A 144,179-nucleotide genomic window follows, 5' to 3' on the forward strand; every position below is an offset into this window, starting at 1 on the left:
GGCCTAATGCATGTTCTATATCTCCTGGTCTTAACCAGTGGTCTTCAGTAAAACATGCATAATACATTTATTCTCGGCTGTCACAAATTTCCGATACATTGAGATGATTAGATATTTCTCATTACGCAATATTTGATATAGAATTGGCTATTCTCTTATTGGTTCCTTGAATGTTATTAAAGAAAACCATTTTATATGCAGCTCAGGTTGCCATCCAATACAGCCCTGATACTCCTTATTTATCCCAGCGGGGTGGAGACTCCTATCATACACAGGTAATGCATTGCCCTTGCTTCAAGTACATTCAATTTCTGGTCTTAACCATGTTTATAATATCATGATTCATGCATTTAGCAAAGTCTTACTCACGGTTGCTGCCACTTGCTCTTTCTTGGCTGCACCCAAATGCACTCCACGTTTTGAACTTCAGATCAAATTGGCTCTATCACCAACATATTAAAGTCACAGTTTCGTCATAACCTTACGAGACCTTGTTTGGCTTTTTGACTCTTCTGCTGAAATCCAGACAACAGTTATATATTCACTTCCCGTCCATGTTCATTCTGCAGCGACATGCTCCTCATCACAATTCGTCATATTCGTTCACTTCAGTTGATGCTGTCAATTCAACTGTCTTCGTACAACTGCAGGAAGTGATAGTTTCAGGGATAGTGGGGTTAAACATTTGAGTCAAGGTCACAGAGATACGGGAGTGTTCATGGTGGTAAGATGTTACCAAGTTAAGGAGGATTGCTGGAGCTCCAGAATCCGATCAACAAGATCTCAGGCTGTGCATTTACATCTCGAAATTATTTTCTTGCTAAAACGCATGGTCGAATCAGAAAAATAAAATCAGTGTTTCAAATGATAACATCTGTCAGGTTCCACAACACATTCTCGTTCCCATCCTGCAAGCTCTATAACTCTAGCAACTATAAACTCCTGCAGGATTGACGTCTCTTCCAACATATGTACCATCCTCCAGGATCTGCAATCCTCCAATATCCGTAATTTGGCCCGGAAACTGCAACTCTTATTTCCTCTGAAATGATCCCCACAAGTGGTTGAGATAGTGATGTAGATTAGAAAGATAGGGAGCAATAGCAAGGCTGGAGGGTTTTGCAGACCTTAAGAGTTTTTCTGTAGAAAAAGGAGGTTTCAGTAATTTTTAGGGTTCATGGTGATCAAGGAGTGTGGAGCGGGAGAAATGTATGTAGGGACATTCCAAGTTTTCGTAGTATGGATTTCATTTGGGGACTGGATTCGTTTACAGAGTTCGGTAGGGTTTAAGTATTGGATGATTTCATACGAAGAGAAGAATTGCTATAACAGGACGTTGATTCAGCAAATTGGGAAGTATGGAGTCTGCGCGAAATTTCAAACTTGAGAAGAGTTTCTGCAATGGAATAAGTTGCGGAGGCATCAATTGTTTCATCAAAAGCAGATGACCCAAGTTGGGAGGGCTGTTGCTGCTGGAAATGATATCAAAGGGAGGAAGGATCGTAAAGCCACAGGAGGTCATATAACTGTGCAGAGGTGTAGGGTCGTCCAGAATTCATGGAGATGGGGTGGATGGGAGTGATAAAGCAGTTTACAGGGATAATGATGTTTGTGGGACAGGTTTGGTGTACGCAATCAGGGAGTGTTTTATTAAACAGAGCTGATTGCAGAGATAAAAACTATTCTGCCGACTGGAGTAACAAATAGGCAAATGGAGGATAGTCATCAATAAAGATGGTTATAAAGATAGGAAGGCTTAGCTTCTGGAGTTTACTTAGATATGGAGACTATGGAATCTCGCAGATTTTCCTGGAGATAGGGACAGCAACCTTTGTTTCCCAGTTAAGGGAACATTGCACAAACAGGCAGATGTTCCTGTGGTAAGTAGGGTTGAAGAGGAGGCAGATATTTTCACAGATACGGGAGAGTGCGAGATATTGTATGGAAGACCAGTCGACGAATGTGGAGACTGGAGGAGCTTACATGACCAGGGTGGGTGATAGCGACTGAAAGATTTTACATTGATAGTGAGTCTACTCGGAAACGGTTTATAGAAGTCACATACATTGGACTAGCTTCGACAGATCGAGAGTATTACAGGGTCTAAAGAGGACCACACAGATCGAGATGATTGTAATGTGTCCAGAGACTGATGGTGTGTTTTGGGACTGAAAGAGGTTTTGTTGGGGGTGGGGGGGCAGTAGGATCTGCAGCAGTTTATGGATACTTGAGGAGATGGAGTAGATTACCGAGACAGAGCGGTTTCTCGGGTAGGATTTGTTCCAGATAGTGAGGGTTGTGCGGCCTGGAAAAGTCAATGATGAGGGGGTGGGGCGGGGGGGGGGGGTTGGTCAAGAAGAGATTACACAAATAGGAACATTGGAAGAGACTGAAGTAGTTTTCATGAAGAAGGTTACACTGTTAAGGAGAAATATCGTGACTGAAGTTAAGTTCACAGTCATGGAAGGTTGGTTTGGTAGAAGGAGCTCCAGGATAGGAACTGCAGTTAGGGTTTACACGGAAAGGATAGGTTGTATTTTTGAAGAAGATTACACTGATGCGGACAGTGTTACGGAGAGTCGAAGAGACTCTCGAGGACGTCACAGCGAACATGTTATGGGGAGTGCAGGAGATTGGAGACACAGTGTAGGCGGTAGGTCTGTGACGAGCATATACAGATGATCCGTGTTGGAGGGCTGCAGGTAGCTTACCACAATGAGATTTATCAAGACATGATTACGTATTTGATACAGAGCAGATTTGAGGACATGACTGTCAAAGTTGAGACAATCCAGGTGAGCTTTTGCAGATATATAAATGGTTCGAGGAGGACCAGTAGATAACAATAATCAAGAGTGTTGTAATGAATGACGAAAGTTACAGTCAAAAGAAAAATTGTAAGGACAGGAAGAGGTGACAGTCAAATAAAGCTTTGTTACGACTGTAAGAGCTGACATCGGCAAGGCTGTAGCATTTTACAGAGATAACGTGAATATTGAGGATAAGGCAAAAATAGGTGACAGGACTTTCGGAAGATCTGAATAGAATCTTCATCGTGTGGAAGAGGTCATCCGGCCCTCTGAAGAGAATCCCAGCCAGGCACAGCCCTCAACATATCCACGTAATCCTGCATTTCTCAAAAGAAACTCACCTGGCCTGGCCTGCACATCCTGAACACGATGGCCAATCCACATATTTGCACATTCTTGGACTGTGGTGGAAAATAAGAGCAATCAGATGAAATTAGCAGAGGCATGGTAGACTTGCGCAGTCGACAAAGGCAATCGCCCAAGACTGGAATCGAGCCCAGCTCCCAGCGCTGCGAGGATGAAGGGCGGACCACTGAGGCAATGTCCCATCATGTATCTGATGAAGCAGAGCATGCAGACATTGTAAAAGAACGCAAAGTTCCCGAGAGTTATCAGAACAGGAGGAGGTAGTTAGGAACAGGCGAAGGTGACATAGATGTTGAACATTGGAGACATTGGAAATTTATACAACAATAGGTACAGCTGTGGAGTCTCTCGACAAATGCAGGGTTTGGAAGAGTAGTCGAGACTGGGGAAGTTAGTAATACTCTGACCTGTAGAACTTGCCTGAGGTGACTGGGTCAGAAAGGAATGTATGGGTTGTCTGGGGTTAGAGACAGAGGTAGTTGAAGGGAATGCAAGTTATTAAATCAATCAAGTGGAGGTTACAACCACAGAAGTTTTTGTGACGACAGGATGTTCGAGAGCGAAGAAGGCAAACAGTGACTGGAGATGGTCAGAGGTAAGGAGCATTACAGTGATGGGAAGGGTCACGGAGATTGAGAAGTTGGTAGAGAGTGGGTAACGTTGCAGACGTGCGAGCGCTCGAAGAGTTTCAGAATGTTGCACAAAGCGAGGGTTGTCACGAAAGGCTGTAGAAACTGGAGGCCTTTCTACTGATGGAGAGGAGTGAATGGATGATAGAAAATGATATACTGGGAATCCAGAAACAGTGAGCTCGCCGAAGAGTGAATGGCAAAGGTAGGAATTCTAATAACCACTGAACAAGTGATGTTGCGAGTTTGATAGCAAAAGTACAGTGCAATAAAAAAGGCGAAGCTCTTCGAAATTACAAAGTGTGCAAGTGGGTCCTTCTAAACGATGGGCAAATAAGGCCATTAAATAGCCTTGGCAGAACAATGAATAAAACGTCACAAGTTATTCGATAAGTATAGCTAAACGAAGAGGATTCACAGATAAAGGTTGTTTCCTGTTCAGCATTCAAAAAGTCGAAAGGCATTGCAGCGGGAGAATTCAGTTGGGATGGTGAGTTTCCAGATCATGTGAGGATTAATAACGAGTAGGTATTATACGTATTCGCTGACATAAATTTGAAGATATCTCCAGTGCACAACGAAATGTGTCCCACAATGTTATGTGGATGAAGGAGGAGATTTTTGGGGCGCTGTCATATCTATTAAATATTTTGCTGGCCACAGCTGGAGTGCAGAAGGACTGACGGTTCGCAAACGTGGTGCCGTTTTTCAAGAAGAAGAGGAGTGATGGACCAGATAATTACTGAGGAAGCTGCTGTTTGAAGAATTCTGTCGAGCTTTTCTTTTTAAAATGGTTTATAAAAATAATGTTGAGGGCAGTGCAGATGATGTATTTTACGTCGACTTCATGAAGGCCATTGATAAGGTCCAAAATGGAATGATTGTCCAAAAGGGAGAAGCCCATGGGATCCAAGGCGAGTCGGTAAATTGGATCCAAAATTGCTGTTTGATATCCTTTCACCAACGGTGTACCACAGGGATCTCTGCATAAGACATTGGTATTTACTCTGTACCACAGTAACTTGGACGGGAAACCTGAAGCTACAATTAGTATATTTGCAGATAACATGAAAGTTGGGGTTGTTATCCACAGTGAGGCAGATGGTCTCAGGCTACAGTCTAATATCGATCAGATGATAAACGCAGCAGGGTAATGGGAAGTGAAGTTTAATTCTAATCAATTTGAGGTAATGAGTGTTGGTAAATCTAATCAGCAAAGGGCGGAAATAGTAAACCGTAGGTCACTGGCGGGTACTGCAGAACAAAGGAATCTTGGTAAAATGTTCTCAGGTACTGAAGGTTCTGATGTAAATTTGCTGCCTGAGCTCGAAATTTCGTATTCACCTGTTTCGTTACCATACTTGGAAACACCATCAATGAGCCAAAAGTCTAGCACGGGTGTTAGTGTCACGCTTTCAATCTCTGTTTTTACTTTTCATTCGGTTGGTGATTTCATTTGGTGTAGTGATGTCATTTCTTGTGGTGATGTCCTCTCCTGTTCTTTTCTCGGAGTCTAATCCAATGTGCTTGTTGAGAGAATGCCTGTTGGCATGTCATATTGATATGAATTCTCTGTGCATGTCCCTGATTGGCTTGTCCTCAGATGGATGTGGTCCCAGTCGAAGTGATGTCCTTGTTCATCTGTATGTAAGGATCTTAGTGAGATTGTGTCAGTCCTTTTGGGGCTAGTTGATGGTAATGTACCCTGGTGGCTAGATTTCATCCTGTTTGTCCAATGTAATGTTTGTTACAATCCTTGCAAGGTATTTTGCAGTTGTCACGAGTTTGCTTGTCGAATGCATATTGCCTTTCAAATCATGAGCTTCTGTTTCAGTTTGGTGGATAGTTTGAGAGTTACTATGATGCCAATAAGTCTGAGTAGTCTGGCAGTTATTTATGTCATTCCACAGATGTAGGGGAGAGTGACAAACATTTTCTGGATGCAATTTGCTTGCTTGTTTGTTGCAGAGAATTCCGTGGATAGTGTTCATTGGACAATATTTTCCACAATCTGAAAGAGCAAGTAAAACAGGAAATGATAAAACCCCAGGAAATGATCTAACCAGAGGAAATGACGTCGCCAAGTGAAGGGTGTCTAAATACATAAATATAAAGCTGATTACCACCACCAGTGTTTGACCCGATGGTAACTGATATTGTTACCTACATTGTGATGCAACATCTAAAAGCAAAACTTGCACACCAGCGAGCAAACTTGGATCCAGAACTTCAACTGTGCGACAAACCTTCGAGAAATTCGCTAATCCCTGAAGACGTCAACACAGTTAGACAGGTTGTGGAAGGTATCTGAATTGGGGACAGGGCTGGGATTCTTATTCTGTTGGGGCGAATTGCTAGAGATACTGGAGAAGACTTAAACTGATCTGACAGGGCTGTGTGACCTGAAACAGCTGTGATGACCAAAAGAAGGTTTTTATTGAAGTTGTACGATAAGTTGGGGTTCAACTAACTGATCATGGTACACCGCTCCAGAATAATGTACTGCCAAATAAAGATGTTGGGTTGTCACCTGCTGCCCTGTGCTTTTTGACAGGCATTCAAGAGAGGAACTTAGCAAGACAACACACGCTAGAGCACTGAAGGATATGAGGGAAATTGATGAATTAAATTGCATTTGGTTCAATGCAACAGGCCTGACAGGGCAGCAATAGGAACTCGGGGCATGAATAGGAACATTAGGTTGCAATTCTATGGATATTATGAAGCACAGCTGAGTAAGGTCAGCACTGACAGTTCAATATCCCAAGATACAGATGTTACTGGAAGGATAGAAATGGAGAGAAGATTAGGGAAAACATAACAATGGAACTAAGAGAAAATATTCCTGCGGGATTTCCCAGAGAATCTTCATTACTGGAATGAAAACATAAGATTAGGTCATCAGTTCGATGCAATTCTTCGACTGACACCTCATAAACATTGGGAGATTGAGATGCAAATTTATCGGTGATCTCAGCCATCAGGAAGAAGAATAGGACAATAATGGTACTGTTTTTGTGTAATTTTTCCAATCCTAGACGAGCAGAGGGACAACATGAAGCATTTCGACGGGAGAAATTTGCCAAGTGTATTCCAGACAACTTTCGATCAATATGTAAATGGCCAGTAAGGTGAAAGGGGAAACGGAATTCCCTTTGGGAAACGAGGTCCGCAAATAATGAAGTGTTAATGGGTGAGCAATTTGGTAAAGTTTCTACGATCCTTTTAATTTACAAATATCTGTGGAAAAGGAGAGGGGTAGTCCAAAAATGGAAGTTATAAAATAGGAGAACACCAATGTTGATAGTATTCGACATGAACTTTCAAAAGATGTTTGTGGAAGCGATTTCAGTAAAAGTGATGTTTGACACGTGAGATTGACATAAAAGTGAGATAAAATGAGCATTTCGGGTCCGCATGTTACAACTAGAAAATTGGCTCACGCTGACGAAATTAGGAAACGTTGGCTGACAATTTTTGGCTCTGATGAAGAAAAACGAGTGACAAATCACATCTCGTCAGGTGGATTGAGTGAATCCCTTCAGCATCATCGTGTTTGTCGCAATAAACGTTGGATGGAAATCGTGAACGCAAAAAGGGGACATGAAGTACCTTTGAGAGAAACGTTTAAGGAATATCCAAAGAGATTTTGCAAGTAAATTGAGAACAAAGACGTAACTGGGAGAAGGTAGGGGCCCTCAAAGATCAATGCGGCCATCGATATCTGGAACTATGGAGGACCTGCATGATCCAAAACAAGTATTTCACTTCACATGTTAGTGTGGAGAATTATAAGGGAAGTCAGGGAACGAAACAACGTTTGGTTAGACCACTCTTGGGATATTGTATACAACTCAGGTCTCCGGGCAGAGAATGGTATTGTTGAAATTCAAAGGAGTAAGAAATGTTATAGAAGATATTGCCAGGTTCGGAGAGTTTGAGGTGCATGGAGAACCTGAATAGCCTTGGAATATTTTCACTGAAGCGTCGCAGCTTGAGAGGTGACCTCACACAGGTTTATGAAAGCATGAGAAGCATCGATAGGGTAAAGAAAGGTATTTTCCCATGTGTTTGTAAATACAAAACTAGAGGACATGGGCTTAATTTGAGAGGGAAACATTTGAAATGGATTGAAGGTTTATTTTTCTTGCAGACAGTGATATATGTACAGCGGGCACTAGTATAATTGTAACATTTCAAAGGCATTTGGACGAGTGGATGAATACTAAGGATTAAGAGCCACGTGTGACAAACGCTAGCAACAGAGATAAGATTTATCTGAATTCTCTGATCGGCATGAACGATTTGGGCCAATGGGTATCTTTCCCTGATGTACAAGTTTATGACTTTAAAAAACGCCATATTTTAAGAAGAGGTGTTGATGAAGGTATTATGACAAAGAGGTAGTAAAGTCCCGAAGACCTGGTCAAGTATATCACATATATTGTACGAAAAGAGGGAAGCGATTGATTGACGAGCCCCTGGCAGACATGTTTGTACATTGACACCAATGCTTGATGTGCTGGAAGACTGGAGGGTGGCATGGTGGACAGTGAAGAAGGCTTCCTAAGATTACAAAATAAAATAATGGAATCGGTGTATGGGTTTAAAAGTAAAGTGGAGTTCAATGTGGAATAAATGTGAGGACTTGCATTTTGGTACAGCAAACGAAGGCAGACTTTATACACTTAAAGTTAAGGCCTTTCGCTGTGTTGTAGGGCAGAGGAACTTCATCCACACAATTCTTTGACCTTTGCATCTCGGAGAGATAGGGTGGTTAAAAAATGGTCTTGGCACACTTGTCTTCGGTGCTCAGTCCTTTGAGTACAGGATTTTGGAAGTCATATTGGGTGTTTCCAGGAGTGTAGTGAGGCGTGTCCTGGAATATTGTGTCCAGTTCTGTTCGCCCAATTATTTGAAGGATATCATTAATCTTGACAATTTTCAGCTCTCTATGCTGGGCATGGAAATTTTCACTTATAATGAAAGACTGCAGAGGCTGAGACGTTTATCACTGGTGCCTGGAGGTTGAGAGGCGACCTCATAGGACCCTTGTAAAATAATGCGGGCTATAGATACAGTAAATTGTAATTTTATTTTCCCGAAGTTGGGAATGTTTCGAGACCAGGAGTCGTATATTTCAGTTTAGAGGAGAGACACGGACATACAAAGACGTGGCAAAGGTTTGGAAGTGTATGGGCCCCGGAAGGGGCAGCTGTGTGGAGCTAAAATTCCGATTATGGTCGGCTTCATCCAAAGGGTCAGTTCGCATTTTGTATGACTATGACTAAGAACATAATGCAATTTTGACCAGTCTCGAGACAATGCAAGGGAACTAAACGCCAATTTACTTGACGACAAATGTGTGCAAAAAGTTGCAAGAGATTATCTGGTCAGGACTGACACACATCTGGACAGGGAAGGATTGGTTATGGATAGTCAGCACGTCTTTATTAATGCAAATTCGTGTCTCACAAACTTGATTGAGTTTATTTAAGACGTGACCGAGAAGATTGACGAATGCACTGCAATGACTTCTTTAATGACTTCAGAAAGGCCTTTGACAGGGCTTAGCATAGAATACACGTAAGCTAGTTAACATAGATAGGATCAGGAAGATCCAGACAACTGGATACAGAATTGTCTTCATTATAGGAGAAGGAGAGTGGAGGTTTAGTGCTGTTGTTCAGACGGGAGGCATGTGACAAGCGGTACAGAGTAATGGTCTGGTCTGTTTCACTGATGTGTATCATCTACAAGAACAATTTTGGTCAAAGGATAGGAGGCAATACTAATATTTCTGTGGCTACCAACCATTAGTGGGCTGTGAACACAGTTTACAGAAGGGATCATGATCAACCGTATATTCGGCCAAGGACAGAATATGGATTTTAATTCAGGTGTTCGATGCTGTTAAGACAAACCAGGAAGGACTAACACAGTTAATGGTCGTGCCCTGGGCAACATTGTCGAATGGACAGAGAAAGCAAGGGTGCAGTTGCAATTTACCTTGGAAATGGTATCAGATGTGGATAGTGAAGTGAAAGCGGTATTTGGCACACATGACTTAATTGCTCAGAGTGTTGAGTACCGGGAGGTATTTCTAACATTATCCTGAATAGATCCCTTTGGCAAGTTGGCCGGCAGGTTGCCATTATAATGGTTTATAAATCAATGCGGGACATGCGGAAAGGAACTAGTCAAGGGTAGGCCGGTCCAAAAAAGAATGTAAAACCTTGAATGAGAAAGCAAAGATTTAAAGAGGAGCGTGACGTGCAATATATTGCACAGAGAAAAGTACGTATATGGAAGGAACTGCTCGGCGAAATGGTAAAAAAAATATAACAGTTACAAGATATAATAGACATTTGAACAGGTGCACAGAGAGGAGAACGTTCGAAGCCAAACGCAGAAAAATGCGACTCATTCAGATTACTAAACCTGGTCAGCATGGGAAAGTTGGGCCAAACGATCTTTTTCAGTACATCAAGGCTCCATGCATCCAGGTACTGGAGGCGGAGTCTACCGAGATAAGGTATGTTTTAGAAACTGACCCTAGTTACAGAGATAGGGACAGTCGTCCAGTTTGGAACATTTATCTAATACATACAGGCAGTCTAGAGCGGGGAGGGGTTTACAGACATTGGAGCTGTTACAGGAGTTCGAATAATTGAAGACACTTTTCCACAAGATGTGTCATCAATACAGTGCTGGAGAGAGAACACAGAACAGAAAGATACCATCCTCTCATAGCAGGCCTGCTTTAATCTCTGTTGTACTGATCCTTCCAAAGCGAACATACGTTTGGATTGATCACTGAATTACCTATACTGTATTTGCACAACAAAACGTCGTGTAAGTTTGGTGAATGAGCTTTGGAAATTTCTGTATTTTTCCCACACCCCCTCCAAAGAAATAGCATCTATGGCATGTCATGTACCCCCACGTTTTGGAGACCAAACTTTGTTCTCTGCTCTGTGTACTGAGAGTGAATTTACCTGCTGCATGATTTTAAAAAAAGCCTGCAGACCTCCCCACCCGATCGATGAAGGTAAACATACCATATATCTTGTTGATCACTCTATCAGACAGCACAACCACCTTAGTGTACAATAGAATTAAACTTCCAGATCTCTCTGTTCATCAACTTTTCCCATGGCTCGTCCGTTTACAGAATGGTTTTCTCCAGAATTATACTTCATAAAATGCATCACCTCACATTTGCCCGAAGTGAACTCCATCGGCTACTTCTCCGCCAAACTCTCCAGTCTATCTAAATTCTCCTGTATGCTTTGACAATCTGCCGTGTTCCTGTTACGCTACCGATCCTCATGTCATCTTCAAACATGCTGACGGTACCAACAGTGCTATCTTCAAGATGATTTATGTGTATCACAACGAGCAGTGGCCCCAGCATTGATCCCAGTGGAACATCACTGGTCATCTTTCTCCATTTCACGAAGCACCCTTCAATTACTACTCGCTGTCTCCTGTTGCTCAAGCAGTTCTTTATCCACCTATCTCGAACACAGTTCACACCGTGTGTCTTCACTTTCTGAATTAGTTTACCCTGGGAAATCTTATCAAACGCCAGACTAAAGTCCATGCATATACCGCATCCACAGCCATTGTTTCTTCAATAAAGTTGCTCACTTCCTCAAAGAACTCTATTCAGTTGGTAAGGTAAGATCTCTCCCGCACAATATCATTGTGCCTGTCACTGATACGCCCAGTATTTTGCAAATATACATAGATATTATCCGTCAGTACCTGTTCCAGTAACTTTCCCGCGACTGACATCAGGCTCACTGCTCTGTAGTTAACTGGAATACCCCGACTGTCTTTCTTGTAGAGCGGGACCACATGAACAACTTGCCCGTCTTCCAGTTCTTCATGTGTGTTTAAGGATGCTACAATATTTGTCATGCACACAGCTATTACTAATTGGCGACCTTTAAGCGGCATTTGGATAGGTACATGGATGGGTGCTTAATCTAGGTTAGAAGCTCGGCACAACATCGTGGGCCGAAGGGCCTGTTCTGTGCTGTATTGTTCTATGTTCTATGTTCTAGAAGCCCCAGGAGGACGTCAAGGTGGATCATTGACTGATCACTTCCACTTAAAGTCGGTTGTAATTGCTCAAGCCTTGTCTTTTGCAAAGATGTCTTGACTCTTCTTTAAATCGTTGGGAATGTCCGTGGAGACATCACCTCTGTTAGTTTCTGAATCGGGTACGAACATCTGTAGCTGAACGGGAGAAGATCTGATCAACCGTCGGAAGGATTGCTTCCCCTTTTCCATCACAGTCTTATATTTGCAATCATGTTTTACACTTGTTTTATGCATGTTGACACTTCATTATTTGTATGATCACTGGTACGCCTTGTGCGGGGAAACTTTTAGGGCATGGTTCTGAAGGTCGAGTGCGGATGTGCGAAGATACTACGTACTGCGATTGACGAGAATGCTGTGGATCATGGTACTTCGCCTTCAGTTGAATTCAGATTTCTGTTGGCGGATGTGTTCGAAAACTACATCATATGAATCAGTGCATCGTCAGTGTAAAGGCTGAACATTTGTTTCTCCAGACGATGTGGTTGGCGCTCCTCCCATCCATTTCATGCGCAGACGTGACAGCGAGGTTACTGAGCTTGATGTCAATTCGAATTTACCTTGTTTTTGTTTCGGAACTTCCTGTGACCTGGTTCAGTCTATTCAGCAAGGTCCACCAGGGGTCATACAAATGAACTACTCTTTCTGACAGAAACTGATGGCCAAGACATTGAATAAAATCTCTGCCCATGGCACTGTCGATTTGTTATGTAATTGGTGTTTAAAGAAGTGCAGAAAACATAAATCATAAGAAGGGTGTCAATGCCTTGAAAAGAAATAATCACAATGTTACCTTATCCATTACCGACCCGGTGTGATGAAACTTCGTGGTAAGTGGAGGTATAAACGCAAAATCAATTTCATTATACTATTATCGCTCATTTATCGATTTCTAATGCAATGTTTCCCCTTTCTATTTCACAATGTTGCAATACAACAGGAAAATATATATTCTTAGAAATACATTTGTACTATCAGGAATTCACTATTTTATGGCATTCTGGAGGCACATTCAAATGGTGCTTGCAAAAGCACGAAAAAGATTTTGTAGAAGATGAACTATTCAAAAATTTTAAAAATTTGTCCAGCTAAATTGCTTTTGTGTTGAGAGGTGCAAACAGACCGAATGATCTCCTACTGCCCTCGAACCATTCTATGAATTCGCATTTTGAATCCTGTAAGTTTCACGTGTTTTTGTAATTTCGGCTTCAAGGGGAACTTCCCAACTCTGGCTTGATCGTGACCTTTGACTGGAGAGCACAACTGCATCTGTTGCTGCAGACGCCGCCACCGTAAAATGGTACAACACCATTGTTTTTCTTCACAAAATAATAGTTTTAGAACTAATGTTCTGAAATGACTATTTGCTGGGACAATAAATGAAACTTATTGTATTATTGTTTGCCAGAGCAGCATAGCTCTCCGATTAGAAATTCAAAACCATTTCTGTCACAGTTCAGAATTATGGAAATAAATAATTTACTGCAGAAGGAAGCAATAACTTTCACGAGACTGATACTGTGCCGAGTAAAGGATTTTAAAAGAAAGAATCCAACATCAGGGCGTAAGCTAAAATGAGAGCACAACAAAATGCAAAGGCATGGGAAAGGTATAAGTTACATTGGAAATATGAATATCATTTTTTAGGTCTGGCTGGTTAACGAACAAATTTTAAAGCCTCACATGCAATTTAGGTTATTTACAGCAGGGAAGTCACTGGTACAACACATATTAAAAATATAGTGTCACGAATAGAAATAATTCGCAACCGTGCTATTTTCCAAAGTCTGAAAGTAAACTATTCTCCACTAAAATGGGTTGTGAATCGTTATTTAGCTCGATTAAGTCTGTATTCATTCGTTCTTAAACTGAATTGGTTTAATTCTGGAAGCATGTTCATTTTTCAAAGTAGAGATGTTTGCAAAATGCAGGAAAAACAACCCTAGAATCATAAAGTAGAAACAACCCATGGGAATATTTTGATTAATGTGTAATGTTTTCGAAGATCAAGTCACTTTGACCATGACCGGTTCTCAACTGCATGCCTGTACAAGAGTGTTGCTTATACATTTTTTTATATAATATGCTTGCAGAAATTATAGTTTTATCTGATCCACCACGCCAAAGAGATCGGTCCAATCCATAAGTCTTCTGCTGGAGCATTGCTTGGGCATCTTGCTGGTGTTTGTATTTTAACTTGACTGAAACTGCCATTTCCTGATTATCTTCTCTCAGACGTTGGTGAAAATAAAAGACTTGCCTCAAGTAAATGCAACAAAAGTATTCAACACATTTTAAAAAGCAATTCGATAGCATTTTAAATGTATTATTTCCAAGGAGATTACCTTCAATCAGCCCTGCGACATATACACTCACTCACTCCCAGAGTGATTACACTGACCTGCCTTTATGTTCATCCTTTTGTATATTTCGCAGTTTGAAGTGAAATGTACCAAGCGTCATCAAACTTTAATTTTGTGCACGTTTAGTTTAGCAGAAATGTAGAGCTGTCAGTGTGTTGAATGAGGCAATCTATCCTCTCAGGTCCACAAAAACCACATTGACTCATCCCCCGATTCTATCTCTGCATTTGCCACGTATAATCTTTGGAACCTGATCTCCGTGAGGCATTTCACAATGAAAATCTGCCATAATTGTACAATAAACAGTGTGAGGACACCAAAGCACTTAGAGCAAAGGCACACGCAGAGGTCAAGCAAACACCTACCAGAGTCACTCAAGTTTGGAATCGAACACCGGTTCCTGGCACGATGAAACGACAGTGCAGACCACGAAACCTCAATGCATTTATTTGCTTCTTTACGTTTCTGCACCTAGAAACAATGTGTTTCTGAGATGTTCATTTGTTGTTATCAACAAATGCAGACATTCCAAGTTTCTAAGATAATTGAATAACTGCTTTGTTTTCGTTATTCTTGCAGAAATATTTGGCTGCGGCACATCAATTATTTTTCTGCTCTTTCATGCTCACAAGACTGATAATATGACACAGATACAATCAACAGTAGCAGGAGTACCGACTTTTAAACGTAAAACAAAAAATGTTTCATGTAGTTATACATGAAGCATTTTTAACATTTTTCTCCAGACGAATTGTATGACTACTGACCGTTTGCTGATGAATAACCCTGACTATTTCTCATCCCCACAGTGAACATATTGACGATTGTGATAGTGTCATGCAGAATGTGTGGTCTCTCCAAATGTACGACAGGCTATCTCATTGCCATGGCTTCAGCAGATCTCTGGGTTATTATCCTTGACTTGATACTGAGACAAATTCCAATTGTTTATCGAAAACAATTTATTTTCATGCGATTCATCCGTGTGTGCAATATCCATGCTGTCATGCTTCATGCAGTTACTGATTGTTCTGTTTGGTTCACTGTATCCTTCACCTTTGATCGATTTGTGGCCATATGTTTGCAAAAGATGAAAACCAAGTACTGCACCAAAAAAATGGCGATTGTTGTACTGGGAACAATCACTGTGCTGAGCTTCTTAAAGAACATTTTCTGGTATTTTATGTTAATAGGTCATTATCGGCTTGAAAACACTCGTTGGTTCTGTTATGCTCCATTTGCTGTTTGGAAATCTCCTTTGTGGATGTCAGTCGAGTTCCTGCATCATATCTTCACACCCTGTGTCCCGTTTATGCTGGTTCTGCTTCTGAATGTTTTGAGCATCAGGCACATTTTAGTGAGCAACAGAATCCACAGAAGACTCAGGGCTCAAAATACTTGCCGACGACCAAAAGATGCAGAGCTGGAGAGTCTAAGGAACTCAATCATCTTACTGTTCACTATCTCAGGTAATTTCATCCTGCTATGGGCAACATACTTATTGTATTCCATTTGGAACCGTATAATATTTTGGGGCCATGTGTCTGTATATCTCGACTATTTTGTGCAAGAACTGGGATTCATGCTGCAGCTTTTGAGCTGTTGCACAAACACTATGATTTATGTTGTGACTCAGACCAGGTTCAGACAGCAGCTGAAAGATATGCTGAAAATACCCTTTATTTCAATTGTCCGATTAATTTTCAAATGAAAGCAATTAGATTGCACAGTGATTACCGCAGTTTCTTTGTTGGTATAGTTTAAATTCTGAGTATGTTTGCCTATATAATCATTTCACAGATGTGGGGATTACTAACAGTGCACATGGCAAACTGTATTGTCAAGGAAGGGATTGAATCCTGTGCCTGTATTGGCACAGTTGGAGTTTTCATGATCAGACGTTGGGTCAATACTGATGGAGTGATATTATATCTCACGTGACAGGCTTCAGAATGTACTGTGACAATGGGCAGAGCTTGAACATGAAACATCACAAAACTGTCCAGTTCCCACATGGGCTTCCTTGCAAACGACATAATTTCTGACTAGAAGAACAACAATATTTGCAGCAAAACTGGCTGACCTTGGTTTTTGTTTTGGTCTCATGTGTGTTCTTTTGGATAGTTCTAGAATTGAATGACAATTTGTGAGCAATGGTGATCTGCTATGTGCATTTCAGGGAAAAAAACGGAAAATGCAACAACAGCAGATCGAAACAAACCACGTGCCCACGTTTGCAGTAACTTTGTGCATGATTATTCCAAGTATTAAACATCCACTTCAAAAATTCTGTGGCCAGCTCTCAAAGAAAGTTTTGATTGTTTTATTTCATTTTTCCCCGTACTCGCAATAATTAAAAAAGATTTGACACCATTCATAAGTGTCACGAGAATCTGTACTTACTCTGTGACAAATAAACTATCCACGATTTTGTTGACAATAATACAGAGCATTATTTCAAAATCTCCTCAATGGCTACTATCGCAGTGCAGACGCCCGTGATCAGAAGAAGGCAATACTTGCTTGAGAAACTGAAACAAGTTTTCATTTGAAGTAAAAAAACCGAGTTTTGTTTGTTAACAGAAAGTTAAAACATCCGCCAGAATTACCATGAAATACATTTATTTGATATTACTCTGATGTTAAGGATGAATTTCCATTTAGTTAAAGAAGAAAATGGACAAATCATTACTTCAGACCGCAGTTGAACTCTTATATTGTGATTTACCATATTTAACATATACACAGGAACGCCATCATTTTGATTTATCGGATAAGTCTTTGTTATGGTTGAACCTATTGGTCTACAATACATGGATGATAGACAAAATTAATACGTTCTATTAATATGTTAATGTTGTGAATGGGAGCAGCCGTCATAAAGTTATAGAACATATAGTACAGAAAGTGGCAATTCGACCCACATTTCCAACTTGTGTGGTTTCATCCGTCTCCACTCTACCAGACAGCTAATTCTGATTCCGAACAATTCTTTGAGTAAAGATGTTGCTCCTCTTTTCATCCCTAGCTCTCTTCCCGATAATTTCAAAATTATAACCTCCAGTTAAAGACATATCTAATATCAACAAAATGTCTTTTAAACTTTCAACATTCTGCACAATTTTAAACAACAAAATCCAATATCCTGGTAAGCTATCTGCTCGAAAGAGTAGATATTCCAACTTTTGTAATCTTGCCACCTGAAACTCCTCGTTCACAGAGTCTTAGAATCCTGCTGTATGGAAGCATGCTGGACTTTTTCAAAAATTAAACAAAGCAATTGGATCATGCAGTGATTCCAGTAGATTGTCTGCTGAACAAGTGTTTTGCCTGCGTTTGCCGAAATCCCTTTAATCAATTGCTACGCAAGTATTTCTCTGAATGTGCTTTAAATGATGTAACTGGACCTGCATCCGTCATTTCCACTTGGAGTTCAGTCCACACATGAACCATACTGCAAAAATAAGTTGCTTTTCATGTCCATTTTATACTTTCTCCTCTCACCTTGAATTATGTGCCTTAGTTTTGAATCCCAACATTCCAGGGAAATGACCTTTGCTATTGAGAATATCTGTGCCCCTCCAGACTTTTCAAACTCTATAAGGTCACCTCTCAGCCTTCTACGTTCGAAAGGAATAGCACAGGTTAGCCTGGCTGGTTCCATAACTCTGACCCTCAATTCCTGTCAAAGTCCTATCATACTATTACTCAACTCTCTCCAATTTAATAATATCCTTCATACACAAGGCCAGTAGATCTGTACATATCCGTGGCACCATTCCCCTAAATCTGTTTTGAACTTTCTTTGGAACGTCAGCATCCTTCCTCTCTGAAAGTGCACAAAACCTACATTCCAAATGAGGTCTGACCAACGTTGCATAAACTTGCTTGTATACACCGTTCCTTTTTTCCTACAAAATCCTGTAAGACTTATTAATAGATGTCCAGACCATTTTCATAAAACCGAACACGTGTACTCAGAGTTTCATCTGCACCTGTGCACGCCTCAATGTTGTATGGTTCAGCCGGCACTGATTTTCCATGCTTATTCTCCCTCAACACTTTCCAAAATAAATGGAAGTCAGAATATACTGATAACCGTGAAAATTTGTTGATTATCAAAAAGAAATACAGCACCTGGCTTAAAGAAATCTTTCATGGAAGGAAATCTCCCATCCTCATCTGAATCCACGTCTGTGAATTCAGACTCACAGCTCTGTGGTCGATTCTTATTTAACCTCGAAAATGACGTGGGAAGTCATTCAGTTGTATCAATCCCTAACAAGTCGCACCAAGGAAATGAAACAGAAGGAAAACGTCAGGAAGAGCCTTCTGGAAGCTGCACAGACATCTTCGCTGACGTCTCAGTGCTAGTGCCAAAATTGGGAGAACTGTGCAAAGGCTAGTCAGCAATAACCTGTCCAAGCGGTATACATAGGATCGTACCATATAGACAAAGTCCAAGGTGCCATCACTAGCTTCCATGGATCGCTAAAGTGCCATTTACAGAACAGAAGCGGCAGAGGTCGTGCCGCAGTGGTATGCAGTCTGGAGGGAGTTGATATTGGAGTCGTAAACTGTAGACTCAATGAAGTCAAATGGTTTCATGTTAAGCTTGGGTGAGACTGACTTCTGCGGGTCACGACATATTGTTCTTTCTCTGAGAATAAATCAGAAATCAATCATGTGAACAATAATCGGATGAGGCACTGAAGGTGGCATTGGTTCAAAATATGGGGGACTTCAATGTCCATGATGACGAGTGGCTCAGCAACTGAACTAGTGATCATGCTAGTCCGATCCTTAACCACACAACAGACTACTGAGACTTCTTGTGGTGAGGGAATGAATTGAAGGGGAATAAAGAAGTATTTCACCTCATCCATGTAAGCACACATAAGAGTGATCAATGCTTATTCCTTGTGGATTCCAAGTTCCGCATTCGCATTGAGAATACCTTCCATTGTATTGTGTGGCACTATGTCTGAGTGAAGTCGATCAGGCTTTGAACAGATCTGGCACCAAATGATATAGACAGTGAAGCAATTCCACATTTGACGTCTGCATAGAGTCGTGAATGTTGGTGGATCATTAACTAAGTCAGTAGTTGAGGAATCTTCACTAATATCCCCATTCTGAAAGATGGAAAAAGCAAACGCAAAAGTGCAATAGATAAGGTTGTACCATTTTCAGCCATCCTAATGGAAAATTAATTCATCGACAATCAAACTCGAACTCGTCCAGTCATCACCAGCATCACAGATACCATTTATCAGCCAAGTTGATTCACTCCACCTGATTTCGAGAACAGTTGTATGCACTAGATACTGCACATTAATGGATGCTGGCAATATTTCGGCAACAATGCTGAAGACTTGTGCTCCAAATATTACTGCTTGCTTAGCGAAAGCCTTCGAGTGCATTGACAACGCTAGCAGTTAACTGACAGATTGAAACATTGCCAAGTGTGTCATGTACACAAAAAGCAGGACAAATTGGATCTGGCCAATTATCGATGAAGATACTATTATGCACGGAGCGAGGAACAGGGGTGTGCCGGGAAGTTATGTTAATTCTTCAAAAACTTATTTTGTGTGAACAGCGACCCTCCATTTTTGCAGCACAAGCGCGAGTGGTGAGAGCGAGGAGCAGGGGCTTGCTGGGAAGGTAATTTAACATTTTAAAACTTATCTCATGAATTAGCAGAGCGCGCATTGTGCAGGATTGGACACAGAACGTCTGGGTAAGTGAGGTAATATGTGAGTGTTGCTTTACCTGAAACACTACTTAGGTAGCGTCCTCCATCTTCCTCCTCCTTTAACCAAAGAAAGGGTTCTGTCCACCGATTTTAGTTAGATATCTAGTTTTATTTTTTAAAAAATCTTTGAGAATTGAGAATAGTGAGGCTGGATGATCGGGCAGTTGCATGCCATTCCTGCAGAATGCGGTCGGTCAGTTTCAAAAACAATGTCCATATTCACTTTATCTGCGTGAAATGCACCCAAAGCCTGTTCCTTAGAAATGCAGGTAGAGCTGGATGAACTTCAGCTAATTCAGGATGCTGAGAAAGTAAGTGGGAGAAGTTACACGGAAGCACTCTCAACTCAGGTACAGGAAAAAAGGTAGATGAGTTACATTCGGATGACAGAAAGGGAACAGGCAGACAGTGTAGGGATATCGTGTGGCCGTTCACCTCAATAACAAGTATTCCGTTTTGGGAGGCACGACCAACCAGGGGAAAGACATAGTGGCCAGGTCTCCAGCACTGAGCCTGGTCCTGTTGCTCAGAAGGGAAAGGGGAGACGAGAAACGCACTAGTGGTAGGAGACTCAATAGTTGGAAGAACGGACAGCAGGTGTTGTGGTCATGTTGCCTCCCAGGTGTCAGGGTCCAAATGTTGGGAGTTTACAAAATTCTGAAGGGGCAGTGGGTGCAGCCAGAATTCGTGTTGCAAATTCACACCAACGACATAGCCAGGAAAAAGCATGAGAAACTAAAATGTGATTTCAGGGAGTCATTTGGAAGCTGAAACGCAAGCTGAGAAGAGTAGTAATCTCAGGAATACTACTGGTGTCACGTGCTAATGAGGCGAAGAACATGGAGTGAGTGCAGCTGAACACGTGGTTATAGGATTGCTGCATGAGCGAGGTCTTCAAATAGGTAGATCATTGGGGTACATTCTGTGGAAGGTGGGACCTATACAGAGAAGAGCCGGTTGCACTTAAACCGGAGGGGATATATCCTGGGCCGGATATCTGTAACAGCACTTGGAGAGGGCATAAACTAGTTTGGCTGGGGTTTGGGAACGACAGTTACAGATCAGACTAGAGGGTAGTTGTTGAACGGGCAGAAATGGAATGCAGAGAGATTTGTCAGGAAGAATACACCGTTGATAGGTCAAAGGGATGGGTTAACGTGTGTCTGTTTCAATGCAATGAGTATCAGAATGAAGAGTGATGAACTGAGAGCATGGAAAAGCACTTCAAAGAATGGTATAGTGGCAATAACGGAAACATGAATTTCACTGGAGAAGGATTGATTGCTGAATGTTCCAGGGTTTAGACCTTTTAATAAGAACGGGAAAGGGAGAAAAGAGGATGGGAATAGCATTATTAGTTAGCATGTGCATCACAGCTTCAGGGAAGAGTGTTGTTGAGGAGGCTTTGCCCACTCAGTGAGTATGTGTGGACGTCAGTAACAGGAAGGGAGCAGTCACTCACAGTCATAGAGTCACAGAGATGTACAGTACTATCACAGACCATTTGTCCAACTCGTCCATTCTGAGCAGACATCCCAGCCTAATCTAGTACCATTTGTCAGCACTTGGTTCATATCCCTCTAAACCCTCTCTATTCATAAACCCATCCAGATGCCTTCTAAATCATGCAATTATACCAGCCTTTACCACTTCCTCTGGCTGCTCATTCCATACTCACAACACCCTCTCCATGAAAAAACGTTGCCCCATACGTCCTTTTATGTCTATCTACTCTGACTCTTAACCTATATCCTCTAGTTCCGGGCTCCCACACCCCACGGTCTATGTATCCTATACCTGACCTTCATAATTTAATAAAACTCTATGAGGTCACCCTTCAACCTTCGACCAACCAGAGAAAACAAGCCCAGCCTATTCAGCCGATCCAGAAAGCTCAAATCTTCCAACACTGCAAACATCCTTGTAATTCATCTCTGAACGCGTTCATGTTCCACAACAGCCTTCACAGAGGAAGGATACCAGAATTTCACGCAATATTCCAAGAGTGGCCTTGCTGTTTTCTAAACACCCTCTATCGCAAACGGGAGGTGGAAGAAAAGATTAGACGAGAGATCTTGGAAATGTGCAAATGTAACATAATTGTTTTTCTGGGTGACTTCAACTTTCACAATATTGATTGGAATCACGTTTGTTCAGATGGTTTGTTCTGATCTTTTCAGGTGTGTCCAGGAGAGATTCCGAACTCAATTTGTTCATAGGCTGACAAGGGGGATTTGGTGAAATGCAAGTAGCCAGGACAGGTGTCAGATCTCTCGACGGGAGAGAATTTTGGTGACAGTGACCAACTGCTTCACCTTTACCATAGCCATGGACCGGGATAAGAACAGACTGTATGGGAACGTATCTAATTGTGGGAATGGAAATTATACTGCTATTTAATCAGAGTACACGATTTTAAATTGGGAACAATTCATCTATGGGAAGTGCACAATGCAAACGGGAGACTGTCTGAGAAGCACCTGTTCCGAGTGTCGGCTGAGACAGGCAAGGAATAGCAAGGTAAAAGACTCTTGGATGACAAAAATGGAGGACCTTTTCGCAAAAGGGAAAAAGGAAGTTAAAAATCAAACAACACTAGGTTATCGTCCAACAGGTTTAATTGGAAGCACACTCGCTTTCAGAGCGACGCTCCTTCATCCAAAAGCTAGAGTGCTTCAAATTAAACCTGTTGGACTATAACCTGGTGTGTGATTTTTAACTTTGTACACCCCAGTCCAACAGCAGCATCTCCAAATCGGCAAAAAAGGAAGTGGAGTTAAGGTTGAAGAAACAAGGACCTAGCGCAGCCTTAGAAAATTACAGGTTAGTTACCTAACAAATAACTCAAAAATGGACTGAGAAGAGCTGGGATGGAGCGAGAAAAACCCTTGGTGGGAAGGGTTAGAGAAAAACAAAGGCATTCCACTTCTGCGAGGAAGAACAGAATGTTCACAGAGACGGTTTTGCCAATCAAGGATAGTAGAGGAAACTTGTGCAGAGAGGCTGTTGAGATAGGTAAGACCCCACATGAGTTTTTTGCTACAGAACTCACGAAGGGAGGGAACTTGTTGAGAGTCAGAACACCGTGAACCAGACTAATAGGCTTGAACAAATTCATATTAAGGGAGTGGATGTGCTGGATATTCTGGGAAGCATCAAGACAGATAAATCCCCAGGGCCAGACCAGACATATCCAAAATTACGACGGGAGGTGAGGGATGAGTCTGCTGCACCTCCGGCGATTATCTTTGCATCCTCACTCTCCATGGAGTAGTACCTCCTGCTTGGAGGGATGCAAATGTTATTACTGTGTTCAAGAATGGGAAGGTGGAATCCGTGAGAATTACAAACTATGCATAGCATTCATGACTATTTTAAACACATGCTTCGATTAAACCGAGTCAGCATAGCTTTATGAGGGATAGTACATGACTCACAAGCGTTATTGAATTATTTGAGGATGTGACGAGAAAAGTTGAAGTAAATCGAGCAGTGACTGTGTTTTCTATGGATTGCACTAAGACATATGTTAAGGTTCTGCACGGCAGTCTCATTCATAACGTTAGGAGCTATGGAATGCAGGGAAATATGGCTGCCCAGATACAGAGCTGGGTGCCTGAAAGAAGACATAGAACATAGAACATTGAACATAGAATGTCACAGTGCATTAGAGGTTCATTGGTTTCGACGTTGCGCCAACCTGAGAACCAATCTGACGTCAATCTACACTTCACTATTTCATTATTAACCATATGTTTATCGAACAGTCATTTGAATGTCCCAAAATTTGGTAATGTACTACTGTTGGAGGCCGAACATTTCTTCATCTTACTACTCTCTGAGTAAAGAATCGAACTCTGACTTATGTCCTTCATCCATCACCCTTCAATTTAAAGTTATATCCCCTCGCGCTGGCAATCACCATCTGAGGAAAAATATTCTCAACGTCCTACCTATCGAATCCTCTGATCATCTTGTTTGTCTCTATTAGGACGTCTCTTAAGCTTCTTCTTTTAAACGAAAACAGCACCAGGTCCCTCAAGTATTCCTCATAAGAAATTCACAACATACATGGTCAATGTCCTCTGCACCTTTTCCAATACTTCAGTGCAGCTTTCAGAAATGTACGCAGTCTGCCAAGTGCGGCCGCACCAGATTTTTGTACAGTTGCAATATGACCTCATTGCTCTGAAACCCAATATGTCTACAAATAAAATCAAACACTCCAGAAGCCGTCTTACTCATTCTATCTACCTGGGTATCAATTTCGAAGGATTTATGCACTTAAGCAGCAAGAACTCTCCGCTCATCCACGCTACAACAAAACTTACCATTGGCCCAGTACTCTTTGTTCCTGTTACTCCTTCCAAAGTGAATCATTTCACTCTTCTCCGCATTAAACTCCATTTGGCACCTCTCAGCCCAGCTCTGCTGACTAGCTATTTCATTCTGTAAACTGCAACAAACTTCCACACTATCCACAACTCCACTTTACTAAACTTACTAATTCGTACACATCCAGGTCATTTATAAAAATGACAAACATCAGTGTCCCCAAAATAGATCCTTATGATATACTACTAGTCACTGATCTCCAGGATGAACATTTCCCATCAACCACGACCCTCTAGCTTCTTGCAGCAAGCCAATTTCTGACCCAAACCGCTACATCACTCTCAATACCATGCCTCTGTATTTTCTGCAATAGCCTATGTTGGAGAACTTTATAAAACTCTTTGATGAAGTGCATATAAACAACATCAACCACTTTACACTCATCCACCTATTTCAACTGATTCAATTAAGTTTGCCAGGCACAACCGATCCTTATAAAAAACCGTTTTAGGTGTCCCTAATAAAATGATTCCTTTCTACATGACTATAAATCCTATCTCTTGTTTTCCTTTCCAACGCTTAACCACAACCGAAAGAAGGCTCATTTTCTATAATTAACCAGGCTATCTCTACTTTCCTTCTTGTACAAGGGGGAAAACATTTGCTGTCGTCCATTTTTTTGGCAGTATCCCAGCAGACAATGACGACATAAAGACCAAAGCCAAAGGTTCTGCAATCTCCTCCCTTGTTTCTCAGAGAATACTGGTACAAATCCCATCTAGCCCTGGGAACTTACCAATGTTCAGACATTCCAGCATAGGTCGCAGCTCCTCCTTTTGCAAATCAATCCTGTCTCGTCTAATAGCCTGTATATCAGTATTCTACTCGATATCATTCTCTCTTTCAAGTGTGAATACTGACGAAAAATCTTCATTCAGTAACTGTCCTTTCTCTTTGGACTCCACGCACAACTTTCCATTACTGTCTTTGACTAGCCCGAATCTTACTGTACTCATTCTTTTAGTCCTGTCATACCTGTAGAAAGATTTAGGGTTTCCCTTGATCCTAACTGCTACAAACTTGTCATTGCCCCTCCTTGCTCTTCTTAGCTCTCTCTTTCGTTCCTTCCTGTCTAACGTGCATCTCTCATGCGCTCTCACTGAGCTTTTACGTCTCAGTTTTACCGAATCCTCCTTGTTCCTCTTCAGAGCAGATTCATCTTTTTGATTAAACCACGACTCCCTTGCTCGACCACGTCCTCCCTGTTGGACAGGTACATACATATCAAAGGCACACCATAGCTGTTCTTTGAAGAAGCCCCATATTTCAGTTGTGCCCATCCCCCGCAGATTCCTTCCTCATCCTGTGCATCTCAAATCTTGCCTAAACGCCTCATAATTGCCTTTCCCAAAGCTAAATCTCTTGCTCTGCAACATATGCCTACTCCGTCCCATCGCTAAAATATACTTAACTGAATTGTGGTCACTGTTGCTAAAGTGCTCTCCTATCTCCAAATGTAACACCTGGCCCGGTTCATTACCCAATAGCAAATCCAATATGACTTTGTCTTGTGTTGGCCTAGCTACATACTATGCCAGGAAATCCTCCTGCACCCATTGAACAATAACTGACTGATCTACATTACTCGAACTGCAGGATTTCCAGTAAATATTTGGAAAATTTCAGTCCTCCAAAACAACTACACTGTTACTTTCGTTACTTTCCACAATCTCTTTCGCGGTCCTTTTATCAATATCTGCGAACTCTTTGGAGGCCCATAGAAAGCTGCCAATAGCGTGACCACTCCTTTCCTGTTTAAAACCGCCCATACTAACTCAGTCGATAAGTCTTCATTAAAGCTCCTTTTCTCCACCGTACTACTGTCCTTGATTATCAATTACACAGCTCTCTCTCTTACCACCTTCCCTGTTCTTACAGAAACATCTAAATCCCTGAAGCTGCAACAACCATTCCTGTTCCTGTTATATCCATGTCTCTGAAATGGCCACAACATCGAAGTCCGAGGAACCAACCCACGCTGCATGTTTACCCACCTTATTCCGGGTGCTTCTGGCATTGCAATAGACAGGGTTCAAAGCACATTCCTGCCGACCGAAACACAGCTGCGACCTTCAACCCTTACTCATGCTCTCACTTTGCTCAACCTCCTGGCCAATGGCACTACAATTCAGGTCCCCATCCTCCTATTGAATTAGTTTAAATCGTCCCGAAGCAGATCAGCAATCTTTCCCTCAGGACATTGATACCCTCTGATTCAGTTGTTGACAATCCCGTTTGTTGAATTCCCACCTACTCCAGAAAGCAGCGAGTTTAGTGGATAGAAAGTATTCCAGATGGTAGTTTTTGACGAGTGCTGTCCCGCAGGGATCTGTTTTAGGGTTTTTACATTTTTTATAAATGACTTGGATAAGGATGTGGAACGGTGTGTAAGTAGGTTTGCCAATGACACAAAGGTCGGTGGTATTTATAGAGTGTCGAGGGCTGTTGCAGGCTACATCAAGTTGTTGACAGGATGCAGAGTTAGGTTGAGAAGTCGCAGATGGAGTTCAACATGGATAAATGTGAAACACTTCATTTTGGAAGGTCGAATATGAATGCTGATTATATAGTTAAAGACAGGATTCTTGGCAGTTTGGATGAACAACGGGATCTTAATTTCTAAGTAGAACACACGAAGAACAAAGAAATTTACAGCTCAGAAGCAGCCCCTTCAGGTCTCCAGATATGCGCTGATCTAGATCCTCTATCAGAACTTGTCATCCATTTTCTAATGATCTGCACCCTCTGCTCCCTGCCCACTCATGTATCTGTCTCGATACATCTTAAGTGACGCTACCGCGCCCGCCTCTAACTCCTCGGCTAGCAAAGTGTTACAGGCACCCACCATCCTCTGCGTAAAGAACTTTCCATGTACATCTCCCTTAAACGTTTCCCCTTTTACCTTGAACACTAAAATGGGTAATTGAGTGCCCCACTCTGGGAAAATGCTTCTGGATATCCACACTATCCTTAGCTCTCATGACTTTGGAGACCTGATCAGATCCCACCTCATCCTCCACCTTTCTAAAAAATATAAGACTCATCGACTCAACCTCTCCTAAGCGCTACCCTCCTTCACCCCAGTCAACGTCTTCGTGAACCTCCTCTGCATCCTCTTCAAAGCATCCACATACTTTTGGTAATGTAACGACCAGAAATGTAAACAATATTTCAAAATTGGCCTAACTAAAGTCTTATACAAATGTAACATGACCTGCCAATCTGACACTCAGTTGCCCATCTGATGAAGGAAAGTATGCCGTCTGCCTTCTTGATCACTCTATTCAGATGCGTTGTCACCGTTCAGTTTTTATTAACCAAATGGGAATTAATCCTATTTCTCAGCATCTTCTCCTAGACCTTTGCAACCACGGACATCACGCACACCGATCGACATTTACATGGATTACACCTGCGATGAACCTGGATCCCTCATAGGGCCACCCGAGTTGATAGGTTTGTTCAGGCAGCGTGTATTGTTCGGGCTTTCATTAACAGGGGATTTGAGTGTAAGAGTCGGGCTGTAGCTCTGTAAATCCCTGCCGAGACCACACTTGGAATGTAGTTTCCAGCTCTTGACCCCATATCATATGAAGGACGATAATACTTTGGAGATGGTGCAGCGGGGATTTACCAGGAAGCTGCCTGGATTCCATGTCTAGTCTTATGAAGAGATTTTGAGACAGCTGGGGTATTCACACTGGAGAGAAGAAGGAAGAGCGTTGAATTGATAGATGTGCACAAGGTAATGATCGGCATACTTAGAATACATAACCAGAGATGTTTCCCCAGGGCAGAAATGATATCACGAGGGGTCATAATTTTAAGATGATTAGAGAAAGGGGAGAATTCTGAGATCGTTTGTGTAGACAGACTGGTAAGTGCGTGAAATACGCTGCCAGCGGTGGTACTGGCGTCAGAAACGTTAGGACCATTTATGCGATAGCTGGACAAAGACAGGATTGAAGTGAATTGAGGAGTGTGTTGGTCAGGTTGATCTTTGGCTACAATAAATGCCCAGCACAATATCGTGGGCCGAACTTCCGACACTGTGCTGAACTATTCTTTGTTTGCGGAAGTATGCGATGTCGTTCGCTTTTTGAGCATCATTTTTTGAGCACTGAAAGCAAACATCAGCAGTACTTTTGCTATGAAGTGGAGTTTGACAGCCATCTCCCCCAACAGCTGAAACTGGCACACACAGAGAGGCTCGGCTTACCTCAAATCTGTGAAATGTAGGGTGGAAGATGTAATTACGCGCCTCTCACTTTTCCAATCTTTCATACCGGGGTAGTTAAATGAAATTAATTCCTTTCACTCAATTTCTTATCAACAAGTAACAATTTATTTACCTAAATCTAACAGTAGGAAAAGTAACAGAACCACGAACAAACCAAACAATTCACCTCTAGCTGTTAAGTATTACTTAAGAAAACAAACTCTTGAATAATACAACTAAAAAAAAACTCAGTCTCACAGAAATACAGCCAGGATACGTCTTCCAGAACTCTCTGTTGATCTTCTTTCAGGGCCGACTCCTCCTTCCAATTCTTGTCTTAGCTCTTCATTCTGGAAATGTCCTCTTTGTGAATTATGCATTCTAGCTTATTAACTAAAGTGTGCTGTGGTACCTTTAATAGTTAGACTATGCTTTCTCTGAAAGCTGAAAGTTGTTATTACTTTGCAGATGATATTTGGAAACTAGATTATCCAAGTGACCTCATCTATTATATCCTTGATGACCGATCAGTATTCTTACAATCGGATTGTTTAAGGTTGTCAGAACGATCAGATTTAAATATAGTAGGTTTGTGGTAGCTAACTACTTGGTTTAAATTTATTGGCTAAATTTGAAAAGACATACTGTCTTTGTAAACATTTGGCTTCACTATTCACAAAAAGTGTTTCAATTCGGGCACGTTTTGTGCACCTGCACTTTAAGGTGTTGTTCAGACATCCATTTTGATGCGAAACACAGGGAAGAAGTTATAATTTGCAGGGATCCAGCAACACTTCCTCGTTTTGATGTTTAACATTTGTATACATACCCACGTCACAACACATTCCAACAACACCTGCTCAGCAAGAACTTGCTCACTGTTGCCTAGTGTGGATTTCTATAGGAATATAGCTGATCTAATGTCAAATTTAGTCTCATAATGGGCAAAAGACCTAAATTCCGCAAGTGAAGATACAGTGGCAACCTTTAATATCAATGCTTTCAACCAAGTGTAACATTGAGCCATAGAATCATAGAAATGTATAGCACAGACGCAAACCGCCTCGTCCATACTGACAAGATGTCCTGAATTAATCTAATCCCATTTGCCATTACTTGACCCATATCCCTTTAAACCCGTCCTATTCATACACTCATCCAGATGGCTACTAAATCTTCCAATTGTACCAGCCTCTACTCCTTCCTTTGGCAGCTCATGACATGCACACACCAGCTACTGTCTGAGTAAGTTGACCTTTAAGTTCGTTTTAAATATTCCCACACTCAACGTAATCCTGTACCCTCTAGTTCTGGGTTCCCCCAAACCAGAGTGGAGAACTTGTCCACCTACCCTATCTGTGCCCCACTATATGATCACTCTTCAGCCTCTGACGCTCCAGGGAAAACAGTCACAAACTATTCAGCTTCGCCTTGTAGCTCAAAACCTCCAACCTTGACAACAACCTTGATCATTTTCTCTGAATCTTATCATGTTTGAAAACATTGTCCCGATAGGACGCAAGCCAGAATCGGATGCAATATCGAAAAGTAGCCGAGCCAATGTTGTATGCAAGGAGGGTCGGGAAAGAAATTGCGACAGTAAGAGTTTCTCCCGTATTGGTGTATTTTAGGTTTTTGGAGCTGATTTACTCAAAGTACAGGAGCAATAGTTTTTTTTGTAAGATCATGCGTTGTTTTGGAGCTTTGAGGGCGAAAAATCAAAACAAGGGCTTTTTATAAAGGAGGCAGCGAGAATAATGTAGAGAACATATGGTCACTGAATAAAACGAGAAACATATCAAAGATCATTCGAAAAATGGAATAATGTGGCAAACTCTATTTTGGTTGCAGTCAGATTTGACACAAAGGAAAAGTTTATAGATGTTAATAATCTCAGTTTCGGAGCATCCCTGCATGAGTTCCTCAGAGCACAAGCGTCTTCATATACTTCCTTGATCATATTCTCTCCATCAATAATATTTGAAGTGAGGGTATTCAGAATTGATTTCACAATACTGTCATTTATTTCTTCTCGGAAAGTACAGTAATGCTTGTTCAAATGCAACAAGATCTGGACAATTTTCAGACTTGTGCTGACAAATGGACAGTAAACGTCACTGCACACCAATGCGAGGCAAATTCCATGTCGCATGGTGGCTGAAATCGAACTACAGCAGGCAATAAAATAGGATATTGGGGATAATGAACAATGTGGGAAGGTCAGAGTAAATGCAGATATCCGGAATAGAGATGAAATTGGAACAGAGACAGAGAGTCAAGTGAGACATGCAGTATACAATAGATCACTAATGGGAACATAGAATAAAAGGAGACATGCAGGTTATATATATATATATATATATATATATATATATATATATATATATATATATAATATATTACACGACACAGGGGGATATGCAAATGGTTCGAAGACGTGGGGAGATATTCAATATAGAGGAGAATCCAGAACAGGTCAGAGAGTGAGAGCAAATAAGGAGGTTAGAGTGAAGAATAGAGCAAGAATTCCAATAAAAATAAAGTACTCGTGACGGGAGGAATATTTAAACATGTCCAGATGCGGATATTGTGGAATGAAACATGAAGACACAATTTAAAGGGATATCTGAAAAGCAGTGGGCCATATGTTCCATGGACAGAGTTGACTCTCATATATGCAGCACAGAAGGTAGTTTGAAGCACAAGCAGGAATTAAAAAAACTGTTTCGGCACGGGGAAAACCCCTCTGCTATTTTAAGCCAGCCACACAGAAAAGGTTCACTCGTGCTGCAATGTGTTAAATTCGAGAGGCCAAGAACTTTCGCAGAGGTCATTGTTTCAAGTATAAATTGGCTACTTTTCACTTTAAGACAAATACAGAATTCTAAAACTAACAACCAGTTATAACTCATTTCACTTAAAGCTATCTTTTGTCTCTCACTCTTCAATACTGGTCTGATTTTTTTTTAAAGTCCCGACTAAGGTTTGCAAAAAGGCGCACAATTCAAAACCAGTGAGCTTTGTAGATTCTCCTTTGTCGATTTTCCTTTTTAGATTCTTTCTAGTTCTGCATCCAGTTCTTCATGCCAAAGGGCATCACTTCAAATTGATATAGCTCATTTAGGCTAACAAATTGTCTCTGATAAAGTAACCTGCCAGTTAACCACGCAGTGAGTCCAACTTGGTTATGTAACTGGCTTGTCGAAGTTTCCTGATACAGTTCTTCAATCCCGGAATTGGGTATGCATCCAATTTTGGAACTGCGTAAACCTTCTGAAAATCCAATCAAAATCGTTGAATCCCATCTGGTTTCGGATCTATGATGATCGGCGAACTCGATTCACTCTGGCTTGAGTCGATGACGTCCTCGTTGAGTATACCCTCCACCTCCTTCTTTACCTGATTGGCTTTGAAATGATTAAACCAATGTGGGCGTTGTTTTATCGGAGCGGTATTCCCGATGTCTGATTCATGTATCATCGGATTAGTCCTCCCATCAGATTCTGACAAATGACCTCACACTAGAGTTCCAATCCTTTTAACTGCATTTTATTTTCCAGAGACAGATAGTATACTAACCTAATCTACTCCTCAAGGACTTCTTCATTTTTAACGTATTTTAGGCACATCAAAATCCACACTATGTGGATTTGATTTCTCACTCTGCGGGCCAGTAACTAACACCTGTTTCTCAGTTCTTTTTCTCTCGTATAATACACTTGCAATGCGTTTACGTGACACATCCGATACCGTTTTTATCCTATCTGGCACCTTTACGAGATAGTTCACCTGACTCAACATTTTCTCAATTTGATAGGCACCACTAAACCTGGTTTTGAAGGATCTCTTGTTACTGATGATCATCCCCTCGGGTAATCGCCTGCATGTCAGAACTTTATCTGCCACCTGCTTCACTCAATGCTGTGCCTTCTTTAGGTGGTCTTCAGCTAATTCACTTACTCGTTTTAATATGTCCCTCACATCTGGCGCATAATCTACGTGTGAGATCTCTGACTTCGGTCTTGTCAATTATTGTTTAAGTATTTACAAAGGACATTTCACTTCATGCCCGAATATTCAGTCGAATGAAGTGAACAGAATACACTCGTTTGGGGCATCTCTAATTGCAAACAATACAAATGGAATACCTTCATCCCAATCATTTGAGTAATCATGACAGTATGCTCTCAAAATGGTCATCAAGGTCTGATGCCATCTTTCTAAAGTTCCCTGGGATTCAGGTGCGCATGCACTGGAAATAAAGTGCTGTGTACCTGAGCTATCCATTACCTCCTTAAACAGCCGAGCTGTAAAATTTGTCTCTTGTGCAACTGGATCTCTGCAGGTAGCCAATCCCGTGTGAAGAAAACAACTAACTCACCTTTTGCCTTGATACTGTGTCATGGAATTGCCTCCAGGCATCTGCTAGACACATTAATTATGGTTAACGAACAATGGCTCCCATTTTCAGTGCCGGCGAGGGGACCGAGACAATCAATTATAACGCAAGTAAAACGATTTTTAAAATGCGGGAATTGGCAACAAAGGCACTGGTTTTATTACTGTCAGTTGTTTAACTATCATTTTGCATGTATGACACGTACAGCAAAAGGTAAGTACAACCCTGTGCATTCGGACCAATTGGTGAAGAAGGTACTTCGCTTGTTTGTCTTTATCAGTTAGTACATCGAGTAGAGGAGTCGGGACGTCATATTACGAATGTTTGAGACATGATTAAGGACACTTTAGGAGAACAGTGTGCAATTTGGTTCGCCCTGCTAATCGGAAGGATGTTATTACACTCGAAAGTGTGCAGTAAAGATTGAAAAGGATACTACAATGACTGGAGGTTTTCAGTAAAAGGGAGAAGCTAGAAAAGCGGGGCATTTATCCCTGGATGGTAGAAGCCTGAGGGCTGTCCTTACGGATATTTATAAAATCAGGAGCAGGAAATATAAAATGAAATACAATGGTATTTTCCCCAGAGTACGGGTGTCCTAAACTAGAGGGCAGTGCGTATATGGAATGAGAAACTAGACCAAGTTGTAGACGTGAATACAATTTTAAACATTGAAGGACCTTTTGACCTGGCACACTATTAGGAAATGTTTGGATGGATATTAGCCTACACAGGTAAATGTTAATATTCTGTTTGGGAAACATGATCAGCATGGATGAATTGAACCATCGTGTCTGTTTCCATGATGTATTACTCTGTGACATGCACAAAAGCACATTCCCTTAACCGTCAGTACACAGTCTATAAGATGCACTGCACACCATTACCAAGCCACTAAAGAAAGCATTCCGAAATACAGGTGATAATATCAAGAAGGGCAAGGGCAGTTGAAACATGCGAAAGTTATGAATTTCAATCGGGGTTCCAAACCAAGCAGCACCAGATCGAGATCGCTTATTGATTGACGCAGGTTTGTAATATCCAGTCGTGAAAGGTGGAGGGCATTTAAACATTCGAGAAAGGCTCCACAAATACCCCATCATATTTTATGGGAGAAGGCAATCCATTAGCGCAAAAGTTAAGGTGAAGTATTTACAACAGTCTTCAGTCAATGTGTTGAGGGATTGGACCATCTCAACCTTCTCCAGAGATCTTCTAATCATCTCTCAGAAAAGCTGATTCGTTTCCCGTGATGTTGAGAAACAGCAAGTGACTCTGGATACAGCAATATACCTTGTCAAGAGTAAGGAAACACAATTGAATTGGATTGTTCTGTATCCCTGGACAAGGTGTTCCAGTACAGATGCACCACAGGCGGAATCGACAAGTTGTAAATTTGTCTAGATATGTCCTGTGCATGAAAAACTGTCCAGACCCGCATCAGTCAATTACAGACACAGCGGTGAATTTCTACCATCGATAAAATGTTGAAAGTGGTCATCCACACAGTGGTATTAGTCATCACATTTGCCCAGTAATAGACAAGTCATGCCCACTCGGCTCCTAACGCCATGCTCGCTTTGATTCAAGCATGGAACAGGAACTGAATACAAGAAGTAATGAGAGATAATAACTGTTGATTTCATGATCACATTATTTTCATTCATTCATGGAATGAGAGTGTCACTGCTAGGCTAGCATTTATTGCCCAAACCTAATTGCCTACAGGGCAGTTAATATGAACCACTTTGCTGTAGCTCAAGAATGACATGAAAGCCAGATCAAATTAGTTCCTATCCCAAAAGAATATGACTGAAGCAGATGTTTTTTAGTTTCTTGACAATTGACAACCGATTTGAGGATATCATTGCACTCTTAATTCCAGATATTATTGGATTCAGTCTACACCATCTGCCTTGGCATGGTTTGAACGCGTGTCTCCGGAATATTATGTGGGTCTCTGGATTAACAGTCCAGCGACAATGCCAGATGGTCTTTGCCTCCCATTATGACCAATGGACACATATGACCTCATGTGGCTTTAAGGAGTTAAGCAATACTGGAGTCAATGGTGTACCATGTGAGAAACTGTGACATTGTTAATTTTGAATGAGAAAACTGTTGAAGTGTGTAAAACTTGAGATTCTTCTTTGTGAAACACAGAAAACTAGCACATAGATGCAACCGGTAATCAGGAAAACCAATGCAGTATTGTCTCTTATTTCAAAGGAGTTGGAGGCAAGTGTAAGAAAGTTTATTGAAACTGTATAAAGTGCTGGTGAGACAACATTTGGAGAACTGTGAACAGCTTTGATCTAATTTTAAAAAAAGATGTTATTTCATTCGAGGTATATCAGCGAAGGTTCACTCGGATAAATCTAGTACGGGGGAATGACTAATGACAAACATTAAACGGTTTGGGACTCTACGAGCGGGAATGTGCAATGCTAAGAATTATCTCTTTGAAACATATCTGATTTTTAACGGGCTTTCCAGGATAAATGTTGAGAATATGTTTTCTTCCAGAGAAAATAGAACATAGAACGTTACAGCGTAGTAAACGCCCTTCAGTCCTCGATGTTGTGCCGACCTATGAAACCAATCTAAAACCCGTCTAACTATACTATTCCATTATCAGCCTTTTGATTATCCAACAACCATTTGAATGCCCATAACCGACTGTTACAGGTTGATGATTCCACTCTATTGTTATTCTCTAAATAAAGAAATGATGTCTGTCCTCTGTCCTATATCTATCATCGCTCAATTAAAAGCTGCTTCCCATCGTGTTGACCATCACCATCTGAGGAAAAATGTTCTCACTGTCGAACCTATCTCTACCTCTGATTATCTTATATGTCTCTATTAAGTCGCCTCTAAGCCTTCTTCTCTCGAATGAAAACAGCCTCAAGTCCATCAGCCTTTCCTCATAAGACCTACCCTCCATAACAGCCAACAGCCTGGTAAATCTCCTCTGCATATTTTCCAATGCTTCCAAAACCTTCCTATAATGCGGAGACCAGAACTGTACGCAATACTTCAAGTGTGGCTGCACCAGATGTTCGTACATCTGCAACATGACATCTTGTCTCTGAAACACAATGCCTCTACCAATAATGCTAATATACTGTACGCCTGCTTAGCAACCCTATCAAACTGGGAGGCAAGCTTCAGGGAACTATGTGCATGGTCATCGAGATCTCTCATTTCATCTGCACTGCCAAGAATCGCACCATTAGCCCAGTACTCTATATTCCTGTTATTCTTTCCAAAATAAGCCACATCACAATTTTCGGCATGAAACTCCATTTTGGAACTATTCCTGTAGACAATAACCACATAAAGATCAAAACCAAATGTTCTGCAATATCCTTCATAGCTGCCCAGAGAGTATTAGCATACATCCCATCCGGCCCAGGACATTTATCGATTTTCACACTTTGCAGAATTGCTGAAAACCTCCTCCTTATGAACCTCAATCCCGTCGAGTCCAATAGCCTTTATCTAAGATTTCCTGGACGACGTTTGCTTTTTCCATTGTGAATGCTAACAAAAAGATTCATTCCGCCATTCTCCTATCTACCTGGACTCCACGCACAACTTCCCATTACTTTCCTTTCCTGGCCCTAATCTCACTCTCGACATTATTTTAATCCTGACTTACATTTAGAAATATTTGGGGTTTCCTTTGATCCTAACTGCGAAAGATTTCTCATGACCCCTCCTGCCTCGTCTGAGCTCTCTCTTCAGATCATTCCTGGCTAACGTGTCAATCTCAAAAGCCGAACTGAAGCTTCACATGTCATCTTAATATCACTCTCCTCCTATATCTTGAAAAAGGTAAAACGTCTTCAGTATACCACGGCTCCCTCACTCGACAACTTCCTCCATGCCAGACAGGTACACACTTATCAAGGACAAGGAGTGGCTGTTCCTTGAAGAAGCTCCACGTTTCAATTGTGCTCATCCCTGCAGTTTTCTTCCCATCCAATGCAAACTAAATCTTGCCTAATTGCATCATAAATGTCTTTTTCCCAACTACAATTCTTGCCCTACAGTATTTACATACCCCTTTCCATCTCTAAGTTAAACGAAACCGAATGGTGACCAATATCACCAAAGTGCGCAACTACCTCCAAACGTAATACCTGAGCTGGTTGATTACCCAGTGCCAAATTCAATGTGGCCCCGCCTCTTGCTGGCCTGTCTACGTACTGCATGAGGTAACCCTACTGCACAAATTGAACCAAACTGACCAACGTAAAGCATTCGAACGACAGTGTTTCCGGTTAAAATTTGTAAAGATAAATTCTCCCATAACTACTGCCCTGTTACTTTCGCCTCTCTCCACAATCATCCTTGCAGTCATTTCCTCAACATCTCTAGAACTTTATGGAGACCGACAGAAAAGTCCCAACAGCGTGACCACTCCTTTTCTCTTTCGAATCTCAGCCCACATTACCTCATTAGACGAGACCTCATCAAACGACCTTACTTGCCACTATAACACTGTCCTTGACTAATAATGCCACATCTCCCCATCTTTTACTACCGTATCTTATCTTACTGAAACATCTCAACCCTAGAACCTGCAACAACCATTCCTGGCCCCGCTATTTTGATGTCTGTGGAATGGTCAAAACATCAAATGCCCAAGGCACCAAATTCTCCTGGCGTTGGAGTAGACATAAATCAGACCACCTTCCTGCCTGCCGGTATTCCCCTGTGGCCTTGAAAACTTATTCATAACCTCACTACTTTCAGTTTCCTAAACAATGGAGTCGAAATTCAGGTTATAGTTTCCTGATGAATTAGTTTGAACGTCCCGAAACGGATATTTGGACTTCTCTGTTTCAGGTGTAGGCCATGCCATTTGTAGAGATCCCAACTTCCCAAGAAGGGGCCCCAATTATTCAGGTACCTGATTCCCTCCCTCCTGCACATCCCTGTAGCCTCGTATTCAACTGCCTTGTCTCTGCCTCGATCCCCACCTCACCAGAACGTGGCACAGGTAACAAACCACAGGGAACAACTCTGTTCGTTCTATCTCTCAGCTGCCATGCTCGCTCCCTGAATATCTGTCTGGCATCCCCATCCCTTTTCCTACCTATGTCATTGGTGCCGATGTGGACCGAAGCTTGATGTTGTTCCACCTTCCCCTTAAGGATCGTGAAAATGCAACCCCAGATATCATAGATCCTGGCACCTGGGAGGCAACACAGCAACCGTGAGTCTCTCTCGTTCTTAGAGTCCTCTCTCTGTATCCCTAAGTATGGAGTCTCCAGTGACTAATGCTCTCATCCTCTCCTCCCTTCCCTTCTGAGCAACAGGGACAGACCCTGTGCCAGAGGCCCGTACCTCTTGGCATACCCACAGTAAAATGTCTGCCAACTGGTTGCAAAATGATACACTTGCTGTGGAGGGGAATGGGCACAGGGGATCCTTGCAATGTCTGCATGTTCGCTTTCCATCTCCTAACTGTAACCGATCTACCATTTTCCAGTATCTGAGGTGTGACTATCTCCCGGCACTTCCTCTCAATTACTGCCTCAGCCTCCCAAATGATCCAAAGTTCATCCAGTTCGAGCTCCAGTTCCTGTACGCAATTTGTGAGGAGCTGGTGTTGGGTGCAATTCCCGCAGATGAAGTCAGTGAGGACACGAGTGGTGAACATTTCCTCCAGCACCTCATATAGGAGGAGCACTCAACTATCTACCGTCTGTTCCCACTGTTCTGAATTCACAAACAGACTTTATAAAATGGAAGCTAGTACCCTTAACAAATCGGTGCTCAGAAACTATTTTTTTGTTTAAAGAATGACGTTGAGTAGGAGAACTAACTAAGTAATGTACGGTTAAAAGGAACCACTCCGATCTGTTGCCTCAATTACCCAGTCGTCCGCTGTTTGCTCCCACTGAGCGTGCGCTCCATCTGTATACAAGGTCTGCTTTTAAGTGATTAATTTACCTTCCCAGCAGCTACCTGGTCCTCGCTTTCACTGCTCCTTCTCCTGCTGCAAAAATCGAGACTGCTGCTCCCACGAAGTAAGGGTCACAAAGCTCATCCTTTTTTTTCTAAAAACTATTCCTTGGCTCAAGCAGATTGTGTGATTGTGTGCTTGATTTTTTTTCAGAGGCAATAAATTGGGCTGGGCTCCGATCAGTCTGGTTTGGTACAAAGATGAAAATGATTTTGAGAGGGCATTTGCTTATATGTAAACAGGTGAGACATCAGGCCAAAGTGGTCATGTTTTAGAAGTTTTCTGTTTCATGAAAGGGGAGTGGTCAGCTCTTTAGCTGGATTGAGTAGTTATAGTTCAGTCTGACCTGTGGAGACGTTTAACAGGGAGCTGCGTAGAAAGTCTCTCTCTTTGTTTTGCTCTTCAACGTCAATCTAGAAGCATTTTTCCGTTTATGCTGGTTTTTAAATTAAATTTGCTTATTGGCATTGTTGTGTATATTCAGAACAGCATAATTAAATCTCGTTGGATAGGTTGAGTTCTGTAGGAGTTCTTTATTCTGTTTTTGGGTGTTTCAGTGTGTAACTTGGGGAATAGGTTTCTGTCTGTTTTAAAGTCTAGTCGTCAACCAGGCTATTTTCACTTTACATTTCGTCAAATGAATAGCAAAGTTATCGTCTGGGGCTGCCTGCTTAAGAATATTTTGAGTGGTCTGACCTAGTCCACAACAGATTGGAGGCTCTTTGCGGAATTTTAAACATTGAATATTTGGTGCTGTTGTCTTTATTTCGGGTGTTGGTTTGATTGGGTCGACAAAGCTTGGGATAGTTACGACTCTTCCATTCGCCAGAGCTTTTCTGGATTTGGATGCAGTGACTTCGGAAGTATTGCACAAAGTGAATAAGGCCATGTTTCAAGAAATCGCAAAGAACATGGAATTGGAATTGCCTGCATCTGTGAGGAAAGGAGGGACAATCACAGCCGTAACTCAGCGTGTAAATTGCTGGAGAAAGTATCAGACTCCACAGAATTAGTAAGAATTAAATTGCAACTGAAGCAGCTTTTATTCGAGGCAGGAGGTAAGGAAAGGGCAGCAGAAATGAAATTGTTCGAGTAACGATTAAAATCGGATGAGAGGGAAAAAGAGACCGCAGCAGAACAGAGAGAAAAGAAGGAACAGCAAAGGAGAGAGAAAAAGAGAGAGCTTTTGAACTTCAAAAACTGACTCTTAAAAAGGAAAACGTGAGGACTGCAGATGCTGGAGATCAGAGCTGAAAAATGTTTTGCTGGAAAAGCGCAGCAGGTCAGGCAGCATCCTGCTCCTGCTGACCTGCTGCGTTTTTCCAGCAACACATTTTTCAACGTAAAAAGGGAAGTCAGCATAAAAGACTGAAAATAAAGGCTGAGTGAAGGCTTACTGAGGAAGAGATTGAAGATAAGCAAGCCACTGGTAGTCAGAGACCTAGTGAGAAGCTGTTTAGGTATGTTCAAGCATTGCCTAAATTTGATGAGAAGGATGTGGAAGCCTTTTTCATCCCATTTGAAAAGATGACTGAACAAATGCAGCGGCCGGTGGCAACGTGGGTTTTGCTAATCCAAACGAAACTTTAGGTAGTGTTTATGAGGTAGTCTCATTCCTATCAGAGATTGGATCTTTGGAGTATGAGGAGGTGAAAAAAGCCATTTCAACTGCCTATGAGCTTGTACCAGAAGCCAATAGAAAACGGTTCAGGAATTTAAGGAGGGACACTTGTCAAACCTGTATGAGTTTGAAAGGAGCAGAATAATTTCGATAGACAAAGAGGAGCTGTAAAATTCGAGCAAACCTATGATGTCCTAAGAGAGGGATTATTTTGTAGGAATTCAAAACATTATCTGCCTAAACTAGTGCTAACTCATGTGGAAGAGCAGAGAGTTAAAACAACAACATTGGCAGTTGAAGTGGCTGATGATCATGAGCTGGCCCATAAAACACGGTTTGTCTTCTCGAATCAATTTGCGTCCATGACAGATGGAAATTCGGACAAATACTCACTGGAAAGGGAAAGATAGATCTCAGTGACGATCATAAAGATAATTTACCACAGGGTAAATAAGGAAACCCTTGAGGGGAACAAAGAAATTAAAGAGGTCAGGTGTTTTGTAATAAAATGTGACACACGAAATCACAATGTTGGTCGGCGACGACAAAGCCAGGTATAAGGAAAACCACACAAGACTGGAAATTTTGTTGGACCAGTAACACAAAGCACAAAGGAGGTTAGACAACTGCCTCAACGTGTACAAGGTTTTAAGATGTTTATTAAGGAGGAATTGAGAGTACTGCTTAAAATATATACATGCAAAGGTAAAATTTATTCACATAATTCACAAGAGTAGTTGGTCAGGAAGTTAAAATATTAAGTGACGCAGGATGCTCTTAGTCAGTAATGCTGAAGGATAAGGAGGGCCGCACTCCAGACAGATTATTGCCAGAAAGGGTACTTGTAGCACAAATTCATGGGGAGACAAAAAGTGCTCAGTTATGTAAATGAGGCAAGACAGTTCAGAGAAAAATGGAAATTTGTGGGACGAGTACAGGACAAACCCTGAGCTCCAGGAATAAAATTTGTCCTTGCAAATGATATCGCCGATTCACCAGTAGGCCTGCTGCTTACTCTCGTTAAAATGCCAGTGGAGATACAGGCAACTGAAGAAACGAAGGATGGTTATCCAGCAATTTTCATAGATTGTGTGATCGCAAGATCCTAGTGGCACAACTTGAAGCAGGAGTGATCAAAAGGCATAGATAAGGAAGCTTACATAATACTATCCAAAGCTCAGTTTGATCAGGTAAGTGGAACAGAGAAGGAGCAAACCGGTGAAAATGCAAGCATCTGTCGTTCGACTAAACTGATGGAATTACAGCAGAAAGATGAAGACTTAAAACAGCTACATAAGGGCATTTACAGCGAAAGAAACTGAATGCATTCCAGTTTGTTATTAATTAACAAATTTTGTCATAATGAGTAAATGAAGACCATCACACGTGCGAGCAGATGAGAAATGGACAGAGACACATCAAATTGTTTTGCCAAAGGTATAGAGAGGAGGTGTTTGAGTGGCGCATGAAATTCCACTTGGATGTCATTTAGGGTTGAAGAAAATACAGGCTGAAATACAAAGTCATTTTTACTGGCCTGGGCTAAACAAAGATGTAGTTGATTTTTGCCAGATGTGTCATACATGTCAATTAATTGGAAAACTACAGGCAATAATGAAACCTGCACCTTTAGTACCTTCGACAGCAGTTTAGGAGCATTTCACAAGAGTCTTGATTGATTGCCTAGATCCCCTACCAAAGAAAAGTGTGAATAAATATTGATTAACAATCTTGGATGTGTCCATTAGATTTCCAGAGTCAATCCCATTGTGCAACATCACAGCTTAAATGTTTGCAAAAGAAATATTTAAAATCTTTACGAGATATGGACTACCAATAGATATCTAGTTATTTCAAGGATCAATAAGCACATCAAAATTATTCGAGAAGGATATGGATATGTTGGGAGTAAAGCAATTCGAATCTACTGCATGCCATCCGGAATCGCAGAGAGCGAAAGAGAGATGGCATCAAACTAAATACCATGTTGTTGGGGTATGGTCAGGATTATCCAGATGATTGGGAAAAGGGAGTTCTGTTTGAATTTTGTGATCAGAGATGCACGGAAGGAATCGACCATTTTAAATCCTTTTGATTTAACTTTTGGACATGACATAAGAGGACGGTTAAAATTATTTTAAGAGATGTTAAAATTCAAAATGCAGAGACCACACATTTGGCATATGTGTCAACTTTTCCAGAACAATTAAATAAAGCTGGGGAGCTGGCTAAACAGCATTTAAATGTATCATAACATACAATGAAATTAGAATCGGAAAAGAAATCACAAATTCGCAATTTTTCAATTGTGGATAAGATATTAGTGTTATTTTCAGCGACAGGTTAAGCCTTTAAAAACAAGATTTAGTGGACCGTATCACGTTCAGAAGAAATTGAGTGATGTGAACTACTTGGTAAGGAGTCCAGACAGGAAGAAATCTCATCGCGTGTGTCAAGTGAATATGGTCAAAAGGTATGTTGATAGGGAATGAAAGCAAGAAGCGGAGGCGTTAATGATTACAGCCCAGAAGGAAGAACAAATTTCAGAGGATTCTGAGTTGGACATTCCATAAATCAAATTGGACAATGAGGAAGTTGTCAAAAATTCCGAAAAAAGTATTGAGTTACCTTCCACAAGAAAACCGAAATGACCAGAAAGTGTTATTACTAGCACATGGGGAGATATGTGGAAATAAACTGGGAAGTATTAATCTGATTGTGCACGATATAGATATAGGAAATGCTGTTCCGAATTAGAAACATTCTCATCGGCAGAGCCATCTAAAGTTGGCGCAGGTTCACAAGGGGATATAGCACATGCTATTTACAGTGGCTGGAGCTCACGGTGCCAAAAGTAGATGGAACCTAACGGTTATGTGGTGGCAATTGCAAAGTCAACGCCATTACAAGGACTGATGCATATCAAATTCCACTGTTGGAGGACTGTGTGGAAAAATTAGGCGAAACAACTTACATTTCGAACTTGTTCAGAGGCCACTGGCAAGTACCTCAGTCAGAGAGAGCAAAGACAATTTCAGGTTGCATAAAGCCAAATGGATTATCTCAATTCAAAGTTATGCCATTTTGTATGAAAGATAAACGCTGCAGCCGCATTTCAGCGACTAACAAATTAGGTCATTGCCAGATCACCCAAGTATATGGTGCATATTGATGACCTGGTGTTTTTTGGCCACTCAGGGAAGGAGAAGAACATTTACAAAATTTATCAGATTTGTTTGATCGACTTTGGAAGGCAAGCTTGGTGGTAAGCCTAGCGAACGGTGAATTTGTCAAAGCCCAAGACACCATCCTGTGTCATGTTATTGGTAAAGGAAAAATGGCCCTATGACATGCAAAAACACATTTTTTTTAAAATTGGGGAATATCCCACACTGTCAAGAGAAAAAGCGGTACAAGTGTTCTTGGGATTGAATGGATTTTACCAAACGTTTGTGCTGATCTTTAGCAGTGTGGCTTCTCCACTCACCGAATTGTTGAAAAAGGGCAAGAAGTTTCTGGCGACAGAGGACTGTCAAAAGGCATGTGACAGCGTCAAAGCTGTGTTAATTAGCCAAACCGGATTACACGAAGCTGTTAAGGTAGATATTAATGCCAGCGATGTGGGTGTGGGAGAGCTGCTCCTGAAGACGGATGATGAGGGAGTAGAAAGAATCATCGGCTAATTTTGCAATAAGTTGAACGTTCATCAACAGAAATATTCAAATGTGGAGACACAGACTTTACGCTTGGTCTTGGAATTACAACATTTCAGTGTTTGTATTCTCAGCAATGCATCTGAGACAATCATATGCACTGATCACTACCCATTGAAATATGTGGAAAAATGGAAGGACAAAAATGACAGACTGTTTAGATGGAGCTCGTAGTTGCAGCCATTCAAGTGACAATAGTGTGTGTGATACCAGTTATGACAACGTGATCGCCAATGCGTTATTGTGACCTGAATGTGATACGGGGTGGGTGGGTTCAGTGGCGGGTGTGTCCTGGCCTGAATTTACATATACTTGTGCATGCTTGCATGTTTATAGTTCGTTTAGTGTATATGTGTGTTTAGACGACTAACCAGGTTTTGAAGTATTAAAAATGAAGCCATTTTTGGTGTTGGTGATTTTTTCCTTTTAAGGGGGAGGTGTCATAAAGCTAGTCCCTTTTTTCTAAAAGCTGTTCCTTGGTTCAAGGAGACTCTATCCTTGATATTTTTTCAGACGAGCAATAAACTAGACCGGGCTCCGAACAGTCTGGGTTGGTACAGGGATGAAAAGGATTTTGAGAGGCGTTTTCTTTGTATGTAAACATATGAGAGTTCAGGCCATAGTGGTCATAGAAGGTAGCTGGAAATGCAAGAGGAGTGGTCATCTCCTTAGCTGAGCAGTTTTAGATCATTCTGAAATGAGCAGAAGTTCAGCAGCGAGCTATGTGGAAGCTCTGTCTCTCTTTTGTTTGCCCTTCACACACAACCTGGAAGCATGTGTCCCATTTATACTTGATTTTAAAGGGAGTTTGCTTTTTGGGACAGCATAATTAAGTTTCGTTGGATAGCTTGAGTTCTGTAGGGGTTCTTTATTCTGTTTTTTGTGTTTCATTGTGTAACTTTGTGAATAAATGTTGCCTGTTTTAAAATCTAACAGTCAATCAAGTTATCATACTCCACGTAATTTTCACTGTACTCTTCCAGAAAATAAAAATGCGAAGTCTGGAGATTCCTGCTTTAGAATGTTTTGAGTGGTCTCGCCTAGTCCATAACAAAAGCTTTAAAACTAGTAATTCGCTTTCCCAGCAGTCCCCGATCCTTGCTCTCACAGCCCCCCCTGCAGCTGCAAAAATAGAGACTGCTGCACACACGATGCTAGTTTTTAAAAGAATAATTGACTTCCCCGGCAGCCTCCAAACCTCGGTCTCGCTGCTCATTTCACGTTTCCCTGATTCAGCACCCTGAGCGAAGTTATTTTTACTTATCTTTACGAGGTAACTTGTAGGTTGCTTATTTTTGTGTTGGTATCTATCCCACTCCATTCTGTACCCTGAAACAGTCGGGAGTGATGTTGTGTGACTGCAGAGAACACAGCGTTCAGTTATTAAAGGAAGGGATCAGACTGCAGCGCTTTGGTGGACGGGAAATTTTAAACAAAATCTTGTCATATCCTCTCCCACCGATTGTGCCAAATGGAGTTAGTCAGTTGTACAAAACGAATGTGAGTAGGCGAGTCCTGTTCCCTGTACCTTTTTATTTTTTTACCTGAGCTAAGGAGAGGAGCATATCCCTTATCAGTATGTCAGCACAGGAACAACACTCTGCTTCAGGATGAAGTCAGTCTGCAAAGAGAGAATGACTTTCACACATCACTCTCATGAAGACATTCCAAAGATGCTGAGTGAAATGTCTCTGTAGATGTGGCCACCTTCTCTGTAATCTTTGTTTCTGTAAATTGCGGCAATATTTGTCTTGTGAACGTCCTGTGGAACAGTTCGTATAACTATCGCAGAATGGAGACTGTGAGGGTGCAGATGGGACTTTTTGTTTTTGAGCAGTTCTGCCAGAATTCCATCCTTGTTGAAGACCTTTCTGTGATGAGCATTACTTTTACAACTGAACCATGACAGGAAGCTGTGGAGGATTATCAAACAGTGACTCGGAGAAAACTGACTCATATCACTTTTGCTTTTCACATTTCAAATTTCGCACATGCTTTCCTTCCTCTCAGGTTTGAACTTCTCCTACCAGGCCTTTGTGGCAAGTGGGAATTTAATGTCATGGAAACTCACAGCAAGAAGAGTGAGTGAGCAGATGGTTCAAGAATAGATTGCAGGTTGTGTGGTCTGGAACCTGAGTTGACTTGCTAATTAAGTTACATTTATACCATACAATTTAAAATGAATCCTTTTTCTGACAGAACATTATAAAGTGATTGTGAGAATTCCGTGGTGGCAAGTGGGTTCGTGGTAACATGAGCTGGGGTTGACCTTGGCAGGAGGAAAACCAAGAGCCAAACTGAACAAGAGGCTTGGTTTAACTCCACTTTCAATAAGATCGTGGCTGATCTGGTTGTGCATTCTTCTCCACTTATCTGCTTTCCAGAACCTTTAACTCCCTTATCTGTCAAATCCTTTGCATAATTATGATAATTTGAACATATAGTTAGATACAATATGTGGCAAAACACAGGTGACCTCATCAAAAAAGCTGAATCTTTTTGTAAGATAAACTGCATTTCACTCTGAGTAGAGTATTAAAACCCATAGTTCAATGTTGTCAAATTCCATTCCTTAAATTCTGAAACATCTGCAAACTATTTAGGAATTTTAGGAGATGTGGAATTGAGCTCATAGCTATTCCTTCAATACGTCCTTTGTGGAATGAAGTCTCTACTTTTCAATTCAGTCGCAGAATTGATTTATTTATTTGTACAAATTTGTAAAAGAAATACAAAAGAAAACCCAACAATTTATTTTTTTCTCTGTTCAGACAAGTGGAGACTGTGTACAATGGCAATTTTAAGCATGAGGAAAACAGGAGAAAAAATAAAAGTTATATCGAAACTGGAATTGTTTGCCATAAACTTTTAATCTGCACTGACGGTTATGTCTTTATTAAAATCTTTTTACAGTAGTTCAGGGAAACTTTATGAATGGGCAAATCAAGCCAATCATCCCTCCGAGATCTGACTGGATTTCTCAAATTTTCAGGACCTGCATATCATCTGTTTAGCTGTAGAGAGAGAAACGATTGGAAAAGCACTGACACATGCACAATGGGAAGGAGTTTCAGTGAACTCACTATAGAATGAGCTTTATCCAGTTGCAAAGCCTGAGTGACAGTGGTCCAATGTGTGGGCCCAGACATATGTACTATGTGTAAACAATGTTACAAAATTGCAAGTCTGTTTGGTTAGTTTAAGGTATAAAACGTTTTCCTAAGTTTAAGGTCGATCAAAAATCTTCGTATACAGAACAGCTAAGAGACGTGTTGTTCCAAGATATATATATGCGACAATTAGCGCTTAAATGGATGCCTGATTTCTGTTCGCTGTTTTGACAACAATTCAATTTAACCAATTAATCTAAATTGTGCCCAGGATGCCAAACTCCAATGAAATTTGAATTTATTTTATTGACAACATCTGACCAATGAGGGGATAAGACGTTGGAGGTAAGAAAAATAATGGAATTTTAAATAATAATTGGAGAAATTGGCATCTGAATACCTTGCTATCATAAAATATCAGAAGTCACCCGCTATCAAAGGTACATTTTCCAGTAAAGGCAGGAAAAAAGTCAGTAGACGATCCAGGGAGAAGATAGCACAATCAAAAGGACAGAAGTAAGTAACCGATTCAGAAGATCAGAAGGAATACACCATAAGCGATTTATGGAGTCTGAGCGATTTAATTGATTTAATGTTGAGCAGGTGTGTTCCTGGAGCAGCATTTTAGTAGAATTGGGGTCAGATAATGATTAATTAAGAAAAATGGGGACTCGGGTTGGCTAATCGGGTTTGTTGAGTGTTCACTGTTAGAGTTGGGAAAAAATATTACTTCTTTCTTTAAATATGAGAAATCAGGGATTTCCTTTCACTCATCACACACTTAACTAATGATGTGTTCTGGTCGTTTAACCTTTAATTAACAGAGGGGTTCAACTTCGGCATTGTAACACGTTGGGGGCTTATGCAGAATTTGGACAGGTTTACACAGGCTGAGGCAGATCAGGAAAGATCATGTTCGGAATTTCAACAGATTTGGAGTACGAAGGGTCCCAGCAGATATAAGCACACTAGTGCCCGAGATACTTAAATAAGACTTAACTGAGAAAAACCTGTTTTATTTCGGCTACTTGAAGTTGTTTCGATTAAAAATGAGAGAAATAACAAAATACGTTATGATATATTTTCTGGGGTAGAATAAGTGATTTTGGAGTTTTACAAAAGGGGAGCAAAGAAAAGCTGCTGCATTTTGCAGACAAGCTGGAGATGGAATTGCCTGTGTCACTGAGAAACGATGAGGGTATTAAAAGGGAGAAAGTAGGTATGCATACAAATATACAAACAATTCCCCGTTTCGATGAGAAAGCTGTTGAAGACTTCTTTATTTCATGTGAATAATTGATTAAACAAAGATGGAGTGCCCAGAGAGATCATGGGTAATGCTAGTTCTGACTAAGCCCACGGGCAGAGTTAATGAAGTGTTGAAAACACTGTCAGATTAAAGTCAAGAGATTATAAGATATCAGACAATTTTTTTAAAATGACGATGAATTTGGGTCAGAAGCGTATGGGCAGTAGTTCCAGAACGTAAAGAAAGATTCATGGTAGACGAACGTGAACGTGAAGACAGTTAAACAGAGTAATTTTGATAGATAGATGTGACGTTTAAAAAAAATAGACAAAAATATATAAGGATCTGAAGGAAATTATTCTGTCGGAGGAGTCTAAAATCTCACTTCCAGAGATGATACGATTTTCTGCAGATGAACAGAAAGTTCAAGAATTGAGAAGAGCAGCAGAGATGAGAGATGAATATGTGTTTGTATATCAGGCGAAGTTCAACTTCCGACAGAATTTCATTCTTGTAGCGATAGAAATTGGAAGAGGGGGAGATCCTTTTCGACGAAAGAAAAAGAGGATCATCTTGGAAATAATTTACCACAGGCGATAAAGGAAGTCCAAGTGGATGAAAAGGAGAGGAAATGCCTCAGGCGTTTCCTTCTTCGAATACGACTGAGGCCCATTCGCTTTTGATGACACTCAGATATTTTGGTCTGTGAGGGGTGGCCCCACCCAGTCGGCTGTAATAAAATAAAACAAGGCAACCCAAAATAATTACTCAACTGACCTCCAGTAGCCAGCTCTGCTCCTCTGCCTCACAACTGCTTTTCAAAAAAAGCAATTGAGCAAAATAATCTCGTAAAGTGATTGCAACCTCCCAGTGAGAATGCCACCTGGATTGGAAACTCAACAGAGTGTGTTGTATGAACATGCTGTAATAATATTTTAGTAAGTAAGGAAAGTAAAAGGACAGTTCGTTACTGGTTACACTTCGGAGTAATAAAATAAATGCAGAATACTCTGAATTTTGCATTTTCAAAATTAAATTGAACAATGAGGAAGTTTTCAGAAATAAGAATGAATTTTTGTTTTCAATTTCACCGTACAATTAAAATGACCTGAAAGAGTTATTGCAATCACATGGAATAAAAGGTGTAAATAAGCTGGGAAAAACTGAATTCAGAGCGCAAGACAGAGATAGAAGTCTCTCGATGACTCTATTAAGCATAAAACAAGACTGTTAAGATGTACTTTATTTTTGCGGGTATTTAATTTGAGAATTACACATGTGGCAGAGCAAGAATATTTGATGTGTAGTTTCATGACTTTGACGAACAAAGACAGAGGTCATCCTTAATGGAAGAAGTGACTGAAATGCGCTGAATTCATATAACGTGTCTGTGTGTGCGTGTCTGTGTGTGTATGTGTGTGTGTGACTGTGTGTGTGTGAGTGGGTGTGTGTGTATGTGTGTCTGTGTGTGTACCTGTGTATGTAGTCCCTGTATTGCTCGAACAAAGACCTTGATAATGAAGCCAGCTTCGTCTCGTGATGTTTCATTCTTTTTTACATGGGCCAGAAGTATGATGATATTGTGTGTTTAAGAGATATGTTCTGTCCTGTTACTCTTGCATAGGTGTTCTGTCATATTTGTGCTGATAAGTGTTCATCAGGTAGAAAGTTGGTAGACAGCTTTCACTTCTCTATGTTTTTCTTTGCAATAAGTTAAATGTGTGAGGAGTGTCGGCTCACACAGACTGAAAGGGATATTGGATTTGCTCTGAGTTAGTTAATTGCTTTGCTGACTGAAGGAGCTGAATGTTTGATTTCGCTGTTCCTCGAGTAAAGTCTTCGAATAGCTTTGATAGTTAACTGGTCAACCATAATCTCATTAAATGGCTGAATAGAGCAGACTCATTAGTTTCAATGACTATTTCAATGTATTCGTGCTGATTTACATGAAAACGAATTTCCAATCGCCACATAGTTTGATATTCTTGAAAGTTACTTACGTGATGATATGAATCCAATTACACCTGAAAAGACAAGCCAAATTACTGCGTTTTGAGTCATTGAAGAGCCGTGTAAAATGAGCAGAAATTCACACAAAATGCTGCCTTTTATCAGCAATGTTTATCTCACAACAGCAAGCTTCCTTTCGAATGGGTACGTGTGAGGGATCCTGTCCCTGACTTTGAACCATACATATCACACGACAGCAGAAAGTGTTTTCATGTTTGATCAATAATGAAGTTAATGTTGCCATTTATTCACAGATATTCTTTATTTCATGCTTCAAATGAATTGAATTTAAGGCAATAGTGTAGATAAATTCGACTTATAATATTTAAGCACATAGGGAATGTAAACTAAAAATTTTAAAAAGGCTAAATTGAAACACGTGATTTATTTGTATTTTGTTTAACTAATTTTAATTTGCATTTCCATTAACTTGCCAGTTGTTATAGTTGCTGTCAAATGATGAAAATTTCAGGAAGAAAATTGCGTGAGGAAAATATTTGTTCAGACTTCAGCGTGTTCTAACTTCAATATGCATGAAGCACAATTGGCCCCTCAAACACCCAGTGCACGTTGACTATCGAGCAACTGAAGAACCAATTCCTCATGACCCGCATGATTGTCCACATATTCCGAGATGTCCTAGTGCTATTTGACATTATCCTCACCATACACGTACTGGGGAAAAGAGCATTACACAAACTCAGACCAGGCAATGTGTTGTAGATCTTTAATTCAGGCTGTTGTGATGATCCTGAATGAAAGTCACAATGCTTTTGGATGACAAAGGTGAGAGAATAAGAGCCAGTAGATAAAACGTTACGTCCGATTTTACAATTTTCACCACTTGAACAGTTTGTCAATGAGAGTCACCGGATATCTCACTACGTCCTTAAACTCATCTCTGAATTTGCTCTGGGTCTCTGCATAAATAAATGGATTGATGCAAGAACACAACAGCTGAAGCATAAACCCACTTTCCTCCAGTATGAAATTTGCTTGAATGAATCCAGAACGGTCTAAATAAATAAGGCCCGTAATTCGGACGTAGAAGAAATTTATCACCTCAATCGAATAAAGCAGGATGAAGCTACCTGAGATGAAGAAAAGTAAAATGATAGATCTTTTTCTTTTCTCCATCTCGGGGTCCTTTTCATTCTTTGCGTCACTAGGGCTCAGGAGTCTCTTGCGGGCCCGACTAGCTGCTATAATGTGTCGAACCGTCAGAACATTTAGCAACAAAATAAAGATGAATGGTAGACAAGGGGTTATGATTACGTTAATACAGTTAAATGCGATCCATTCAGGGGATGAATAAAACGATGACTTTGACTTGCAATAATATGGCATGTTGTTATTTGTAATGTAAGGCTCACAAGTAAAGTAGAGTGGGACATTTTTAACACAATTCACAGCGCAGACAGTTCCTATAATCAAAGATGCCATTTTCGCAGTGCAATCTTTCACCTTCAGCTTTTGGCAACAAATCGCTACAAATCGATCAAAGGTGAAAGCAACTGTTACCCAGACAGCAGAGTCTCTAATGCCATACAGTAACACCAGATTGATCGTAAAGATTGGAGTGATGGACAGGAAACTGAACGGGAAGTAAGTACCAGCAATCCGATTCAATATCACGGCCGTGATCATAACCAGGAGATCAGTCACTGCCATGGACATCATGTAGTACGTCATACATCTGGAGAGACCACACTTTCCTCGAGACAGAATCACTGTCACTGCCAGATTAGCTGTTTAGAAATTTAGAGATCAGGAGTAAACAATAGAGAAGAATAAGTGTGGGACAAATAATGTTGAAGTAATTACAGATTTGAGAGGAGTTCCAATCAGATGAAAGACCTTCCAGTTCAGATCTATGACTTTTCGGTTCAAGGCATGTGGAAAAAAAATGAAAATACATGAGACCCTCAATGCATTTTTGTAGTTCCAGTAACAATACGGGTCATTCCTATTATGAACATCTCGTATTTTGGCATGGTTGTCTGAAAGCAATCAATTCCACTCTCATGCAATGTAGATATAACGAATTTATGAGCAGAGTGTGATGTTAACGAGTTGAATGCACATAAATATAACTTTGATTATTTGAACGTCACAAATGCAGTTAAAAATTTTCGGTCCAGAAAAAAGTAAAGTGCTTCACTGACGGACAAAAATTCTTAGTAGTCTAATACTTTCAAGGGGAAAGGATAGTTTGAACGGGAACTAATGAGCACTGTTGAAATGAACTTAATTGTCCTGACTGATAATTGTTCACGTTTCCCATAGATACGGAGTCAAACACAGTCTCTTCATCCATATTTCGAGATTTAAGGGTTCAGCTGTGTCTCAGTTGGCTGTGCCAACTCAAGTCAAGTCAATCACTCAAGACCTATAGCTGAGCTTCAAAATTAGAAGAATGTCAAAACAGCTGGTCTTCATACGACTCTTTTACTCTGATAATCCTTCATCCCTTCTCATTCTAAAGTTGGCAGTAATACTCGCTGTACAAGGCCTGGCGATGTCAGATCATTTAGTCATTATGTTTGTAACATAACACAGATATTTCATTAATAATATTACATTATGATGCTTCTATCAAATTAACAATCTACAGAACAATGCAGAACTGCATTTTCACTGTTGCAATGTTCGTCAGTTCAAAAAAAAGATCGATGGTATGAAATGCAACGGGTCAAGGAAAGACTTTATGCTTTTATCAAGGAAATTTATTCTCAATGGCAGCAATTTCTGCTGAGCAAGAGGACAACTAATACTGAAAGAATAAAATGGTATCAGTATAATGAGTACTTATGCCAATAAAAAAAATATATTTTTGACCACTTAATTAATACATGTAAAACTGACAATGATGCGTCTCTGAAAGTTGAAATAATATAACAGTTAGAAGGAGCAAAATCATACCAATTGTTTCGAAAACTAATGGTACAACATCTAAGAAATGATTATAAATAATTCACTTGGTACGGCGAAACAACGTTACCCTTACCTGTTAACTACATGCAGTACTTTACCTGCAATCCCAATAGCGGCAATGACGGGATAGTAAATTGAAAATAGCAGGCTATTTAATGAACCATGCATTTCAAACTAATGTTCTGTGTGCGCTCTGTACTATACTGAAAACATGACGCTTTTACAGCCCTTGCCTGCATCCAGAGAGCCATTTAGATGTTTTGGTCTTTGCCATTATTTATACTAATTGGACAAAGCCCAGGTTTATAGTTGTTGCCTGTCTTATGTTTATGTTGTAATGAATTGAACTTTTGCCAAATGCATCGTCACGGATGTAGAACAGTACATAAAGAGATTAATGTAATTTCCCAAATAGATTTCTCTCAAGAAAAGCAAATGAAAATTCAAACATACAGTTAGATTTCTGTAGTCAGTGCATTTCAAGAGGTGGTTACTGAAATAAAGCGAGCCATACTTTCACTTCTATGACTTTTTTTCCTGTAAGTGTGTTACCAGGTTGTGTCCTGTCTGGTCTCTGTGGTTGGTTTCATGTGTTTCGTGATTTCAGTTACATAAAATAGGCAGTCGACGATTTGTTTTCAATATTCTGATGTTTTAATGAATTTGTTAGGAAATTTAAATGTAGATAGAATAATTTAAACATATAAAAAATGCAATCGTGATTTTTCAATGCTGTTTGCCTATACCAGAAGGCAAGCAGGCTGTTTGTCTGTTATTTGTTGAGCTCGTTAACTTTTTAATAGACTGCAAAAGTAAAGTAAACAGTAAAGGTTATATATAGACTTCCATGTTCACAGAAAACCATACAAGCATAATTTTCGATTTCAATATGGCACACCATATGTTAAATTATCAGCAGCTCCGAATCCGTTCCCCTTCCTTCACCACCTGTTCGTAAAGGCGTTTGAAATCATTAAAAGAAATAGTTAGGGAATAGAAGGGTTTGAAATGAACATGGTCATCGATAGAGGATAAACAAACGCTGCTTACTTAAATACTTGATCTCACCAGCACCTTGCATTTGTGCAGGAAAACTTTCTTATCCTCTTATACTTGTGTCCTAATTTAGAACAAAAAGCAAAATAGTGACAGAGAACCTGATGTAAAAGTGGTGAAAACAACTTAGCCATTGTATCTTTGCTTGTCATCAGGTACCTATGTACCGTCGTCAAATTTTCCATCACTTGGCCTGTATGGGTTGTACATTATACTTCTTAGTCGGAACACTTCTTACAGGTTGAAAAAGTTCCTGCATCTGTCACCATTTCAAACGCCGACAGACCAGATGAGGATCTCCAACAATTTCTGGTGTAACTGGATTTCTAGCAATTTTCTTATTCGTTCTTTGGAATAAAGGATCAAGGGTTTAGCGAGTAAGTGGGAATAGTATTGAGTCGAACAATTATGAAATTCCCCTCCTTCCCCTTCCACCCCTATCTGTTTCTGTAGCTTCGTGCAATCACTGAATGATTCCCCTTCCCGAAAAAAATGCATGAACCTTTTGGAATAGAATGATAACACAACAGTTTCCATGGTAGTGTATGTTCCCAAGCGTCATTCCACAAATGACGAGATTGAGGTCTCTAAATTTTCATCCTGTATGTATTCCCGTTTCCCTCACACTAGAATTTCGTGCTCTTTGAAACGTTCGAAAATTCAAGTGACACAGCGGTTTGACAATCAATAGACTTTCAAAACAATTACCACAGGATTTTGAACATGGAGTGGCACAACCATTCATTTCAAATGTCAAAACTCCACTGCAATGACACTGGAGAGAGTCTGGAAATTTGTGGACTGTACGAATGAATTTGGTTACTGATCCCGACTAGAAATATCGCCAACGCAGTCACTGTGGGGAGATGGTATGAGTGTAGGAAAGGATTCAGGTATTCAACCTATTAAGACACCAGTGAGTTCACATTGAAGACTGTTCTGAGTGTGGAAAAGGCTTTGCAGATTTTTTTCTCCATGCAGGAATACTAGCGAGTCGACAACGGAGAGAAAACATTCCCTGTTTTGAATGTGTTAAAGCGCACTGTCCGTCCTTAAAACTGACAGCTGATGCACATTGCACCGAAACCATTAAACCGCTCCAAGCATGAGCAGGGATTTATTCAGTATCCAGAATGCTGAGATATCAGGGAATTCAAACTGGGGCAAAACCGGTATTATGCTCTGTAAAAGGGATAATGTTCTCTTGGAGAAAATGAGGACTGCACATGCTGGAGTACAAGAGTTGAAATCTGTGATGCTGGAAAAACACAAAAGCCCAGGCAGCATTCGAAGAGCAGGAGAATCGACTTTCGGTCATAAGCCCTTCTTCAGGAATGAGACTGGTGTCCCAAGCAGGTTGAGATAAAAGGTAAGAGGGAGGGAATTTGGGGGAGGGGCGCTGGGAATACAACAGGTGGAAGGAGGTGAAGGTGAGGATGATAGCCCTGAGAGGGGGTGATGGCGGAGAGATCGGGAAGAAGATTGCAGATCAAGAGGGCGGTGCTGAATCCGAGGGTTGGGAACTGAGATAATGTTGGTGGAGGGGAAATGAGGGAGCTGTAGAAATCTACATTCATCCCGGGTGTTTGGAGGCTTCCCAGGTGGAAAGTGAGGCGATCTTTCTCCAGGCGTCATGCGGCCAGGGTCTGGCGATGCAGGAGGCCAAGGACCTGCATGTCATTGGCAGAGTGGGAGGGGGAGTTAAAGTGTTCAGCCACGGGAAGGTTTGGTTGGTTGGTGCGGGTGTCCCAGAAGTGTTACCTGAAATGAAACGCAAGTAGCCGGCCTGTCTCCCCAATATAGAGGAAACCACATTGGGTGCAGTGGATACAGTAAATGATGTGTATGGAGGTGCAGGTGAGTTTGAGACGGATATAGAAGGATCAATTGGGGCCTTGGAGGGAGGTGAGGGGAAGATGTGGACCAAGTTTTGCACTTCTTGCAGTTGCAGGGGAAGTTGTAATTTCAATGATCTCCCTTGAAGCATTTACATTGAGGGTAACAAAAAAATCCTCTTTCAGTGTTAACAAGACATGGACCAATGTTATTCTCATCTTTTATGTCAGGAGGGGCATTTACATCTTTACCATTTTCAGAACTATTGTGTTATAAGCTGTCTGAAACAATCATCTTTGGAACTCATCTGTGTTTTGCCAACGTTACAGGAAGGCGTGACAACATGCCAATAGGTGTAGTCAAACTAAGGCTGCGTGAGCAACACGAGTTTTTTCAATGACCGAACAATTTAGTTCTGAGCTGTTTCTGACGGTAAAGAAACTTTCTCACTGACAAGTTCTAATTTAAATCCATTTGGCATGAGCTTCATAGCAAGTAAATCATCAGTGTTTAACTCTGAGTGAAAATGTCTGTGAGCTGCAATGAACATAGTGTGCGACTGTTGAAGCTGAGCTGCTCACAGAACAAGAGTAAATATTACACATCTTAGCTGAGCTGGTGGCATTATACTTGAAATTGAATGATTTTGGACTTTTTTGAGAATATGGATTGCAGATCAAATAGTTATCCGGGGTATGTACGATTGTCACATTAACTCGTTTTTTTTTGCAGAAAGGGTGAAACTGAACGACTTATTTCTGCCTGTTCGCACAATTAATGTTAAAATAGAAATTCTCTGGCTACAATGCATGTGATCACCATAAGATAAAAACGTTTGATTACTCAACCAGGCAGCTTGTTTGTAGTGAGTTTGCTCAGATTTTTAAGTTGAGGTGCTAATAATGCCAAGTTTGCAGATTCAATCCAAATACTGACCAGCTCTGTTCACCACAATTTTAAACAGCGCACTCTCACTTGAAATGTATGCATTCGTCGGTTCCTTTCCTTTCATAATCTCCATGCTATTGGGATAGGTCAGATGAAATTTTATTGCTGTACCGACGTTGACATCAGAGGTATATAGTCTGATCTGATCCATCGAGTGACTAAGCTGCGTTGCTGTATTTTGACACAATATTCCAATTAACACCCAACATTCAGAATCACTTTCTACAGGTTTTAGCATTCAAAAAAAAGAGGCACAGGAATTGGTAACGATAAAAATGATCACTCTCTGATGCCGCGTGCAGCAAAATAATCATTGGTTCATTATTCCGCATAAAAAAAGATGTATCTTGGGAAACTAAGCAGACATGTTAGCATCTCGGAAGAGATAAACAATTAAGTTTTCGATGGAAGTAACTTTTTCCAAATAATTTTTCTAGCCATCTCTCACCATTTTCTACCACCGCTGGTGAAACTGATTTCCCTGGTCGTCCCCCAAGCATTACATTTAAGGCAGAAAATAAGGCTCTCTCCGAGTTAACAATGCATGACCCAAAATTATATTTCGCTTTGTTGCCACTTGAAATATTTCAATCGACGACTAGATGTTTCAGGAATATGATATAGCATGCAATGTGCAGCAGTAATCCTTTCAGATAATCAATGCTAGAAGGAAACATGGTAATTTGTTCCTATGTGCAGGCAACTAAAGATTGCATAAACAACATAGGTCTTTCTCAGAAAAGGACAAGTCAGTTTTCAGCTGTTGAGAATGACAAAGAAACATTGCACTTTAGGAGGTGAAGCAAACGTCAGAACAAGTTCGAAATCCAATCTATTTTGTATGTACTTCGCAGAAAGGTACTCAGAAAAGTGCAATTATGTGGCAACATGTCTGAGCTTCAGGAATCATCTGCGATCATTGAAGTCGAAGTGCCCAGCGGGACAAGCATCAATAATGCACACATTCACTGAGATGGCAGCATTGTGCTTCGCTTGGCATGGTTTAGGACTTGGTGAAGAATAAGGATTGAAGATGAAATGGTTCCCTTCAGCATGTTCGGTATTATACTTAACTAATTTGCGTCGCTGAAAGATGAAATTAAATGAATTCCTTATGCCTCTCACTAGCTCAGTGTACATTACAGAAATGAAGAAGCTCAAATAGCTCAAGCACACAATGGACAAATTTTCTATGATGGATAGAACAGATCTAAAACAGAATTTAGTAGTGAAGCTAAGCAGGGCTGGCAACATCTGAGAATAGAAACCGACTAAACATTTCAATTGAGAGACCTTCCATCAGAATTTATTCCCGACCAGTTTCGCCGATTCCCACCACACACACTTCCCGCTCCACCACCAAGCGCACCCCCAGACCCCCCCCAACACACACACACACACACACACACACACACCTCCAACCGCTAGTGTGCAATTTCTTTTGATGAAACCCCTTCAAGATTCTACATTTCTACATTGAACATGACCTACGTTTAAGAGTTGCCAAGATTGTCATTCTTGGAGGGAGGTGTAACATTTGCATCCACAGTTGTTTGATTCAGTCAGAAGGCAGAAATATTCTAAAAATATGGTCTGCAACGATTGTTGCAGCTTCCCTTTGTCCTCGACAAAATATGCAGGCTGTGATCTTCACTTTGTCTTGGATCAGATTAATCAGTTTTCGGTAGTGTTTGCTGACGGAAAAGAACCTTTCTGACCTAGGCGCCATGAAATATTCTGCAGCAAGATCCAATTCCATTAAATGTCACATCACCTTCATGGCAAGTAACTCAGATGAGTATGGTTAGAAGACAAATTATCAGTGATATTTAAGGAAAAAAAAGGCTTTGTGACTTTTAAGCTGAGCTCCTTATCAGGGAAGCCATCGATAATATACAAAGTTACCGAGATGGTGGTTTCTTTTTCGACTTTTCACTGTTTAGACTTTGTTGAACACTTGGATTCACAAGCGAATGATTACTACAATATCTTGGCTTTGGGCATCCATACTTCCTTCGTGGACTGTTGATGAAATTGAATTGGCTCATACGATTAGAGTATGACATTAATAATGTGAACAGCATGGTTTAATTCCTATACTGGCATTTCAATCAATCTTGCAGCTGTTGTATTTTCATTTGAACTATATACTTGTGACAGTACTTTTCAGTGTCAGATTCCATTATCTCGAATGTAATTGAGAAACAATGGGAACATCAGTTTCTATGCGTTTTCTTTTTGGTAAGACAGACAGAGCCAATGCTTCAGTTCCAGACACACCTCATAAGTTTCTTTCAGGATGCCTTCCCCAACTTCCCCACAATTGCCAGTGGATCTAATTAATCCTGACACCTTTCGAAATCGCCTCTAGAATGTAACAGGTAAGCATCTCCCCGAGGAAGCAAACGATTTCTCTATAGCGTGCTGACATTTGATGCCGTGTTTGTATTTCCATCAGCTTTTTGGTGGTTTCACTGACAAAATGCAAGCATTCTTAAATATAGGTCTGCAGCAATGATGTTTGAAGCTTCTCATCGCCCTTGACAAAACCTGCATTACGACCTGATAACTTGCTGAAAATTGTTGGCAAAAGAATAACATTGACAAGACTCCTTGTCCAGGAAAATTTAAATTGGGTTCTGAGCTTTGCGCTGGAAAAAGAGAAAGGAACAGTAAAAGGGGAAATGATTTGGAAAGTCTCTGAGAAGCGCTGTAAATGATAAATGAGAGCAGCCTCGGTTAATTCGGGGCAGCCAGAATGTATTTGCAAAGGGCATCTTGTGGCAAATAAACTTGCCTAACTGTATATGGAGGAACAAGAATGATTGAAAGAGGGAATATTTGTGTTGCGGAGCTGTTGCTTATTCTTTTGAAATGGTATTGAACGAGCTAAGCTGTGGGTATATCAGACTGAACATGCAGTCAGTGATATTTTAGTAAACCAGGAAGGAAAGAGATGAACAGGAGTGTGTGAGAATGCTTGGTGATGGAGTGAGAGAAGGGTTGCTGAGGAACCGAGTGTTAGAGTTATTTGTAGATAGATCAAGAAAATACCGTAAAAAAAGTCTTGCACTTCTTGGTAGACAGAGGATGCAAAGTGAACTTTAACCTGCACTCACGCAGATGCCTGGTAGCTACTCAGATTAAAGCCTTGATAGTAGTACTGAAATTATCCAAGGATCGGATTATTCAAACATGCACAGATAGTACGTTAGCCTTTGGTATAATTTACTGTACACCACACCAGGCCCTCTCAACACATTTTAAGATTGCAACCCAGACCCTTAGGTTTACGTTCTTTCAAGCAGATGAAAGGTGATATTCCAGGAGTAAGGCAGCTGGACAAACCACTTGGTTTTTAATAAAAGTAATTAATTTGGACACCACGAATGAACAATAAGCAACGCAAAACAGAATTTATGACAATAACTATTGAAAACCCAACTGATATGATATGTCCACAAATTAATACAGGAGCTCCTCCAATTTCCTGCAGCATCCCCGTGAACACACACCTTTGAAAAAATACGCAAATCCAAGCTCAGTTTCTTACAGGAGAGTTGTAAAACAGAGAGTCTGCCAGAACCATTGGTTGAATTAGGTAACCTTTTTTCCCAGCAGCTTTCTCTGCCCAGCAGCTTCGAACAGACTGCTCGCTAATACCACACCAAAACAGGAATAAAGCCTTGAACTGGGAGAACTCGGACACTCCGCTTTCATTGTACAACTGCTTTAAAAAAAAGACAAAAATTATTTCACTGATTGTTACCTTAGGCATGATATCTTAGCCATTAGCAAAGTCCCTTATCCCAGACAAATCAGAACCTCTGCTTTTTACCAATACTCCTGAAAAAAAAACAAGGACAGCATTACCTTTTCAAAAGAGCAGTATTGTCGCAAGTTCATGACAGCATGTTGGTCTGAGTTCGGAGAGAGTACATCATCTCATCTGAGGGTCGCATCTTGCACAAAAAGTGGAATTGTTCTGCAGGAACTGTTAAAAGAATATTCACAGAAGACATTATGTCGCGATAGTGAGGCGGGGATGGGTGGTGAGATTGTGGGACACCTCTGCAGGTAGATTCTGATCAAGGGCTATATTGTTCAGGGAAATGAATAAATTATATGTCCTATTAAGAATTAAAAGAAATTCCATCTCCCTTATTATTGTTATGCTTAGGTATGGTAGAATGAATTATTTGGACACTTGAATTAGTCTGGCGAAGATCTTGACAGTAATATGGCAAATATAGGGACCAAAATTATCTGAAACGACTGGCAGAAAGGACTCGGCCGTACGAGCTGGGACGGGACAACCAGAAATCGTGCAGTCAGATTATGTTAGACACCATTTGATTTTGGAAGCGTCTGCACAATAGGGTTAATTTACGTATTGCCCAACTAGCTAATACTTCGAAAGAAGAACGGGTTGCAGAAACACGGAGAGCCTTTGCCACCTGGCTGTTGATAATAATTAGTACTAATCTGTTGGAATTGGATATGCACCAAGTCCCCGACTGTGCGACTGATAGGCAACTGAGAGAATAGGTACGAGAAAAGAAACTCTGAGACAACTTAAGAGTTTAACTTCACCAGCAGATTATTGGGTATTGAGAATATGCATGAAAAGGGATGTTATGTCGCTAATCGTACACATCTACAAACACGGGGACTGACATATGTCTCCTGATAAAGTATTCATTGCATTGGGACACAAGGTGATGGGACCTGGATATCCCTAAAACAACCTTCGACTCAAGTGATATTAATACATATTATCAGAAGGGGAATTGATACAACAAAATGTCATCAAGAAAGCAATCATTTGTCATGTTCCGATGACGTGAGTCGAAAGGTGTAGCGGTTAAAAAATATGGTAGACCAAGCAGCATTCGATGAGCAGGACAGAAGACATATTGGGCATCAGCCCTTCATCAGGAATTATGCCCAAAACGCCGAAACCTCTGCTCCTCCGATTTTGCCTGACCTGCTTTGCTTAGCCAGCGTTTCGTCTCTGATCTCCAGCATCTGCAGTCCTCACTTTCTCCATGCTCAATTGACATAACCAGACATAGTCTGACGATTTGTGATTTTGTAACTTACAATAACTGCGCATTATCAATTTTGAAATTGAACACCAGCCCTTAAAAAAAATGTCCTCCTTGCATCAACGTATTATTTAGCCCAGACTGTCAGGTATTACCATAAGGAATCACAGCCATAAAACTTGAATGGGCATAATTGTGCTGTCAGCAGCCTGACACGAAGCTTTACTATTTATGGACAGTCTGCCTAATTCATGAAGTCGATCGTAGATTAATGCATTAGTCCAGTGAACTCATGCAGATGAAGCAGATTGGAATTTACAATAACCCACGAGGATAGGTCACATTTGGGACAAACACCCAACAGCCAAATATATCCCTGAATCTGTATCATACATCATGCGTTAGTCGTAATAATATCAATTGTTTTGATTATCGTGATGGCACGGCGTGGAAGAACAAATGATGAATTAAAAAGCGATGACACAGGCAAATATTGCAACTGAAGGATTCTTCCATTTGCCCTTTTGGCAGCAATCGTGAGCATGTTTCTTGGGATTGCTTGGCGTTTAGGCCAAGTACCTTGAGGGGGCGAGCATAGTAGCAGCCCATGACACTTTTGACAAGTTGGCCGCTTGTGTCTTTTCAGAGAACACAAGATGGCCGAAAGACTTTTATATTTATTACAGCAGATGTTCACAGCTACATTTGTTGTCTCTGGTGATATACACTAGATAAATGAGATTGTCCATAACAAGAAAGATTAGGAACGTTAATCTGGTTTCTGTAAACCACCTGTAGTATTTTCATCTATTTACGTAATTCTAGACTTCAAAGGACAAGCAACAGTTTTGTATCAATAAAAGGTTACTTGCATTCCTTTAGCAAATGTTTCAAGGCAAAAAAGAGACCCAATGCATTATTAGGGAAGTTAAAATAATAAATGATGTGCACACGGTCTCCTGTTAAGCAGTAGCTAAGTTGTAAAAAGGGAGGTTACGACTGAGACAGTGAAAAAAATGAAACGTAAGTGAGATGTTGATAATTCGCGAAACAATTATTACATCTATAGATTAAGGGAAGAGTGACAAATATAGGTTACAAAATGCAGACTGAGTATATAGGTGTTGCATACTTGTTAATTGAATTTAAACAAGTCCCATTTAATGGCTTGCCCATAATTGAAACGTGATAGAATTTCACCTTCATGGTTTGTCTCGAAAGAGGTGTTTTTTCATTCAGACAAGGCAATTAAGAATGGAATGTGTCCAGAGTGGGAAATCTGAAAGTTTTATTTAAAAGAAAAGAAGGTTTAGTTTGAAAAACACTTCCAACATGTAAATTTCAGGATTCGCAAACTACTGTTGTAAGTAGGAGGGGCAGTTGTTTAATCTGTCAGAGTGAAGTGAGAGACGGGTTGTTCTCAATTTGTCAGCTGTGTGACAGTAACTCTACATTTGAGTTGATTTTAAAGATTTTATATCAATTGGTAAAACATAATATCTTTCTGACGTTAGTACAGTATTTGGTGGAGTTACCCGTGCTCTAAACTATTGATTTTGTTGGCAAATAATGCGATGCAGCTGACAAACGTCAGAGAAGGAATCAATCTATCAAAGGCATTGAACGATCTTTAAGTAGATATTGGACTGATATCTTTGACACCTTGTCTAAGGTATCTGGCGAAAGTCTTACTCCTAATTCTCTTGTTGCTTTGTTTGGCATGTCACCCACTTTATCTCATCTTTATTCCTCTAAAAAAAGACATGGAAGCATTCACTAACCTATTGGTGAGAAAATTAATGTTGTTCATATAGAAATCCCTAATTCTACCTATTCATACACACAGGTTAGAACATAGAACATAGAACAACACAGCGCAGTCCAGGCCCTTTGGCCCTCAATGTTGCGCCAATCCAAGCCCACCTAACCTACACTAGCCCACTATCCTGCAAATGCCTATCCAATGCCCGTTAAAATGCCCATAAAGAGGGAGAGTCCACCACTGCTTCTGGCAGGGCATTCCATGGACTCACGACTCGCTGAGTAAAGAATCAACCCCTAACATCTGTCCTATACCTACCACCCCTTAATTTAAAGCTATGCCCCCTCGTAATATCTGACTCCATACGTGGAAAAAGGTTCTCATAGTCGACCCTATCAAAACCCATCATCATCTTGTAGACCTCTATCCAGTCACCCCTAAACCTTCTTTTTTTTCCAATGAAAACAGCCCCAAGTGCCTCAGCCTTTCCTCATACGATCTTCCTACCAGATCGTGGTAAACCTCCTCTGCAGCCGTTCCAGTGCGTCCACATCCTTCCTATAGTACAGCGACGAAAACTGGACACAATACTCCAGAGTCGCACCAGAGTCTTATACAACTTCAACATGACCTCAGGACTCCGGAACTCAATTCCTCTACCAATAAAAGCCAGTACACCATGTGCCTTCTTCACCGCACTATTTACGTGGGTGGCAACTTTCAGAGATCGGTGTACATGGACACCATGATCCCTCTGCTCATCCAGGTTGAGAGATGTTCTATGCTTACCCAAATCAGGATAGATTGCCTGGCTCCTCTCACAAAATTACAAAATCTGGAACCATTTTTTTTCATATGTTAAGGGTGTTGCCTTTTTTAAACTGCTCCAGACTGGGGCAAGTTCTGTTGTCGCGATTTCTCTCTCTTTTTTAGCTTTCTTCTTTCTTCTTTTTCTTTTAATAATGCAGTTATCTTACTGCTGGTACAAAGTGTAATGATTTATGCTTTGCATATGGTTATATTTATTAGGGTTGTTTGTCCTTTTCATCTTTGCATTTTGAGGGAGGTCAGTGTCATGGGGAGGTTGGTCGGTATTTTGGTTCAGTTGTTTATTGCTTGGGAATACATTTTGTTCTGCTCTTATTTCCTTGAGTAAAGTCAATGAAAACTAAAACAATGAAGCACGGCAATATCTCACAGACAAGTGATGAAGTATCTGGTAAATATCATGTGATTATGGGATGAACCAAGCTGTCCAAAGAGTTGTCCATCATTGTTTGTGTATTGACAGGCTTTGGTGTATTGACTGGGGATGTGACTAGCAATAACATCAATGTTTCATGTAATTATTGTAACGCCACTTTTATGAAAATGGTGTATTTCGCTGGGGAATTCAAAGCGACATTGACCTCTTATCTGAACTGGATGTGAAGCCGAAATTTAAGACGCCTTTGGCCTCTCCCAATTACGTGGTAATAGAGCACCGAATAAATATAATTCGTGCCAGGGAACATAGGATTTAAGACTCCTTTTTGAGATTTTTGAGTAAAACAGAAAACCTATCAGGCAGTCAGCAGAACACAGCACCGAAAATAGCGAAATCTACTCAGGATTAGCGATAGACACTGATAGATGGAGAATCATAACAGTGTGGAAACAAGCCCTTTGGCCCAACAGGTCTGCACCGGCCCACGAAGAATAACCCATCCGCTCTACTTCCCCTGCTTTTTCGTTGTACATTTACTCCTGACTAATGCACTTAACTTACAAATCCCAGAACCCTCTGGGCAACTTAGCATGGCCAATTCAACTGTCTGCTTTTACAAAGAAAATCGGAACTCCTCGAGAAAAGGTATAGAGACAGAGGCAGAATGTTCAAACTCCACACACAGGTCTCCATGTTGGAATCGAACTCAGGTCCCTGCATTTGTGAGGTAGCAGTACAACCCAATAAGTCACCATGCTGCATCGGTGTAATCAGCGTTGGCAGAGATGAGGCAGAAAGTGGATGAATTGGGATTGAGATCCAGAGTTCAAGGGGCCCCACCAGTCTCAGCACATTGAATCTTGCATAGCAAATAGCACCAGAAGCTCAGATTCCAGAATACTTGGTCAGAAATAGTAACCCTTAAACCAATTTTACCGTATTTACTTGAAAGGAAAGAAAATCTTCTGGAACCTGCAGCTGTGAAGCTATCTGAATTGGGAAATACTCGGTTCTTAATGCGTATATAGACATAGGAAATGCTGTTGCACTTAAGCAACGTCCTTATAATCTTAACCCTATAAAATCGACACAGTTTCAAAAGGAGATTGAGCACATGATCATTGATAATATAATCTCGCCGATTTGCAATGACTGAAGTTTAGCGATTGTAATGATGACAAAACTAGATGGTACCCGCAATTAAAGGGTATCGCAAAGCGAATGCAGTTGCAACGTTCAATGCATATCCTATTCTATGTTTGGAGGAATATATTACAAAGATGAGCAAAGCCAGTTTAAACTCATATCATTTGGCACGAAAAAGGTACCAGCTACTTTTCAAATCCTAAGCTATAAAGCCATTATGCGATTACTCAATTGTGTGCTGTACATTGGCGGTCTGGTGATTTTTAGACTGACCAGGCAATACTATTTGGAATGTCTATTGAGACGCTGGATTATGATAAACATGGCTATAAGTGACAGCAAAAGCACAAGCCATGTTCCTTGCTAAAATCCTGCACATTGACAGATGGCCACATGGAATGTGAAAACAAAATTTATTTGTGAGTTTCCCATCCAATCGACAAAGAAGGAAGTGATGTGATTCCTGGGACTGTTTGTATATTATCGGGAGTTCATACCGAGTTTTAGCAGTGTGGTTGCTCCAATAACTGACTTGATCTAAAAGTGCAGAAATTATACAATAATCAAGCGATGTCAGAAGGCATTTGATAGCCAGGAAGCTGCATTACACACTGCCCCAGTATTACTCATACATGATTCGACAAAGCCATTGAAGCCGTGTCAATGCTCATGATGTGGATGTCGGACTGCACTCTTTCAAGATGATGATAATAAGCTAGAAAGAGATAATAAGCATTTTTTTCCTGAAAATGAAATATTCATCAGCAGATGTCTTCCTCTTCTGATCAGGAAATCCTGAGCTTGGTGATGAAGTAGCACGGTTTTAACATTTATATTGCTGGAAATGTGTCCGAGACAATTGGAATGTTTTAGAAAAAGTGAAGGATGAACGTTTCAAACAGTTTAGAATGAGCATTTTATTAGAGCCATTAACTTGGAAAATTATACACGTGGCAGGATGAGAAAATGAAATTGCCAAAACATTCTCACGACTCTGATGAAGGCAGATGGAGGCGTTCGATAGCGGGCAATAAAATGGACCAAAATGAACTATCATCGTTAATGTTTGTAAGTTTAGAGTCAAGGTAATGCATATGCATAGTAATGCACGAAAAATGTAAGACTGAAAAGGTTTTTAGCAGTGAACCCATATTTGTACGTTTTTGTTTTGTGGGGTGGGGGGAATTGGTGATAAATATCAGGCTTTAAGAGGTGTAGTCTGTCCGTTACTTGAAGAAAGCATTTAATGGAAATGTGCCGACATTTATACTCAAATGTCACATTGGAAAACGCTTCTTCGGCTTTTTTTTTAGTTCGGCTATCTACATAATGTGTCAAGAAACTCTCCTGAAAACATTGGACAACAATTAACTCATCAAATTACTCTAATTCATTTGTTTTCAGTGAACGTTTATAATTTTAGTTTTTCCCATAACAACTAACTGACTGTCTCTCTGATTCAAAATCATGTTTGAAATCCTTTCCTCTACATTTCCGGGACAATTCGGAGGCCTATATAAAGCTCCCAACAATGTAACCACTCCTTTTCCTTTTCCAACCTCAGCCCACACTATCTCAGATGAAAAGTCCTCATCAAACATCATTTCTGCGACTGTATTATTCCTTGACGAACAATGCCATGCCTCCCTCTCTTTTGTCAACTTCCATGTTCTTTCTGAAACATCTGAACCCCGGAATCTCCAACAACCATTCCTGTCCCTGCTCTATCCATGTCTGTGAAATGGCCACAGCATCAAAATCCAAGCTGTCATCCCATGCTGCACGTTTATTCACCTTATTCTGGATGCTTCTGACTTTGAAGTAGACACAGTGCAAACTACCTTCATGCCTGCCAGTACATTTTGCGACCTTGAAGCCTTATTTATTATCTCACTACTCTCAACCTCCTATGCATTGGAGCTACAATTCAGGTCCCCATCTCTTTGCTGAATTGGTTAATCCCTCCTCAAGAGCTTTGGCAAATCTACCACTCCAGGATACCGGTACCCCTTTGTTTCAGGTGCAGATCATCCCGTTTGTACAAGTCCCACCAAACCCAGAATGAGCACAAATTATCCAGGTATTCGAATCTCGCCCTCCTGCACCATTCCTGATGACACGCGTTCAACTCCTCTCTCCTTCCCTTTTTCTCACCTCGCTAACACGTGACACGTGAAACAAACCAGAGATAACAACTCTGCTTATTCTAACTCTAAGCTTCCACCCTAGCTTCCTGCAGTTCTGCCTTACATCACCACCTGTTTGTCGACATTGGAGACAATGTGGACAACGACGTGGGCTGCTCTCCCTTTCCTTTAAGGATCACAAAAACACAATCTGAGACATCACGAACTCTGACAACTAGGAGGAAACACAGCAATTGTGAGTCTTTCTCGTTCCCACAGAATCTCCTGTCTGTCCCCGCTATCAATGGAGTCCCCAATGACAAATGCTCTACCTCTCTCTCCCCTTTTCTTGTTAGCAACGGGGCAGACCCTGTGCCAGAGACCTGTAACACATGGTTACCCCTAGTAAGTTGTTGCCCACAACATTATCCCAAATAGTAGGCAAACGTAAGGACTGCAGATACTGGAGATCAGATCAACATTAGAATGGTGCTGGAAAAGCGCAGCAGGTTAGGCAGCATCCGAGTAGCAGGAAAATCGACGTTTGCACCAGGAACACTTCGTCAGGATTCCTGATGCATATGTTGTGGATGTCGACATTTGCATTCCCTTTTTGGTTACGTGAAAACCTTCTCCTCAGTTTCTGGGATTTTGACACCTGGTGCAGAGGGGAGCAGGCAAGTTCGAGAATCTCCTTGTGGTTCTGCACTTGGGACTGGCCAGACCAGCCATTAGCCCGTCCAGGTAGCGGGTCATTGGTGGGATCTTTATGGCTGTCCCTCTTCTCCAGTTATGTTCGGGACTGGGTGTCTCTGAACAAGGAGCACGCGGTGTCTACCAGTACTCTCAATAAATTTGGGTAACATTGGGTACCGCGAGGAGTGGAGTGCTTTTTTATCACCTCCAATTCTGCTTTGACTGAATTCCTACTCTTCCCGTCACCTTTCGTTTCATTTATTCACTGGGCTTTACATGCTTTGCTTTTCAGTAACTTATTTGCCACATGAGTGGAATATTAATAAAGTTGATGTTTGCACTGTCTCTCAGACTAAACCAAAACATGCAATAAGCAACAAAATTCATTTAAGAATACATATGTATTGTAATATACTGCAAATATTTCAGTTTTTCTTATGAACATCTGTTTAATTTATTCATGAGCTTGATAATTTGATTAGTTTCAATGTGGGCACAGTTGAACTAGCGACTCTCAATGTCCATTTGCACTCCAGAACACTTTGCAACAGCTGACATTTGGAATGTCCACGTCATCACTTCCAAATCCAATCTGATGATGAAGTCCAGCAAGCTGTGAAAACTAGCCGATTTTATCAAATACTGCATTTGTTTTTACGTGTTAAATTGGCTCCCACGAGTAATTTCGAAGCCTTTCTCAGTCTGCAAGCAAATCCAGCTATTACATGAAAGCAATACGCTTTTATACCAACACCACCTTCTCGCAAAACAGCCTGGACCCAGTATTTTTGTACATCGCATGAAATACTTATTGCTATTTGCAATGAACCCCACATGATTTTGTTTGGATTTGTCATTTCTGGCCGTATGCACCGCAGGATCTTGCTTCAAAATCTAATTTGCTGTCAGAGCGCTCAAGTCTTTATGTAGCATCAAAGACAATGATAATCTACTTGGTAATTATTTGCAATAATAAGTTTTTTTCAAACACAACTGTACTTATACATTTTTACATTTACAGAAAGGTTTAACATTGAAGGTTCAGTGAATTTTCGAATTACAATAATGCGACATGTTGAGCATAAGTGGGAATTTTGTACTTCCGACAAATTCTTCTCAGAACGTATTTCTTTTTACATTTGGAACATTTTATTAAAGATTGCGAGTGGATATTTCAGTCCACTCTTTAACTCGGCTCTGAATTTACTTTGGGTCCCAGCATAAATATATGGATTGATGCAGGAACTCAATAGCTGAAGCATATACCCAGTTTGTTGAAGGACGAATGTGAGATTACTGAAATCAGAATCTGTAGGATAAGTTAGATTCGCAATTCTGACATATAGGATTGATATGCAAAATAACGAATACAATAGAATGAAACTGCCCGAGATGCTGAAGAGTAAAATAATTGACTTCTTCCGCTTCTCCATCTCTGGGTCAATTAGATTCTCCCCGCTGACGTGTTTCTGCAACCTCTTGCGGGCTCGATTTGCTGCTAGAATGTGTCTGACAGTTAGAAGGTTGAGCAATAAAATCATAATGAATGGGAGAAGAGGTGTTACTATAGATCGAATCCAGTCGTATGCAGCCCATCCTGGTGATGAATAATAAATCTCTTTCATACCACAGAACCAGGGTACGTTGTTGATTATGTATATCGGTTCATAAGCAAAGTATGTGGATATATTTTTAGCACAGGACAATGCACACACAATTCCTATCATACGCCCTGCCACCTTTTCAGTGCAATATTTTATTTTCAGCTTCTGACAGCAAATGGCAATATATCTATCAAAGGTGAAAGCGACTGTTAACCAGGCAGAACTGTCAATTGCTGCAAAATTTAAAGAAGAACGTACACTGCACACTGGTGTGATAAACAGAAAACTGGCTGGGAAATAAATCCCAGCAATCCGGTTTAAAATTACAACTGTGATCATGACCAGGAGATCTGTCACTGCCATAGACACCAGGTAATAGCTGATACATCCAGATATACCGCATCTTCTTCGGGAGATGATTATGACTACTGCCAAGTTGGCTGAAAAAGACAATGGGAGAAAGCAAAACATTAATATGACAGCTACTGGTATAATAAGCAAAAGAAAAACAAATGGCTGTTTTACCTGATTATCTTTGAATTCTCGAGATTGAAATGTTTTAATGGTTTGGAAAGTATCTTCCAATAACTTGTCAATTATTTTGCTGATTTAACGTAATATTCGGGATGAAAAATCAAGGCAGGTTAATGGCATAATACTATAAATTAGTTGAATTCGAACTTAATAAATGAAACATTTTAAGTCGATGAAATGCAACTTTCACAGAAAGATATCAGAAGTTGAATACCAGCAGTTATGAAAATTATGGTGACATCTATCCTGCTAAACATGTTAAATTACAATGGTAACTGATAAATTAAGCCTTTAATGTCGCAAAATTCCATCCGGAAATGGTACAGATTATAAGATTTAAATAGAAAAACAATGCTGTTAATGTCGAACATATTACTGGAGTCGAGAGAGTGAAAAATATCAGCTAAAGGACAGCCCTTGTTCTGTTAATTGAGAGATTGTTACAACATAAAGAAACACTACTCGTAAATTGGATTATTCGTCTTTGCAAGCAAATGATTCATGCAACAATTATTTAACTGCAATAATTTACCTGGAACACCAATAACAGCAATGACCGGATAGTAAATGGCGAACAACAGGCCGGATGGTGCAACATGCATTTCTGAATGACGTTTTGAGTACTTTATGAATTCCTGGCATAATGGAGCTCTTATAACCCACGTAATGCTCCAGGGAGATAGTCAGTATACTTGCATTTCATTGTTCGCGAATGAGCTAATTGCAACAAGCAATTTAGTGCAGCTTTATTCAGTTGGTGTTCATGCTTTGACAAAATGTAATTTTCAAGGCGACCTGCCCCGGGTTTGTAGTTTAGATATCCCGAAAGCATGACATAATCCAACTTAGATTTCTTTTCCAAAATGCAGAATTCGTTGCAGGGATCAAACAAATTTAGTCTTGTTTCATACTGACAGCATTGCTCGGTGTTTTTTCTCTCTCCTGCGAAACCTGAGCTTACTCCTGATTACTGAAGAATATTCGTGCTTTGTTGGTCTTCAGTTTTATTAAACATGATTTGAAAATGTACTCCGACATTGTGTTATGAAGTTGAAAGAGTGCATGATCACTTTAAGACAGAAATTGTTTTTTTCTGAGTCTAAGATGCAGTTGAAGATGCCAGTATACAGATAAGCTAAAATGAAGGCTCAGTGGTTTACACTGCTGCCACTCAGGGACCTCGGTTTGATTCCCGCCTTGGGCGACTGTGTGGAATTTTCACGTTCACCCCATGTCTGCGTGGAGAGTTGCCGTGTCCTGCGTTTTCTCCCACAATCCAAATATGTGCGGGTCAGGTGAATTGGCCATGATAAATTGCCCATAGAGTTAGATGCATTAGTCAGGGAAAAATGTAGGGAAACAGTCTGGGTTTGTTACTCTTCGGAGGGTCAGTATGAACTTGTTGGGCCAAACGGCCTGTTTCCACAGTGTAGGGATTCTATGCTAAGAGAATCCAACATAGGTAAGAGTGACAATTGGGTGTTAATGGACAACTGAGTTTTAGTGGTTGCTTTGATTACAATTCAAATCTGACAATTGATTGAAATCAAACGTTCAGCCCTACAAAGCCAGGAGAATATAAAATCCAATGATGTTCACAAATTGAAACCAACCAGAATGTAAGAGTTTCAGATTAATCAGAGGGATAAAAACGAGATCATTATGAAAATTGTTGAGACCTAACTGGCCATAGAACCGGAGACCACCTGCCATCCGAAGACAAAGCAGCATCTTACTCTCAAAGAAATCTCAGAATGCACCAGCTATCAAAAGAAACGTTTGAAATAAAACCAATAAACAGTAATAAAACGATTCAGGGAGAAGACAGCAGATGAAGAAGATCAGAAGGAAGACAATATCATAGAATGCACGAACTCTGGGAGATTAAGTTGATATCGTGCTAATATTTGTTTTATTCGAGCAGCAATTTATAGAATATGGGTCAAATAGTGATTAGATAAAAAGAGGGGCGTGGATTTGTTAATAGCGGTTTGGTTAGTTAAAGTTAGAATTTTTTTAAACAGCAGTAGTCAGGGCTTTTTCTTTCACTCGGTCACATATTTAACAGATTACAAGGCGGGCAGAGCTTTTCTGTGTGTTTTCAGTTTCCATTAGAGGAAGGGTTAGACATTCGCATAATAGTACATTGTGGGCTCGTCCCGGATTTGGACAGATTGGATCCAGGATTTGAACGCGTTTGGACAGATCGTCTGCGACTTAAACTATTACTGTCCCTGTATTCTTGATTAAGTTGTTCATTAAGAAAGGTGGTAAGGACAACAAATGGAACTATAGACCAGTGAGACTGACGTTGGATGGTGGGCAAATTGTTGGAGGGAATCCTGAGGGACAGGCTGGACATGTATTTGGAAAGGCAAGGACTGATTTTGGGTAGTCAACATGGCTCTGGAGTTGGAAGTCATGTCTCACAAACTTGTCTCAGTATTTTAAAGAAATAACAAAGGGGATTGATGAGGGCAGAGCGGCAGATGTGATCTGAACGGACTTCAGTAAATCATTTGACATGGTTCCCGATAGGAAATTGGTTAGCAAGGTTATATCTCATGGCATACAGTGATAAATTGTCATTTCGTTACAAAACCAGCTCGGAGGTAGAAGTCAGAGGGTATTGGTGGAGGCGCGCTTTACAGACTGGAGGCCTGTGACCAGTGGAGCGCCAGAAGGAACTGTGTTGGGTGCACTACTTTTTGTCATTTGTATAAACGATTAGGATGTGAGCATAAGGGATATAGTTAGTACGTTTGCAGATGACACTAAAATTATGGGCGTAGTGGACAGCGAAGAAGCTTAACTGAGGTTACAATGGGAAATTGATCAGATGGGCCAATAGATTGAGAAGTGGCAGATAAAGTTTAATTTCGATAAATGTGAGGGGATGCATTATGGGAAAGCAAATATTAGTAGGATTTATACACTTGATGGTAAGGTCCTAGAGAGTGTTGCTGATCAAAGAGACCTTGGAATGCAGGTTCATAGTTCCTTGAAAGTGGAGTCGCAGGTAGATAGACTAGTGAAGAAGTCGTTTGGTGTGCTTTTCTTTTTTGGTCAGAGTATTGAGTACAGGAGTTGGGAGGTCATGTTGCGGCTCAACAGGATATTAGTTAAGCTACTGTTGGAATATTGCCTGCAAATCTGGTCTCCTGCCTATCGGAAAGATGTTGTGAAACTTGAAAGGGTTCAGAAAAGATTGACAAGGATGTTGCCATCATTGGAGGATTTCAGCTATGGGGAGAGATTGAACAGCCTGGGGCTGTTTTCCCTGGAGCGTTGTAGGCTGATGGGTGACCGCATAGAGATTTATAAAATCATGAGGGCCATGGATAGGATAAATAAAGAAAGTCTTTCCCTGGAGCGGGGGAGTCCGTAATTAGAGGGCATAGTTTTATTTTGAGAGGGGAAATATATGAAAGAGACCTAAGGGAAAACTTGTTCATGCAGCGGGTTGTACATGCATGGAATGAGTTGTTCGAGGAAGTGGTGAAGGATTATACAATTTCTACATTTAAAAGTCGTCTGGATGGGTATATGAATAGGACGGGTTTGGACGAAATGGGCCTGATGCTGGCAGGTGAACTAGTTTCGGTTGGAATACCTCTGTCGGCAGGAACGGGTTGTACCGAAGGATATGATGCTGTGCTGGACTTTTCTAAGTCTCTATCGTTCCATATGCACATTTCCATTGTGTCTGCGTGTGCATGTGTGTGTGAGTGCATATTGTGTATGTTTAGTTCTTCATTAATCTTGCCATAGTTAGATTCAGAGTTTTTAAAGCCTTTATCCCTGTTTCCCTCTCCCTATTCTTGACTGTCTGCCTGAAATGTATTGTAATTTAATATTTCCTGTTTTAAAAACGCTGTGTTTATACACAGTTCTGCTTGTGGATTCTGACATTAAGTTAAACTGGAAGTATATATCACACATACTTGGATGTGTTAATGGGACGACAAGCATGATTGACAACAGACAACGCTCTCAACCATGCAAGAGCAGATACTACGTTGAAAACCAAGAAGTTAGTTTTCAATTAGCAACGACTTAATAAAAAGCAATACTTGGATACCAATTGAGCTGTATCTTTGGAGGGAGAAAAGAAGTATGAAGATGAAGTTAATAGCCTGGAATTCGCTCGTAAAAGTAATCGAATAACGAGTCAACAGTTTTGGAGTCGTGTACAGTCATTTATATTTCAACATTCCTATCCATTTTTCTTTTCCTGCAATTGAAAAGTAAATATAAGCTAGCTTTTGCTGCTCGAAAGTTATTTGCCTCTAATTATTGTGAATGGAAAAAAAATAAAGATATTATCCGCACAAGTGCACACTGGTAGATTGGCATTATACCGAAGATGGCTGTGTACAGAAAATCTCAGTTATGAGCGAGGATAATATTGTGCGTTGTTTCATTAAAATCATAGGAGGGATTACATCATCACGCAGTGATTGTTGCAAAAACTTCAACATACTACAAACTGTGAATGGACGAAAACTCAGCAATCACTTTAATACATAGGACAAGACCACAATACAACTGTGTAGCAAAATGCTCTCACCTTTGAATTGCCTATTTCTCTCCTTCCGGATTTGTCTTAAAGGCATCCATCTCGATACTTTATATCACTCTGTCTCCATATTTTGCCATTACACCCTAAGCTAATATCCCAGTTTACTGGGAACAGATGCAGTGACGCTCAGTTGCTTTCTGTAAGAACAGAACTCATTCTTTACCATCATTTGTCGCACATCCGTCTCTAGTTTCTTCGAATAAAATAAATGTAAACCTGCCCAGTATTTCACAGTTAATAATTACTTGTATGTATTCCAATTTGCGGGCTTACATTCACTACGAGTGAGGTTTATGCAAGGATAGTTCCAAATCACGTCACCCTCACTGAAGCGAAATTACTTGTGGTCACTTCAAATTTTGCGGGTATATTTCTGCGGAAGAATTTGAAGCAGAGCAGCCAGGCATATTGAATGCAATGGACGGTAGACCAGTACTGCTAATATTACTGTGGACTGATAATTTTCAGAATATTATATTCAATGTTATGGGCACAATGCTTGACAGTGGAACGAGTGTGCATGTAACGTCATTTGTGTAGGATTCGATGATTTACAGTACACATGACAACCAAAATCTTATGGTTTTAAACAAATCTTGACAAAGACTATAAATGTGTTGTTTGTAAAACTCAAGTCTCCTTTAAATGTGGAAAACCCAAACGAACTAAATGGGTACAAATGATCATGTCTCTTCAATAAAGGAGGGGATCATGAGAATACATCTTGAGTTTAGAAAACCGCTGTAATCCATTATGAGCATGGTATTAGTCGAGCATCGAGAACATAATTTTCAGATTATTCGGCCTTTTGACAAAGAGATCAACACAGTCTTTATGGCAGCTCTAAATCTTTCATTGTTTTCCATATGTTCATGTCAACTTTGTTTCCATTCGCAGTGGAGGGAAGAGAATTCGAAAGCCAAATGACAATGTGACAACAGAAATTGTTCTTCACATCCTTCTTAGTAAGCATCACCTAATTGCTGAACTGCAGCTGCCAGATTTTTTGAATTATCTGAGACTATTAAGCATTTTAATTTCATCTACCTAGAATGCACCCTGTATGTAACATTACATCTTATTCCCCAAACAGCAATGAGAAGCAATCATCCAATTATCTGTAATCTATAACTTCGCACTTTAGTGCGATAAACCATACCAGTAAATGTTTCTCATTTTTAAACCGTCTCCATTCAAACTTGAAGTATTCAGTTGACAAACTAGCTGTTCAGTTGCTGTCTTAGAATTGACATTTTTTATTTTTTAACTTCCCTGGCTCACTGCTTTACTTTTCTTGCATTAGTGTCCCTCATCACTCGCTGCACATGGTCGCTAACTTGCAAGGAGATTCAGGTCCCTCCATAATACAACATTCCCAAACCCCGCATGTTTTCTGTGTTATGGTCCATCTGCCAAATGTCTGCCCAATTGATACAATTAGCACTACTCTAAGACTATTATGTATGCCTTCCATTCACATGATCTAGTTTGTCTGGTTTTATCAGTGAACTCCATCTGTGTGATGATTGGCGTTGGATCCAATGCAACAGATGGTGCTGAACCAATGCTTCGTGAAGTTCGCCACAGGTAGGTTCTTCTACATTCGATGCTTCCTTTGAGCAACATGCAGTACCCATGGGTCATCTGTCATGACATTCAGAGCCATGTCTACACCACAAAGATCACAGACGACAAGAAGGCAGCAGCTTCCCAGGGCAAAAAGGAATATGAAAAACATTAATATTTGGTTAAGATTTTGAACTCTTCCTCCAACAGCATTGACTGTGTTCATTGAAAGCATTCAAGTACTGATTTTGACACGTGTTAAAATAGTGAAACATTAAAAAGCACGGACAGGAAAGTGGAATTTATGCTAAAGCCAAAACTTCCTTGTTGAAAACTTCAAACGTTTTTTTTACAAATTTAGATCATCACATTGCCTAATGCGTCAATGTGTTTCCACAACACAGCAGCAAATGTCGTGAACTTGGTCATGCAAAGTAGAATTTGAAAAACGATAATCTATAATTGCAAAAGTGCAACTCAAATCCACGCCTCGACAGAGAATCGAAAGGTAATTCTCCAGTTTTGACAGCTGAGCCACACTGCTGCATTATTTTTCTGCAGTTTCATGACCTGCATTTTGCGATTCACAACTTTGATGTTTCTGCATTAGCCAGTGTAAATTCCCGCATATTACTTGACCTAATTGTTTTCATGTTACTGCGGAATGCATTTGTTCATTGACACAATTCCATAGCACACTAACTATCACCCTCACAACAGACGCCCATACTAACTTGCGGTCAAAAAAGCATGAAACAACTGAAAAGCATGTAGGCATCTGTCGCATATGCAATTTTTAAATGAAGATTTAAATAATGGTAAAATGCAGCATTGATTGCAATGCACCAGTCCAAGCGACAGATGCCTGAGGAATAAAGTGCTCAACGTTCAGGAGTATAAACCAGAAACCAAGCTTATTCTCGATACAATAGCCGAGATGCCCATCCTCCTGAATTTGAAACACGTACTGCAGACAAATCAAATCTCAAGAGATTTATCAACAGTGCAAACATATCACCGATTGTTGCATTTAACGTTGCATTCTGAGTTTCCGAATTCTAAGTGGTCATATGAGTTCACACGAAAACCTAAAAGTATACCCTGAAAACCTCTCTAAGAAAGTGCAACTTCACTGACACCTGTGGAGCATTTGCCCACAAGCGCATGAAATAAAGAAGAAGCAGTTGTTTAGGACTCCAGGACTGGAATATTGAGCCACTACTGAAACGATTCCCTCTTACCTGTCTATCTGAATGGAAGAAAATCATTTTCAACACGGTGGAGTGTCAAAGTACAAGACCAGTTGATCATTATTTACCTTGTGTCGGGACAGGATTACAATATTATTTTCAAACCAGCTAGTTAAGAATTAATTAAGAAGAGTAATTGGACGTGACAAACGGCACTTGAAGAAAATTGGAAAGTTTACTGGTTCAGTCCACGACAGTATTTTCAGTTGATACTAAACCACGTGACACGGCACGCTGAAGTATAGTATTATGCAAAATTGATTTTTGGGAGTGTACTGAAAGCAACAAAGATAGTATTAATACCAGAGACCCTTTTCAGCATACCTCGGACTGAGATCGTGACTGTTTCTTGGAAACTCGAGTTCTCCAAACCAGCCATCATAAAGCCTGGCCGATTATGGCCAGAAAGCATTGAGGTCACAGATTCACTTTTTGGTTTTATAAATTTCTACTGAATCTAAAGTATATAGCAGAAGATTTTATTACATATCTATTGATTTATTATCAATAGCAAACGTGTTAATCTGGGTCACTATACTCATAGAATTAATTTTGTTACATCCCACCTGAATCCACTAGCGCAAAAGAACAGCATGCTTTGTTCCCTCTGTTTCCTGCTGACATCGCCCCATGCAAACTTTATGCATCACTATGGACACTATTGTTTAGAATGAAGTAGAATAGTGACACCATGCTTTAAATCAATTTCATTGAGATTTGGTAATGCAATGCAAATTGAGTTGGCAATTCTTTTCTTGAGTGTAAGTACAGTCTGCTTGCATTGACTCTGTTTTTGAAACTGAAGTCTCAGTCCGTTATCACGGTGTAACGATATTCTTTTTATTATTTTACACATTTTCTGTGAGTTAACTGTCATCATGAGCTCATTACTGCTTTCCTCTCTCTCTCTCACACTCTTTCTTATATATAATGTTAACTGCTGTAGACTTATTTCCTCGTGTCAATTTTCTGCTTACGATTAGATCGTGCTGCTCAAGAACTGTCTGTCAAACAACCCATGAAATCATACTCAGAGTTATCTGTGCCAACATCTTGACCTCAATCCACATTTTAGTTTTAACTACCGAAAATGATCACCTTGCTGTACCTTGGACAATTTTGCTATTATTTTATTATGTTTTCTTCGCGCTATAGTGCAGCTGCTGTTGCTGGATATATAGGAACGAATCTTATGTTTGACTGGTAGCATTCCTCATTCAGAAAGTATCGCACCGAGCTTTAAAACAAAATAGTTCTTCATCAAATCGAAATAAAACCATAATGATTCAACCTTTAATTCAATACTGATGGTATTATAGAGAATCGTACTTCAAATTCGCATTTAGAGTGCAAGTTATTCAGATTATTATTGCTCGAATGCACCTCCAGAACGACTGAGTTTGAGACTGATGCAAATTCATGTTTGAAATTATTGAAATTCACTTGAACCTGCTTCAGACACCTCTGCAGCTCGTTTCATTTTCAAATTGTGATTGACAATTTCAGTTCACGGAATTAACACTGAGAAGAAGATTGATTATCATTGAGAACGATTGCTGTTCTCATTCAGATGGAATCAATTTCATAATCAAAATGATTCAAAAATAACGAGATTCACATTAAATAATTTCCCATTCAGAATGATTCATACTTACACAGATTCAGTTCCAGATCAGGTTTAATTTCAGCTTGATTCAGCTGCATTCTGAATGATTATGAATTATACAGTAATGAATTCAGGCTTTTTAAAGAATGATTCTGATTTCATTTTAAATTATTCAAACTCTCATTGATTTAAATTTATATTCATCATGTTTTAAACTCAGACTGAGAGCAATTAGTTTGCAGACGAATATTGTGATTAATCAATGTATAAAATTAAAACAAGTTCTAATTCAGAAGTATGAAGATTCCATTCAAGATTGATCAATATCGCAATTCAGTATGATTCTGCAGCACTGAAATTGATGCCGATTCACAGTCAGGTTGATTTTGGATAATTTTCACAATGTGAAAGGTTCCGATTCAGATTTAAATAGATTTATTTTAATATTGAAAATGCTTTTCATTTATATTCAGATTCTACCAGAATCGAGATGTGGATGAATATGATTCATACTGGTTTCTATTTCAGATTGATTCTGTCTGAAACTGGTTGAGGTTCACATTAGGGAAGAAAGTGAGGACTGCAGATTCTGGATTTCAGATCTCCAGCAGGGTTCATGCCCGAAACGTCGATTCTCCTGCTCCTTGGATGCTGCCCGACCTGCTGCGCTTTTCCAGAAACACATTTTCAGCTGAGGCTCACATTAACCATACTTCAGATTTATAGTTGGATTGATTAATTTACACATTCAGAATATTTCAGGTTTAAAATCACACGGTTTCACTTCGAAACTGAAAGTTGCCCGATTCAATGGCACGACAGTCACAACTTTATTATTTTGAAGTATTCAACATGGCGGCGAATTGGTCATTTTTCTTGACAGTGCAGTGCAACATAGATAATGTGTTTGTTTCTGTGAAGACGCTTCCATCACCAGCCAATTCATCTCGTGCACTTCAGTTCCGAAGGTTTTAGTTGATTAGCTTTCCTGAAGTCTTATTTTAATTTTTCTTTCCATGTGTACATCAATTTTCTCTTTTGTATATGACATCGCAAGATTTGTTATTACTTATTGTCCTATTTATTGGGTTCATTTTATCTCTCATGACTATACTAGACCCAGAAAAAAAAACAATAATGCGTCCAGGAGGAGAGGCTTAAATTCTAAACTTTGCAAGCAATTCTTTACGTTTGATTTCTTTATGAGACAGAGAAGTATTTTTGTTTACAGTTAACAATTTCTCTCTCTATTATAGCCAACCTAGTTGTGCTTCTGACACTGTGTTTTGTTAAGTGCATCATTTCCTACTTGCTGTCTCAGACAATGTTAGGTTTTTTTTCATCATACTCAGCAGTGGTATTAAATCGCATGTCTGAGATTTGTTTCCTAAGCATTTACTGACAATCACTGCTATGCATAATCTTCACAATGATTTATATTTTTGCAGCCACTGACACTTCCATTTGTTTGTTGCTTTCACTGTTAATCGATTTGTGGCTACATTTTTCAGAAACGGAATTTAAAATCTTGTACTGAGAAATCAGCAGCTTGATTTATGGGAATCATGTCCATGTTGTCCTGGGTAGAATGAAGTACACTGTCGCTGTGATATAAAAGTGATATTTTACGTATCATTGCATGGTTGCATATGATTCGTTTAGTTAATGTTTTGCCTCCCATTCATTTTGATTTCGCTGCTGAAATGCTTTGACTTTGAGACACATTCTTGCGGCAAACAGAGCCCACAGAGACTCAGGGTCCAGAAAAATTAGATGTTCAATGAGCCAGAAATGGTGAAATGGTATTATTGAATTTTGTATCATCTCCAGCAATCTCATACTATGATATTAATTTTTCATCACAATTCTCGATGTCAGCATTGCAAATGTTACTTATACATCTGGTCCAGTTCCAGTTTTTCAAAACATATTCTCGTTGAAGTAATATTTATGCTTCGGCTTTTGTGTTCTTGCTTCCATCCATTTTTTTTACGCTGGGCACTACTGTAAGATGATAGCTAAGATTTAAAGTGGCGTGAAATATCCATGTTTGTTCAAATGCTTAAACCTCTAAAGATGCGTCATATTCCACAGTTAATCTATTTGTCCAAATTACAGCCAACACATTTGAACAAAATGTTCACTAGTGATAAAGACGATATTGCTTGCAAATGGTTCTCTATCATGAGCAGCTGGGTTATACCACAAGCGAGAAATTAACTGACAATTTCACTGTACTCATCAGAAATCCAACAGATGCAAAATGGGGATTACAGATGCTGGAAACCAGAATTTATGTCAGAGTGATGCTGGAAAAACACAGCAGGTCAGGCCGCATTCGAGGAGCAGGAAATGTGACCTTTCGGGCAAAAGCCCTTCATTAGGAATATTCCGAATGAAGGGCTTTTGCCCAAAACGTCAATTTTCCTGCTCCTCGGATGCTGCTGGTCCAGCTGAGCTTTTCCAGCATCACTCTAATCGAGACTCTAGTTTCCAGCATCTGCAGTCCTTGTTTTTACCGACGTAGAGTAGAGTGTCTAAGGTCGGACATGACTCATGGAGTCATGTTCTAGCGGGACTGGATAAGACAGAAGCAGGGAACCATAAATGATGGCGTTTTCGCTGTAGTACTGACTGGAACCATATTGAGTAGAGGTGGCATGTTCCATATGATGGGAGATGAACTTTACTCTCACAGCTGAACAAAGTAATCTCTATTAGATTATTATCTCTATTTTCTCTTCACCCTGGAGGCTTCCTGCCTCTATTTCTGATTAATGGCTTTTGCTTGAAACGTCACTTTTCCTGCTCCTCGGATGCTGCCTATCCAGCTGTGCTTTTCCAGCACCACTCTAGTCTAGATGCTACTCTACGGACACTTGCGTATGTTTTTTTTACTTGAAATATCTATTTTCATGGCTCGAGGTGACACCTTAATGAACGTCTGTAAGCAGATCATGATGTTTATTTTTGTATCTTTCATACAAAACAACTTTGATGAAATTACATGCATATGTTCACAATTTAAAATATTTCTATATTAACTACCAATGTAGTAGAAGCTTGATTTGCATGTATACTTGTATATTTTCAACACACTTAAGAAAACAGAAACTTGAAATAGAACATCTCTTCGTGATGTCAATTACAGGTTATATTAGTTTTGATTGTCCGTTGGCAATGTATACACCCTCACGAAGATCAGACAAATTTCAATCGTCTTTATGCTGTTGTTCATTTTAAGAACTTGGATTTTGAAATACTGGCCCATGGGGTTTGATTACAATTATACAGCGTTTATAAAAACGACTAGGCACTTTCTACAGAAATTTTTGGGAATATCATCATAGTCGCATATGTCAAGAGAGTTTTAATGGTGGATTATTTTTATATTTCATATTTAGGACAGGTAGTGAAAACACTGAAGCCCACGTTTGTTTCAGGATAATCGAGCATATGTTTTAGCTCTGAGACAAATGAGATGGAAACAATTTGGGCAGTTTTGGAAGACACTTAAAAAACTGTCAAATTCAAGAAAACCACAATACTTTAGAATGCAATGTTTGTCCTTATTCCAATAACTTCCTGACTTGGTGTGTTTGTGTAGAAATCTATGGGACATTGAATTGTTGAGCATGTCCAAGCTTTTAGATTTGCCGTTATTCATGTTGCAAAATCTGAAAGTTCTGACAAAAGAACTGGAATTATTAGGTATGGAAAATGTAAAGATTTGAGGTAGAGGTGCAATCCCTCTAGCATTTATTTGCTGAATTGTGCTCGCGTAGAGCAATGTTTTGCTTGCTATTTTAAGATTCAAGCATTCATGTTTCTAGCTTTCTTTTGTTTTCTAACTTTTCCGTAACAAACTTAATTCCTGTTCATAACATGATGAGAGGTGCCTTTAACGTGGAATTGATCTCCTGTGTTATTTGAAGAGGTGCACTGAAATCTTGGCATTTGAATCGTTTTAATATCTTAATACCAGTCTGTTCATCAGCATGTTTACATATTGATGTATTATGTACAAGTATTCCTATTTTTCTCATCCCCCTTCACTGTCCGACACTTTCAATAGTCTTTGTAGATGATTGACAGCTTGACTTACCCTTTAGCGCCTGCACACGCTGCTCATAATACAGTGTCCTCTGCAATGGGAAGACAAAAACAGACTAGGTGACCACTTTATACTTTACATTGACTTAATTGCAATCATGAACGGCAACTCTGTTTCTCTCTCTATCACACCAGTAAGCATTTCCAATATATTGCTTTTTAATTTCAAACGTCCACCTCTTACCATATCAAATTCTTATTCAGCAGAGATTATGTAGGAAGATACTGGAAAGATAATGCCCGATAACCTGTTTTGATTCTGTAAGTTACAGTCACAATGTTTGAAGGTGAGGACGCAGAAGACAAAAAATAACAAGCAAAAGGAAGTAACATGATTTCCAGAATTAAAGACCGTCAAACCACTGCATAAAAATCTGATGCATTTGATTCATAAATGAGCTGTACCCTTTTAACAGCAACAGAGTAATGCCAATGAACATAAATCAGTTCTTATTCTAATTAGTAGCAAACAGACACATAAATCTTATCCCGCACTGAAAATACCCGACAACCATGATTGTTGATTTCCTATCAGTTTCCTGTAGCGTCCCACCATGGAATTTGAAACCATATTCGTAGAACGACAGTGAAATAGTTCCAAACATGATACCGTTCTGAGGAAGAGTGACTCGATCCAAAACTTTCACTCTGATTCGCTCCTGTTGCCAGACCTGCCGGGCTTTGCCAGGAGCTTCTACTTAGAACAACGTTTGTAGTGCAGCTTCACGTGGTTGAATGGTCAAAGACGTTGGATATAAACTTTTTTTTTTACCGAGTCACGGATTTGAATTCCACTGTTACCAATTCTCTTGCTGTTGTACCAAGGACGGCTTCTGTGAAATGGCTGGGCAACTTCAACCCTGCAATGTTTTCTTTTCTTCTGGGTCTTTGCGACTCCTCAGGCCTCTGGCATTCTCAGTGATGCAATTCGGAAAGTTGTTGACAAGAGCCTGAGAGCTCCAGCTGTCCAATGGACCTTCAGATTCCCGACATCATCGTGCATTAAGGGATTTTCCATGACATGTTCGCGCTTGTCTCTATTTCTCAATTAGTCAGTATTCATCAATGAACTGGACGTTTAGTGGTGCTACACCACCAAGGAATTGAGCTTCAGTTATTTCAGGTAATTCAATTACACTAACTACGTACTGACATTTATTTGACTAATACCTGTGAAGTGATTTGATACAAATACCACCAATAACTCTCGGACCCCTGCTCTGCACGGAGTGAAACAGGGACAAACTGCAGGGTGTAACCGCAACTTCCTCCAATCCAACGCTGCCAATAGAAACGGACCCCTGCAGCTTCAATGGGCAGCTTCCTACCCAGACCTGTGACACAATCTGTTCCTCATGAATGGTTTTCCTCTGTGAAAGGTGCAACGATCCTTTTCAATTTGGCAACGGTTGGAACAGATTCATCTTATCCTTTGAACCTTTTGTTTAAGCCAAACTCCTGTCTCCTAATCAGAAGGTGCAGAGATGAAATGCACATTGAAGAAACCTGAAAAGCGAGCAAAACTACCTGACACATAACAAAGTGATCTACCAAAGTAACAAATGTAACATTTGGTCGAAAAGATAGCCGTAGCTCAGTTGCCATGAGACTAAAACAAATTTCAAATTCGGACAATCAGTTTAAATTATGCCCCCAGGTACGAAACTGAATTTAGCGTTTTGATAACATTTTAACCAATCAAACAACCTGATATTTTGGGTTTAAATATCAGACATTTTGAACAGTAGACAGAGCAGCAAAGAGAACTGCCAAAAGACCAACAGATGTCAGCTGCTCGTCAGAGCTGTCTGACCAATACCTGTCTGGAGAAGGAGTATTCACGGAAACGAAAAAAAATCTAAACCTACCTGGAGAGAGATTCTACACAGGAAAACCAACATAAGACACGAGGAAAAGATGAGTGGTCTTAACGCGTGCTTTTTAAATACATATTAATTGGGATTTTATCTTGGACCAGCATTGTAGAGAGGGAGGTAAAATAAAGTTTCAGGAAAAGAAGTTGTCAATAATTATTCGAGAACGTTCTCTGTTTGATTTAAAGAATAACCTTTGAAATGTTTACTTGAAATAATTACTTTGGTGATAGTTCTTTGCCTCTCGAAATTTAACAGATTGCAGCACAGGGTGAACCTTTTTCTGTGTTTATGGTTTAAATTAGCAGAGGGTTTTACCCCGTTTGGGGGCTCGTCCGGGATTTAAACCGTTCGGGGGCTCGTTGCCAGAATTTGAACAGGCTGGGTTTTGGATTTCCGTCTTGAAAGTGTTTGGACAGATGCAATTTAAGGTTTGGACAGATTTGAATTGATTTTGGGTACGAAAAAGCCCCAGAGATTAAACACTTGCAGGTTAGTGTCCCAAATCATTAAATAACACATTGGTGTGATGATTTGTTTAATTTCAGTGAGTTGTAGTTGATAAAGTAAAAGTGAGAGAAATTGTTCTTATAATTGGTAAAGAGATTCTGACATTTGAAGGTGATTCTCAATTTTGGCAAGAAAACTTAGAATGAAATATAAAAGGTCATGCTTTCAGAAATAGCAAAGAATTCAGATGTGGGTATAACGAAGGGCAAAAGTCAAGCTGAAATTGTAAGGGAATTGCCCAAGCACTTAAGTGTGTTCGAGATATAGACAAGTATAGCAGAGGTCGAAATTACAACTGAGTAAATTGGAGTTAAAAGATAAAAACAGCGAGTGAGAAAGATAATGAGAGAGACAAGAAACGGAGAGAGAAAGAGAAAGAAAGCAAGAGCACAGACAGACAGAGAAACAGAGAGAGAGAGAGAGAGAGACAAAGTTCTCAGCTGAAACAAGTGCGAGAGTAGAAGGAGATAGAGAAAGAGAGAGAAAGGTAAGGTAGACGGAAGGACAGAGAGAAGAAAACGCGCGACAAAAAAGGAGAGATTTTGAACTTCGGAATTTGCCACTTAGTCAACAAAATCAAGTTAACAGGATGGAGTTTAAAATAGAAGGTCATGACATCCACAAATATGTCAAAACACTGCCACATTTTGATGAAAAAGATTGTGAAGCCTTCTTTATTTCAGTTTATAATTGCAAAGGCAGATAAAGTGGTCCAAGGATTTATAGGTAATGCTAGATCAGACTAACCTGGTAGGTTGAGCTAGTGAGGTATTTAACATGCAGTAAGATGAGGGGTCAAGAGATTATGAACAGGAGAAATAAGGTATTTTAAGTGCTATAATTCGATACCAGAAACATAAAGACATTATTTCAGAATCGGAATGAAGGAAAAAAGATGGACATGTTAAGTTCGAAATAATTAAACAGTCATTTGTTTGATGGGTGCGTGTGTTAAAGATAGATATAATCTTTGAGGCTCTAAGAGAGATTATTCTGCTGGAGGAGTTTAAAACATCACTTTCAGAGATGTTCAGAATTCACATGGAGGAACATACAGTTCAGGAAGTGAGAAGAATACAACTATTTCTGGCACATTGTTCATGACATGCACATTATAATGTTGTACGGCTTAATAGTGCATTCTCGATTATGATATATTTCCTCGGGTGGATGGTGACTTTTTAAAAAAATAAACAACTGGCATTTTTCAATCCCATCCTCATCTTCCTGCGGGAATACAGATCAACTCTGATGTCACGAGCATCGATGGCAACTTTAAAATGTTTGAAATAATTTATGCAGCTAAAATTGTTTTGGTGCATAATATTGCTTTCAAATGGTCGCATTGTTCTGCCCACCGAAACTTTGTGTTCTTCTTCTGCAAATCTGTTAATGGTGTCACGACAGTGTTGACATTTGGAACAACGTCTGGTAGAATCCATTTCGTCTCAAGAATCAAAGCTTCTCTTTCTTCCAGCTTGGTCAAGGGGATTGTTCGATGGCCTTTGTCTTTGTGTTCCATGAGGTCAACCATCCACAACCGATGTTATGTCCAAAGAACATCACGTCTGCACGAATTCAGTTTTGTTTTTGGTTATTACCAATTTTGCTTTACGAGTAGTTCAAAGAGCTTTGCTTACTCTACCGTGTGATCTTTTCAGGACTTAGGAAAAATGACTGCATCGTCCAAATAAACGACACAGTTTGTTAGCCCAGCCAAAACTCTGTTCGTGAGTCTGTGGAATGTGACGGGCGTTTTTCATTCCAAAGGGCTTTCTTTAAATTAATATCGGCCTTTTGGGATTGCTAACTCAAACATTTCTTTCGCAGTCACTGATCCAACTTAGTTATGCAACTGGCTTTCTGACTTCCTCGATACAGTCCTCCAATCTCGAAACTAGATATGAGGACAATTTTGGAAGGGCGTTGACCTTCTGATAATCCACACAAAATCGTTGATTACTGTCCAGTTTGGTAACTACAACGATCGGTGACCACCACTCACTCTGGTTTGGTTGGATGTTATCATCATCAAGCATGGCCTCCAACTCCTTATCAACATGTCTTACTTTGAAAGGATTGATCCAATGGGGGTTTGGTTTTATCAGAGCAGTACTGCCCACAGCGACTTCATGGACAATAGCATTAGTCCTCCCCATTTGATACCGACATATGTTCTTATACAGCAGTAACACACATTTCAACTGTATTCTAAGCACATGCGACAGATAGTTTACTAACCTATCCCACTTTGAAGGACATATTCATTGAAATCTATTTTGAGGCCTATCAAAATCCACACCATCTGTGTTTGATTCCTCACTCTGTGGAGCAGTAGCTAGCACCTGATTTCTCAAGCTCTTTCTCGCTGCTTCAATAGAGTTTCAAAATATACATTTGACATACCTTTTCTATCTGGCATCTTTACTGCATATTTCACCTTAACTAACGTTTCTTAATTTTATATAGACCGCTAAACCTGGTTTGTAGGGATTTCGTGTCACCGGTAACAGTACTAATACTTCACCACCTCGTGAAAACATTCCAATCTCAGAACTTTCATCTGGCACCTGCGTCATTCCATGCTGTGCCCGCTTTAGATGTTCGTTAGCTACCTAACTTACGCAATTTAATCTCTCCCTCACCTCTGATACATAATCTAGGTGTTAGAACCCAGACTTTGTTCTGTCAGTTTTTCTTTAATTAATTTCCAAGGGCCTCTCACTTCATGCCCAAATATTAACTCGAAAGGAGTGAACTGAGTAGATTCGTTTGGGGCATCTCGAATGGCAGAATGTCCGAATGGGATGCCTTTATCCCAGTTATTCGGGTACTTCTGAAAACACGCTGTCAACATGGTCTTCAAGGTCTGATCCTATCTTTTCCAACTCGACGTTGTCCTGTGTAAGGTCAGGTCGGGGTGTCCACTCAGGCCTGGGGAAGTAACCACAGGAGTGATTGACAGCGTGTCACTTCCAGTATTACAGTTTGTCCTTGGGAATGATTTAACGGGATACAAGATGGGACTGACATCCACTCTTGTAGAGAAGCACCATGAACACCAGGTAACCGAGGACTTCCACGAAAAATACCCTGGAATTTTCCCAGACTGTTGTAACCCGATGCCACAATCATAAGTCACGGAACGAAGCAAAAGCTGAAGCGAAAGATGAAGAAGTTTAGGTTCAGTTTATCCCACACCCTGTTTGAAATTATGGTGCAGGAAAAATCTGAACAGGCAGAGGTTCAGGCAGAAGTGCTCAGTCCTGAAAGGGTAATGGAGCTACAATAGAAAGCCGAGACAAAGGAAGATACATATGTTGATGCATACTCGGAAAAGGAGGCAGATAATATCCTTGAGGGCTATTATCTTAAAGATAGAACCCAAAGACGAAAATGGAGTCCTCAGCAGGTTACTGCAAAAGATGCATGGGCAGAAGTGTGCCAGATTGTGTTGCCGGTAGCATACAGGCAGGAAATGTTATGGGTAGTACATGAACAACAAGGAGGATGTCACCTAGGTGAAAGGGAGACTCACGTTGAGGGACAACAACGTTTCTATTGCCCTGGAATGGACAACGATGTGGTTATCTTTTGTCAAAAATGTCATATACGCCAAACGTTATCTAAGCCAGAGACAGTAATAAAACAGAACCTTTGTTGCCAGTTCCCTCATTGAAAGAACCTTTCACGAGGCTTATAGTTGATTGATCATGTTGTAAACTAAAATTGAGAATGAGTATTTGCTCATTATATTGGTTGTGTCTACTAAATTTCGGAAGGCAGTTCCATTTCGGATTATTAAAGCAGAATGGGTGGTAGTGAGGTTAGTAGCTCCCTTCGTGCGATATGGGCTACCCTGAGAAATTCAATCAGACCAAGGGTCTATTTTGACTGAAAGGCTGTTTAAGGAATCATGAATAGTTGAGGCATACAGCACTTTAAATCAATTGCGTTATGTCCTGAATCCCAGGGAACTTTAGAAAGGAGACATCAGTCTCTGGAGACCACGATAAGAGCTTAATGATAAATTATCTGAATGACTGGGATACTAGTGTCCAATTCGTATTGTTTACCGTTACAGATGCCCCAAATTCATCTACTCAATTTACCCTCTTTGAGTTAGTATTAGGACATGAAGTCAGAGGCCCTTTGGAAGTAATTCAAGAGAAATTGACAGGGCTAAGGTCGGAGATCTCACATTTGGATTGTGTCAGATGTGAGGGGGGAGATTATATTGAGTAGAGTTTCTGCCAAACAGCAGCTAAAATGATACAGCTTAGAATACAGCACAGCATATAATGAGAAAAACTGGCAGATAAAAAAAACTGAAATTTGAATGTCTTCCCGAGGAGAGGCGGATTAGTATTGTTATCGATGGACGGGATCTCTTCCAAACCAGATGAATGGTCCCCATAACATTAAGAAAAGGTTGAGTCAGGTGTACTATCCAGTAAAGATGCCAGATGAGGGGAGAAAAGCTATCCGGTATGTAATGTGAACAATTGAAACAATGTTATACTGGAGAGAAAGAACTGGAGAAACTGGTGTTAGTTACTGCCCCGCAAAGTGAGGAATCAAATTCAGATGATATGGCTTTTGATGTCTCACACAATAAATTTTAAAATAAAGAGGTCTTTAAGGAGTGGGGTAGGTTCGTAACCCATCTGCCTCAGGAACACAGAACGCTGCTGAAAGATTTGTTACTGCAGTATATGGATGTATGTTGCGACCAGACGGGGAGGATGAACGCTATTGTTATTGAAGTCGATGCAGGAAATGCTGCTCCAATAAAACAACACCCCTATCAGCTTAATCCTTTTAATGCCAGATAGGTCCTGGAGCAAGCAGACGCTATGCTCAAGGAGGATATCATTAAACCGAACCTGTCCGAGTTGAGTTCATTGATTGTCTTATTTCCTAACATCGGCTGGGAATCAACGATGTTGGTTGTATTATTGGAAAGTCAATGCCGTTGCAAAATTGGACTCATAGCGAATTCCGCGATTGGAGGACTGCATCGAGAAAGTCGGACAAGATAATTACGTTACTAACTTGGAAAACTACGTGGTTACTGGTCGGTACCTTTATCAGAGACAGTGACAGAAAGTTCTGCATTTGTAACCCCAAATGGGATATATCAATTTAAGCTGATGCCCTTCGGAATTATGAACGCCCCCGTCACATTCCAAAGGCGCATGATCGGAGTTGTGGCTAGGGTAATAATCTTTTCAGTCTACTTGGACAATGTAGTGATCTTCGGTAGGTCCTCGAAAAATCACATGGTAGAGCAGGAAGAGCTCTTTGGATGACTATGAGAAGCAAAACTGATAATAAACTTAAACAAAACTGAATTGGCGAAAGCAGAAATGATGTTCATGGTTCATAACGTCGGTTATGGAAGGTTTACCCTATGGACTACAAAGATGAAGGCCATTGAGGAATTTCCACGACCAACGTCGAGGAAATATGTGCTTTCGTTCTTAGGATTAAGCTGATTGGATCGAAGGCTTGTTCCAAACTTCATCAGTGTAGCGGCAGCATTAAACAATTTGCTGAAGAAGATCAAAAAAGATTCGGTGAACAGAAGAATGTGAGGAGGCATTTGGCCATTTCAAAGCAATATTAACAAAAAAAAGTTATAGCGACACCAAACCTTGCAAAAGCCTTCATAGTTGCCATCAATGTTAGTGACATAAAAATTGGTGTCGTACTGCTACAGGAAGATGACAATGCGATTGAACTGCCAGTTGGTTACTTTTTGAAGACACTTCACATCCACGAGTGGAAATACTTCACCAGCGAAAAGTAACGACCGAGTTTGATACTGGTGTTACCTGTCTGAAGAATATTCCACCATTTACCATTGTGGGATTTGAATCCTTGTTAAATCCAGAACATGAACTAAGATATTGTTTGTAAGTTTACTCTCCCCTCCACATTCTCTTATCTATTTTCAAGGCATAAAGAAAATAAAGTACCTTCAAAGTAGCGCTCTGAACATGTCCCAGTCGTAACCCTCAAAATACTCTGCACAATGCTGTCCATAATATATGCACTTCTAATGTTGAGCAACATTTGAAAACAGGGACTGCTGTCATTCTGAGAAGATAAATCGATAGAGAATTTTTTTTTAAGTTATAAATTTTGGGCAGTTCTGCAGCTGGCCATCACGACCTGTTTTTCAAAACTCTGTCATATTTTAACAGGTAAAGGTAAGGAATTTGATGTGATTTTCGATAGATGCCTGGATCAATGACACTCCAATAATAACCAAACTCAGGGATCTCCAGAGACTCCAGGGTAGAGCAACAGCACATCTATCAGGTTATGTACACAAACTTTCCACCAGTGCAATGATTACAGTGCGTAGCATCTTTATACTTCACTGAGACAGCCATAAACCCCCCAATTTCGTTTCAAATCTAATTCATTTAACAGTTGAACGAACCGACACAGAAGATCCATGGGAAAATCACGATCTACATGTTTCACAACAAGTCAGAAATAGTACAGCCTTAAAACTTCTTCAACATTTCTTGACTGTCAGTAAGCCAAATTTCTACAACTCCCTTTTTGACAGCATTCTGTGTGTATCTGGATCACGCAGGCTAGGAGGGTGAAGGAATCGAATTTCCTCCAACTTCCAAGTAGTACTCAGGGTATTGCCACATATTTGCATTCTCTGTAATGGAGCTCTGCAGAACGTTCAAAGTAAGTCATAAAAAGATATTGCATCCAAATTTCATTTGATGTCTTGGATCAATGCGAGAGTCTATACACAGTGGATGATCTAAGTCTTAAATTATAATAGACGTTTCGAGCAATACATAATATATCAGGAAGTAGAAGTAGATAATGTTAATGTCATTCTGTGATTCACTCATCGTAACCGACTGCTGCCGGCGCTGTCAGAATTCATTACTCGGTTTGAACTGTCATTCAGAAGGTAATGATGTCTATGTGATGATCATTAACCGTATTCTTCTCAGGAAATAAAGTATTAATCGAATAAAATGCAAACCATTAACTTTTTAACAGTTTGAGAAATGACTTGATGCAACTAAATCGGACATAAATGACTGAATGGTCAAACGCTCATGGTTGGTATTGTAGAGATAAAAGAGGGAGCTTTTCACACAGTAAGAACTTAGGCCATGTTATCTCGTGACTGGAAATGTCAATTAGACAGGTTCAATGGCCAGTAATCACAATAGGAATTGACTGGTTATATGTATAGAAGAAATGTGAGGCAACGTGGAGTAGATTGGCATGAGAGATTGGAACGTTACTTGTTCGATCAGCTGAAAAGCCTACATCTGCTCCATGAAACGCCTATGATTCTGTGATCTAAGAGGTATTGCGATAAGTGCGTGAAACATCATAAAATATACAGTTACAAGCTGAAACCTGTGAAATAGAACCATCATAAAGACAATGGACTGAACGGTTTATAACCATGCTGCAGAAACACTGAACCTGGTTTCTTTGGACACCAGATTCAGTCAGATCCTGGTATCCTTACAACCTTGGTGCAAACAAGCGCAAATAAAGCAGAATTCAAGAAATGTAATTGAATGTAACTTCCCTTGACATCAAGACCACTTTTGAATGAGTATGATATTAAGGAGATCGAGAAAGACTCGAGTCACTGCAATTCAGTGTCAAGATGCTGTGGTTGCTGGCCTATCTTACACAAAAGCATTAATTGAGGTGAGTGTGGTCATTTAGTTAATCTCATCCCAGTCATTTCTGTACAGGAGATAATGAGGTTAGTGTCGTGGATTGCCGCTATTCCCTGATGATTGCACGATATTCATTATTTTGGCCACTCCGCTGAGAGCAAAGCAGTCTCTGTCCAACTGCAACCAGACCTGGAGAAAAATGCAACACTACACTGACAAGAAGCAAACGCCTCACAATTGCCAGGAAATTATCAACTTCAATGGAGATAATACCTATCGTCCCTTACTATTCAATATTGTTACCATCAATGAATACCCCTACTGTCAATATTCACGGGGTTGTCATCTCCAACAAGAAAGCGACTAACCATTGCCCTCTTGACACTGAATGGTGTTACTATTACTGAATTTCTTCCACTATCAAAATCCCAGCATGATTGGATACTGAACTGGAAACGCCATATCGATACTGTGGTTGCAAGAGCAGGTAATAGGCTGGGAATTCTGCATAGAGTTACACATATCTGTGTGGTAAGTTATTTTATTAGTTTGCATGTGAGGACAGCCAGACTTGCTTTTATCACAGCATTCGCCAGTCTTTTTCAGTTAATGTATATTCTGATTGTTTTTATGTTCTGCATGAGATTGAAAAAAAATATAATTATTTATAATCCATTCATTTCAGCATTTTAGCTCACCTAACCTGGATTTTCTTTTTTTATTTGCAGACTCCTGTTGTCCGAATCAACAATTGCCTCCCTGTATCTTTTGAAATTGGCGTGAGCACAGATTGCTAAAAATGCTGGGCTGGACCCTTTGAGAGTTCATTAGTTACAGATACAATCTGCAAATTACTCGTTTTTACTGAATCACTATTTCCCATTATGAGCCAATTCTCCATCTGAACCAACGTGTTAATTCCATCACCGTGTGCTCTTATATGGTGCCAAAAATGGCAGGTGAATCAATGAGAAATATTTGACTGGATTGAGGATAAGCACCATTAAGGCAGTTTCGTCCTGAGAAGTGATCAGGCACCAAACGAAGGAGATAATTGGCAAACTGTATTTTGAGGTTATTATATTTCAACAAGTATGATCTTACTTATACATCAGTAAGGAGGCATTCCTGCCAAAGAACACATTGTGACATTGACTTTATTTCGGAAAAAAGGTGTTAATACTGCCATTTGTTTGCAGATCAGGCATACAGCAGAATGTTTTCGCACTGTTAGCAACAGCAAGGACTTCCATTGAATAAACAATGTTAATAAACCAGATCCCGAATTGTCTCACATATCAATTAAACACTCTCCACATTAAAATAGGTAGCGATTTGAATGTGTTCAATGCCAGCAATGGCAACATTGAATGAGAGCCATATAATTTTGAATTGTGCAGTGCTTGATCAGATTGTAAATCATCTGTTTGGCTGGAAATAGCACTTTCTGGACGTCAGTATATTATATACTTTTGAACTATTGGGAAGATAAAAGAAATGGTAATTGTTTCATACATCAGAAACATGTCTAACATTCCTTTATGTTTAATTGAAACTGTTTTGAATATTAATGTTTTTAGTTAATGTCCTAATATGTTGCATTCATAAAAAAAAATCAGTTGTTAAACTAATAGCTATTTATTTTTCAATTATGTTTGAGTGGATCTTTAGCTGACAGCATTCATTACCCATACCCAATTTTTATTGGAGATAGTGGTGATGACCTTCTTCAATCGCTGCAATCCTTTTCAGTTTGTTTACCAACAAGGCCATTGGGAGAGAAATTCTAGGATTTTGAAACAGCGTCATTCCAGGAGGAGCAATATTGATTCCAAATCAGGGTGGTAAGTTGCTTGGGTGGGGGAGCGGTGCAGAATGTAGTTGGGTTCCCATACACTTTTTGGGTTAATAAGATGCTATCTGAAGCGCGATAATGAATTTCTGTAGTGCACCTTATACACCTGCAAAACCTTGGTGTTGGAGCAAATGGATCCATACGGATGTAAAGCCAAGGAAATGGGCTGCTTTGTTTTGAATGATTTTCGGTCTGCATTCATTCAGTCAATTGAGGAATATTGCATCACAATCCTGACTTTTTCTTGTAGGTAGTGGAATGCCTTTGTGTAGTCAGGAGATGTGTAACTCGCCGCAGTAATTAGATTACTTACAGTGTGGGAACAGGCCCTTCGGCCCAACAAGTCCACACCGCCCCACCGAAGCGCAACCCACCCTTTCCCTACATCTACCTCTTACCTAACACTACGGGCAATTTAGCATGGCCAATTCACCTGACCTGCACATCTTTGGACTGTGGGAGGAAACCGGAGCACCCGGAGGAAACCCACGCAGACACGGGGAGAACGTGCAAACTCCACACAGTCAGTCGCCTGAGGCGGGAATTGAACCCGGGTCTCTGGCGCTGTGAGGCAGCAGTGCTAGCCACTGTGCCACCGTGCCGCCCGAAATTCTAGCATCCAAACTGCTCTTGTCGCTCTTGGGCTTATGTGGTGAGTCCAGTTGAGTTTCCGACGAATTATAACCCTTAGCATGTTAATAATGGTGTATACAACAATGAAAACACCATTGAATGTAAAGTGGCGTTGGTTAGATTGTCTCTGAAATAGGATTGCCACAGCCTGGCATTTTTGTGATACGAATGTTCATTACCACTTGTTGCATGTGAACACGGATCATTTCAGTACCCGAGGAGTTTGAATGGTAAGCAACTGTGCAATCATCAGCAAACATCCGCACTTCTGACATTACGATCGAGCGAAGAATATTAGTGAAGTATCTGAAGATGATTAGGCCAGGCACATACCATGAAGAATGCCTGCAGAGATGTTCTTCAGCCGAGACGACGGACTTCAAAAACTATAACCATCTTTCTCTCTGCCAGATATGAGTCTGCGACCGAAGTGTTTACCTCCAAATTCCCATTCATTTCAGATTTACCAGGGCTCTTTTGTGCCACACTGGGTCAAGTCCATCTTAATATGATGGTCTGTTGTTTCCATCTCATCCCTCGAATTTAGCTATGTTCTTCTTGTTTGAACCAAGGGCTGGATGAGGTCGGGAGCTGAGAGCTCCTAGAAGATCCCAAATTAGACGTCACTGAGCAAGGTTATTGCTTAGCAGGCGCTACATAATAGCACTGTTGATGACACCTTCCATCACTTTACTGATTATCGAGAGAAGAATGATGGGACATAATTGGCTGGGTTGGATTTATTCTGCTTTTTCTGTACAATACATACCTAGGTAACTTTTGATATCGCCGGGCAGATGCAAGTATTGTAACTGTACTGGAACAGAATGGCCAGGGGAGCAGCAGATGCTGGAGCAGCGTCTTCAGTACTATTGTCAGAATGTTGTGAGGGCTGTATCTTTTGCAGTATGCAGTATCTCCAACCGTTTCTTGATATCACGTGGAGTGAATCAAATTGACTGAACACTGATATCTGCTGGGCACCAGGGAAGGAGTACGAGACGTACCGTCCAGTCAGCTCTTGCGGCTGAGGTTTGCTCCAAAAGCGTCAGGCTGATTTTTTGCACTGTTGTACTCGACTCTTCCATCATTCAGACATTTGTGCTGTCTCGTCTTGCATTTTTTATGTTTAGTTGTCCACCACCATTCACGCAAGAATGTGGAGGACTGCAAAGCTTAGATGCAATCCATTGGATGTGTGATGTATCTGTCTATCACCTGTTACCCATTCTATGTGACATACATGTAGTCCTGTTCGGTGGCTTCGCCAGGTTGACACTTCACCTTCAGAGATGTCCTAGCGCTGATCCTGGCATGTCCTCCTGCACACGCTAATGAATCAGATTGGATCCCCTGGCATGGTTGCAATAGTTGAATGGTTGATATTCTAGGTCATGAGGTTACAGTGGTTCCGGAGTTCTATTCTGATGCTACGAATGGCCCACAGCGTCTCATAAATGTCCATTTTTGAGTTTTGGAATCTGTTTGAAGTCTACGTCTTTTAGCTTGTGATAGTGCCCCACAACAGGATTGAGGTTATCCTCAGTGGGATGGCGGGACATCAACTCCACAAGCACTGTGTGGTAGTCACCCTTATAGATACTCTCATGGATGAATGTATCTGAATTTAGCAGTTTGCTAAGAATGAGGTCAAGCGATTTTTCCACAGATTAGTTCCCTCACCTCGCAACTGCAGAAACAGTCCAGCAACTACGTCCATAAAGACTGTATCAGCTCGATCAGGAGAGTTGTTGCCGAATCACTTGGCGATTAACATTAAAATCCCGCGCCCAGAGCAGAAGCTAAACCCTTGGCATCTTCGGTACTTCCTCCAATTGTTGTTCAGCATACAGGAGTACTCATTCATAAGTTGTGGGAGGACAGTACATGGTAATCAGCAGGAGAGTTCACTGTCCCATTCCATGGAATCCGGTGTCTTTGTTGAGAACTTCCAGGGAAAACCCGTCTAGATTGTATACCACTGTGCCCCCACCATTGCTGATTGTGCCCTGCCTCTAGGGACGAATTTATTCAAGGGTTGTAATGGTGGTGTCTGGGGCATTGCCTGCAAGGTAATACTCCCGAAGTAAGTCTGTGTCAGGTTGTTGCTGACTAGTTTTTGAGATAACTCTCCCAAGTTTGGCACTCGACCCTAGATAGTCGTGATGAAGACTTTGCATTATCAACAGGGCTGCTTCTGCCATTGTCCTTTCCGGTGCCTCGCTTGATGCCAGATGATTTGGTCACTCTCATTCCTTTGAGACCTTGTAGCAACTGGAAAAAGCCCTTCACCCCAACAGGGACACACTGACTACGCAAATTATATTCCATGAAACCCACTCCCCTATTCTATTGCTCTACATTTATCCCTGATCAAGGCACTTACCTAAACATCCCTGAACAGTACGAACTATTCAGATTGGCCAATTCACCTAACCTGCAAATATTTGGATTGTGGACTGGAACCGGAGCACCCAGACGAAACCCACACAGACACGGGGAGAATGTGAATCGTCCACACAACAGTCGCCCAAGGGTGAAATCTAACCCGGGTCTGTGGCACTGTGAGGTAACAGTATGAACCACTGAGCGACTATGTCACCCTGCCCGGACTTACTGACATATACTATCCCACTCACCAAGTTTTGCTGTACTCACTGACCAGTTCACCTATCAAGCACTGTATTTAGTGACGCACACTTTCCTTTTCACCGATCAACTCTGAACGAATTCATCTACATTGTCACGTTCACCAGTCATACGTGTACTCACTGACTTACACTATCCCATTCATCAATCACACCGTCACTCATTGATCTGTGCTGATCAATTCACCCAAAACACTGATCTAAACTGCCTAATCTTCCATCACCCTTGTACCCACTGATCTAAACTATTATGTTGCGCTATTATCCATATGCACATCAAGTTACAATGTTCTGTTCACTTGTCATTCATGTACAAGCTGACCTACACTGTTTCATTCAAACATGCACATCAATCCAACATATCCCAATCACATATCATCTCTGTCCAATTTGAGTAACACTGTCTCTTCCCACCATCAACCATGTACTCATTGAACTACATTGTTCTGTTCACCCATTATCTTTGTTCTCAATGATATATACTGACCCCTTCACCTCCCTACTCTCTAATCAAAAGTGTCTCGTTTACCCATCACCTTGGCACTCACTTACCTACATTCTCCTTTTGAACTATCACACCTGCAATGATTGGGCTATACCATTTCAATCTCATATCATTCATCTACCCAGTTGTATACACTATCACAATCACACCTGGATACACTGACACACACTGGCTTGTTGACCCATCAATTGTATTGTCCCTGAGCTGCACCGACTCGTCAGGCCATCACCCGTGACAAACCTGACCAACACAGTCAAAAATCCCCATCACCACTCTACTTACTGGCCAGCAACGCCACATTCACCATCACCCCATACTCAAAGATCTACAATATTCCTTTCACGATCACCTCTGTACGACACGACTGACACAGACCTGAACCGACGTAAATTGTGCATACATTGACCTACACAGTTCCGTTCAACCATCAGGCTTGTAATGACCAGCACCACCTCATTTATGAATCATTCCTGTAATCACCTGATATTAACCCAAAAACATTGCAGTCTTTGCTGTACACTGTCCTGTTCAGCCTTCACCTTTGAAATCACAGGCCAAGACCGCCCATTCCCATATCACACCTGTACTTATTGATAAATTCTCTTCTGCTCACCGACCAAAACTGTAGTCATCAGCTTTACTGCCACATCCACCAAACACCCTGTGCACACTGACCAACACTGCCCTGTACACTCATCACATCATTACTCACTGACTTATACTGTATCTTTGAAACATCACTTCTTTGATTATACTTTTTCCTGGTCACACGTTACATTGAAGTCAGTGACCAACATTGTCACGGACTGCCTGCAGTCTCTCTGCACTGACTGAAAAAGACACGTTCACACATCACTGCTGCACTCGTTGACCTGTGCTGTCCTTTTCAGCGGTCACACCTGTGCTCATTGACCTCGGTGTCACCTTCAAACAGCACAACTGTATTCACGAGCTCCTGCTGTCCCATTCACGTATCAGATCTATTATCATTGATGTACGCTGTCCCGGTCACTTTTCACCAATATGCCCATTGACCTTCACTGTCCTGTTCAGCTATCACCACTGTAATCCCAGACCTACGGTTTCCTAAGCAAGAATCAGCCCTATACTGCTGACCTCGACTGTCTCACTCATTCATCAAGCATCTACGCCCTGATCTAACTAGAACTTTTATCCGTCACTCATGTCAGTACAAGGAACATTGCTCATTCTCCCACCACAGCTTTTCTGGTCGGTGATCATTGACTAGAATTGTGCCTCGGGGATCTCTGTTGGGACAGCAATTATTCACAATTTTAATAGATGAGTTGAAGTTGGTAAGCACGTGTAGTTTGTCAAAGTGTACAGAAGATACTAAGATGAGTGATAAAGCAAAATGTGCAGAGGACTACGAAATGCTACAGAGGGATACAGTTGGTTAAAATGATTAGTCAAATGGAGTGCAACGTTAACAAATGTGAAGTCGTCTCTTTCCAACATTGCTAAAGGGATGGAGTTTAACAACAGGGCAGCTTACGTTGCAGCTGTAAAGGGTGCTCGTAAGGCCAAACCTGGATTACAGCGTGCAGTTTTGTGCTCCTTCCTTGAGACAGGATATACTCGCACTAGATGGGATACCTAGGAACGTGACAATGTTGATTCTGCATTTGAGAGGGTTTGCTTATGAGGAGAGACTGAATGGACTGGGAGTTTAATCTTGGAGAAAGTGAGGACTGCTGATGCGGAAGGTCAGAGTCGAGATTGTGGTGCTGAAAAGCAAGGCAGGTCGGCCAGCATCTGAGTTGCAGGAGAATCTACATTTTATGCTTTATTCCTGCACCAGGAGTGAGGCTTGTTGGCCAGGGAGCTGAGACATAAATGAGAAGAAGATAGGGTTGGATGGAAAGATGTTTCCATATCTGACAGAAATGTGCCTGTACCTCCACTAATGTCATCTACTGCATCCGTTGCACCAGGTGTGGTCTAATCTACATCAAGGAGACCGAACGCCAATTTGCGGATCATCCTGGATAACATTTCAGGGACACCCGCACAAACAAATACCACTGCTCCGTGGCTGAGCATTTCAACTTCCCCTCCCGTTCTACCAAGGACATGCAAGTCCTGGGGAAGATCCATTGCTAAATCCTAACCAACCGACGCCTGGAAGAAAAACTATTCATCTTCCGCCTTGGGACCCTGCAACTACACAGAATTAATGTGGATTTCACCAGTTTCCTAAATTCCCCTCCCCCACCTTGTCCCAGTCTAAATTCCCTAACTCAGCACAAACCTCTTGAGCTGTCCATTGTGTTTCCAATTATCAATTCCAGTCTCCTGTATGACCTATCACCTCATCCCCACCTTCATCAACCTCTTGCGATACCAGCTACATTCACCCAACCCCACTGCTCCAATTTATCTCTCAACCCCTCGAGCATACAAGCCTCATTCCTGGCTTATCCACAAAGCATTGATTCTACTACTCATTGGATGCTGCCTGACCTGCTGTGCTTTTCCAGCATCTCGACTGGGATTAGATTCTGTGAATTTTAGAAGAATGATGCGGATTCTTACAGATACATCTGAAGCGAATTTGCTAGATATAAGTACAGAGAACTTTTCCACCGGCGGGTGAAAGGAGGACAAGATGACATAGCTTCAAAATTAGGGGACAACAATTTTCTCCGAATTGCGAAGGAACCTTCTAACCCAGAGGGTTGTGAATTTGTGGAATTCCACGCCCAGTGAAATACTTGAGACATCCTCGCTAAATGCTTTTAAAGCTAGGCTCCATATTTTTTGAACAGTCAAGGTTTTAAGTGATAGAATGAATGGATAGGGAAGTGGACCTGAGGCGACAGAGGTAGCAGCCATAATCTTATTGAATGACAGAGCAGGGTCGAAGGATGAGATGGACTAGTCCTGCTCCGATTTCTAATATTCTTATGTTCTAATGAATGAATTGCCAGAGGAAGTGGGAGATGCAGGAACATTTATACCATTTAATTTTGCACGGGTACATGGTTAGCAAGGTTTTGAGAGATATGGGCCAGGCGCGGAAAAGTGGAATTACTTTAGTTTGAGGACAAGGTCAGCGTGGTGGAATTAGACAAACTAACTGTTTCTGTGCCATATGACTCTATGACAGGTTGGCGAACTGGATAAGAATGCATATGGAATAATTGAAATTTGCAGCTGATAGATATATTTTAAGAGAAGAGGGTTTAAGCTCAAATTGTAAAAATAGTTGATTAAGCCACAGCTATCGTATTGATTGCAATTTTATAATCCAACTTAGATGAAATATGCCATTCCAAACGACAGAGCGCTGAACAGTTTTTTGGAGAATCTTGCTGGAGTGTTTCAGTTATGTAGAGACATTGGATAGACTGGAATTAGTTTCCTTGGAGCAGGAGAGATTGAGTGGTAAAATGATTAGGTGGATACGATTATGATTGACATTGCAAGGGTGGAAACGAAGAAGCCCTTCCGCTTGATGTTGATCAATGACATGTGGGCTGAGCTCTAATGAATGTGTAGGAGATCCTGTGGGTATGAGAGATCTGAAAAATCAATCAGGAGGTTGTGAGAGGGTTGCAATTATTTCCTCTATGTGTGCTTAGGTTAGAAACACTCAGATTACTCACTGTGTATTTTCATGTACACCTATGATGCCAAGCCAAAAAAGGCGATATGTCAAATACATTAAAATGGGATCAGAAAATCGGGTGCTGCTCTATGGTTGATGCAACCAGGCGGTCCAAAACAACTTTCTTCACATATGCTGTGCATTGTCAATTCTAAGACAAAAAGTTAATCTCGACATTGAGGAAGAACTGATGCAAAAATATACGCACTGCGTCTGCAACTTCAATATTCAGTACTCACTGTGGGTGGGTAGCACCACAAGCAAACGAACCAATCAATACAAAAAGGAATGAATGACAGTCTTGTGGCTGCGAGGAAAATCAACTATGTTTTAATGTGAACAAAATATATAAAGGCATGACAGAAGATGCGCTGTGTAGTGCAGAACGTAAATCACAATGTGTGGAAGACATAATTCAGTAGTATTTGCATTTCACACATTGTGTGTAACATGCTAATTGTAGAAATAAGAGAACCCAACAAATAGATCCGATCCAATCATGCTGCACTGGATCTTAATCTTGAACTAACAACATGCACAATATCCATCCAGTTTACAGATATTTCGAATATATTTAATATTTCCTTGTTCTGCCGCTCTCACTTTTCAAATTGCTTGTCAATTAATTCCAAACAGCAGAATGACGGAACGTACACGACACAGCTTCAGATGTTAGGATGATGCCTCACCATATCCAATTGTACGATACTTATTCAGCTAGTCATGCCCATATTATCCTGAATGATAAAGTAAAAGATGTCTTAAACAACGAAGGAAATTCAAGACATTCTTTACGGAACTTACGAGTGGTCGATTCACTGGAACTTGAACTGCTGATATTAAATAATCTTGCTGTACATGCCATTATCCTGGTAAGCAGATATTGTTCATCGACCACACGTTGCATAGAATCGTGTGAAATTCAAAATAGAATCTGCTTATGACCAGTGTGCACACAAATCACGATGACAGGTGTGAAATATCCAAATTTAGAGATCATGGCTATTTATTTTCATTATATTTTACCAATTTCATTCTAATAGATTCTGGTGGCCCTCACCAACGTGTTCAAAATTAGTGATCACACCAAAATGCAATAATCTCGTTTCCTTTGGCTTCATTGATCTGAACTTCATCATCCATTTCTCTTTACCACAAGTCCGTTATGATTTCAGGTTTGTGCATGACAAAGATTACAGTTTGCTTGGCCGTCTTTGGCATCCTTTTGTTTTCTTAGTTTGTTACTATATTATATAACTCAGTCAAAGTACAATTATGCACATCGAATTGAGAAAATCAGTTCACCTTTTCTGAATTTTTGCAGTGGTTCACATCTTCTACAATGCGCTGAAGAAAAATATCATACAATTTCCACCAGGTTCATAGGGACGGGGAGTTTTTCCTAAAAAATCCGATCTTAACCTCGTGGTTCCAACAGAAGTAATATGCTTTTACCCCACAATGTGGAAATTCGCCCAGGTACGCCCTGTACATGAGGAGCAGTAGAAATCCAACCTGGGCTAATGAACACCCCATCAGTCTACTGTTGAGCATCAAAAAAGTGATAGAGGTTTTCATCAGCAGTGCAATCCTGCCGCACCTGATCAGCAACAACCTGCTTACTGGAGCACTGTTTGGGTTCTACTAGGGTCCCGCAGTTCCTGACCTCATTGCAGACCTGGTTCAAAAATAGACGGAACAGATTCATTCTAGAGATGAGGGGACATCAGCCCTTGATATGAAGCCGACATTCAATCGTGTGAGGCATCAAGGAGCGCGACCAAAACTGGAATCTTTGGGTGGCAACGGTAAACCTCCCGTTGATTGGCGTCATATCTGGCACAGAGGACAATGATCGTTGTTGTTGGAAGTCAGTCATCCCAGTCCCATTATATCTGTGCTCGAATTCGTCAGGGTAGCGTCCTCGACACATGCATCTTCAGCTGCATCAGCAATGACCTTCCCTTCACCATAATGTCAGAAGTGGGGATGTTTGCTGATGACTGCTGAATGTTCAGCACCATTCACAACTCTTCGGATATGGACAGAGTTGATGTTCAAATGCAACAAGTTCTGGACAATATTGAGGCATGGGCGTACAAACAGCAAGAAACACATTTGCCACACAAATGCCATGTTATGACATTCACCAATATGAGTCGATCTAACCACCACTTATTGACATTCAATGATGTTACCATCACTGAATCCCCCATTATCAACATCCTGGAGCTATCATTAACCAGACAAGCAAGTGATCTCACCGCATAAATGCAGTGAATACAAGTGCAGGTCAGATGATCGAAATACTGTGACGTGTAACTTGCCTTCTGATTCGGCAGTTCATGTCCACAATCTTCAAGTCACAAGTCAGGACTGTAATGGAATAATACCCAGTTTCCTGGATGAGTGTAGCTCCAACAAGACTCAGTAGCAGCAGTCTCTACTACCTGAAAGGTATACTCCAGAAATTCACAAAATATCATCAGAGATTAGGTTCCAAACTCACGACCACTTTCATCGAGAAGGGTGACAGCAATAGAAGTATGAGAACACCGCAACCTTCACGTTAACCTCAAGCCATTCACGATCATTGCTTCATCGCCATTCTTTCAATGTTCCTGTGTCAGCATCCTGGAATTCCCTCCATCCTGGAATTATGGGTTAGCCCACAGGAGTTGGAACGCAGCAGTTCAAGAAGATTACTCACCACCACCTACGCAAGGAAACTAGAGACAGGAAACAAAAGAAATGGATTTTTAAAAATACTGAACAATGTAGAAACGCATCTCATCATATTTGGGATGGCTGCACTCATTCGTTCGAGGCCGTGGCAGCAGGTCCCAATGCTAAACTTAGAAAATGTCACATCATTTAATATATTTCGGAACTTTCCCTCATTCAGTTCGCATTTATTGTTTGCTTTTCTCGTGACTCGAAGGTGCGTTGAGATTCTTCTATATACAGATATGAACAAAATTAACAATCATTTGCACAACGAAGCATTTGTTGTTTCAGTCAAACCAACAACTTTGACATGAGGCACCATCGATTTTAGAAATGGTCTCGACGTTGCCGCAAGGTCAAAATTTAGCAGCACCGTTCAAAATAAGGAACACAAAGGGCAGATCACAGAAATATGCGATGGAATAGTTTTTCTTGAGTAAGACGATGAATCTTTGGAATTCGCCAATGGTAAAAAACTAATTATCAACTGTGTTTTCTCAAATTGTGGAGATGGCATGATGGACTAAATAATAGAATTCCATTCCTACAATTTTCATATTATGGTATTTGATCTTCTTCAGCATATTCTTGCATTGACAGTGGTAATGCTTTGTTATTGAATGCATTCAATCCTGCGTAGGACTAACCTTTGGTATTCAAGAAGTTCAAGAAATGTGTTTACGAATGGCAGTATAATTTTGTTTCGTCACAATCAGATTAGAGATAATCTCATTCGAAGAGCGAGCAGAAGTTCCATGTATAATCACATTTAAGTGTCTTCATATTGGTTATAACGTCATGATCTGACTGGTTTCATTTGACCCAAGATTTATTTTGGAAGTCATGATTTATAATTCCAACCAACAACGTTAGCAAACGATTTCAGTGAGTCACAATCTCACGTTAACATTTTCCTGCTGGTACATCCCCACGCCACGCCGTCGGCCGGCCATTCAATATTATTCCAAGCAAAACTGATGCTATCTTCAGAAGTTATTTCTGGATATACCAAACACTGAAGTGGGAGTGCTAATATGATTCAGTATTATGTTTTGTTCCTTTGACCTTCTTTAAACTACTTTTATCATTACTGAACATTTACACATCTGTCTCGAGCCACAACTTACGAGTGTTTGAATCCCTAGGGACAATGCCCCAGCTTTATGCACCACTCTATCCTGCCGAAAATTTACAAAACCTCTTTGTGTCATTTCAAGACTACACAGCGTCATTGTTGAGCAATGGGCATTGGAGTACAAGTAATTAACTGAAATGTTTATTCAAAGACGAAACATGTTAACCTCCAGGATGCTCATTGTCGCATTATAGGCTTACCATCTGCCTCCAAGAACGTTAATTGACACACTGGAGGCTTTGCAAATTATATAAATAAGAGATCAATCACAATGTATCATCACTTCGAGCAAGCAGCAAACTGTGAATCTTGGGAGAGGAACAGGACAGTACAGGATCTGAGAGTAAAACGTTGGTATGTTATGTCAATGGATTAAGTCTTCATGCAACAGAATTGAATCTTTCCAGAATTGATCAGAATCCACATTATTTACAGAAACAGATCATATTCTAAGAGCAGTGAATAGGAGTATGTCCACAATGGATTCGAATCTGGCAACCACACGTTGGAGAGTTACAGCAATCAACAGAAGCGTGTACCACGCATTTCATGTTCTATCTACACGCTATGACCAAACTCCAATCAATTGGCGAATCTATCATATACTTCGGATTATCCAAGCAGGATATTATCCAATATTGGCGTTTGTTGGTGTCCCTGGTAAGTTACCTTAATCAACTTTGATTTTGGTTTAAGACTGTAGACTTGTAATTCTGCCCAATCCACTGCAATCGTTCCTGATATTTTTTATAAAGCAGCTTTTCGTTGCTCACAGACTGAAATTACGCATGAATCAATACCCAACCGTGAACCCTCAATCCCTGAGTTGAATTCATTTAGATATTTCTTTCCAAGCAGCTCAGATATGTCATTCTATACACGTGGAGGCGTTGAGATTTGAATGCGGGTGTCCTGGCTCCAAGGCTGGGACCCTACCACTCCATCACAACAACCCTGAAACAATACTAATTCAATTACTAATTCGAATTAGTTCACCCATAATTTTACTCATGTTCAGAGCTCATTCCATGTTTTTCAGAGAACTAATCTCTGCAAAACAGTATGATACAGCAGATATATAAACGTAGCTTTCCACATTGGAGATCTCAGTGTAAACGTTTGCATGTCAGCATATATTGTGCAACTTCAGTGTAACATTCAGTGAAACATCTCTTCACATCTCACTGTATTACAGGTATTCTATCATGTCTTTGTTCATTTTACCAAATTGCCTGTCGCCTCCGAGATTCTGCTGCTTTTCATTTCCTTATTAATGATATTGCTATCTTTTTTTTCTGATCATCCTTATTTTTAAAAGAGAATTCCCATTGTGCATTGGCAACAATGTTGGAAACAAGACTTATACGGAGTGGCACAATTACTATAGATTTGAAATCCAATCTTCACACTGTCCTGATCATGGCGTACAAGAGAATTGGTTCACAAGGTTGTGTAAATATTCAGCAACCTATTCCATACTTGTTCTAAAGAAAACACAGAGCGAAAGTTATGCATGTTTCACATAAAATCAAGTATACACAAAACGGACACGCATGTACACATACTTGCATGCATATGCTCATGTAGGTGCACACCAACACGCATACACATATACACAAACACACTTGCAATATTTCAGTTCAGCTTATACTTGTGCTCACAGCCTGGTGCATGAAAAATCCATCATACTGATACTCATTGATCTCAGTGACATATGGATTTCAGTCAGGTAACAAGTCAAATTCCACACTTTCAGTTTAGTATATAGCTCTCTCAATAATATTTGTTCTGCTTAAACTATTTAACCACCTTCTGCATTTAATGCTGACAATGACTTTAGTCGATGTCACTATTATTGAATGCACTACTATCAAGTTCAGAACTTATGAGACTATCCAGCTTGTTCTGCAAGCCATAGCTACAGATGTTGTTTATATTGAAAAGCGTCTATCATTCTTGTCAACTATTTTTTCAGTAAGTTTTCTGTGAAAGTATGGTAACTGTCCACGCAGCTGATTCTCAGCTGTCCATGCACTTAAGTGTGTGGGGAAATAGTCCAATGTAAGGTGAAACTTTCTTGCAAGCATCATTGAATTTTAGTTCAGTCATAGGGCCTCTGTCTTATTGGTTGGGGAAACATCTACTATCCATCTCCTGTAGTCCCTGAGACGTTGACGATGATATAGCTTCTGGAACTGTACAGTCCGTGTGCCACTAACACTTTCAGAGCACAATTCTGGAAGGAACTACAGACCATTGACCTAAACTCACAGAATGAATGCTGATGCAGTTGGAAATCCGGATAATGCCTGGCATGGTGAGGATTAAGAAGGTGGCGCATTTCTTCTTTATGTCGGCTCTTGTCATTCTAAATTGTTATGTTCATGCAAATAGAAGGCGTTGAGCAATGTGACTTCTGAGTATATCCAATTTCTCGTGTAGACCAAACACACTGCTGCTATTAGATATCGACATTCTAGGCAGTGTATGTTCTGTGGATTTGCTGTCAATCCAGTTGGCTCCTTTGGCTTGGATAGTATCAACCTTTTTTTAACGTTATTAGAGCTGCAAACATCCAGACAGATTGGGGGCTATCCCATTATATAATGAAGCAGAGATTTGCTAATGCAGAAAATCTGAAATAAAAACAGATTATGTCAGAGGAAGTCATCGTATTTGACAATGGCGACGTAAAGAAAAAACATATCCCATTTCGATTTCAGTGTTCCTTAGTCAGAACGAATCAAACTATCTCCTTGTGCCTTGTTCATGATCAACAAATCTTGGGGTAAGATAAGACGCATGTTGGATTCTTAGCTTCTGATCAGCTCCTGCAGTATTGCTTGCATATGGCTACGTCAGATTAGTATCTGTTTATTGGTAACCTCCCAGGATGTTACTCATGGGGAAGCGAGGCATGATAACAGTGAACATTAAGGAGTGTTTAACCTTCTCTAGTTGGAGATGATCAAAGCCTACCATTTTAGTGGCAGGTATGTTATTTGCAACGTTTTAGACCAAACATTGGATATTTACTTCGTCTTGCTGTATTTGGATATATATATTAACGATTGTCATCTGACTTAATGTGGCTTCGGTAGTGTTAGTGGAAACGATGTACATTTTTTTCGAGCTGCTGCTTTTCGAACTATCTTCGGAGGTCACATGACCTGATCAAAACTTTCAGTGCGCACAACACGGGTTTCAACTGCTGTGCATCTTTTTCCGAAGCAAAATAAAGAAATGGAACTGTAGCTCCTGAAATGTGAATAACTCAACAGCTGAATGACAAGGAGAGATTATTCTCACCATGTTTTTTTTCTGGGATCAGTTTCACGACGCCACAGGAATTGGCTAAATAAATTCTCTTACCTTTATTTTATCTTTAAAATTGTGCATCCGCTTTGATCGTCAGCTGCTGCCTACCATCTGGGTAATGTTACTGTTATATTCGTGCCTGAAACTCACAATTTAATTCCAGGATTGTTCAAGTAATACAATCGCCTTGTCTTGCTTCAATTGATGTATCTGGATGGTAACTTTCCCAGCCTTACGATTTGACATCCAAAGCAAAAATAAGAATAAAGTGTGTTGCACAAAATAATTTTACCGCACTCCATTCTGAGGGCGTCAGCAAAGTTTATGAAATTATCGCCGAGTGAGTATTATGAATTTGGTGGTTGGGTGGGGGGGGGGGGGTCCAGACATTGAAGTGGATTGTTCATACTCCATGCAGACGCAATTGACCAAAGGGCTTTTTCTTTGTTGAGCTTCTGTATGACTCTACGACTCTAAACAATCACCAAATTATTCTGGGCACTCAGTATGTATGGGCCGATACTCTGTCTTCTGTCTCACATTTTTCACCAGCCGTAAGGGAGGGTCATGGAAATGCTTACCTCCCCGTAATATCTAACAAAAATATGCGATCCCCTGATACCAAAATGGGCGCAGATGTGCTTTTATTCATAATAACGCATTTTTCTTAATATAAATATCCTTGCTTCCAGAGCCCTGCATGCTTCCCCGATTTCGGTACATTGTCTCCTTAAGACCACAAACCGTGGTGCAATCTGCCAACCATTGTTTGGCTTCGTCGGTATCCCAACTTTAATCCTTTCATCATTGAAGATGATGCATTCAGTTGGAATGCTAAGAGGTGGGCTGTGTCTGAACAGTGCTCTGGGGGTAGAAGTTCAAGGTGTGGATCAAAAAAATATCAGTGGGCCTCAGTGCTGAAAATCGAACATTTCCTGTGTTCCACCCTAACACACTTCCTTTTTTGAGAAAAAGTCTAAATAAATTCACTTCAATGCACCAGAGTAAGCAGTACCACGTTTAGAGATGCCAATACTTTGAATGAACGTTGCCATAAATCTAATATACAATTTCCCTGTTTATTTCCACGTCACAGTTAACATAATGACGATCATCATACTGAGTCGTCAAGACTGTCGTCTCTCCAAATGTGTCACACGATACATGGTGGCCATGGCAGTGGCGGACATACTTGTTATTATCTTCGATATAATCCTAAGGCATATTGTACTGGTCTATAGATATAATTTTCGAATCATACGGACCATTCCCATGTGTAATATACATGCTGCACTGTTAAATGCTGTCACAGATTCATCTGTCTGGTTCACCGTCGCTTTTACTTTTGATCGATTTGCGACCATCTGTTGCAAGAAGTGGAGAAGTAAATATTGCACCATAAAAACAGCAGACATGGTTCTTGGAACACTTGGAGTATTATGCTGTTTAAAAAACATCAGCTGGTATTTTATGTTAACTGGTTTCTACAGAAGGTGGAACACCCCGTGGTTTTGTATCATGGCTGAGGAAGTTCAATTGTCTCTGGTCTGGACAGCAATCGAGTTCTTGCATCACATCTTCTCACTGGCCGTTCCATTTGTGCTCATTGTGCTGTTCAATGTTTTCACCATCAGACAGGTTTTAATGAGCAGTCAAGCCCGCAAGAGGCTCCAGTCTCAGAGAGTTTGGGAGTGTCATGGAGATTCAGAGGGGGAGAGCCGAAGGAAATCTATTCTTTTCTTGTTCGTTATCTCAGGAACTTTCATCCTACTACGTGGGTTGATGACGCTGTTTTGTTTGTGGAAACGGATAGCACACTTGGGATATAAGAATATTCATATACACTACTTTGTACTTGAACTGAGCTTCATTCTGCAAACCTCGGGCTGCTGCACAAACACTTGTGTTTATGCCGTTATCCAGTCGAAGTTCAGAAGACATTTAACCAATCTGCTTAAATATCCCTTTTCTTCCTTTTTCCAATTAATTTCACGATGTAAATAATTGAAGAATCGGGGCCTTAGAATTGATATTCATTTCATTTCACATTGTGGGACATTGAGTGGGAGGTTGCTGTGGTCAACTCCACATCGTGAAGCAAACGTACTCCTGAGGCCTTTTATCATCAGCAAATGGGGGTCACTTTTGGATCTCATTGCCACAGTGATCAGATTGTGTTCAACAGACTGCTCCTTTGGCAATGGATACGTTACATGGCGTTTGTTTAAGAATACAATTACAACGTTTAAATGATATTTGCATAAATGCAAGAATAGGAAAGTTTAGAAGAGATTGGGTCTGGAACAGACAGATGGGACCAGTTCAGTTCGGAGTTAAGTTCGGAATGGACTGGTTGGACTGAAGAGTCTTTTCCCGTGCTGTATGACACTGTGAATCTATGATGATATGCAGTGACAACAGAGTGAGAGATGAGCGGTACTTGTTCTCTTTTCTGAGAACACTAACAAAACACACGCACCCGATGCAGTTAACACATAGAATTAGCATGAGCTATGGCCGGCCGTCGCTACCGGCGGTGTCCTGTTGACAGGATAACAAGAACATTACTGGATGATGTAAACCCGAATATAGAATCCGACAGTAATTAGATCAGTCTATTTGACCAATGTTGACGTCGGATAGGGAAGGTAATATGAAAGGTTTCCTCATGGTTTCATTGTTTTCTTTTCATTTCTGTCCGCAAGTCTGCACATTTCATATCGATATTACATTTGCTTTCAACTGCCTTTATATCAGCCACAATGGTTACAATACCTGGAAAGCCATTTGAGATCATGTTCTGTTCTTCCATGTGTAATTACTTTGGCATCGTTTCTACATGTTTACTCTTGTGAATTGATTTGAATTCGTGTCCTCCACTTCTAACAAGGGATGCGCTTTCACCACCTAGGATTTACCTTGCCCCCCTCGGAACAACCCGGATGAATTTATTTAAACGCTTTCTGATTTTGCTGTCTCCCAACGACACAGGGACAAAAATTGCATACTATGTAATCTTTGGTCAAAGTAAGCATTATTGAAATATAGCATAGCTTGATCAACTTACCATCCTACTTTCATTTTGTTAAAGGCTGATGTGCAGTACACTTCATCGGCTGTGATCTCAATGTGTCACAGCAAATCAAAAAACACCCATCGATATAAACCCTGTTCCTGTTTACCATCGCCTTTTTTCCAATTAACATGCTGGGTTTAATATTCCATGAATGTTGAAATACTTCAACAAAAATGACAGAGATCATTTCACTCTGAATTAATCTGCATCAGCTCCGATATCCATTCGGCACTCTTACCTCCCCTCTAGATAATTCACGCAAATTTAGACTTGCCCATCAGGTCAAGTTTTGAGATAGTGCTCCGCATAGCAAAATTTAAACGTCAGTACATGTCAGAAAGGACAGAAATCAGAAAACCGATTTTGGTCAATTCACCTCGAAGGAATTCTCATATCGATAACAACATTGTAAACACGCATTATTTGAAGCATTTTTACACTGTCAGTTTCCACTTAGACATGATTTAAGTAACATTGCCATCGGGAACCATTCGTCATTCCTCTCTCATATTCAACGCATTTTTAAAATATGCCCCCGAGTACTGAGTTTGAGATCACTGGGCCTGAGGTTGCCTGATCAACACAGGATCACTTTTGAAGTACATGCTACAGAGCTAGAATGACGCACTTGAAACATTATCCGAATGTCGACTAATTGCTGCTCTGAATTGTACTCATCAAATAACCTGATCTACAATGGAGAAGTTTGATGGAAGTTAATTGAAATAGACTGTGTAGATTCCATCTTTAAACTTTCTTATATGTTCTCATTGTGTTTGAGGACATTTCTCTGTACCTGACATATAATGATATCATACTATTTCACGTCCAGAATATCTCTCAGTCTCTTTGAACTTCAATCTCTCAGTCGAGCTGGTTCAATTTGTTTGTTGCTAAGCACACGGGAAATCCTCTTCAATGTTATCATTCTGTCTCCTTTTCAAGTCAGAATGTTCCTTGTTACAAATATGCCTTTACTTATTTGCCTTCCATTCGGCAGCACTGTGCTCTTTATTTACCCCGCTGTTGTACAGACCGAGGACCATGGTTCGAATTCAGCATCGGGCGACTGCATATCTGAGGTTTGCGCATTCACCTTGTGTCTGCATTAGTTATCTCCCAGAGTACAACGATGTCGAGTTTCAGTGGATTGCCGTCAGAATGCAGGATGACAAGAATAGGGTAGGGAGTGTGCATTGGTGGAATACTCTTCAGCTCAATAGCATGGATTCGATTGGCCGAATTGCTTCTTCTACAGAGGTTCTGGATTAGTGGTGCTTGAAGAGCACAGCAGTTCAGGAAGCATCCAAGTTGCTTCTAAATAGACGTTTCGGGCAAAAGCCCTTCATCAGGAATAAAGGCAGTGAGTCTGAAGCGTGGAGCGTCTCATCTCCATGTCACTTAAATTGACTCCGATCTTGCTGATTTTAACACAGACAGATGCACACACGGTTCTAGCATTAGGAGAAATAATACAAATAAGGTTATTGTCTCTCGAAGTTTGAATGTTAAGGGATGTTTCAAGCAAAGTCTTCAGGATATGAACAGAAAACCAAGAACAGATGAACATAAACAATTTCCACTTTTAGGAGATTCCATAAAAATGGCAGATTACCTGAATTAAATAGGGCCAGATTGTTCAGGAGAAATATCATAACACTCCTCTGAGCAGAAAGTATGGAGATGTTCAGAGCGCTTTTCCTTAAACGGCTGTTGACGCTAGATTATTTGATAATGTATATTGAAGATTGCCTTTTATTGTGATTATTTGTTCAGCGAGATTGCGAGAATAGGACAAAGACAGATATGTGGAGTTTCACAACAGATCATCTCATTGCATGGCAGAACAGGCTCGATGGGATAAATGGTCGATGATCTTTTGTTATTGTCATGTCCTTTTCTCATTACCAGTGGTACATTGTTGGACTGGACTTTCTGGTCAAAGTAACTTTGTCCATTGCTGCAGTGAAATTTGGTAATAACGCTGCTGTTCCCAGTATGCATGGCTAATAAAGAAATTGAATATTGTTGCTGGTGGATTGAATGCTCATCAAATGGGCCGACTTTGCCATGGATTAGATTCGAGCTTCTGCGGTCTTGTTCGAGCTGCACTCCTCTGCACAATGGAGAGCATTGCGGCGGGGCATTTTTGCCCTGTGCCTTGTAGGCAGTGCACAAACACTGAACAGTAATATGTCGAATTACGCATGGCAACTATGCATACGTTTGGAGATGAGAGCAAAAATAATCAATCTAAGATTCATCATATCGATACAAATTAAGGAAAATGACACAGGCCCCATAAGCCTTGAGTTGCTGACTGTTTATTCATGAGCTCACTGGCACAAGTCGACCACGATGGTCACAGGCCACAAGTCATTCCGATGAGGTGCAGAGAGTTGTGTGGTCACATAGGTTATAATCATTGAGCAATTAGCAAACTGTTAATTGAACCACAATGAAGCACTAGGCCCAGTCATGTAGCTGTGTGGACAGTGCAGGTTAGTAGTTGATGAACAGTTAGTGTAACAAAAGATTCTTGTCAAAGAACAACGTTCCCATGTTGGAAAGAGTTCACTATCAGCTGATTGTACAGCTCCTCTCTGAACCTGAGAACGTGCAATCAGACACGAATATGAAAATAAGAATGGATTCCAGGCTGTCGATATGCGCCAAAATGTCTGCTTGGGTTATAACAGATCTCCCACAATTCCTTCCTTTTTTCTTTTCCGTTTTCCTTTTTTTCTTTTCACCAAATCAGAGTGGCAGTGCAGTAGAATTGGGGAACATTACGTGTCCCGGGGGTTGTCAGGTGATGGGGGTTCCTGGTCATTCAGGTAATGTTCAGAGGAAGGGATTTCACAACTAATAGAATCAGAGATTTCATAAAATGTTGAGGGTACATTAGAGACAGAAAAATGTACAAACTGGGAAAACGGGCCCCAACGGGCACGGCATCGTTTAAATAAAACAATGACAAGGGAAAACAGAACTGAAATTGCAATTAGAACCACAAGACCCTGTAAGCGTGTGAAAGATCTAGAGCCAAGTAAACTATCCACCCAAGTCCAAAGATCCAAATCTGGGCATACATCACGAAGAGAGAACGCCACCCTGCGAATATGTACAGGAATGTTTGTAATGCTTTCACGAGAATCAGGGATACATGTGCAACATTCAAAGGCAATAAGGGCACAATTGCTCCATTTTTCAGCTAAAATATAATCAAGGGCCACGCGATTCTGAAGGGCCACGGTACGGATAGCTACCATCTCTTCATTTAGGCGGTCAAACGCTGAAGTATTGGCATTTGAAATCTCCTCCAAAGTGTGGCAATCCTTCGAACTTGAACCTCAAGTTGAAGGGTGCCATAGGGAGGAGACACAAATAGTCAAAAGATGTTGAAAAATAATAAGTGATCTTTTCGTATGCGGCATCAGACTCTCAAACAGTGAAGTGTCTGAGTGTCAAAGGAAAGGGACGAGATACCCTCGATATCTCAGACAATCCTGGAGACTCGGAATCGGGGTAGGCTTTCTGACCAGAAACAAATTTGAGAGCGAACAGGAGCACTTTCCACACCAGTCCAAAAGGTGGTGAAAGATTATTAATGGCCGTCCTGTTAGGAACAGTGAGATAAGTGTGCTGCCATCCTGAGTGGATGGAAATTCAGATGTTGAAAGGAGGATTGAGTGAAGGCATTTACTGAACTCAGGCCGCCAACCAAAAGGGTATTTCCTTTTAATGCAAATACTTGGTCAAGGTGGAGTCGTGGATGTGACATTTGCGAGGAGCAGAAATAGGGGTATACGTGATAGGGGTATAGGGGTATACGTATACGCCTTCAGAAGTGCTCATCGCATATCCCCGATCACCACGGTAGGTTGGTTTTATCCCCATAAGTGGAAGAAACACCCATCATTTTTAGGAAGTTGGGGGAATGCAAAAAATCATAGCAGTAGCAGAACGACTTTGATGTAACCCCTATTCAGCAGTGTCAGATTCATTCAAAGGGACCGCCCTTAAGGGAATTCCATCTTTGGAATGGAACAGAAAATGAGTGCAAACCAAACATACAGAGTGACTAACGTTCTGTACATAAAGATATGTCCTATAAAGGAAAGTATTCAAATAATGTTTTCTCTTCGTAGTGGCCACTTGGTCACAGCGACGACCCCAAACAAATAAGGTAATCATCAAAAAAGCAAACAAAAAAAATAACCGTAAAAGAATGGCAAACACAATTAATTGAAAATATCTGTGGTCTTTGGTTTCATCGGTAATGAAGCTGTCGCCAAAAGATTTTTTTTCCTTGAGTTGGAGCTCTCTTGCAATGAGTGGCATTGGTCCATTCTCCTTTCCCCAGGACTTTGAGAGCTGCTCGGATCCCCAAAATGATAAGGAATGGACCTTTTCATCTCGGAGAGAGAGAGTTCTTAACAAATGATTGAATCATAACCTCATCCCCTGCCTGGAAAGGATGCATGGGAACAGTTTTAAGAACAGGACTGTCCGATCTGACGGTGTTATGGTTTCTAATAAGAAGTTCTGAAAGAGCACTGGTGTAATCAATCAAGAAACAGGACGACGTCAACTGGCAGCACAGGATTCCCAGTTGCAGTAGTCATAGGTCTACCTGTTAAAATCTCAAAAGGTCCGAGAATTGTTTAACGATTAAACTGATTCCGAATAGAAGTAAAGCAAAGGTAGTGCGTTGGGACAAGGCAAACCAGTCTCGTGCGAGATTCTGGTAAAGACTACTTTAAGTAGGCCATTCATCCTTTCCACCATGTCCAAGGTTTGCGCCTGATAAGGAATATGATGTTGCCACGAGATAGCAAGAGTCGAACAAATAGTCTATAAAACAGCTGTAGTGAAATGAATGCCCCATCACTACCAACAGAACCAGGGTCTCCAAATATAAGGATGGCATCCCTCATCAGGCCCTTAGCAAATCTCCGACTATCATCTGTTTTGGTGGCAAAAGCCTCAAACCACTTTGAGAACATATCAACAATGTCCAACAGGAATTAAAAACTTGGTCTTTTCGGCATATGGACAAAATCTATTTGAAGATTCACAAATAGGCCGCCGTTGACATGAAGATGGTCAAACTTGAATAATGGCTTTGAGTTATCATTTTATATGTAAATAAGACAACGCGATAACAGGGCACAAGCAGCAGTGGTAAACCCAGGTACAATTCAAAAATCTATGAGCACATGACACATGCCCCATTTACCAATATAGCCAAAACCATGGGCGGCTATTGCCTGGACATGTAACTGGGATCTGGGGCAAATAATACGGCCACCACCAAGTGTAAGTAATCGAATCAGTGACACCATAATGCCATCTGTGCGTTTCAGACACCACCTAACAATCTAAAAATCAGGAGCAGTAGGAAACTGGCATATTTTAGATTAATGCGATCTGTGCATGCTTGGACAACTGGTAGCCACCTGAGAAGCCCTGTCAGTGAAGGTGTTGCCACAAGTGATGTCGTCTTCAGCAGCCATGCGTGCACTGCATTTAGTAACAGCTACGACCTAAGGGAGGCCTCCAAAATGTTATTAATAAGTTGACTGTGTTGTGCAGGTGTACCCGAGGAAGTGATAAAACCTCTATGCTTCCAGAGTCCCAAAATCTTGAAACACTCCGAAAGCATAGCGGTAAACAAGATAAATATGATCTGATTTTCCATTAGCTAAAATGCATGCCCGTGTAAGAGCAAAAAGCTCAACTATTTGTGCAGATGTGCCATTAGGGAGTGCAGCAGATTTGAGGACTTCAGGTGGTGTGCAGACAACATCGCCCGGTAGTGTTAAATGATCTGAAGGCCTGTCGGAGGAGCGATCAGTAAAAAAAGTAGCATGTCAGGGTTATGTCGCGGGGTTTCAGAAACGTTGGGACTAGTGGTAACAACATCACAGACGACATGTAAATATTCATGATCAGGTTACCGCAAGGAGTCAGTAACAGGAAGGAGGATAGCGGGATTCAATGACGGGGCATGGCACAGAGTGAGATTAGACCTGGAGAGTAGGATGACCTTATAGCCCGTACATCTAGAAGCAGCAAAATGCTGCGTAGCTGCAGACTTTAACAGCAAGTAGACTGAATGTGGAAGAAAAACTGTGCATGGGTGTTTCAAAACAAGGGGATAGACTTTTTTCCATTACTGAGGCAGATGCCAAAGCTCACAAACATGCCAGCATTCCGCTTAAAACAGCAAGCAACTGGACAGAATAAAAGACAACAGGGCGACAGAGATCCCCCTGCATATGTGTCAAAATTCCAGAGGCAGAACACTGCCTTTCAGCAACATAAAGTTGAAAACACTGAGCATAATCAGCAAGACCGAAGGCAGGTGCTGTACTTACTACAGATTTTCAATGTTTAAAGGTTTGTATCATTTCAGGAGTCCATTGTCGTTTCGATGAGTTCTTGAGCCGGCAGAGCTGCATTTTGTCCAATGAAATTTTGCAGCCATCCTGTGCCAAACACCGCAGCAGGGCAATGTTATCTTGGATACAAGCATCAGACGGAGAGGAGGCTGAGTAAATCACCAGCATATTGAGCAAGTACACTGCTGCAGGGCATGTGCAATCCTTCTAAAGTATGCTGTACAGCGGCTGGATAAACGTTGAGTTCTCCGTATACCTTTGGGGTATCTATGCATATTGATCCATGTATATTGACGGCCACCAAAAGTGAAGGCAAAATGTTACTGAATATCAGCGGACAATTTAATAGAAAAGAAGGCGGAGCAGAGGCCAACCATGGAATAAACAAGTCGCTGAAGAAGGGATGGAAGTCAGGATAGCATTTGTGTTAGGACGACAGGGTAGCAAGGACAAACAACAGCATTAATAGATCCTGAACAAATCTCCATCTGTCAGATTTATCTGTTTCGGTACAGGTAGAATAGGGATATTGCCTGGGCTACGCATACGAAAATGGATACCCTGAACGGAAAAGGGAAGCATTAACAGGTCTAATGCCTTCAGTAGCATTGGGTGTGAACGGATACTGATGAACCGACGGTAATTGAGCTTCAGGCTTTAAAGTGTCAGTTTCAGGACACAAGCCACAAAAGGAGACACCACAAGGCGAATAACCTTGAGTTGCGAGGAGGAAAGAGAAACCTCAGCTGAAAATCTCTGAACGCCAAAACAACAAAGGCAAATAAGTGTCATATTAGAAATTTTACTAAAGTGAAAATCACCAAACGCAGAGTTTGGCGGATCAGGGACACAGAAGTGGGCCATAGAACAATACAAATCCTGAAAGGGATGATCTGTCAAAAGGATGAGTGCAGAAAAGAATCGTGGGCGAACAAAGGGGCATCTTGTAGCTGCGCAATGAGGGAAGATCATAATGAACGAAGTGACTCAGTGGCACACTGCCAGCCATGCACGGAAGGGGGCGATGGTGAAGTTTCAGTCATGGCCATACGAAGCATAGCATAGCGTGACTCAGGAATCTCCAAAAACACGCCTTCAGGGCAACAATGAATAGAGGCATTCAGTTTACAAAGAGTCTCACGAGCTGGCAAAGTGATCGGACAGGAGGGTGAAATAATGGCTGAATCTGGAACTGTAACAATAATAGAGAAGTATCAGGGAGGGGTTCAAGCAAAGTAAAGCAGGGGCACCGATAGCATGAACCGAGTCAGAACTATGTGGTAAATCCACAGAGGGAGGTGCAGAATAATGAGTGGTCCCTGAATCCACCAAAACCGGAATGGAACGCCCTCTCATTTCCACTGTCACCACAGGATTTTCAGATGAGGACTGGGAGAGTCGTATCAAGGCGGCCTGCTGCAACCCTCCCCCCGCTAAACACCGGGGCAGCCCGAGTCACGAGGGGAATGGGAAGAATCTTCAAACGGCTGGCATTGGCGTTGGTAAATTCAAAGTGTACATGGGGGCACAACATGTCGTGTGGATGCAACATGGCAGTTCTACTCCCAGTGCCCATCCGGACCACAAGACAAACACTTAACTCGTCATGTGTCAATGCAGGGCAGACCCTGGGAATGAGAGCGAACAAAATTAAATCGAGAATAAGCCTCTTTATCAACTTTATTTCAAAACAGACCTTGTCTATCCATATTGTTAAGTGTAGTAAGAGTATCTCTCCATGAGACAAGCTGGCAAGTTAGGATCTGAACCTTATTAAGCTGGGCATGATAAGGTCCGATCCAATTGATAAGTCTCTGAATGGCTAGTTTTTCATTATCCTTTATAAGAATTCCAGTTGAACCATCCCATGTATCTCTAAATCGAGGAGGAAAATTAGGGACAGTCTCAGATGCCCTCTGCATGCAGAATATAACTTCGCCAAAACCTCTCTGTTGCCTGGCGGCACTCAATCGCATCTCTGACACATCTACCTCACCAAACAAACCCCACCGGTTACAGACCCATAAGTCGGTTACAGTAAAGTCTGTACCACCTGGGGAAGGCAGTCATGAATGTCACAAATTTGTAAAAGCCAATTATAAAAGGGAAAAGGCTGCTTTACCGAGTCTGGGATGTCTTGTAAAATGTCACGGATATCAATGTGAGTCCATGGTTTATTAAATGGAGTGCGACCTATTATTATTCCAGGTAATTGTGGGGGCAGATAACTGCCAATGTCTGAGGGGCCGTTTCCTTCTGACTTAAGGCCTGATTGCTGCTGGTTTGAATGAGTAGCGTAGGAATGATCAGAGTGTGTGTAATAAGGTGGCTGTTGCAATGCAACGTCGCTTGGGACGTCGCGGGACCAACCCCTTGGGGTGACACTAAAAGCGTATTGCAAGCACTGGGCACAGCATTCGCCTGGTCCACATTGCGAGCGGTGGCAAAGGCATGAATCCCCTCCACAACATGCGAGATTCGGAAGGCGGTACAGGGATTTGGGGTAACTGAGGAGAATAAGGCAGGGGAGCTGAGGGTGCCGGAGTAGGGAAACACTCATATGATCGGTGAGAGTCTTTTGTTTTGGGAGGCTGTTGTTCTTCAGCAATGTGCTTAATCTTTTCGAAATATGTAAGCATATAATTATGATCCCAGGCAGGATCACTGCACACTCCCTGAATGAAAACCAACCGATAGTCAATCTTATCCAGTTTGAAGTGTACCTACAAAAGGCCAGTTTCCATGGGACCACCCGTCTAACTCAAGACTAAAGGGAACAACGTAATGACTACCACCCATCTCCCTTAAAGAGATAATGGCGTACTAACAGTTCTCCTACCTATTCTCGTATTTACCATGATATTGCAGAGTCCTGTTTGAAGGTTCCAAATGCTGCTGACTGCCCTTCACATCAAGGCGAGGTAAATTCATCCCCGTGGCAGCTCGTCGCTGTCGATCTTGGAAAGTTGTGAACCATCTTAAATTAGTTAGTTACACAGTGCAAATAGACAAGACAAAACAGCAAAGCCCAAAAAAAGACAGATGACAGAGACGCAGAGACAAACACCAGATATTGGGATCCCGGCCATCAACTCTAGGGGAATGGTGTTAATTTAATCTGTTTTACTGTGTGGACAGCTTCCGACTCTCGCCTTTTGGGTCAAAGAAGGGACAGCCACAAACTAACAAAGGAGAACCTTTAAAGGAGTCTTTAAAGACAACCTTTGTTCAGATATCGTATACTAGCGTTTTGTTTCAACTTTTTAAAAAATCCATACAAAGGTATCAGAGCTAACACACTAACCTCTAATGCATGAGTCCCGTGAGTCCAAATGCATTTATTTCAGCTGGTGGCAGAGAGAGGTAAAAAATAACACCCACGGTGGACACAGCTTATCCCTTATAGGACACAAGCAGAGTAATCGCAAAATGAACCCGCTGACTACATGCAAATAAAACCCGCCGTGTAATGACAATATGAACCCGCCGACTGTTCACAAATTAATCCCGCCAAATAATGTCAAAATGAACCAGCCAACTATTCACAAAAGTCCTGCAGACTAGTCTCGAATAAAAGCAGGTGATTAGTTCGAAATAAAACCCGCCGACTCAGGCAGATGGAGTCATAAGTCAAAAAGAGAAAAAAAGGGAAAGATCCCGTGACGTCATACAATCGAGATCCTGCCAGCTACGCCACGCTCTTCGACATTGTAATGAAAATATTCAATCAAAGAATCGCTCGTATCGATCAGAATTAAGGAAAATGACTTGATTTACACACAAGTCTTGATTTACTGACGGTTTATACGTGAGCGCATGGGGAGAGACAAGTAGACCATGATGGTTAAAAGTCATGACGATATACAGAGACTTGTGTCGTTGTATAAGTTACAATCATTTAACAATGAGCAAACTGGTATTTGAACCATAATGAATTTTTGGCACTTGGCCCAGACACTCGTCCCAGTCTGGACGATGCTGGTAAGTGGTTGATAAACAATGTTCGTATAACAATAGATTCTTGTAAAAGAAGAGCATTCCCATTCTGTGAAAGCATTCACGATCAGGTACTAGCATCAGCCACCTCACTGAGCCTTGGAACGTATAAGCAAACACGAATATGAAAATAAAAATAGATTCCAAGCATTTATAATGTGACCAAATGGCCGCGTGGTTGAAAAGAAGTCTCCCACATCTACCCGACTTTTGTCGAGATTGTATAATTCATCCATATCATTTCAATTCCGGTTGACGTTTGGTCTTGACTAATGAATAACATTTATTTGCATTCCACGTGGAGGATTCAGCGATAAACGTGTCATTAAATGTCACAGATAATGTATGGTACGACTGTTTCTTGGAACTTGCTGGCCAAAACGCAGCCATATTTTCACGTCTTCTTGCATAAATGCATTACGTGATGCATTGTTAAAGGTCAATTGTTTTGCTGTGTCGTCAATGCCAATGTCTACACTTACGAACTGAACAGCCTAAGTTAAATTCCTATTTGCTCCTATGGTGTGTCATCACATCTCAGAACAGGATAAATCGAAAATCTACTGGAGGTAGTTACATGGACCTCTGACAAAGACATCCTGCAGCTGTAATGATTGACCGTGTTATTTGTTACTCGAGATGGAGTTTTTGTCTTGCTTGTCCTTGAATTCGGAATGTAAGGAGACATGGGATATGGGGAGGTTGGCTGCCTGCATACAGAATTTGGTCGAGTTCTGCAGCATCAAGAATCTTCATGGAAGGCAGAGTTTGGTTGGAGATGGTAAGTATTCAGCCTGGAGCTTGGTGATCGTTTGTGTTCCGCAGTGATCTGTTCTGGGACATCTGCTCTTTGTGATGTTTAGAAATGACTTGGATAAGGTAATGGAAGGGTGGGTTAGTAAGTTTGCTGATGACATGAAATTTGTTGGAGTTGTGTACAATGCGGAGGTCTGTTGTGGATTGAAACTGGATAATGACAGAATGCGGAGCTGGGCTGAGGAGCGGCAGCTGGAGCCCAAAATGGAAAGGTGTGAAGTTGTGGGAAAAGGTTTGCTCACCCACGATAGGCTCAGAAAAGCAAAACTGTGCCTGAACCCAGTGTATTCACGGATGACTTTGGGATAATGCATGGGGACAAGCTGAGAACAGTTCACAGGTCGGCGCAACATCGAGGGCCGAAGGGCAAGTTCTGCGCTGTATTGTTCTATGTTTTATGTTTTATGTTCTATTCCCGAGTGGTTCTCTATGCAGACAAGGGGATACAATTTAAGCTCCCATGGAAATGACAGATATGTCAAAGCCCTAAAGCCAGTTTCATAACCCAGGATACCAAAGCCACTCAACGAGCTGGACAGACAGACAAGCAACAGCAATGACGTGCTCCAGGAAGAGGACAATGAAAGAACCTCACCACATCAGAAGAGACATTCACACTTAGCTGTGAAAATGAATAGAACCATGATCTTATCAGGATATTGCATTGTGTGAAGGAACAGACATTCATCTGATAACTATTTTCCAATTAGCACCTTGGAATTAAATTGCTCCATTTATAATTATGCACCATGAAGAATTATGCATGCAGGACACTGTGACATTGCTTTGCTGTGTGGCAGCGGCCGGCACAGAATCTCCATAGAAAAGATGGAACTCTGCCAGCACACTGTTCAGTATTTGTGGTGCGAACTTTCACAGGGCATTATCCAAAGAAAGCGTCGCAGCTGTCTCTAAGTTTACCCCTCAAGGCAGAAGAACTCAGCTACAGGCTTTGCTGGGGATGGTGAATTATTGAAGGCACTGGATCCCAGACCACAGTGCCATTGACCAGCCCCTACGGGAGGCAGTCTCACGAAAGAAGCCCGCAAAAGTAATCTGGACACAACGGATGGAACGGGCATTCACAGAATTAAAACAGCGACTTGTGTCTGCTCATACCCTGGTAGTCCAAGGCTACACTCAGCCCTTCTACCAATAAGGTAATGAATCGGAGGCGTTTGCATTCGGCATCCTAACACAGCTCCATAGAGATTTCCGGCGCTCTGTTGTTTTTTACTTTGTACACTTACCGCCTGTTGTAAGGGGAATGCCGCCATGTTTGAGAGCTGTGGCAGCAGCCACGGTAACAGTAGAGAAGGAGACCTCCATTGTGCTGGATCACCCATGCACTGTTTTGGTTCCCCATTCGGTCTCCCTGCTGCGAAATTCAGCAGCAACCCAACATTTCACTGCCAACCGGAGAACTGGTGATGAGGTCGCTTTACTGTCCAAAGCCAACGTGTCCCTACAACATGCCCCTGCACTGAACCCCGCCACCCTGCTCCCACTCACACAGAACGCCATTGCGGACGACCACGATTGTTTAGAACTTATTCAGCAGGTTGTCACACAGCGCCCTGTCCTTTCTGAAACACCTCGAGACAATCCTGACATCATACACCTTACAGATAGCTCATCCTTCAGGCACACAGACCACTGTACACTGGCAGGTTATGCTCCCCTTTCACAGTCCTAGAGTGAGCTGCGCTGCCAAAATACACATCCGCACAGGCTGTGGAGCTGTTTGTGCTCACTCGGGTTTTTATCATTGCTAAATAATTCACAGCAAAACATTATACAGATTCGAGGTATACCTTCGTAGTTTTCCATGATTTTGACACACTCTGGAAACTAAAGCACTGAATTTCCAGAAACACTGTAGTTTCCCATTTCTCAATCACTGTTATTGTGCAGCATTACTATAAAACTGGTCTCATGCTCAGCTCTGGGAGGAGAAATCAAATTCCCTGTACAGAGCGTCAGTTCTGTGTGAGCTATTTTTTTTCTTCCAGCGATATCCCCTGCAATGAACTGTTTGTCAATTTCACTTCCAGCTGTGTTTTGTGATCTCTAACGACTGGGCAAATTTCTCCGACAGAAAGGTAATAAGTTCTGGACCAAACCAGTGATGCCCTCATCCCACGTGTGAATAATAAACAAAATCATAATCTGGAAACAGTTACCTCCTGTGGGCTACACTGAGGAGTTTTATTTTGTCATAATTCAGTAAATTCATATTACCACTTATTTTACTGCGTTACTAATCTTCGCTGTGAACCTAAACAATGATGAATTTGTGCAACTTCCGGTCAGCAGGGAGGCCAGTACAATACGTTGCACTGGTTTCTAATCTCCTGGAAGCAGTCCTGTTATATTCGGCTCTAGCAATGGTTAAATGCACAGCCCACTTACCCAGTCAGCATCGGTAATGCCTCAGCTGAGACAGCAGCCCAGGATGCTGCACTGCACCCCAACACTTCCGTCCTGCAAGCCCCACAATAGCGAAGGCCCCAGTGTTCCCTGACCCCATGGAAGCAATGCGAGCTGCTCAACAAGCTGTTCGACAGCAGGATAAGGACAGTTGAGTCCGCATCGGGCCCACACAATCTCCTTCCCGCAACCTGCTAGTACACCCCGATGGCCGCATCATTTGCGCAAGAGCCCACCTACACACATTGGCCCTAGCAGCCCATGGCATTGGCCACACTGGCAAGAGAGGCATGATACACACTGTCAATCAGTCCTCGTGTGCACCGGAATTCGCTGCCGCTGCCCAGGGCCCTGCTGTCACAGTGCGTCATCTGCCTGCAAAACAATGCAGGAAAGCCTGTTGCAAAATATGACCACCTGCCAGTTCCTGAAGGGACATTTAGCCACTCCAGCATCTGCAGTCCTCACTTTCTCCTAGTTGATCATAACATTCAAGGCTATGGATCGTATACTCAAAAATGAGAAGAGTGAGTAGACTGTAGTTATTATTTTCTGGGTGATGGTATGTTTAAATGTGTTACGACATGAGGTAAAACCTACCTCCACTCACTCCCACCAAGTTAACTTAAATCAGCAACACAGAACCGATTTACTCCATTCGGTAATCTGAAACTTCGAGAGATGAAGAACTGTCCCAAAAGTCACTATTTGAAGGTAGAGTTAACAACATTTTGTTTTTTTATCTAATAGGGAATAATAACTGACAAGTTTTTGCAACTCATTTATCTATGCATACTCTCTTGCCCTCCACAATACTGGTCTGATAAGACACCTGGTTAAGATTTGCTGAAACATTCAAATTTCAAAAACAATAGCTAAGTGTTGAATGTTCACTTTGTACCTTCCTCTGTAGATTTACTCTCCAGATTGGTGTCAATGCTTTTTCCTGTGCAAACTCATTCTCTAGACAGGTACCTCTCAGAGAGGTCTGACTAGCAGCCTACATCTGTTCGTCTTTTGGCAGTGCATTCTCAACTGTTCAATTCTTTTCCCCCTGGTTTTTTTACCCAAAAACATCGGATAATTTCATGGTTTTGATATTGCCATAATTCCAATTTCAAAATTGATTGGGATTTCGTGTTTTGGCATATAATGTAAACTGATTGGCCGAATTTGAATTTTCTTTCGTCTCATAGCAATCCAACCAATGCTAGCTGTTCTGACCAAGCGTTACATTGTTACTTTGTTCTGGAATCGCTGTGCCTCTAGAAGTCCTTGTTAGCTTTCAACTCTCTTAAAGGTACAGTACCAGTTACAACAACAATGATTGCCACAGAAACAAATTCATTACAAGTCACTTATTATTTCAGGAACGTGGAAAACTGAAATATTATTCGATGAAATCACAGAAACACACGGTCACGCGGAAATTATGTGTATTACGTCATACTTAATATCGCGCAAGAAGCAATCATCATGCAATACTTATCACACAGTTTACATTACAACAGCCTGCAAAGGAGGCCAGTCAATGTGAATGTGTGATCCAGGAAGTTAGAATACAATGAAGAGTTTGGATTCCCACACTATGTTTCATTGAGGTTGTGAATAAAATATATCAAGTTTCAGCTTGATGAATCCCCATCAGAACTGGAAAATGTTTGAGATGTCACTTTGTTTAAATGTGGAAATGGAGACTTGAGGAAAGTATTTAAACGAAGGCAAAAAAAACACAAGGCTATGGTTGGAAGAAAGGTAGGAGTGATTATTCGTGTTGAAGGATGAAAGCACAACAAAATTATCTGAACGATGTAATATTCTGTAGAATGCATCAAATTTGCAGGATTCTTTCCTGGAACAACTAATGGGTCAAGTGAAAACAAGTAGGGGAAATTGTCTCATAACATTCTTCTATTCAAGAATATCGAAATACTTCTCTGCATGAAATGTATCATTACATCTGTATCATTAATGCACATCAGAATTGAAGTATGCATACAGTGTGCCTTACAAGACTCGACAATCCAAACCTCCAGTTTCAGAACCACATTTTTTTTAAAAAAACCTTTGGTTTTCTAACAATGCCATGTCGTGACTTGGCAATAATTCTTCCTTAGCCAACACGTAGCTCGGTTTCATCAACAATTTCGTCATTTCCTTTTCCCCACCCCCAAAAAACATACTTGATAAGTTCTGAAACACAACAAATGCATGACCTATGCCACAGTAGAATGCAAAGCTTAGAACTTGGGCCGGCATGGTGGCTCAGTGGTTAGCACTGCTACCTCACAGTGTCACGGTCTGATTCCCGCCGGAGGCAACTATTTGTGTGGAGGTTGCAAATTCTTCTTGCGTCTGCATAGATTTCCTCCCAAAATCCAAACGATGTGCAGGCCAAGTGAATCATCCATGCTATATTGCCCATACTGGAAGGTGCATTAGTCAGGTGTAAATGTAGGAAAATTGACGGGATGGGTTTCTCTTTGGAGGGTTGGTGAACGCTTGTTTGATCAAATGGTCTGTTTCCACACTGCAGCGAAACTAATATAGAAAAACATACGAAGGCCCTTCTGCCTACTCTATGTATGCTTCCATGTCGTCATTCCAAACATATGCCATTTGTCTGCATATGGTCTATTTCTCAATTCTCTGGCTTTTCATGCATTTGTCTAAATACTTCATTGATGTCCCTATTGTATCTAATTCTAACATTTACTCTGGCAGCATGTTCCAGGCCATGTCCACATGCTGTGTAAACGATATTTCTTGCAAATCTGCTGAAATTGTTACCTTAAAACTATGAATCCTACTATGTGACATTTCTACACGAGGTTAAAAGGCTCTGACTATGGACCCTATCAATTCATCGCATCATTTTGCAATCTATCAGGCTTTCCCTTGGCCTATAAAACTCTTGATGTCCTTAGTACAAATACGTCCCTCTTCTACTGATAACTGATGGATTGTGATCCGCGAAATATCCTGGTTACTCTCTCGCACATTTTACAAACACTACATATCCTTTAATATATTGTTGCAAACAGAACCGCACACGATACTCCAATGCGGCTCAAATCTTATATGCTTGCACTATGACTGGCCAACTATCCCAGTGAAGGATCACACTAATTAAGGTAAGCTTTACCACCTTATGCACTTGTGTTGTCACTTCCGGGTAGAAATTGTATTCTTCATCACAAAACAATGAAAAAGGAAATCTGAATTAAGTTTGGTAATCGTCAAAGTCAATTCAATAAAATCTACAATTAAGTTAAGATTTAATTAGAATTAGACTATTGATATGGATATCATGTAACCAGTTAAAATAGCTAATCTAATTCACAAACATGCTTCTTCAAAGGAAATCTGCCTGTCACACCGGGCATGGTGTACATGTCACAAACGATATATAAGCAATACGGTTGAATCTGAAATGATCTATGAAGCCGCTTAGGATGTCAGTCACATGCAGAGATAGTTGTCCAGTAAAATAGGATTTAGATTACTTATTGAGAATTAAATTATTCTCTTTTAGTGTGTAGTAATATGTACATATCACCTACACATAAAAACACACATATCACTTTGTTTCTAGATCACAGTTAACTGTCAGAATGAACATGTGGTATGATTAACAATGGTAGCCCAACTGATTGTCAATAATGAGTAATAATAATAATGTTGGATTTAATCATTTCCTGACAATTTTGTCATGTGAAATTTATTTGAAAACTATCACCCCTAATCTGGAAGTTGTCGAGCTCATTAAGCACGCGACATGGTTGATTTAGGATCTGAGCTGTCACTAATATCTTTGAATATCTTTGGTCGAGAAGGGCCATTGTGATAATTTCACTTTTATTAAGATGGAATGCATCACTTGGCTATGCTTGGACAGAACATATTGGGCTGAGTAATATCCGAACTGGCAAGGTTTGTCAGAATTTTGAACCCCATCAACCACAACAATCTTGTCTGATTCGTTCTTTGTCAGTTCTGAGATTTCCGGCTGGCTGCCATTAATTTCAGATTAATTTGAATTCTTCAATGTTGTTAATTTTAAATGTCTTACTCCAGGTCATGGGTAATTGCATATGCGTTTCCTGATCTCGCTCATCCATATGAGCCAAATGCAATAGAATTTGTTCCTTTTGGCAATTTCATCAGAAATTGAGCATTGTTGAGATGATGGTAACAGTTTGTACATCACACCACTTGTTATGAGCCTTCCTATCATATTACTAAAGACAAACAATTGGACAAATTGATCTTGCCGCTTTGTTTATCGAGTAATTGTCAGCTTTGCCCGGGCAATACACTGATGCAAGTTTGGTCAGAATGCATGTCAACCTCAAGCATGATTTTCGACATTGAGATTGATTCAAGTTTCTGCTGTCAGGACTATAACCACTGGCATCAACAATATTGATAACAAAGGTTTTTTGCATAAAAATCGAAAAAAACAACTGCGGATGCTGCAAATCAGAAACATAAAATAGAAATTGCTAGAAAAGCTGATCAGGTCTGGCAGCATTTGTGGAGACAACTCACATTTACCATTTCGGATTTATTGATCCTTCCTCAGAACTGATGGCTCCTAGGTCAGATAATATGCAGAAGATCGTCTAGGGGAGGGGGTAAGGAGTAAAGGAATAGAAACTGAAGAAAGAGATGAAACGTTGAACGAACTGATATGACCCAGTAAGGTGACTTGGAATTTTACAAACCTGCCGCCCTTGGTCAATCAAGCAGCTCTGAGCGATGCTGAAAATGCTCCGTGCTTCTGTGACTAAAAATCACCAGGTCGTCCATGTGCACCAGTCAACTGGATTTTCCAGAATCATCTTTCTTGGTAAGTCTTTGCATTGTGATTGATGCATTTTTCATGTCAAATGGTATGCCTTTTGATTGGTATAATCCGTTGTATGCCTCAAATACCAAATTGTCGTCTCTCTTTCAGATAAATGTACCTGACAGTACTTGTTAGGTACGTCCAGATTGTATTGCCAGTTCAATAAAGACAGGAAGTATTGTGGGTTGCACACAATTTAAATGCAGCCTTTCATCTAGAATTAAGGAATATACAGGCCAAGAAACAGAATCTTTCTTATTGGTTTCGATTTTGCAACGATGCGGCTGATTTTTTCTGTACCTGCATTATGTGTTAGGAAAGCCACAGGAAGAAATAAAACCATAGCCTTTGATGCCAATTCCGACATTTCAAGAAGCTTTTAGACAGGATTGATTTTGTGTGTTGCCTCCATAAAACCAAAAATGGGAATCACAATTTGCAAACCGTAATGGATTTGTCAACCAGGTTTTCAGAGATAATTCCATTATGGAATGCCAGGGTACAAAAAGTTGTGACGGAGTCGCTTACTTTCTTTACCCTTCATGGATTAGTAAGGAAGCTTCAGTCAGACTAAAGGTTCAATTTCAAAGCCGTTCATTTTAAGGAGGTTATGGATAGTTCAGACATCATGCACTTTCCGTCAAGTGTACACCATCCTGAATCTCAGGGACTATTGTAAAGATGGCAGCAGACCCTAAAGGTCACTTGGGGAGTTATTGCCAAGATTACCTAAATGATCCTATTTATGTCATTTACATTTAGAGATACTTCTTATGAATGGACTCTGTTTACTCCACTCGAATTGACGCAAAAGTAAGAAGGACTTTAAAATTAATTAATTGAAAAGTTGTCAGGTCCGACGTCAGACAACCCAATGTTGGATTAAAGATCTGAGGTGAGAGAAAGATTCAACAGAGTAGCTGGATTAGCTAGACAACATTGGATGGTGCCACAGTACCGAATGAAGCAAGAAGCAGATAAAAATATTCAAAATGCATATGTTTGTCAATGAAGAAAAAGTACTTGTACTGTTAGCAGTGTCAGCAGAATCCTTCAAAACAAGATTGAGTGATCCTAACAGATTGAGAAGAATTTAAATTAGATGAATTATCTGGTGAAGACGCCAGATAGAAGAAAAGATTTTCAAGTATATCGTTTGAACATGGTGAAATTGTACTATGACAGGGGAAAGAATTCGAGGAAGCAGGTATTGTTTGCTGCACTCAGAGTGAGTAATAAAGTCAGGATAATTTGAATTTTGATGTGCCACTGAATAAATTGAAGGATGCGGAAGTCCTTCGGGAATTGGATAGGTATAGGTACAGAGAACTAAATTGAATGACTTATTACAGTGCTATGGGCACTTATGTGGAAATGGAATATGGTGGACTAATGCAACAGTGGATGAGGTTGACTTAGGGATAAAACAACACCCTTACAGGTTCAATCCTTTGAGAAAAATACGCAGTTTCAGAAGTAAGTGGAAGATTATACAGATGAACCAATGGAATTTGCCAATCCTGTTGTTTACGAGATGTGATGGTACTGAACGTTTCTGGATAGGGTATCTGTCGTTCAATGCCGTGACTAAAACTGACGTAGAACCAATTCCCAGAGTGAATAATTGTATCAAGAAATCTGGGCAGGATGAGTACATCAAAAGTTGGACTTAGTTTGCTGTTAGTGGCAATTTAAAACAGAGCAAGAGATGTTTCTAGTTTTGTGATCCCAAATAGGCTTTATTAATTTAAAGTAATACTTTTTGAAATGAAACATGCAAGAGCTAGTTTTCAAAGGCTTATGAACAAACTTGTTGCAGGGTTGACCGATTGTGCTGTCTACATAGACGCTTTTAGTGATCTTTAGCCATTTGTGGAAATATAACATGAAACATTTGGCAGAAATCTGTGAAAGACTACAGTCGGAGACATTGATCATAAACTTGCGAAAAAAGGATTTGTGAAGGTGGAAACGGCGTTCTTGGGGCACAGCTTCGGAAATGGAGGGGTAATACTGAGGAGCATGAAGGTAAAGGCCATCGAGGAATTCCCAAGACCAGCCTTGAAGAAGGAAGTGCTACGGTTTTTACAATTAAGCGGATTCAACAGAAAATGTGTTCCAAACATTAGCAACATTTTTTTGGTTCTCAGTTCGGGGGTCATCGTCCACTTCATAATAACGTGGATTTTACTCCAGCATGCAATAATTTTACCAAGACCTTGCTAATATTGAATACAGTTGCAGCATCACTTTCTGGCAGTTAAAATCAGTGCCTCGATTAACGAAGGCAAAAATATCATGTGTCTTCTTGAACAAGTCATACATCTGTCCTGATCACAGACTCACTATGCAGAACCACTCAAACCAATCGAGCGGGACAATCTGGTAGGACAAGGGCAGTCTCACATTGAGACACTACTCTCGACAAATATCTAAATCGTGTTGTATTCTCTCTTTATTCTCCTGAATTATCTCATGTGTTCTGTATTATGATTTGGTCCATCTATCCTTGTAGATAGGCTTTTGGTTCCTCCGCGTGCCTTAGTGTACGTAGTGAACTGTACCACAATGCTGGACCAAACAGCCTTTCATGCATCTGCACAGGAACTACCGGCAACGATTTGAATTGATTCATGAGCTCATCCTTGTTGATAATGGTCCAGGTTCGAATTAGCAAATGCGGATGATCGCAAGAAATCTTTGGAGAAAGTTGGCGATATTTGTTTGATTCACTGTCAAGGCTTTATACATAATACTGAATAGCTATTTATGTTGCATTTAAAGGAGATGATCTCATTTCAGACGAGAATGCAGACCCTCTCTTTCAGAAGCAGTCTCTCTCTCTTACACACAAATACACATCCACACACATTTTCACACATACTCTCGCACAAACTCTATCAAACATTTCCTCTGTATCACATAAACAGATTAGGTCACACGCAGTCTCTGTCATTCTGTCTCTCACACACATGCCATCACATGCGTACACTATCAGACATGCAGAAAGACCTGCTCACTCTCTTCCGTAAACAGTCACTGACACACGTGAGCAATTCCTGCCACTCACACATATGCTGGCGTTTATCCAGACGTTAGTGTTTTCAACTTTAGACATTCATTTTGGCGGTTCATGAACACTTAACTGCAGCTAGATCTTTTCAAATAATTCTTGGCAAGTCTGCTCTCGGTCCACTTGATCAGTGAATTGAGAAAAATCGTGGGCTCAATGTGCAATTTAATGACAATTTTCTGGAATAATGGGATCTTCACTTTCAACGTTTCTCCCCCTGAGGGTTAACACTACAGTACATTGTTGAGGATTGTGGACTATCGTGGCTGTTCGGGCCATGTGTCCTGTTAGCAGATTTTTCAAATCTCCACCCTCACCGCTTTACTTCTGGGAATTTAAGTTGAAGGGACTTTTATACAAATTGATAAAATGTTTAATTTGCATGTTGATTCCCAGAATAGTGAGGACCTTGTGGGAAATCACTGAAATTTGATAAAAAATGAAATGTTTACGTCATTTGTGAATGGAATGGACACATAACCTGATGCAAATTACCTTGACAGGGGTAAAGCGCACAAAATGTATCCTTCACTCTCAGCAGAAGTTTTTGGGCCTTAATGTAGTGCAAAATAAAATGGGAGTGAATGCCTCAAGACATAGAGGGAAAGGCAAACGTATATGAATTCGAACCAGATTAAGTAAACTAATTATTCGAAGCCAATGCAACACCAGAAGCTCTTCGAACTCTTAGAGAGGTTAAGACCTTTGGTGAAAGTCAAATCTCACCACCAGGCAGAGTATTCAAAAACGATTCATTGTAACTGCTGAGCAGGACAATAACCCCATGCAGGTCATGGGTTACTCTCTGAAGGTAAATATTTTAGTTTCACGTCAAGCTCATAAATTGGAAACGAAGCTTAGTACACACAGTGAATAATTGGCAGCTGGCTTAGCTGCAACAGAAACAAAGAAGCCTGGTATTTAGAAGCGGGAGCAGGCAAATCATTCCTCAGAGCCCGCTCTGTTGTTTAATATGATCAAGGCTGATCTTATCATTGTCTCAACTCCACTACCCTACCTAATCCACATAGCTCTTTATGACGCATTTCATCTGGAACACATCTATTTCTTTCTTGCATCTCCTGATTGATTCTGCCTCCACTGAACTCTGGGCCAGTGAGTTCCAGATTCACAAAACCCTGAGAGTGAGGTTTCGCAACATCTCAGTTTTGAACCTAACTCCTCTCACGCTATCTCTATGACCTCCTGTTTGAGATTGTAATACAAGGGGGAAAATCTGATCAACGTATCCAGCTTATGAATGCCCTTTAACTTTTAAATACCCCAATCAAATCGGCTCAAATTCTTCTGAACTACAGCGAATACAATCCCAAGGCATTTAAACCCTCATCGTATCACAGCCCGTTCATCCCTGGACAATAATCGGATAAAACTCCTTTGAACGGTTTCCAGTACACCACATTTTTCTTCAAACGAGGAGACCAAATATAGACACAATATTTCAAGTATGCACATAGTAAAGCCTTATAAAAGCATAACAAAACTTTATATTTATAATGCTATTTTTTCGTAACAAATGCAAAAAATCAATTTGTACAGATTGTAAACAATTGGAACTGTGAACTGAAACCTATGACATACCAATAGTTTACAGTTCGCTAACAAAAGAAGGGACCATTTACCCAGAGTCTCTGCTATCTGTCAGGCAATCAATCCTCTTTCCCAGTGAGTACTCCATCTTTAGCACCCTGGGATCGAACCTTCTGCTTCAGTCTTCTGTCCAGCAGTTTGTCAAACACCTCGTGGATCTCCAGGAATATTATGTCAACCATATGCCCATTACCCACCTTGCTGCTGACATCCTCAAAGAAATCCAGCAAACTCTAAAGCGCAACATACCCTTCATGAAAGCGTGTTTCATTGGTAAATTGAGTTTTGCTTTTCTAAGTGTTCTGTTAACTCCTCTTTTGTGATAGACTCCATCCACTTCCCTATTACAGAGGTCAACATAACTGCTTTTTAGTTCATCTATCTCCTCTATTGAAAAAGAATATTCCCAATAACTAAACACTCACTGTAAACAGTCTCATAGTGGATCGAGGCTGATCTGCACTCATCCCAATAGCTACTGTCTTCGCTGCTGCATCTAGTCTCACAGCGATTCTGTTCTCACCTACACACCTCCCAGTAACTACACACTGACTATAAAATGTCTCACAATGATTCTGGCTTGGCCGACAGACCTCCCATAGGTATGCATTCCCTTTAAAGAGTCTTCGTGATCTTGCCTCATCTACGCACTTCCCAGTAACTATATGCTGATTGTAAACAGTCTTACAGTGATTCTGGCCTCATCTACACACTTTCCAGTAACTCGACGTTCGCTGTGAAAGAGCCTCACTGTGATTCGATGCCTATCTACACACATCCCAATAACTATACGGTCACTGTGAGGAGTATCACCGTGATTAGGACCTCATCTCCACCCCTCGCAATAACTATAACCTGACTTTAAATAGACTCATTGTGATTATTGTCTCATCTACGCACGTCCCAATAACGATATGCTGATCGTAAAATATCTCATAGTGATTCTGTCCTGATCTGCAACACCTCCCAATAACTATGCACTGGCTCTATAGGGTCTCAAAGTGATTCTGGCAGCATCGACACAACTCCCAATAATATTTGTTGACTGCAAAGAGTCTTGCAGTTATTCTGTCCTAATCTACACACCTCCCAATAACAATACAGTCAATGCTGAATGTAACGAATTTCATAGCCATTTTGGCCTCATCAACGCAATCCCAATAATTATAAGCTCACCAGAAAGAGTCTCCCAGGGATTCTGGGCTCATCTGCACACCTCCCAATACCAAATGTTGACTGTAAAGAGCCTCTCAGTGATTCTGACCTGATCTGCAACACTTGGCAATACCCAGAGAATTAGAGCTTCACACTGATTCTGCTGTCATCTACAAATCTTTGAATAACTATACGCATACTGTAAAGAGTCTCATAGTGATTCCGGCCTCACCTAGATACTCCGAATAGCTATACACAGATTGTAAATCGTCTCAGAGTGATTCGAGCTATCCACAAACCTCCCAATAACTATGTGCTGACTGCAAGAGTCTTGCAACGATTCTGGTCTCATCTATGCAACTCGCACGAACTATGTGTTGACAGAAAGGACTCTCAAAGTGATTCTTTGTGATCTACACACCTTCCAATAGCTATTCACTGACTGTAAAGAGTCTCACACTGACTCTTAGCCTGATCGATACGCTTCCCAATCGTTGTGCTTTCCCTCGAATTTGGGAATGGTGGGTTTCAATCCGATGATCTACTTATGGGCTCTCAGGTGGGTTATGAGTTCAAATGTGGCTTTGAAAGTTCTTCCACATTCAGGGCATGTATTCCAGATGGCAGATCGAGCTTTGGGTGTTACTACCTTGTTTTCTGGTTTCTTCTCTTTTCTTCTAATTCTGCACATTTGTTGGCTTCGAAAGTTGATGTTCCTTCTCGGGTGATGGTTTGCCAGAGTTTCCTGTCCTTGGCATTTGTTTCCCAGATGTGCATATGGGTGTTACATTTCTTCATCTTGGTTTTTAAAATGTCGTTGAATCTCTTCTGGAGTACGCCTGTCTTTTGTTTGCATTCTTTCAAGCTAGGAGTAGAAGATTTGATTCAGTAGATGTTCATCTGTCATCAAGAAAACATGACCACTCCATCTTAACTGGATCTTAATAAGGTAGGCTTTAATGCTTATTGTTTTTGCCTCATTCAGCACGCTGATGTGGGTTTTTTCTATCCTTACAACGATTATTCAAGATGTGTCAGAGGCTATGTTGATGGACCTTTTCAGATGCCTTCAGATGTGGTCAGAATGTTGTTCAAGTTTCTGATGTACACAGGATCGTTGACATCACCACCACTTTCGCAGCAGAGAGCGGCGGGAGCTGGGCGGAAGTTCAGATGGAGCGCAAAGCCGATCGGGAAGCTAAGTGATTGTTTCTTTAAAGAACTTACCTCGACGCCAACGGTCTTTTCGCAGCAGAGAGCGGCGGGAGCTGGGCGGAAGTTCAGACGTAGCGCAAAGCCGGTCGGGAAGGGAAGTGATTGTTATTAGAGTGGGTGTGTTCTAAACCCCAGGTCCTACAAAGTAGGGTCTCCCTCCCTCCTCCTCTAACCTTAATTAAGAGTCCACAGACTTGCCATAGGAAGAGGGTCGAAGGAAGTTCAGATCGAAGAGTGAGGCTTCAGCTCAGGAATCTTGATAAGGAGGTTTAGTAAAGAGATTACGCCACAGTTGAAGAGGGTGAAGACATGACTGCTCAGCTGGTTCAGTGCGCTACGTGTTTGATGTGGCAGGTCAACGACTCTGGTGTGTCTGGCTCGGAAATGTGTGGAAAGTATGCGCACATTCAGCAATTGACCGAGCATATTGCAGCACTGACGAAAGAACTCGAGGACCTTCGGCTCATCCGAGAGAACGAGATCTTTCTGGACAAGACCTTCAGTGATGTTATTACACCAATCATGCCAGAAGAGAGCAAAAGATTGCAGACGATGAGGAAGGCAGAGAGGAGACAGGTGCAAGAGACGCCGGGAGAAGTACCTGTCAGGAGCAAGTTGAAGCTATTGGAAACAGTAGAGTCTGATGACATTGCCAGTTCGCAAGGCGGCCATTTTTTTCAATCAAAAGTTGCCGCAGAAGCAGAGCGGAAGAGTCGGACATCGCACAGAGCCGTGGTAATAGGGGACTCCATCGTGAGAGGTACTGACCGGTGTTTTTGTGGCAGCAGACAGAACTTGAGGATGGTGTATTGCATTCCTGGTGCTAGAGTGAAAGACATCGCGGACAGAGTGCAGGACATCCTCAAGGACGAGGGTGAAGAGCACGAGCTGGTTGTACACCTCGGCACAAATGATGTCGGGAAGAAGAGGAGGAACATACTACAGCGAGACTTCGGAGAACTAGGAAGAAGGCTAAAAAGCAGGACGTCCAAGGTGGTTATCTCCAGTTTGCTTCCAGTTCCTCGGGCTAGTGTGGCCAGAAACCGCGAGATAATGGACTTGAACGTGTGGTTAGGGAACTGGTGCAGGAAGAAAGGTTTCAAGTTCTTGGATCACTGGGGTATATTTTATGTTAACCATAAATTCTACAAGAGAGACGGCTGTACCTTAATAGATCAGGGATCAGCATTCTGGCAGGCAGGTTTTCTGCTGCAACACCGCTGCATTTAAACTAAGCAGCGGGGGGGGGGGGGGGGGGGGGAGGGGACAAGCTGGATGTTTAAAAAGGAAATTAAAGGGGTAGTTAGAACAAGAGAAGTCAAGAAAGACAACTGTGTCAAGGAGGCAAAAAACTGGAAAAGGCATCATGCTGCAAAGTTGAGTGAAATAAGGGTTGAGGGGAAGGGTGAGAGCAGTAACAAATTAAAAATTCTATATATGAATGCAGGAAGCATTAGACACAAGGTGGATGAGCTTGAGGCTCTTTTGGAAATTGGCAGATACGATATTGTGGGGATAACTGAGACGTGGCTTCATGGGTTCAGGGCCTGGGAAATGAATATTCAAGGCTACACGTGCTATCGTAAGGACAGACTGACGGGCAGAGGGGGTGGGGTGGCCTTGTTGGTAAGGGAGAATATTCAGTCCCTTGCGCGGGGGGACCTAGAGTCATGGGATGTAGAGTCAGTGTGGATAGAGCTTCGAAACACGAAGGGTAAAAAGACCCTCATTGTAGTCATCTACAGGCCCCCAAACAGTAGTCTGGATGTCGGATGTAAGTTGAATCAGGAGCTGAAATTGGCTTGTCGCAAAGATGTTACTACAGTTGTTATGGAGGATTTTAACATGCAGGTAGACTGGGAGAATCAGGATGGTATCGGGCCTCAAGAAAGAGACTTTGTGGAGTGCCTCAGAGATGGATTTTTAGAGCAGCTGGTGCTGGAGCCGACCAGGGATAAGGCGATTCTGGATCTGGTCTTGTGTAACGAACCAGAATTGGTCAGTGACCGCGAAATGAAGGAGCCATTGGGAAGTAGTGACCATAATACAATAAACTTCAATCTGCAATTTGAGAGGGAGTGGGTACAATCGGAAGTGACAATATTTCAGTTGAATAAAGGGAAATATGGAGCTATGAGGGAGCAACTGGCCAAAGTTTAATGGTGCAATACCTTAACAGGGAAGACCGTGGAGGAACAATGGCGGATATTACTGTGCAGGATCAGTTCATTCCTAAAAGGAAGAAAGATCCCAGGTGGAGACATGGGCGGCCTTGGCTGACGAGGGAAGTAAAGAAACATATAAAGTTAAAAGAGAAAAAAGTATAACTTCGCGAAGATAAGTGGGAAAACGGAGGACTGGGAAGCTTTTAAAGAACAACAGAGGATTAGTAAGAAGGAAATACGCAGAGAAAAAATGAGGTCCAAAGGTAAACTGGCCAAGAATATAAAGGAGGATAGTAAAAGCTTTTTTAGGTATGTCCAAGGCAAAAAAATGGTTAGGACAAAAATTGGGCCCTTGAAGACGGAAACAGGGGAATATATTACTGGGAATGAAGAAATGGCAGAGGAATTAAATTGGTACTTCAGATCTGTGTTCAGTGGGGAAGACACAAACAATCTCCCTGAGGTAACAGTGGCTGAAGAACCTGAACTTAAGGGAATTTATATTTGCCAGGATTTGGTGTTGGAGAGACTGTTAGGTCTGAAGGTTGATAAATCTCCGGGACCTGATGGCCTGCATCCCATGGTACTGAAGGAGGTGGCTCGGGAAATCGTGGATGCGCGGGTGATTATTTTCCAGAGATCAATAGAATCGGGGTCGGTTCCTGAGGATTGGAGGGCGGCTAATGTTGTGCCACTTTTAAAGAAGGGTGGGCGGGAGAAAGCAGGAAATTATAGACCAGTTAGTCTGACCTCAGTGGTGGGAAAGATGTTGGAGTCTATTATAAAGGATGAAATTACGGCACATCTGGATAATAGTAACAGTATAGGACAGAGTCAGCATGGATTTATGAAGGGGAAATCATGCTTGACTAATCTTCTTGAATTTTTTGAGGATGTAACTCGGAAGATGGACGAGGGAGATCCAGTGGATGTAGTGTACCTGGACTTTCAGAAAGCTTTTGATAAAGTCCCACACAAGAGGTTAGTGAGTAAAATTAGGGCGCACGGTATTGGGGGCAAAGTACGAGATTGGATAGAGAATTGGTTGGCTAATAGGAAACAAAGGGTAGTGATTAACGGCTCCATTTCGGAATGGCAGGCAGTGACCAGTGGGGTACCGCAGGGATCCGTGCTGGGACCGCAGCTTTTTACAATGTATGTAAATGATATAGAAGATGGTATCAGCAATAACATTAGCAAATTTGCTGATGATACAAAGCTGGGTGGTAGGGTGAAATGTGATGAGGATGTTAGGAGATTACAGGGTGACCTGGACAAGTTAGGTGAGTGGGCAGATGCATGGCAGATGCAGCTTAATGTGGATAAATGTCTGGTTATCCACTTTGGTGGCAAGAACAGGAAGGCAGATTACTACCTCAATGGTATCAAATTAGGTAAAGGGGCTGTTCAGAGAGATCTGTGTGTTCTTGTCCACCAGTCAATGAAGGCAAGCATGCAGGTACAGCAGGTCGTGAAGAAGGCTAATAGCATGCTGGTCTTCATAACAAGAGGAATTGAGTATAGAAGCAAAGAGGTGCTTCTGCAGCTGTAAAGGGCCCTGGTGAGACCACACCTGGAGTACTGTGTGCAGTTCTGTTCTCCAAATTTGAGGAAAGACATTCTGGCTATTGAGGGAGTGCAGCGTAGGTTCACGAGGTCAATTCCTGGAATGGCAGGATTGCCTTACACGGAAAGACTGAAGCGACTGGGCTTGTATACCCTTGAGTTTAGAAGACTGAGAGGGGATCTGATTGAAACGTATAGGATTATGAAAGGATTGGACACTCTGGCAGGAGGAAACATATTTCCGCTGATGGGGGAGTGCGAAACCAGAGGACACAACTTGAAAATACTGGGTAGACCATTTAGGACAGAGATGAGGAGAACCTACTTCACCCAGAGAGTGGTGGCTGTGTGGAATGCTCTGCCCCAGAGGGCAGTGGAGGCCCAGTCTCTGGATTCATTTAAGAAAGAATTGGATGGAGCTCTTAAAGATAGTGGAGTCAAGGGTTATGGAGACAAGGCTGGAACAGGATACTGATTGGGAATGATCAGCCATGATCATATTGAATGGCCGTGCAGGCTCGAAGGGCTGAATGGCCTACTCCTGCATC

Source organism: Chiloscyllium punctatum, chromosome 43, assembly GCF_047496795.1.
Source record: "Chiloscyllium punctatum isolate Juve2018m chromosome 43, sChiPun1.3, whole genome shotgun sequence".
Classification (NCBI taxonomy): Eukaryota; Metazoa; Chordata; class Chondrichthyes; order Orectolobiformes; family Hemiscylliidae; genus Chiloscyllium; species Chiloscyllium punctatum.